Source organism: Scyliorhinus torazame, chromosome 8 (assembly GCF_047496885.1).
Source record: "Scyliorhinus torazame isolate Kashiwa2021f chromosome 8, sScyTor2.1, whole genome shotgun sequence".
NCBI lineage: Eukaryota > Metazoa > Chordata > Chondrichthyes > Carcharhiniformes > Scyliorhinidae > Scyliorhinus > Scyliorhinus torazame.
Genome location: NC_092714.1, coordinates 272576456 through 272720634, shown reverse-complemented (window position 1 = coordinate 272720634; position 144179 = coordinate 272576456). Strand labels below are relative to the sequence as shown.

General features: G+C 46.7%; 1 protein-coding gene across 1 annotated transcript; it reads left to right on the top strand.

Moving 5' to 3' along the window:
* Nucleotides 1-77465: 77465 nt before the first annotated feature.
* Nucleotides 77466-118861, top strand: LOC140428915 (potassium channel subfamily K member 9-like). Its single transcript, XM_072515562.1, has 2 exons — nt 77466-77748; nt 117954-118861. Exons 1-2 carry the CDS (start codon nt 77466-77468, stop codon nt 118859-118861), a joined length of 1191 nt encoding a protein of 396 aa, XP_072371663.1.
* The last annotated feature ends 25318 nt before the right edge of the window (nt 118862-144179 follow it).

The following is a 144179-nucleotide window of genomic DNA, read 5'->3' as shown; positions in this document are numbered from 1 at the left end:
CCCAAGGGACGACAAGCCAATGAATTCATTTTACTAAGCACAAAAAGAACAATGCATCGCATGTTAAAATATATGCGCGCAAGACAAATATTGAGGAGCAAAATCTCCAAAGGCAGGAAAAAATGAATTAAAGATGTGCGAAGTAAAATCAAATTTAAAAACAAGACCATATACTGAGATATTTAATAATTCAAAAAGCAGAGCTTCGGGATGTCTGAATACCAATGTAAAATTTAAAAAAGCACTCAAGGGTTTGCAATGATCAACAGAGACTATATTTAACATGCAGAGTGTGTTGAGAAAGCAGGAGGGAGGTTTCCTCTGTGTTCTATCTGTAGCGAAATGATAAACACCATTATCCAATTGTCTATAATTACCATCGGGTCTCATTTCTGACTGGTTCTTTAGTCCGCTGTCAAAAGGACTGGGCGCCTGTAACCAAACAGTAGGCCGCACCACTTGGTACAGATGCATGTTGAACCTTAGAATGGTTACAGAACAGAAGGGGGGGAAAGTCTGGCCCTTCGCACAAGTGCTGCCTCTCTGCAAAAGCAATTTAGCTGGTCTCGCCCCTTCGCCCTTTGCCCTGGAAATCTTCCCTCTCCAGATCTTCATGCATTTTCCTTTTGAAAGCCGTGATTGAATTGGCCTCCATCGCACACTCCAGCAGCACACGCCACATCCAGTAAGTGGGAAGGCATGCAACGAGGAGGGCACAAGATGCAGCAAGGAAATTCACAGAGGATAAGTGGGCGGGAAGCATGGGGCAGATGGAATGGAATGTGGGGAGCTGTGAGGTTACTCACTTTGCTTGGAAGAATAGAAAAACAGAAAATGTTTTAAAAGGCGTGAAAGTTGAAATTTGTTGTGTTCAGGGGGACTTAAGTGGAGCGATACCAGGAGCGTAGAAAGGTGACGTGCAGGTACAGCAGACAATTAGGAAGGCAGATGGCATGTTGGACTTTGTATATCAAAAAATCATTAAATAACTCAGCCTCCACTGATTTCTGTTCAAGAGAATTCCAAAGATTAAAGACCCTTTGAGAGAAGAAATTCTTTCTTATTTCGGTCTTTGAATGGGAGCTCCTTTATCTTTAAACTCTGCCCCCTAGTTCAAGATTCCCCCATGAGATAAACATCATGGCAAGCCCTCTTAGAAACTTATATGCTTCAATAAAATCCACCTACCACTTCTAACCCCCAATGAACATGGGCCCAACCTGCTTCACTTTTCTTCAGAAGGCAAACCCTTCATCCTTGGAATCAACTTAGTAAACCTTCCCTGAACTACATCCAACACAAGTATATCCCTCTGGTTTAGCTCACTCAGTTGGATGATCGCTTTGCGATGCCATGTGAGGCCAGCAGCGTGGGTTCAATTCCCATACCGGCTGAGGTTATTCATCTCAACCTTGCCCATTGCCTGAGGTGTGGTGATCCTCAGGTTAAATTGCCACCAGCCAGCTCTCCCCCTCAAAGGGAAAAGCAGTCTATGGTCATCTGGGACTGCGGTGACTTTACCTTACCTTTTATCTCTCCTTAAATAAGGAGAACACAGTATACAATACTCGAGGTGAGGTCTCAACACGTTGTACAGTTCTAGCAAGAATTTCCAACTTTTATACTCCATTCACCTTACAATAAAGGCCAGAATTCAATTGCCTAATTACTTGCCGCACCTTCATGCTAACCTTTTGTGATTCATGTATGATGACATCAATATACTGCTGGACTGCAGCATCCTGCAGCCTCTCCCCATTTCAAGATTATTCTGCTTTTATTTTCTTCCCCCCAAATTGGATAATCACACATTTTTCCACATTATAATCCATCTGCCAATTTTTTGTCCATGCACTGAACCTATCTATCTCTCTTTGCAGACTTGTATCCTTGTTAAAACTTGCTTCCTTACCCAACATTGCATGTTCAGTAAACCTGGCTACAATCCCTTCATCAAATTCATTAATATAGACAGTAATTAGTTGAGATCCCTGAATTGATCACTGCAGCACTCCATTAAGTGCAATTTGAAAGTTACCCATTCATCCTTACACGCTGGGCAAAGTTCTCTAGCCTGCCCGTGACATGATTCACGGCGACAGGAGGTGTCCAGCTGTTGGCCGGCGATGTGATCTTCTGGTCCTGATGCTGTCTGGACTCTGGAATGGTTCCTAAAGATTGGAGGGTAGCTCACATTACCCACAATGAAAATGGGAGGTAAAGAGAAAACAGGGAATTATAGACCAGTGAGCCTAACGTCAGTAGTAGGGAAGTTGCTGGAGTCCATTATCAAGAATTTCATAGCACAGCATTTGGAAAGAAGTGGTGTAATCAGGCATGGATTTACAAAAGGGAAATCATACTTGACCAATCTATGTGAATTCTTTGAAGATATAACTAGTAGAGTTGATCAGGGAGAACCGGTGGATGTGGTTTATTTAGACTTTCAGAAGGCGTTTGACAAGGTCTCACATAGCAGATTACTATGGAAAGTTAAAGCGCATGGGATTACGGGTAGTGTCTTGAAATGGATAAAAAGCTGGTTAACAGACAGGAAGCAAGATGTTGGAATAAATTTTTTTTTTTCCGATTGGCAGGCAATGGCTAGTGTGATACCACAGGGATCTGGAACCCCAACTGTACACATTATATATTCATGATTTGATAAGGGAACTAAATGTATTTTCTCCAAATTTGCAGATGATACAAAGTTGGGGTGGGGAGGGTGAGCTGTGAGGAGGATGCAGAGTTCCTTCAGTGTGATTTCGGCAGGCTGAGTGAGTGGGCAGATGAATGGCAGGTTCAGTATAATATGGGTGATGCTCGATCAATAACTCCAGAAGCGAGATTGGAGACAATTGAAGGCTTTATTACACTAGATGTTTCCCCCAGCTGCGCAGGTACAGAAGGCAGCTGCTGGGGAGACACGGGCTCTTATACTCTGTCTTACTGGGCGGAACCAGCAGGCAGGCTTAACCAATGAAAACAGTACCTTCTACACCAATGGTCTTACAGCATTACAGAGTACCGTAATACCTCTAATACTGACTACCACATTCACTCCCATTAAAAAAAGAGTCCGGCGGGGGTGGGGGGGGGGGGGGGTGGCCTCGCATTACACAATGGTAGAGGTTAAGGTTATGGAGGTACCAGGTATACAACAGTGCAGTGATTTTGCCTCGTTACATCGCAACTATTTACAAAATTTATTTAAAGTTCAGAATGAAGCAATTAGTCGATCGGGGGCCCTGGTCGTCCTCTGCGATCGCCGTAGCTTCGGCGGTGATGCAGGCTCCGGCTCGGGCATCTGTGGCCCTGGGAACTTGGCTTTGGCTTCTTTGGCAGCTTCATCACCCCTAGACGGGACCGGTGGGAGGACCGATCCACCTGGGAAGGGGGCGGCTGTGGGGTGCGCCGGTGGGAGGGCGGGTGGGATTGGTGGTGGGGGCGTGTGTGGGGATCCAGGGGGCGCCAGGTTTCGTAGGGAGACCGTATCCTGTCGGCCGTCGGGGTACGCCACGTAGGCATGCTGGGGGTTAGCGTGCAGGAGGTGGACCCTCTCGACCAATGGGTCCGACTTGTGCGCCTGCACGTGTTTGCGGAGCAGGATGGGTCCAGGAGCTGCCAGCCAGGTTGGGAGGGAGGTCCCGGAGGAGGACCTCCTAGGTAAGACAAGGAGATGTTCGTGAGGTGTTTGGTTGGTCGTGGTACACAGCAGTGATTGGATGGAGTGGAAGGCATCCGGGAGGACCTCCTGCCAGTGGGAGACTGGGAGATTCCTGGACCGTAGGGCTAGTAGGACGGTCTTCCAGACCGTTCCGTTCTCCCTCTCTACTTGTCCGTTTCCCCAGGGGTTGTAACTGGCCGTCCTGCTTGAGGCAATGCCCTTGCTGAGCAGGAATTGACGGAGTTCGTCGCTCATAAAGGAGGACCCCCTATTGCTGTGTATGTAAGCGGGGAAACCGAACAGCATAAAGATACTGTGGAGGGCTTTTATGACGGTGGCTGCGGTCATGTCGGGGCAGGGAATGGCGAATGGGAACCGGGAGTACTCGTCAATCACGTTCAGGAAATACGTGTGGCAGTCGGTGGAAGGGAGGGGCCCTTTGAAGTCCATACTGAGGCGTTCAAAGGGACGGGAAGCCTTTATCAGGTGCGCTTTCTCTGGCCTGTAGAAGTGCGGCTTGCACTCCGTGCAGATTTGGCAGTTCCTGGTGGCTGTCCTGACCTCCTCGATGGAGTAGGGCAGGTTGCGGGTTCTAATGAAATGGAAGAATCGAGTGATCCCCGGGTGGCAGAGGTCCTCGTGGAGGGCTCGGAGGCGGTCCACTAGTGCGTTGGCACATGTGCCACGGGATAGGGCATCAGGAGGCTCGTTTAGCTTCCCGGGACGATATAAGATCTCATAGTTGTAGGTGGAGAATTTGATCCTCCACCGTAAGAATGTGCATTATCGAACATGAAGGCCACCGACCGTTGGTCAGTGAGGAGAGTGAATCTTCTGTTGGCCAGGTAATGCCTCCAATGCCGCACAGCTTCTACTATGGTCTGGGCTTCCTTTTCAACTGAGGAATGGTGGATTTCTGAAGCGTGGAGGGTGCATGAGAAGAAGGCCACGGGTCTGCCCGCTTGGTTGAGGGTGGCCGCCAGAGCTACGTTGGACGCGTCGCTCTCGACTTGGAAGGGGAGGGACTCGTCAATGGCGTGCATCGTGGCCTTTGCGATGTCTGCTTTGATGCGACTGAAGGCCTGGCGGGCCTCTGTCGACAGGGAGAAAACCATGGATTGGATTAGCGGGCGGGTCTTCTCTGCATAGCTGGGGACCCACTGGGCACAATAAGAGAAAAATCCCAGGCAGTGTTTCAGGGCCTTGGAGCAGTGCGGGAGGGGGGACTCCAGGAGTGGGCACATGCATTCAGGGTCTGGGCCTATAACTCCATCTTTAGATCCACCGTGGAAAAGACCTTGTATTGTGCGATCCTGTTGACCAGATCGGATATGTGGGGGAGAGGGTACGTGTCAAGCTGCGCATACCTGTTGATGGTCTGGCTATAATCGATGACCATCCTATGCTTATCCCCGGTCTTTACAACCACTACTTAAGCGCTCCAGGGACTGTTGCTAGCCTCAATGACACCTTCCCTCAGTAATCGCTGGACCTCCGACCTAATAAAGGTCCGGTCCTGGGCACTGTACCGTCTGCTCCTGGTGCGACGGGTTTGCAATCCGGGGTGAGGTTCGCAAACAGGGAAGGCGGATCGACCTTGAGTGTCGAGAGGTTGCAGACAGTGAGGAGGGAGTATAGGGCCACCGAATTTAAAGGTTAAGCTTTGGAGGTTGCATTGAAAATCTAACCCTAGGAGTGTGGCAGCGCAGAGGTGGGGAAGGACGTAGAGCCGGTAATTTTTAAACTCCCTTCCCTGGACCGTGAGGGTCGTTCTGCAGTATTCCTTGATCTCCACTGAATGAGACCCTGAGGCCAGGGAGATTTTTTGGTTAACTGGGTGAATGGGGAGAGAATAGCACCTTACCATGTTGGAGTGTATGAAGCTCTCCGTGCTCCCAGAGTCGAGAAGACAGGATGTTTCATGCCCATTGATGAGCACGGTCGTCGTTGCAGTCGAGAGTGTTCGGGGCCGAGACTGGTCCAGGGTCACCGAAGCTAGTCGTGGCAGAAGTTGGATGTTCTCCTCGGGCAGTGTGTGGTCATCCGAGTCGGGGTCCTGAGAGTCCAGCCAAGATGGCGGCGCCCACTGGTCGTACATGGCTGGGGGTGCACAAGATGGCGGCACCCATCCATCACACGTGATGTCCGAGAGACAAGATGGCGGCGCCCAGAGGCCACACGTGGCCCTGAAGGAGGAAGATGGTGGCGCCCGCTGGCCGCACGTGGCCCGTGGAGAGGGTTGTGGTGGCGGTCCCGATTCACCTCCGGAGACCGCAGTGACCACCCGGGCCTGGCATACCGCCACGAAGTGGCCCTTTTTGCCGCATCCTTTGCAGAGGGATGAGCGGGCCGGCCAGCGCTGTCGGGGGTGCTTGGCTTGCCCGCAAAAATAGCAGCAGGGCCTCTCGGGGTTGCCTGGCAGTCTCGCAGCACAAGCTTGTGGGGGGATGGGTGATGCATCGGAGTCGGTCGTGGCAGGGTTCCACGCTGCCCAAGGGGCTGCCGCGCAGTCGAGGACGTAAGCGCGGGCATTTCAGGAGGCCACATCCAGGGAGCTAGCAAGGGCCCGTGCCTCCTTGAAGCCTCGTGTCTCTCCAGCAATCGCTGGCAGATTTGGGAGGACAGCATATCTGCAACAAATGCGTTCCGGATCAAAGGTTCTATGTGGTCGCTGGCCGAAACTTGTGGGCAGTTACAGTTCTTCCCCAACACGAGGAGCACACGGTAGAACTCCTCCAGCGATTCCCCAGGGATTTGTCGACTCGTCGCTAGTAGATGTCGGGCGTAGACCTGGTTGACAGGCGAATATAGTGTCCTTTCAGCAGATTCATTGCGGCCTCAAAATCGTCCGCATCCTCGATGAGAGTGTAGATCCCTGGGCTCACCCTCGAGTGCAGAACTTGCATTTTCTGGTCCTCCGTGGGTGTAATTGGGGCTGACCTGAGATATCCATTGAAACACGCCAGCCAGTGCTTGAAGGTTGCCGCTGAGTTAGCCGTGTGGGGGCTGAGTTGCAGACATTGCAGCTTGATTCGGAGCTCCATTCTTTAAAATCTAGTGCAATAAATTGATGCTCCATCAATAACCCCAGAAGCGAGATTGGAGACAATTGAAGGCTTTATTGGACTAAATGTTTCCCCCAGCTGCGCAGGTACAGAAGGCAGCTGCTGGGGAGACACGGGCTCTTATACTCCGCCTTACTAGGCGGAACCAGCAGGCAGGCTTAACCAATGAAAACAATACCTCCTACACCAATAGTCTTACAGCATTACAGGGTACCGTAATACCTCTAATACCGACTACCACAATGGGTAAATGTGAGGTTATTCATTTTGATAGCAAAAACAGATGTTAGCAAACAAAGATAGGTTTAAGGGATTTTATTTGTAAGTGTGAGCATTAGAAATAAGGTATAGTTTTGGGTAGGTTTAATTTAATGTTTTTGTTCCTGGAAGGGACCTATCGTTAGATTCATGCTGGACAAGGGTGTTTATATGTGGCAGGGTTGATTAAGTTACAAATGTGACAAAGGGAGCTGCATCATAAAGAGTAAATATAGTTGCTTGATAACTAAAGGCCCTTTGAACGAAAAAAAATCTTTCCTTTATTCATAGAGTAGAATCATAGAATAGTCAGAGTGCAGATAGAGGCCTTTCAGCCCATCTTGCACTGACCCACTGAAAAAGCACCCCGCCCAGGCCCACTCTGCCACTTCATGCTATAACCCCAGCTAACTTTTGGACAGTCGGGGAATTTTAGCATGGCCAATCCACCTAAACTGCACATCTTTGGGAAGAAACCGGAGCACCTGGAGGAACCCACGCAGACAAGGGGAGAATGTGCAGACCCCCACAGACAGTCAGTCACCCGAGGCCAGAATTGAACCGGGTTCCCTGGTGCTGTGAGGCAGCAGTGCTACCACAGTGCCACTCTAAGTTTTAACTGTCAATCAGGGATGTTAGTGCATATAAACTGCCAGAGAGGGAACATCTCCCACAATTTTTACTAACAGCAGTTACAGACTAGGAGAGAGCTCTGCTCAAAGTGCAAGAAAGTAAATAAAGGATGGTTGGTTCAAGAAACCTGGAAATAGAAGCAGATAATGTTCATGGGCAGCACAGGCACACCTGAGAGCCGGCTGTAATTGGGAAGTCAATATTGGCTGAATATCAGAAATTGTGCAAACAGTGTTAAGCGTGTCAAGATAAAGAAATCCGGAAGGAGTGGATTCACTGGTAAAAGAGGATTGAAAGCTTTGGTCACAAGAGTCTTTTGGAAAATGTGGACTGGACTGCGGAATACAAACCGGAAATGGAAAGCATGATTGTGAGAGAAGATTTTAAAGCATGTTTTTAGAAGTAGAGTTTCTAAACTCTTACATGACAATCATCTGAGGGGATTCTGAAAGAGAAAACCCGCGACACTAACTTAGGTTCAGAATGAAGAGCGTATTTGACCATAGCCAATCTGTATGTTTTAAAAAGGACTTTGTTTGCTAATGAGGCCACTGTAGCTTCAAGTGTACTGTATCATCAATATTAATCTTCAAACCTGTGTGTCGTTGTTAATGGAAGGGGGGAGTAAAGGAGTATTATAATCCAGTTTCTAAATGTTTCACAAATGCTTTCCAGAACCAGGGTTCACAGTCTGAGGATATTGGTTGGACCATTTAGGACAGAGATGAGGAGAAATGTCTTTACCCAGGAAGCGGTGAATCTGTGGAATTCATCACCACAGGAAGTAGTTGAGGCCAAAAAATATGTTTTCAAGAATGAGTTTGATATAGCACTTGAGGCTAAAGGGATAAAAAGATATGGGGGGAAAGCGGGAACAAGTTATTGAGTTAGGTGATCAAAATGACCGGATGCCATTGAAGGTGATATTTAAACGCTAGTTCATCCTATCTCATATTGAATAATAAATAAATTAGTGAAGGCAGTCTGACTGAGCTGAATAACTGATACGATAGTGAAACTGCATGTAATTCACAGACAAAGTACTGAAATTATTAATCCTGAGACCGTGCCTCCTTGTGAGGACACAATACGTTGACGTGCTCTTCACAGGTTGTAGGAAAGCAGAGAAAGAGTCTGATTCTTTTACAAAAGCTCAAAATTGTAACAGAGAACAAGTATTTCTGAAACCACTCTTTTATTTGCAAATAACTCGCTGTATAAATTCAAACTCACTGCAGCATTGAAACTGCTTCCACCTGGAGAGCAACTGCAACCTTCGGAGCAACATTCAGACAGTGTCAGGAAAGGGTGAAGACAGCAATTAAAAATGAGCCAAAAAGAACAAAATGTCAGTAAAAGCTGAACGCAGAGGTGCTAACGTCTAACAACTCCACATTGCCCTGGTAACTTCTTGAGGAGGGGACGAATGCCGCAGCTTTCATGAGAGAAGGTGTGAGAAAGCTTGCTGCAGCCAATTAGCTGGATTAGATCGCACACTGGTGTCTAGCTCCAAGGCAAGTTGAAAAGTTTAAGACTGTAACAGGAGCATTGAGCCGGTCTTGTCCAGTTGACCTTACGCCCTGATTGCATCTTTAAATGCATTCAGAAATTATACAAGGTTTCCTAATTAATCCTTAACCTGAGTGATAGGCAAGTTGATTGCTTAGTCACTGGACTACCCCTGCATCTGAGGGGTTTCAAACTGCAGGAGTATCTTGTAATTGGCCTCTGGAGAAGATGCCTGGAACAAGCTTAATTCTGACAGACTAGAGCCTGTGATGATGATGAGTGTGTGTGTGTGAGCGTATGTGTTGGCCGTGATCTTCCGTCAAGCCACCCCCTCCCCCCCCCCTCCACCTCGACTGCACGGTCAAATCCAGCCCCACAGACCCCTGAGTCCCAACAAAAGTGAATCAACCAATAACTTTCCTGAGATATTTAACCCATGACTGCTCCAAACATTTACAGGCAGCAGATTTCCCAGGTGAACATATAATGGAAATAATGGAACGAGGTCTACTAGTCTACCTATTCCCAAGAACTCCATCTCACCCATCCCCCAGACACACACAAGACAGACATATGGTAGGGGACAGGGAAAGGATTAAAAATAACAGGGTTTAACAGGTATGAGAGATTTGAGGATCTTCGCTGCTGGGGTTGAGGCCTTTGTCGGTGGTGATCCTTTCAGAATGCGAGGTGCTGAATCATTGATTCATTTGGACCTTCAAGCTGGACCACTCAGGCTGGACTCTCAGGCTGTGGGATCCCCTCTGGGGTCACACTCTAACATGTGTTGGGCTGAGCCTTACCCACGGAAGATGCACATCAGGACTGCTCAGTTTCTGATATGTGGTCAGCTTCAGCCGACTCACCATCAGCTTGTTTCAGTTAAACAGAATATCAGAGCAGCAGTTTCCGTGAGGCCTTCGAGTTGTCTGGTACCTTTAATGGGAGAGGAATCCGGAAAGTTCCCTTTCCCCTGCTCTGTCTCCCGGCTTTCAGTGCTCGCTAACTGCTCTGTGTCCCAGCTAAGATTTGAGAAGAGAATTTGCCTCTTCTGGGAGAGAGACTCAAAAGGATTCTGTTTAGCTCCGCAGGTCCCAAACAAAACTGAAAGCGAAAGCACAGCGAGTCCCCAGCCGGACATTGTAGAGTAATCCGGAACAATCCACAGCGAGAATCTGCCATCTCCCGGGAAATAAAAGTAGCCGATTGGCTGTCAGCCAAGTCTGTCAAGACGTGTCACCACTGATGCCAGCACATCCTGCTTTTTGTTTAAGTCAAGGTGTAGGTCCCAGCAATGCCCTGGTACAGGAATTATAACAGTCAAATGAACAGGAATTAAAATGGAAACAAGAGTCCAACGAGGATTCACAGGAGTGTTCCTTACAACCAGTAGTTTTATTTTATTCATTCGCGAGTGTCAGTAAAAATGTCAACATTTATTGCCCATCCCTAATTGCCGTGAAGAAGATCAGCATGAGGCCTCCTTCTTGAACACAACTGAGGGCTTGCTAGGCAATTAGAATCATTAAGATCTTGTTGACCTGGAGTCACATACAGGCCAGACTGAATAAGAATATCGGATTTGCCTGCCTAGCGAACCAGGTAGGGATTTATAATGATCTAATGGTTACATGCTGACCAATATGGAGACTAGCTTTTTATTCCAGAGGGATTTATTTAATTATGTGAATTTAAGTTGCCCATCTGATATGGTGGGATCTGAACTCAGATTTCCGGGTTCTAGTCTAAGGGCACAACCATTGCGCTCCAATTTCTCTCAAGGTGACTGCACATTTCAGACAAAGATCATTTGCAAAAACACCAATGCAAAATTTTCCGTGAACAAGTGCAGTTGGCCAGTATAATAGAATGCAATTATTTCTTTTTTCCCTCTCCATTATGAAGTATTCCCTGGTGTATTCAAGAGCGGTGATGTGCTGAAGTCTGATTAACACAGCTGAAAATGAGTCTATCAGCAAGAACAAGCAATTTATTAAGTGTGTGCAACCTTCCACCTGTGACTAACCTGATATTAAATCATTGAAAATTACTTAAAGAAAATAAATTAAACTGTTCCATAGTTCACTGGTGTACATTATTCACTCCCTTTGAAAATTAAAACTTCTTTGATATGAAGAAACATTTGATATCCAGCACTTTCTATATGCAGATGAAAATGAATACAATTTGAAGAGCTTTTCCAAACCGGTACTATCGGTGGAATCTTGTATGATTGGCTTCAGAATGTCACTGGTTTGGTGGGTGGGGATCGATCCAGTTGTATTGAATTTTGAACCACACTAAAATGTCATGGAAACACAATGTGAGTGGAGTTTCTCCTGTGTTCAAAATGTTCCTGATGCTTTGTGCTGATTTGTCCAATTCTGTCAGGTTTGCACTGATGTATCAAATGGAAACTCATTGAAACCGACAAAAGTTCTGAAAGGGTTTGATAGAGTAGACATTGAGAGTTTGTTTCTGTTGATTGGGGAATCTGGAGCATGGCGCAAGCTCAGGATAAGAGGCCGATAATTTTAGGACTCAGATATGGAGGGTTGTGAATGTTTGGATGTTATCCCAGAGGGATGCTCCACTATTGAGTACATCTAGGGTGGGCAGAGACAGATTGCTGGTTTCTCAAAGGAATCAGAGGACAAGAGAAGTGGAGTTGAAGCCCAGGATCAGCCATGATCATATTGAACGGTGGAACAGGTTCAACAGGACAAGGCGGACTTACACTTTTGGGGGCACGCGCCTGCCCCCTTGGTGGGGCCTGACATCACATCCCGTCCACTAGTGACATGGTGACCTACCCCCAATGATGTTCAGCCCTGCCCCCAATAGCAATCTTCACAGCCCTGGCTCTGCTCACCTCTTGGCTCTCGCTCAGGTGGCCAGGCCTCGAGTCTCAACACCTCGATGCCCGCTCATGCTGCTAGCTGGCTGCGTGGCTATTGGCTATCTGGCCTGGAGGCCTCTGTTCTTTTTGGTTGGTTGCCTGTCCACCCGCCGCTCTCCTCAGACCTGGCTTGGAGGTCAAGAGTCGTCCCTCTGGTCAGCAGCTCCTCCTCACCTCACTGAAGGTTTCATAGGCTCGCACCCCGATGTTAGGTCGGCGACCGCACTTTTTCCTCAGGCTGCCTGCCAGACCGAAAGCCAGAAATCTATCCACTGCTTTGCGCCTTTACTTAACGAAAGCTGAGAAACTTCACACCAATTCAGGAGATCCATGTGTGAACAACTCCACCACCTCAAACTGTTTTCCCGCTATAAAGCAGAGTCCACCAATCAGAGACTGATGTTGTTCTGCTAGGCTCAGGAAATCGAATGAGACAAAAGAGAAAAGGAGAGGGAGAGAGAGAGAAAGAGAGACGAAGAGAGGGGGGGGAGAAAGAGAGCGATGAAAATGTGAGGGAAAGAAAGAGGGGGGAAGGAGTAAAGGAGAGTGGGAGAGAGTTAGCCAGGATTCCTGCTCTTGTAAGTGTGCAGTAGCGGTGGCTCTATTTGATGAAGGAAGGTCAGAACCAGCCATGCTGGGCTCCAGGGGTTAAATATTCCAACAGTACCCACATCCTAACCTCACATGGAAGGAACGGCTGCTTTTGTCAGTTGCTGACAGCACAGCGAGTCACTCTAGTCAGAAAATGCCCCTTCCCTCAGGCAACGAGAGAAGTAAACCAAGGTGGGAGGGATGAAAAAGCCCAGGAGACTCAGTGGGTACAAGAGAGAATGGGGAGGACACAGAGCGAGGATGTTTTCAGGAGAGAAAATCAGTGAAAAAACACCCCTTCAAGGATTTGGATTAAAAAGAAGTAAATAATTGATACACAAGAAGGCCCTGAGGCAAAGGGAAATAGCATTGCAAGGTGAGTAAGGGAGAATGAGCACTGAAGGTAGAAAATCATCGCGCAAAAAAAAGGAAACTTAAACAACAAAATTATAAACAAGAGGAAAATTAAGGGGATAAATCAAGTCGACTGATTGAAGAAGCCAGGCAGTTCCATTGCTGACAGTGAAAGAAATGAAGATTAAGAAGAAATAATGAAGGAGCTAATAAAACAAAAATTAGAGACAATTGTAAAATCGGCGAAACAAGCAATGGAGACAAGAGTCATCAATAAAACACAGTTGCCCTAATGGACTATTGGTGAACATTGATTACTTTTTTTTAAAGATTTAGAGTACCCAATTCATTTTCCAATTAAGGGGCAATTTAGCGTGGCCAATCAACTTACCCTGCACATCTTTGGGTTGTGGGGGCTAAACCCACGCAGACACGGGGAGAATGAGCAAACTCCACACGGACAGTGAAACATTGATTACTTTTGATTCATTTTTGAGATCTGGCCGTTGCTGGCATTTTTCTCAATCACGTCAGGTGGTTAAGGGGCAGCGATGCTTATGTGGGACTGAAGTCAGATGTGGAACCAAATTGGGAAAGGGGATGAAGGTGGTCAATATATCAGCCATCGGGGTGCTGGGAAGGAGAGATCCTTGAGTGCTGGCCACCCATTTAACGCAACAGGGTGATGCGGACTCAGTAAGGAATGCTGTTAGGTTCACCTCAGGTATTGCTTATGTCTGCCAATAGATGTTGTCCACTGCTACGGTATGTTGAAGTGCCCTGGAAGGGGAGGCAATGAATTATATTGGTGTTCCGGGGGTCAGGTCGGCCCCAGTGGTCCCAAGCCAGATCCCAACATTGCTGGGATACTGGACAGAATCTCCAATATTTTATTTTAATTTTGTAAGACTGTAAGGAAAGGATATTTTGCTGCAGGAGTAATTCCGTGCACAAATAAGGATATGGGGCGGGATTCTCCGTTGCCCAACAGCGAAATTGTGATCGGCGATCGGGCGGAGAATCGGTTCTGACGTTGCAATCGGGGCTGGCGCCAGTTTGCGATTCTCCACCCCCTCCAGACTGGCGGCATCTGCGCGCAGTAGCAAGGCCGTTGGCGCCTCATCGGCTGGCCCACACACGATACTCCGCCCCAGATGGACCAAATTCCCGATGGCGCGGGACACGTGTGGTCTGATGCCGGCATGCCAGTTGCGGACTGTGTCCAGCGCCGCATCACCCGGCCAGGATCCGTGCCACTGACCGGGAGGGGTGCATCTGCTGGGGCTGGGCGGACTGGTGGGGGTTGGCCAGGGGGTGGGCTGTGGGGCTGTGGTTTGTTGGTTAGGTTATGCGCACGGCCGGCGCCATGTTGTACAGTCTGACCACTGCAGGCCATCAACCCTGCACATGCACAGCCCGGGGCCCGGCCATTCTCCGGCCGTTTTCAGCATTTTCCACAGGCCTTTCAAGCGGTCCTGGTGTCGATACCAGAATCGGTGAGGGGTTTGCGACGATTTGCCGGTCATGAAACACCCGGGTCCCACACCGGCATCGGCTCTTAGCCACAGAAACTGAGAATTCCGCCCAATGTCTCTGATTATCTACTCCCCAGGGGACCCTCTTAATATAAACAAAAGTCCATCAGCCCAAATTTTTACGATGCTTTAATTGCAACTCCGTCTACAAAAAGCCTAGCTGTCTATCGACCCAGGATTTTTAAAAACATGACTGCAGCAGTCATACACACACTAACCTAGGTTTTTACCCCTTACTACACCCGATACATATAATACAAGATATCTGAAACTCACACATTGATCACAGAGGGGAGAGTACCCCACAGTCCCGTTAGGGCCAAGAGGGTTGGCCAGTGTTGTCACGGGGCCTCTCTTTGTACATGGAGCCTCTGAAAAGGAAGGTCCCCCATCCCATCATCAAAGGAATGTTCCCCATATCTCAATTAGGCAGCCACTTCGAGGCTGCTTCGATGAAGCTGGTGGACTCCCAATGTGGTGGGGGGGGGGGCATTCTGTCACCAACAAAATGCCAGCGACTTGGTAAAATTAATTGGTGAATTGACCACCCACCTCCATCCAATAGGCTTAGTCGCTGCTGTTCTCACCACTGGAAATAACCCCTGAGGACCTAAACCCATTGGACTTCGCTCCCAATGCCTTTCCTTCCCATTTTCACAATCCTCCCATCTCCAAGGGGCTTGTAAAACCCCAATCGAAATTTCAGGTTGATGACCCTTTGTCCTAAATGGGAGTACTTAGAGATTTAACAGTTTGTTCGCAAGGCAAGGGAAGTTGGGAGGGAATGCCTGGGATAGTGCAGGAGGCAGTATGACCTGAAATTGTTAAACTCAAACATTGAGTCTGGAAGATTTCTAATTCCTAAAATTTTGGTGGGAATAGGAGCAGAAGTCAGCAATTCAGCCCTTCGAGCCTGCTCCACATTCAATCAGGACATGGCCGATCTCTTCCTGGTTTCTAATCCACCTCCCTGTCTGTTCCCCATATCCCTTAAACCCATTTTTAAATCAAAAATATATCTATCTCCTTCTTGAAACCATTTAACGATTCGGACTCCACCGCACTATGGGGCAGCGAGTTCCACAAATTCACCACCCTCTGCGAGAAGTAGTTCCTCCTCATCTCAGTTCTAAATCTACCGCCTCTCAACCTCTATCTGTGACTTTTCGTTCTGGATTGCTAGGCTAAATCGTTGGCTTTGAAAGCAGACCAAGGCAGGCCAGCAGCACGGTTCAATTCCCGTAACAGCCTCCCTGAACAGGCGCCGGAATGTGGCGACTAGGGGCTTTTCACAGTAACTTCATTGAAGCCTACTTGTGACAATAAGCGATTTTCAATCTGGAATCAATCTGGTGACCCTCCTCTGAACTGCCTCCAATGCCTCCACATCCTTCCTCAAATAAGGAGAGCAAAATTGGACACAATGCTCCAGATGTGGTCTCACTGATACCCTATACAATTGTAACAACACTTCTCTACTTTTATACCCCAGTCCTTTTGCAATAAACGGTAACATTCCATTTGCCTTTTTTAATTACACGCTGTACCTGCACACCGACTTTCTGTGATTCATGAACAAAGATACCCAGATCCCTCTGCCCAGATGCATTTTGAATCTACTTTCTATTTAGATAATAATTTGCCTTTCTATTTGTTCGGCCAAAATGGATAACCTCACACTCATCCACATTAAATTCCATCTGCCAAATTTTGGCCCATTCTCCTAGCTTATCTATACCAATCTATAAACTCTTCACTGCCTGGTTTCCCACCTATTTTAGTAACATTCACAAATCTTGATATGTGACACTCTGTCCCTGCATGCAGATCATTGATATAAATTGTAAACAGTTGAGGTATGAGGACTGACCACTGCGGCACTCCGCTAGTTACAGTTCACCAGTCTACTTGAAGGTGAGGTGTTGTTTCTCAAGCTAACTCTGAGTTTCATTGGAGCAGTGTCGGAGGAGGAGGACAGAGAGTGGTCAGAGTGGGAGTGGGGCGGCAAATTAAAATGGCAGACAACTGGAACCTGTAGACCGAACACGAGTGCTCGGGCAGTCTGTGTTTGGTCTCTCCATTTTGAAAGAGATCATGTTGTTCGCAGTGAATACGCGAGACAAAATTGCTGCAGAATATTTTCACATTTTGTGTTTTTATTCTCCAGTTTTCGTTGTGGGATTGTGAATGAATGTTCTATGAATTATCGGTCCAAGTTCTTGGATTGCTTGTCCAGCAACATAGTCATGACACTGCAATACCCGATGGAAACATTTGTTAGCAAGCCACTTAACTGTAGTTCCCATGGAAACATGACATTCTGACACCCAGTAACAAGAAGGTAAGCAGTCCAATTATAGCTGATCTGCATAACCCACAGTTTAGCATCTCAGTAATCAGGAAATGAACTTCCGACTCGTGTAAAGCATCAGGTGGGGGAATAATCCAGATGTGTTGAAAACATGAAAGGTGTGTTTAAGTGAGCAAAGTTTATCATTGAGGAATTACGTCACAAGGCAGCATCGGTCATCTTACAAACTCACAATTGCTTAATACGTACAGAAATAACATATAAAAAATATAACACATTTCACTTGATTATAAACTTCTCAAGATACTTCTATGCAGTGATTATCAGACAGTATTGGCACACAGCAAGTTCCAACAAACAGCACTCAGTCTGAATCATTTGTTTTAATTATGTTAATTGAGGGATAAATATTGACCATGACACCAGGGAGAATTCCCCTGCTCCTCTTAATAATAACCCTTTATTATTGTCACAAGTAGGCTTACATTAACACTGCAATGAAGATACTGTGAAAAGCCCCGGGTCCCTGGTGCTGTGAAGCAACAGTGCTAACCATTGTGCTACCGTGCCCCTCAAGCTGGCATCATGGGATATTTTAGTCGAGCCAAGAGAACAGATTTTATTTTTATTCGTTCCTGGGATGTGGGCGTCGCTGGGTCAGCATTGGTTGCCCATCCCTGAGAGCATTAAAGAGTCAATCACATTGCTGTAGGTCTGGAGTCACATGTAGGCCAGACCAGGTAAGGACGGCAGATTTCCTTCCCTAAAGGAGATGAGTGAATCAGATGGGTTTTTACAACAATTAACAATGGTTTTGTGGTCATCGTTAGACTTTTAATTCCAGATTTCTTTCTTGAATTGAAATTCCACCATCTGCCCTGGTGGGATTCAAACCTATGTCCAGAGAATTACCCTGGGTCTCTGGATTACTAGTCAGTGACAATACCACTGCACCACTGTCTCTCCTTGGGGCCTTAATTTAACACCTCATTCCGAAAGACAGCAGTTCCAACAGTGCAGCACGCCTTCAGTTTTGCACTGGAGTGTCAATCAAGTTTATATGTTTCTGAAGTGGGTCTTGAAGAAACAACGTTCTGACGCAGTAGGTGAGCATGAAACTCACTGAGTCACAACTGTAAAACTATTTGCCCAGATGTTTCAAACATCATGTGGCCCATGGGCACTTCCTTAGTGAGGTATTGAAGGAGGGAATTAAGGATTCATGTGACACAAAAGCATAAACTTGTCTGGATTTCCGTTCTGAGCTCTCGTTCACGTGGAATCAATTCTGGGCCTCCCCAGGATTCAACTCATCTTCAAGAGCATCAGAATGCCAGTCGATCTTGTTGAACACCTTAAATGTGTTATGGGCCAGGGTTTAGAGAACCCCAATGTGTATCATGGAGTTCGTCTGACCCACAACTTTTAATAGATTGTGGTATGGGGAGCACACGGCCCACTCTACAGGTGTGGTAGAGCAGAAATGGAAAAGTATTTTTTTAAACAAAACAATCTTTATTCTATGAACTCAAGTTAACCATTTTTAAAACATACAGTGAACATCTTAGCAACCATTAATTCAAATACAACCCCAAAGACTACAACACTAAGTAAACCTTTAAGCTTTCCTTTTTAACATCCATACAACTTTAAAACAGAACCTTTATCAGAAGCACGTCAGGTTAAAGTCACTACTGAAAACATTTATAATTCTGAATTCACCAAATGATCAAGAGATAGTCTTTTGATGGCAGAGAGAACAGCAGTACACCTGCTTGGTCTGGCCTCAGCTCCAACACTGAAAACGAAACTAAAACACACCCTACAGCCTGCTCAAAAACAAAAGTAAAAAGCTGACAGGCAGCCCAGCTCCACCCACTCTCTAACATCACTGCAGTAGTAAACACCCATTTCTTAAAGGTACTCTCACTACAGATATTTATATACACACCCATTTATAAACACCCATTTCTTAAAGGTACTCTCACATGACACCCGAGAGAGAAATGAATAGGCGATTAGGCTGATAGGGAGGATGAAATGGGATTAGGAGGCTCGAGTGGAGTGTAAACACTGGCAGAGACCTGTGGGTCTGACCAGCCCATAACTGGGCTGTACGTTCAATGAAACTCACCCTAACAGACAAATAAATCAAGCAACAGATGAGTAAATAATAAAAGTAATAGAAAGGTACGAATAAAAGGACTGAGATGAGGAGATAGTTCTTCACTCAGAGGGTGGTGAACCTGTGGAGCTCTGCGGCACACAAGGCTACAGAGGCCAAGACACAATCCGTTTCGGAAGATTTCTGGATTCGAGAGGTGTCAATAGAATGGGGAGCAGGAGCATGGCACTGAGACAGAGAATCAGCCATTGAATGGTACAGCAGGCTCATTGGGCCGAATGGCCTACTTCTGTTTTCTATGTTTCTATTTACATAATTACAGTTGATATTAGACGATGAAAGCGCTTCAAAATTACAAATGTACCTTAATTTCTATCCTGAACTCTAATTTTATAATTAGCTATTATAGATTCGTCACTGTTCGCTGCTACTAATTTTAGAAACTATCGAAGGAACAATTATAATCAGAAAGACTGACTAACTGACCGGCTGACCATCGCAAAGCACTTTTCAGCCAATGAAATACTTTTGATGTGGGAAACACGGAAGCTAATTCACAGGAAGCTCCCGTAAACAGCAACATGATACTGATCAGGTCAATGGATTTTTCTTTTTTTTCCAGAAATTGAAAGCACCCAATTCTTTTTTTCCCAATTAAGGGGCAATTTAACGTGGCCAATCCACCAACCAGGCACTTCTTTGGGTTGTGGGGGTGAGACCCACGCAGACACGGGGAGAATGTGCAAACCCCACACGGACAATGACCCGGGGCCGGGATCGAACCCGGATCCTCGGCGCCATGAGGCGGCAGTGCTAACCACCATGCTGCCCTCCCCCCCCCCCAATTTATTTTTAGTGATGTTAAAGGAGGGATAAGTATTGGGACGACCCACTTTCCCAACTTCAAAATAGTGCCATAGCACCCTTACACATCCTCCCAAACAGCTCTCAGTTTAACATCTCTTCCATAGGATTGAGCCCTGGTGTAGGACTTGAACATGAAATCTATTCATTCAGCAGTAAGGATGATAATGACTGAGCCATAGCTAACACCCCAATATGGATCTTAAATTCAGCTAGCTTCTATTATACTTTGTGGACCATGACTGAATTAGTAGAATCTAGATTAGGCTCAATGGCTGAATGACCTACTTCTCCCCTGTGTCTTTCTATGAACTGCTATTACGTTAAAACTCAACAAACAGTGATCCATTTGACAGCAGTTGGTTCACTTGACATGGCTGGGAGATTGGCCGGTGACCCTGGTTTGGAGTCCACAACATTAGCCAATATGTACAGCTCAGTAGTTCCTTCCTGGGTCTTCTCTAGTCGGTGCCTGACAGGCCGTCTCTATTTGTACAAGAACACATGGCCTAAGCTAAGGATTCCCCCTCCCCCTTATCGGGGGAGCTCGTATTCTACAAGGTCGATGGGATAGTGGATCATCCCTAACCCATAAGGCCAGTGCAGGTTAGAACACAACCCAAATTTTGAGTTATCATGTTTTATAGCTGGGTGCTAGAACATACAAACATATGAACAAAGGCCATTCAGCCCCTCGAGCCTGCTCTGCCATTTAATAAAAACATGTTTGATCTGATAAGAACCTCAAATGTGCATTGCACCAACCCCCAATAACCCTCTTGCTTACCAAGAATCTATCCACTTCTGCCTTAAAAATATTCAAAGACTCTGCATCCACCATCTTTTCAGGAAGAGAGTTCCAGAGATTCTGAGTGAAAGGATTTCTCATCTCTGTTTTAAACCGGTGACGTCTTATATTCAAACATTGACCCCTAGTTCTAAATTTCCGTACAAGAGGAAGCATCCTCTCCACATCCACCCTGTCAAGATATAGGTTTCATTCAAGTCACCTCGCGCTCTTCCAAACTCCACTGGATACAACCTGTCCAACCTTTCCTCCTAAGACAACCCGTCCATTCCAGGTATCTGTCGAGTAAACCTTCTCTGAACTGCTTTCAATGCTTTCACATTCTTCCTTCAATAAGGAGACCGATGTTGTCCATGATATTCCAGATAGAGAAGCACGGTAGCACTAGTGGATAGCACTGTGGCTTCACAGTCCCAGGGTCCCAGGTTCGATTCCCCGCTGGGTCACTGTCTGTGCGGAGTCTGCACGTTCTCCCCGTGTCTGCGTGGGTTTCCTCTGGGTGCTCCGGTTTCCTCCCACAGTCCAAATACGAGCAGGTTAGGTGGATTGGCTGTGATAAATTGCCCTTAGTGTCCAAAAAGATTAGGAAGGGTTATTGGGTTACGGGGATAGGGTGGAAATGAAGGCTTAAGTGGGTCAGTGCAGACTCGAACTGCCGAATGGCCTCCTTCTGCATTGTAGAACATAGAACATAGAACATTACAACGCAGTACAGGCCCTTCGGCCCTCGATGTTGCACCGACATGTGAAACCACTCTAAAGCCCATCTACACTATTCCCTTATCGTCCATATGTCTATCCAATAACCACTTGAATGTCCTTAGTGTTGGCGAGTCCACTACTGTTGCAGGCAGGGCATTCACTCCCTTATTACTCTCTGAGTAAAGAACCTACCTCTGACATCTGTCCTATATCTATCTCCCCTCAATTTAAAGCTATGTCCCCTCATGCTAGACATCACCATCCGAGGAAAAAGGCTCTCACTGTCCACCCTACACAAGCCTCTGATCATCTTGTATGCCTCAATTAAGTCACCTCTTAAACTTCTTCTCTCTAACGAAAACAGCCTCAAGTCCCTCAGCCTATCCTCATAAGATCTTCCCTCCATACCAGGCAACATTCTGGTAAATCTCCTCTGCACCCTTTCCAATGCTTCCACATCCTTCCTATAATGCGGCGACCAGAATTGCACGCAATACTCCAAATGCGGCCGCACCAGAGTTTTGTACAGCTGCAACATGACCTCATGGCTCCGAAACTCAATCCCTCTACCAATAAAAGCTAACACACCGTACGCCTTCTTAACAACCCTGTCAACCTGGGTGACAACATTCAGGGATCTATGTACATGGACACCGAGATCTCTCTGCTCATCCACACTGCCAAGAATCTTACCATTAGCCATTAGTATGTTCTATGTTCTACGTGGTCTCACCTGCGGTTTGTACAACTGAAGCATAACCTCCCAATACTTCACAAAAAACATGAAAGCCACAGGAGCGCATTTTTACTTGAGTTGAAACTAATAATAATAATAATAATTATCACTTATTGTCAAAAGTAGGCTTGAATGAAGTTACTGTGAAAAGCCCCTAGTCGCCACATTTCGGCGCTTTTTCGGGGAGGTCGGTACGGGAATTGAACCTGCGCTGCTGGCCTTGTTCTGCATTAGAAGCCAGCTGTTTAACCCACTGTGCTAAATCAGCCCCTGGTGATAACATGATACATGTGATAACATTCACAATCACGATCTTCAGATCAAAGCTTGGTGCTCATTTTCCTTTATGATATTTTTTTTAGAATGTGGGAATCGCAGACAAAGCCAGCATTTCCCGCCCTATCTCCAATTGTCTTTGAAATGGTGGTGGCGGTGAGCTGCCGTCTTGGGCTGCTACAATCTGCGGGGGAGGTAGGTACACTGGTTTTAGGAAGGGAGTTCCAAGAGTTTGACCGAGTGACAGTGAAGGAAGAGCAATACAGTTCCCAGTCAGGAAGCTTGAGGAATTAGCCATGGTGGTGTTGCCACGTATCTGCTGCCTTTGTCCTTTGCACTGGTGCAGGCTGTGTGTTTGGGATTTAAACTTGAGCGGCAGGAATGAATTCTGTTGTGTAATGAAATCTATGAAGGATTCATGTTTTCATTATCAGGTCAGCTGTGAAACATCTCCTTTTATCATTTGTCTAATCTAATTTAAAAAATAGCTCATCCTTGCGTGTGAGCAAGTAATGTTCTTACTGCAGCTTGGCGCTAGGAAGTGGTCAGCAGAATCCACACAAATTGGATTGCTGCCTTTTTTTATATCCGGATAATGGAACAGGACAGAAATGTCAGTGTTTTATAAATCGTAGCATCGTCATCACTGATTTGAAGGTGCATCTCTTTTCTTTCCACTCTATTAAGCATTTCCCCCCACAGAAACCTTTGGTTCATCTGCCTCATAATGTGTTTCTAATTTCATCCAGTTTAGCCCAAATGACTCTCCCCTTTGCACCAAGGTGGGAGATAATCATGTCTTTTCATCGCTAACAGAAGAGGAGTTAATAATTACTTGGGGAACCACCTCACCCACCCACCTCACACACAACGTGATGACAGATGGACGATCTCCAGAGCACACAGCTCCTGCACATCACAAAAGCAATCAGTGGCTTTCAAGATTATTTTCCCAAGAATTTGTCTTCCTCGTGAACCCCAATTTTCTTCTCCTTCCTCTTCTTTTACCAGTCCTTCAGTCGCACATTTGCACTCAGCCCCTGACCCCCCCAAACCCTGCCCATCATATACAAGGCACAAGTCAGGAGTGTGATGGAATACTCGCCACTTGCCTGGATGAGTGCAGCTCCAACAATACACATGAAGCTCAACGCCATCCAGGACAAGGCAGCCCATTTGATTGGCACCCCATCCACCACCTTAAATATTTATTCCATCCAACACAGTGCACAGTGTAGTGAGTACCACCTACATGATGCACTGCAGCAAATCGTCAAGGCTCCTTCGACAGCACATTCCAAACCCGCAACCTCTAACAATAGTAATCTTTATTGTCACAAGTAGACTTACATCAGCCATGATCGTGATGAATGGCGGAGCAGGCTCGAAGGGCCAAAAGGCCTCCTCCTGCTCCTATCGTCTATGTATCTATGTACATTAACACTGCAATGAAGTTACTGTGAAAATCCTCTAGTCGCCACATTCCGGCACTTGTTCGGGTACACAGAGGGAGAATTCAGAATGTCCAATTCACCTAACAGCATGTCTTTCAGGACTTGTGGGAGGAAACCGGAGCACCCGGAGGAAACCCACGCAGGCACGGGGAGAACGTGCAGACTCTGCACAGACAGCAACGCAAGCGGGAACCAAACCTGGGACCCTGGCGCTGTGAAGCAACAGCGCTAACCACTGTGCTACCGTGCCGCCCAACTACTAACTCTACTACCCAGAAGTACAAGTGCAGCAGATGCATGGGAACACCACCATCTGCAGGTTTCCCTCCAAGACATGTATCCCTAAGTCAAGCCCCAGAGAGAATGAGGAAGTCAGAAGTTATAGCAGAGAACACTCTAGTTTCTGCTAGTCTGAACAGGAGCTTCAGACATTTTGGCACCAGAAAGAGAGATGTGGTGGGACTCGATTCGATTGATTAATTGAGGGGGGCGGGGGGAATGAATTGGCCCAAACGGTCGTACTCTGCCCGGTTGCAGGTGGTGATTGGATCCTGTCCCAGTGAAATTATCGAAAGAGTCCCAAGGAGTTTTAGTTCGACTCCTGAAGGCACAGGTTCCAGGGCTGCATCTCTCTCTCCAGAAAATCTGTGAGTGCTGTATTCCTGAAACTACAGAGACCAGAGGGAATCTATCGTAAAACCTCAAACTGAAAGCAAAGTTTGAAGAGGAGTAAGAAGCAGGAAATACTCTTCTGAAACACAGGGTTTTGTTTCCTTTTTCTTATGTGTTTTGTTACCCCTCTCTTCCCCTCGGTGTTTGTCTGCCTTGTGTTTGTCTGTATCAAGGGCGGGTGCAAGTTAACCTGGGGAATAAAGAATTCATCAATAGTTAACCAGCTGTCTTTGCTATATGTTTCATTGCAGTCCTTGTTATAAATAAACACTAATTGTGATTAGATTTACAAACCTGGTGACTGTAATTATGGGGCAGCCAAGGGCCAAAGACTCTGGGTGTTTTTCTCAGCATTGTTGGTTAATTCACTCGTGTTGTCACTCTGGGTTATGTTGGGCTGGAATTGACCACGCACTAGCCCAGGGTGTCGTAACAATTCTCCAAAATGATTAGCGAGTCATTATCTTTCATCGCTGCTTGTGGGATTATGACCTGCGCAGGTTGGCTACCATGTTTCCTACATTACAAGAGCCACTGCAGTCCAAAGGAGCTCCATTGCCTATAAAGCGAATTAGTACATTCGGAGGTTGTGAGAAGTGCTGGTGAAAAGTAGGTGCCTTCATTTCAAGTTGCAAATGGCTCAGAACTTGTAATGCAAGTAATTCTCCCTGTGGCACTGGCCCCAAAAGGCCATGCCTGTTATGGGGGCGACTGCCATTCTGGGCAAAGATGCTGGCCTGGCCAGCTACAGCCGCATTCTGTGAAAGAAGATTAACAAACAGTAGTTGGAATTCTGGTTTCCTTCTCCCAATCCCTGTGGCTGACTGAGGTTGATTCCGGTTCCAATTACAAAACTCTAGCGCTTATTATTTATTTCATCAACCCTTAGCTGAATAAGCAGGTGTTAAGATCCTATTGAGCTGACTTGTGCGAAATTTGAAACTATTCTGCTTTCTTGGCCCCTGTAGCTGTGAATTAGCCACGTGCTCCAGGTTGTTGCAGCTGTGAATAACGGGGAAGTCAGTCTTGATATGCAAGGGCCAGTGACACCCTCATCGATACAGAGTCACACAGAAGAGAAGGAGGCCAATCATCCTTTCAAAGAGCAAAGTGAGTCTAACAAGTAAATAGAAGGTGTTTATTTATAAGAACAATGTGAGGGCCACGAAGAATCCAGCACGAGTTTGTAGAGTCAAACAGAACGTAACTTTATTTACAACAACATGTACACAGCAGCAGTAATTCACCACTGCTTCCTCCTCTAGCCAGTACCACACTAGCCAGCTCTATTTATACAGCTGCGACTGTTAATGATTGCCCCGTCCCCCTCATTGGGGGAGCTCATACCCTCCAAGAGTCATGGGATAACCAATAGTCCTGTCACGTGAGAGTACCTTTAAGAAATGGGTGTTTATGAAATGTACCTTTAAGAAATAGAGCTGCTCATGTTACTGGAGTGATGTCAGAGTGTGGGTGGAGCTGAGCTCTACTTCTGCATTTTAGTTTCAGTTTGAGAAAAAGCTTGGGTGTGTCTGTGCTTTTCAGGGTGTTGCAGCTGAAGTCGGCCAAAGCAGCTGTATTGTTGAGCTCTCTGCCATGAAGGACTATCTCTTCATCATTTGGTGAATTCAGAATTATAAATGTTTTCAGTATTGAATGTAAACCCTGATGTGCTTCTGTTTAGAGGTTTGTTAATTCTTTTGGATGTTAAAAGAACAGCATACAGATTACTTAGTGTTGTAGTCTTGGGGGGGGGGTATTTGAATTAATGGTTGCTAAGATATTCACTATTTGTTTTAAAAAGATTAACTTGAGTTCATAGACTAAATATTGTTTTATTTTTAAAAATACTCGTCCATTTCTGCTGTCCCACACCTGTAGAGTGGGCCGTGTGCTCCCCATACCGCAATCTAGTAAAAGTTGTGGTTCAGGTGAACTCCATGATACACTTTGTGGTTCTCTAAACCCTGGCCCATAACAATCCCCAGCCAATAGGATTCGGGCAGGTTATAACAAACAACTATTTCCATGAGGCTTGATTATACCTCGCCTGGTGCTCTCGCTGTGTCGGTCGGTTCCTAGCTGCCCAACCTTTTATACAACACGGTTATCAGCCGCATACTTAGCAGAGGAGGTCATATTCCTCGAGAAACACGGGGAAACAATCGTCCTCGCCCAGTGTGTCTCGTGCAGGTTATTACATCCCCCCCACCCGCCCCTTAAAATGTCCATAGGCCCCCAAGGGGACCGTTGAGGACGATGAAGACGGGGAGAAGATGAAGAAGTAGACAAAGTCAAAAACACCAATGATGATGAGGGAGTGGCAGAAACCAGTGGATCCCGGAGGTTGGCGGAGGACGCAGACACTCTGGCCTCGGCACCTCGCTGTCAGCCGGTTGGACCTGCCGGCGTGTCCCTAGCTGGGTAACGACGCTTGCAGATGGAACATTTGGGCAGCGGAGCGGCGACGTACTAGTCGGAGTCATCAGAAGTCTGTGGAATCAGACAACAAGACATCAGGAATCTCAGCGTCATGAGGAAATGAAGATGTAGCCAGGTGTACTGACTGCCGACCCGGAGCACTCAACGGGACCCGGGCAGGCTCACCCCGAGGATCCGCCCGAGCGGGGAACCTCCTGTCATGGAGACGATCCTGATGATACTTCATTAGCTTACCTCGAACACGAACCTGGCAGGGTGCAGGACCGGACTGACGCACAACAAGTCCCGGGAGCCAGCGAGGACCGTGGCCGGAATTACGGACGTACACCGTTTCATCAGATGCGAAACGTCAAAGAAGATGGCGCCTAGCCAGGCAACGCACTTGTGAATCTTGAGAATGATGCACTTTTATGGGCAGCACGGCGGCGCAGTGGCTAGCACTGGGACTATGGCGCCGAGGTCCCAGGTTCAATACCGGCCCTAGGTCACTGTCCGTGTGGAGTTTGCACATTCTCCCCGTGTTGCCGTGGGTTTCGTCCCCACAACCCAAAGATGTGCAGGCTAGATGGATTGGCCACAGTAAATTGCCCCTTAATTGGAAAAAATGAATTGGGTACTCTAAATTTATATTTAAAAAAACAGAATGGTGCACTTTTCTGCCAAAGTCAGCTCAACCGAATCTGGAGTTGGCAACTCATCAGCATTTTGGCCAGGGCCACCCCAGTCACAGCCTGAGGTGTAGCTCTGTACGAGAACAGGAACTGTGCCAGCCTCGCGTCCATCCAACCTGTGCTTTGTTTCTTCAGGCCCTGCTCAAGCGTCTGCAAAGCATATCCCACTAGTCCATTCAATGCCGGGAGATTAGGAGCGGTGCAGACATGCCGAGTGCCACTTGCTTTCACAAACGCAGCAAATTCCTCACATAACAAGACTCCGTTGTCGTAAGGAGTCCCTCTGGTATGCCGTGGGCTGAAAAAGAGGTGTGCAACCACTCGATGGTTGCCTGGGAGGTAATGGATGCCATTTTGTGGACCCCCAGCCACTTTGAGTGTGCGTCCACCAAGATGAGAAACACGGATCCGAGAAACGGGCCGCGGAGTCCGCGTGAATGCAAGACCAGGGACATGCGGGCCACACCTACGGGTGTTGGGGGTCCGCTGCCGGAAGCTTGTGGTGTTCCTGACAGGGACACCGCTTAAAAATCTGCATCGAGCCCCGGCCACCAGGCGTAACTCCTGGCCAGCAATTTCATCTTGGAGATGCCCGGATACCCCGATTAAAAGTCCTTCAGACCCAGCGCTTGCCCTTTTGCAGGGTCGACCTTGTGCCCCACAGGAGGATACCGTCCTCGACGGTCAGCTCCGAAATTTTGGAGGAAGAGGCCTTCAACTCTACTGGAAGCTGGCATTGTGGCCCACCGTACAAAACCAAATTCAGGTGGCTTCGCCAGTCTAGTCAAGGCGAAGGGAGTCCGACGAGTAAACAAAAGAAGACAGTTATTTATAAGAACAACTATTTCCATGGGACCCGGTTATACCTCGCTGGGTCCTCTCTCTGCTTCGGTAGGTTCCTGACTGGCTGACCTTATCTACAACATGGTATCAGCCCCGTAGTTAGCAGAGGAACTCGTACTCCTCGAGCCACATGGGGAAAACAATCGTTCCCACCCTGTGTGTTCCGTGCAAGTTGTTACACAGCCCACTGTGCCTGTGAAAGCTCTCGGAAGGAAATATCCAATTAGCTCCCCCGTTGGTTCTTTTCCTTGAAACCCTGCAATATTTTTTCTCTTTTTCAATTAGCCACTTCCCTTTTGAAAGTTACTATCGCCTTTCATGCAATGCATTCCACATCTCAACTTTCTGTTGCTTATCTTCCCTTTTGGTCTGTTGCCAATTATTTTATTGTATTCTATTTTTACCATCCTGTCAACGAGGAAACAGTTTCTCTTTATCTACCCAAGCCCTTCACAGTTTTGAAAACCTCCATTAAATCTCCCTTAATACTGCGTTGGCGTTTCCTGAGTAACTTCAACATTAGGTGGTTTCAGTTTGAGGACGTTTCTCTGTATTGCCCACTGTAACTTTGCCTGATAATCCACTGCACTCCCCCAGAAACACCGTAAGCATCCTGTTCCTCCAGTGTTTCCATCTATATTCCGTCAAAGTTACGGGGGATGATCATTCAACTCATGATTGAAATTCAATATTGAGATATTGTGCAGGGGTAAGAACACGAGGAGGCCATTCAGCTTGTTGGACCTGCCCCACAATTCCAATACTGAGGATCATCAACCGCAACTCCAATCTTTGCCCCATGTCCCCAGACCCCCTTGTCCAACACCAACACAATGCAGTGACATGAAACATGACTATTTGCAACCATGGCCTCTTTGAAATCAATCTTTTATTTGCAGCATCATGACTTCAAAGGAAGAAAATAACTATAATTGGCTGGAAGTACAGCTTCTCAAGTGTTATTCAATCTCTTTGTTCCGCTACATGTGTCAGGTAATCATTCCCGCGTAGAGCTACTAATCTTATACATAGTTTAACATGTTTGAAGAGAATAGCAAGAATAGCAACTACCTAAAGATATTTTGTTATTTTAAAACATAAGGAAAGGTGATTTACATTTCTGTAATGCATTTTACAACCTCAGGGCATCATAAAGCACTTTGCAGACAATGAAGTACTTTGACATATAATCCCTGCTGTTACGTTAAAAATGTAGTAGCAAATTTGTGCACAGCAAGCTCCCAGAAACTGCACTGTGATAAATGATCAAAAGTGATAGTTTCTACACGATCAACTCCTTTATGAATCTAAACATTTCAATCAAGTTCCCTTTAATCTCCTAAACTCAGACAAAAGACCATAAGACGTTGGAGCAGGAGTTGGCCACTCGGCCCATCGAGTCTGCTGCACCATTCAATTAGATCACGACTGATCCGATATAACCCTCAACTACATGTTCCTGCCTTATCCCCAGAACCCTTGATTCCCTAACTGATTAAAAATGCCTCAGCCTTGAACGTACTGAACGGCCCAGCCTCTACAGTTCTCTGTGGTAAGGAATTCCACAGATTGACTCTCCTCCAAGAAAAGAAATCCCTCCTGATCTCTGTCTTCAATGGGTGACCCCTTACTCTGAGATTATACCCTCTGGTCCTAGACTCTCCCACACGGAGAATCAACCGCTCATCATCCACCCTGTCAAGCCCCCGAGAATCCTATATGTCGCAATAAGGTCACCTTTCATTTCTTAACTCCAATAAGCACAGGCCCAACCTACTCAACCTCTCCTCATAAGCAAAATCCCTCCCGACCCGGGATCAACTGAGTGAACCTTCTCTGCACTGCCTCCAATGTCAGTATATCTTCCTTAGATAGGGGAACCAAAACTGTTCACAATATTCCAGGTGTGGTCTAACTAGTGCCTTGTATAGTTTTAGCAGGAATTCCATATTTTTATATTCCATTCCCTTTGAAATAAAGGCCAACATTCCATTTGCTTCCCAATTACCTGCTGAATCTGCACTTCAGCTTTTTGTGATTTATGTACAAGGACCCTTGCCGCTTTCTGCAGTCTTTCTCCATTTAAATAATATTCAGCTCCTTTATTCTTCCTACCAAAGTGCAGAGCTTCACATTTTCCTACATTATATTCCATCTGCCAAGTTTTTTCCTACTCACCTAACCTGTCTATCCCTCTGTAGACTCTGTGTCATCCTCACTACTTGCCTTTCCAACTATTTTTGTGTCATCCGCAAATGTGGCAATCGTACATTCACTTCAAAGAACAACAAAGAACAAAGAGCAATGCAGCACAGGAACAGGCCCTTCAGCCCTCCAAGCCGGTACCAGTTATGATAGCAACCTTTGCCAAAACCCTCAGCACTTCCTTGTGTCGTATCGCTCTATACCCATCTTATCCACGTGTTTGTCAAGATGCCTTTTGAACGCTGTTAAAGTATCTGCTTCCACAACCTCCCCTGGCAATGCGTTCCAGGCACTCACCACCCTCTGTGTAAAAATACCTGCCTCGCACATCTCCTCTAAACTGTGCCCCATGGACCTTAAACCTATGACCCCTGGTGACTGATCCCTCCGGACCCTGGGAAAGAGTGCCTGCCCATCCACTCTATCCATGCCCCTCATAATCTTGCAGACCTCTATCAGGTCACCCCTCAACCTCCGTCTTTCTAATGAAAACAGACCGAGTCTATTCAGCCTCTCGGCTTAGCCAACTCCCTCCAGACCAGGCAACATTCTGGTAAACCTCCTCTGCACCCTCTCCAAAGCCTCCACACCCTTCTGGTAGTGTGGCAACCAGAATTGTGCGCAATATTCCAAGTGCGACCTATCCAAGTCATTAATATATATTGTGAATAATTGTGGCCCCAGCACTGATCCCTGTGGCACTCCACTAGTTACAGGTTGCCGCCCTGAAAATGTCCCTCTTACCCCAACTCTCTGTCTTCTATCATTTAGCCAATCCTCTATCCATGCTAACATGGGGGCAGCACGGTAGCCTTGTGGATAGCACAATTGCTTCACAGCTCCAGGGTCCCAGGTTCGATTCCAGCTTGGGTCACTGTCTGTGCGGAGTCTGCACATCCTCCCCGTGTGTGCGTGGGTTTCCTCCGGGTGCTCCGGTTTCCTCCCACAGTCCAAAGATGTGCAGGTTAGGTGGATTGGCCATGATAAATTGCCCTTAGTGTCCAAAATTGCCCTTAGTGTTGGGTGGGGTTACTGGGTTATGGGGATAGGGTGGAGGTGTTGACCTTGGGTAGGGTGCTCTTTCCAAGAGCTGGTGCAGACTCGATGGGCCGAATGGCCTCCTTCTGCACTGTAAATTCTATGATACTAACCTCAACACCATGGGCTCTTGTCTTATTAAGTAGCCTTTTGTGTGGTACCTTATCAAATGCTCTTTGAAAATCCAAGTATATTATATCCATTGGTTCCCCTTCATCTACCCTGCACAGTAACACCTCAAAGAATCCTAATAAATCTGTCAAGCATTATTTCCCCTCCATGAAGCCATGATTATATTATGCTTGATTATATGCATTTCTCAATGTTCTGCTATTACATCTTTTATAATCGACTCTAACACTTTCCCAATGACAGATGTTAAACTAACTGGACTATGGTTATTTGGTTTTTGCCTTCTTCCTTGTTCTGAATAAAGGTGTTACAATGGCAGTTTTCCAATTCTGTCCCATGAGTATCAGCGGCTCTCAGTCAATACCCTGATGGTAACATCAGGATCAGCACACCCAGGGTGGCTGATGAGGCTGAGTCTGTCAAACTCTCTGCTAAAACATAGTATAAATATTCCCCACTTTCTCTGTCTGTTAGCTTTGACAAAGAGTCATCGGACTCGAAACGTTCGCTCTTTTCTCTCCCTCCAGATGCTGCCAGACTTGCTGAGATTATCCAGCATTTTCTTTTTCGTTTCAGATTCCTGCATCTACTGTAATTTGCTTTTATAGAAAGAGGAGGAAGCCATTCAGCCCCTCTAGCATGTCCCCCATTAAAAGAGATCATGGTTGAGCGGGGCAGCCAATAACTCTTGCTCACCTCCATTCCAATCAACCTTAACCATGACCTGCCTGTCAGTCATGTTCCCCCATCGATCATCATGAAACATTTCAGCGACAGTGAGAGAGACTGAAGTTCAATAAGGCAAGTACCAATCAGGTCAACAGAAGAACAGAAGTAGGGGGAAGAGGCATCAAAATATTGAATGGTTTAAATTTACCTGTGATCCAATTAAATCATGCGAAGTAGAACTCTAATTTCCAATTGCCTTGTCTGTAGTATGTACCTCAGTATCCTTTCACATTGAATGTACAGCACAGTAACAGACCATTCAGCCCAGCCAGTGTTTGCCAGTGTGTCCACACTAGCACAAAGCTCCAAAGATGTGCAGGTTAGGCGGATTGGCCATGCTAAAATTGCCCCTTAGTGTCCAGGAATGTGCAGGTTACGAGAATAGGGAAGGGGAGTGGACCTTGGTAGGGGGCTCTTTCAGAGGGTCGGTGCAGACCTGATGGTCCAAATGGCCTCCTTCAGCACTGTAGGGATTATATGCTTCTAAGCCTCCCACCCTATTACATCTCACCCTATCAGCATATGTTTCTATTCCTTTCTGTTTTAACCTGCCTGAATCCTATTGGCTGTGGACAATTGATCTTGGGGAATATGAGGAGGGCAGGGCAATTGCTAACCTTTCCACTGTATAAATAGAGCTGGCCAGTGTGGTATCGGCTAGAGAGAGAGAACCAGTAGTGAACCACTGGTGCTGTGTGAATATTGTTGTCAATAAAGCATACTTTCTGTTTTTCTCTACAAACTTGTGCTAGTCTCTTTGTGGCCCTCACAAAACATTCTCCTTTGTGCGATTATCCAGCTTCCACTTCAAAGCATCTATATTTGTCACCTTAACCACTCTCTGTGGTAGCAAGACCACATTCTTACTTTATTTCCTCCTGAAATTCCTTCCAGGTTCATTTACGATGACCTTAGAATTATGACCTCGAGTTTTGGTCGTCCCCACAAATGGAAATATTTCCTCCATGACCAACCTATCAAAACTTTCCATAATTTTAAAGATCTCTGTCACCTGACCCCTTACTCTTCCCATTTCTAGATTAAAGAGCCACAGCCTTCTCAGTCTTTCCTGACAGATAAAACCTCTCAGTTCTACTCTCATCTGAATAGTTGTGCCCCATCCCCCTGCGATTCTGCACCCTTTTTGTAACATGTAGACCAAAGCTGAGCGCTATTATAGATGGGGTTTAACCAAGGTCCTATAAGAGTTTAACATAACTTTTCAATTCTATCCCTCAAGAAATTCATGTCAGTGCCTTCTTCTGCATTTTTTGTGTGGCCTTAATAAATTATGTTGCTCATTTTAATGGGATTTATCACTTGAAATTCAAGCCACAGCTTCGGGCCATAACTTATCCCAACTGCCAAGGTAAGAATGATTTAATAAAGTCACAAGCCAACCACTGAGAGATCCAGCAGCTAGTGTCTTACTTGGCAGCTGATTTGCAGTTTGTTGTGATCCATTGAACGTCATTCCAGAGCAGAATTGGCCAGAATAGAAGGGAAAAATGTGCCAGGGAACTTTGCATGCATCCATACTGCTGGAGTCCTGGGAGTGTATAATTGACTTCACAATAATAGACTAGATATAAAATACAGCCAAATACATGCAAAATTGGGTTCACCACGGCACTGTGAATTATGCTGAGTCAATGTTGGGTTTCTTGCTCACTGTTGGAAGAAAATGAAAAAATGAAATGAAAATCGCTTATTGTCACAAGTAGGCTTCAAATGAACTTACTGTGAAAAGCGCGAACAATTTGCATAACAGATTACATCATGTCTCGTATGTTTCAGACGATGCCCTCTTTCTTTTTTTAGTGTTTAGCATAGATATCAAGGTAACAATGTCCAATGACGATCATGGCACCATTGTCAATTGTCGTAAAAACCCATCTGGTTCACTAATGTCGTTTAGGGAAGGAAATCTGCCATCCTTACCTGGCCTGGCCTACACGTGACTCCAGGCCCACAGCAATGTGGTTGACTCTTCAATGTTCTCAGGGATGGGCAATAAATGCTGGTCCAGCGAGCCACGCCCACACCCCATGGACAAATGAAAAAAAATTCACATTGTAAATGTGTTTCTGACACTTCACACTCATAAGAATGCAAACATATGTGCAAAGGCTCCTAGATTAGTTTTAGACTAGGCCTATATTCCCTGAAGCTTAGAAGAATGCGAGGTGATGTAATTGAAATGTATAAAGTTCTTGAGTGGCTTGGCGGGGTAGATGCTGTTTCCTATGGCTGATTAATCTGGTACACAGGGTCACAGTCTTAGAAGAAGGTTGGCCATTCAGGCTGATAAATAGGAGAAATTTCTTCACTCAAAGAGTTATAAATCTTTGCATTTCTCTACCCCAGGGTGTAGTTTAATGGTCTGGCACATAAAGAGATTGACATGGGATTGAGTAAGATAAAGTCACTGTGGTCCCAGATGACCACAGGCTGCTTTCCCCTTTGAGGAGAAGGGCTAACTGGTGGTGATTTAACCTGAGGGTCACCACATCTCAGGCGAGGGGCAAGGTTGAGAAGGCGGGGCCTTCATGAATAACCTCAGCCAGTATGGGAATCGAACCCCTGCTGCTGGCCTCACTCTGCATCGTGAACCAGCTGTCTAGCCAAGTCAGCTAAACCGGCCCCATGGATAGTGGTCGAGTAGTGATGGGAACACATGACCCGCACAAAGGTTGGACAGAACCGTGTGTAGAGGCAAGCATCAATCGTTAATATATAACACAAACAGCAGGGGTCCCAACACCAAGCCCTGTGGAACACCACTTGAAACAACTTTCCATTTTCAAGGGCAGCATCGCCCTTTTATTCCTGTTGCAAAGTCAACTTTGTATCCAATTCATTACATTGCCCTGTATCCCATGGGCTTTTATCTTTTTGACTAGTCTGCCATGTGGGACCTTGTCAAATGCCTTACTAATATCCATATAGACAGCATCCACTGCACTACCCTCACTGATCCTCCTTGTCACTTCCTCAAAGAATTCATTCATAGTTGAAACGCATGATCTTCCGTTAACAAAGCCATGCTGACTATTCCTGACTAGTCCATGCCTTTCTAAGTGAAAGCTTATCCTATCTCCCAGGATCAATCCTTAAAATGCACCCACCACCAAAGTAAAATTAACCGGTTTATAATTGTTTCACATTTAATTCGTACCCTTCTTGAACAACAGAACCACATTTGCACTTCACCTCTCCTCCGCCACCTCTCCTGTGTCTAGTGAAGACTGGAAAATCATCCTCAGAGCATGTGTTATCTTCTCCCTGACCTCCATCAACATCCGAGGAAACAATCCATCCGGCCCTGGGGACTTATCCACTTTCCAACATCTCTAACACTTGCTCTCTCATTGTGATTATTTTAGCCAATAGTTCCACGCACCTCTTGGATTACTATATCCGCATCATCCCCTTCCTTTGTGAATATGGAGACAAATAATTATTTTAGAACTCTCCCCATATTCTCTGCATCTTCACACAAGTTCCCTTCTTTACCTTTGACAGGTCACACCTTTTCATTAACTATCCTTTTGCTCTTTATATGCTGGTAAGACATCTTTAGATTTTCCTTAATCTTGCTTTTATGCCTCTTTTTGATTTCCTTATTTCTTTGTTACTTTATATTTCTATACTCCTCTAGTTTATCTGCAGTTTTGAGTTTTTTGTGACTATCATAAACTTTCTTTTTCTGTTTATTCTTCCCTTGATTTTTTCTAGACAACCATAGGGGGGGTTAGGTCTGGCAGTACCACTCTTAACTTTGGAGTGGACATATCTGCTTTGTATGAGAAGGATTACATTTCTTCATGCTTCCCATTGGTTTACCAATCCACCTCAGCCAAATCACTTCTCAGTTTTATAAAATTTGCCTTCCCCCAGTTTACATTTACTCCTGATTTATCTCTGTCCTTTCCATAATAATATAAAATGTAACTGAAATGTGGGGTGAAATTCTCCCGAAACGGCGCGATGTCCGCCGACTGGCACCCAAAACGGCGCCAATCAGACGGGCATCGCGCCGCCCCAAAGGTGCGGAATGCTTCGCATCTTTGGGGGCCGAGCCCCAACATTGAGGGGCTAGGCCGGTGCCGGAGGAATTTCCGCCCCGCCAGCTGGCGGAAACGGCATTTGTTGCCCCGCCAGCTGGCGCGGAAATGACATCTCGGGGCGGCGCATGCGCAGGAGCGTCAGCGGCCGCTGACAGTTTCCCACGCATGCGCAGTGGAGGGAGTCTCTTCCGCCTCCGCCATGGTGGAGACCGTGGCGGAGGCGGAAGGGAAAGAGTGCCCCCACGGCACAGGCCCGCCCGCGGATCGGTGGGCCCCGATCGCGGGCCAGGCCACCGTGGGGGCACCCCCCGGGGTCAGATCGCCCCGCGCCCCCCAAAGGACCCCGGAGCCCGCCCACGCCACCTTGTCCCGCCGTTCAAAAGGTGGTTTAATCCACGCCGGCGGGACAGGCAATTTATCGGCGGGACTTCGGCCCATCCGGGCCGGAGAATCCAACGGGGGGGCCCGCCTACCAGCGCGGCCCTATTCCCGCCCCCGCTGAATATCCGGTGCCGGAGACTTCAGCAACCGGCGGGGGCGGGATTCACGCCAGCCCCCGGCGATTCTCCGACCCAGCGGGGGGTCGGAGAATGCGCCCGTGGTTACTATCCCCAGTCAGGTCACCCACAGATTAACTTGGACTTTCCGTGGCCCAGGACAATCACTAAAGTGGGGACTTGGGAGAGCGAGATTCCTGAAATACATAATTGTTCCAGGTCACAATAAAAATACAGAAGCTGGCATTTGAAATGAAAATCGCTTATTGTCACAAGTAGGCTTCAAATGAAGTTACTGTGAAAAACCCCTAGTCGCCACATTCCGGCGCCTGTTCGGGGAGGCTGGTATGGGAATTGAACCATGCTGCTGGCCTGCCTTGGTCTGCTTTAAAAGCCAGCGATTTAGCCCTGTGCTAAACCAGCCCCTATTTGACACCAAGTTGGGTGGGAGGGTGAGCTGTGAGGAGGATGCAGATATTCTTCAATGTGATTTGGACAAATTGAGTCAACGGTCAAATGACTGGCAGATGGCTAAATGTGAGGTTATCACTTTGGTAGCATAAACAGGAAGGCCGATTATTATCTGAATGGTCATAAATTAGGAGAGGGGAATGTGTAATGAAACCTAGGTGGCTCCATACACCAATCACTGAAGGTAAGCATGCAGGTGGTAAACAAGGCAAATGGCTTGTTGGCCTTCATAGTGAGAGGATTACAGTACAAGAGTAGAGATGTCTTGCTGCAATTATACAGGGCCATGGTTAGACCACACCTGGAATACTGGGTGCAGTTTTGGTCACCTTATCTGAGGAAGGATATTCTTGCTATAGAGGGAGTGTAGAGAAAGTTTACCAGACTGATTCCTGGAATGGCAGGGCTAACGTATGAGGAGAGAGATTGAGTTGGCTAGAATTATATTCGCTGGAGTTCAAAAGAATGAGGGGGGGATCTCATAGAAACCTATAAAATTCTAACAGGATTAGACAGAGTAGATGCAAGAAGGATGTTCCAGATGGTGGGGGTGTCCAGAACCAGGGGTCACAGTCTGAGGATACGGGGTCGTCCATTTGGGGCAGAGATGAGGAGAGATTTCTTCACCGAGAGAGTGGTTGGCCTGCGGAATTCACGACCACTGGAAGAAGTTGAGGCCAAAACACTGTTTGCTTTCAAGAAGCAGTTAGATATAGTCCGTGTACGGCTTGTTGCAGGGACAAAAGTCAACCTGAGTCAGAAGTTTGAATCGCAAGACAGGGTTTATTGTCTGAAGCTCCAGGGAGAACAGCGGGCCGGAGTTAAAAGACAGCACGGTCCACACTGAACTCAAAGTACATACAGAAAAGCTTCATCTTATATAATACAGATTTCTTACAAGTTTTGGCGGGCTTTTGGGTTAATGCATATTTACAGTTTTACCCTGCAGACATGATTCTTGGTGGGCTTATTCATGAAGGTGTTATCGTAGGTTAGTTTCAGTGGGCCATTACCGGTTCCCACTTCACAGCCCATTCATTCATGATTTCATTCATTCATAGTTTTCGCGGGCTTCCTGGCTCTGACGTCAATACCATGCTTTTTAATAGGATTTATTTAGGTTCACAATCGAGCTCCCTTTAACTAGATCAAATGGTGATGGCTTTTGGCTGGCGGTTGAGATATGTTCCGGGTTTCATAACGAGGTGTTAAATGCAGGCTTTGTATTGATTGGGAATACTTTATTGTCCTGATAGGATCTGTGTCTGATCTTTTTAAGTGTGGTCTTTCTGTGCTACCCATCTGATTTAACCCTTTGCCTGTTTCTGGTACAGTATCGGCCATGATTTATGGTCTTGGTCCGTTGTCCCGAATTTTCCCGTTACAACTCCCCCCTCTCGGCCAGGTGGTCCCATTCGTGGACGACCCCCCCTCAGGCTGACATTTGTTCATAGATATCTCGTTGGTATTTGAAGATCTTCTGGGGGAGTGAAGTCGCGTGGCTCTTCTGTCATTAGACTTGCAGTTGGAATGGCTTTGGACACTATTAATTTGCAACACATTTTTACACAACCCAGGCCTAGGCAGAGTACAAACAGTGTGAATAGCAGCAGAATCACCCCATTCTTCAAATATGTTCCCCAAGCCTTACCCAGTAACCATCCAAGCCAATCACCATTTCCCTGGGACCCCTGTCTGAACCCATTCAGCTGTTTGCGTATTGCAGCCATTGCTGCTGTGATATTGAGGGTCTCATTGTGTACATATGTTATGCATTTGTCCTGAATAATAGTGCACACCCCTCCTTGTCGGGCCAGCTGATAGTCTACCGCATAGCGAGTTTGTTGTGTGTACAGCGAGTTCCTGATTAATAGCCCCTAATGCCTGCAAAGTGTGATTCCCGAGAATGGTTAACCCACAGATGATGAAATTCCTGTTTTTTGCACTAACCACCCCGGCCGCTCCCCCTAGGGATACAGTCCCTTGGAACCCATATCCTAATGATGACCCCAGTGTAGTAGGTGTCTGCCAGTCAGCGCAGAATTCTGCACTGGCAGATTGAGAAACTATTTGTTTCTGGACGTGTCCCTTGCTTGGGCATGGAACAGTAAAGGGTTTAATAGTCCCTACTGTGACGAACCTCGGGGGTCGTGCTGTGACTGTTGCGTAAACATTTTTAAACAAGAACAGATATCCCTCCTTTGCCCAGTAGCACCCTGTGCTCCTGGGTCGCTTAACCCTGTGGTTCCATGTGGAGGAACCCTCCCTTTCCCTCGACTCCCCAGTTGATTCTACCCCCTGGTAGAAATCAAATGGGTATGTCCATAAGGCTGAGCTTACGTGTGTACCGTTGCACATACCACACATAAGCTGCCTTCCCTTTGTAATCGCGACGCATTCCTGCTGCAGGCAAATGCAGGTGAAGTGTCCCTCTTGAATCTGGCATTTCTGCTGGGTACACTGTGTCTGGACGCACAAATTGCTTCTAGGGACTAGGGCATACACGCATCCCCAGCCCTGTCCTTTGAAGCATTAGGGGTAATCCCCATGTCCCCCTCCGTTGGGGCTCTGATCCTCCCGATATCCCGAGCTCAGTGAGCTCCACACACCTCCCCTGTATTCCCCGTTTGAAATGTCCAATTTGCTCGTTACAGGGTTTCCCTGAGGTGTCTATGGTATATAATATGTGTGGTAGCCACTCTGGTGTGGCTATGAATAGGGATTCTACTGACCGTGCTTTAGGATAGCAGGCGGTCCTGTTTCCATGTATCTGGGTGTGGGTTTTATAAAATAAGTTCTCCTCTATAAGTGACATTTTTACATTGGTAGGACATAGATATTGGAAAATATATATAGTTATAAGAATGGATTTGTCCAGCCCCATGTTGTGGGCCTCAATACAGTTAGAGACAGGACAGAAATATAACCAATATTAAATAGGGTGTTGTCTTGCTGGTCGATCTTTTGATGAATTGAGTTCCTCCTGTCGTCCAAAAAGGGAAAAATCAGTATTTAGATTTGGTTATCTGTATATGGTTTCAATTGGGTCCAGTGTTTCCAAATCCCTTGTCCTCTGATATCTACACATGCACAGGTGCCTCCACTAATAATAATTTCATATGGTCCACACCACTTTGGGGCAAATCCCGGTTTTGCGGGCAGCATTTTTACAAAGACGCGGTCTCCAGCTTCTGGGACCTCAGGGAATATTTCTAGGTCCCTCTATGCGTCGGCTTGTGCCTGATTAGTAATTGTGGATCGGCGCATCCCTTTCAGTTGGGTGCTAAGATCCTGGATGTATCGCCAAATTTTGTCTTTTATTGGACCCACATCGGTCCCACCTGTGATGATATTTTCAGGCAGTAGCATGGCTCGCCCGGTCATTAACTCATACGGGGTTAGACCCGTGGTCCGGTTCGTGGTTGCCCTAAGTCTCATTAAAATTGCCGGCAGGACCTCTGTCCGCCCTCTTCCCGACGTTTGTATAGCTTTAGCTAGGGCAACTTTCAAAGTTCGATTCATTCGCTCTACCATCCCTGAGCTTTGAGGGTGGTAGGGTATGTGGAATTTCTGTTTTATATCTAATAATTGGCAAATGGTTTTCATGACCTTACCTGTGAAATGTGTTCCTTGGTCCAAATCGATTTGTACTGGCATTCCCCATCGGGGAAGTATCTCCTCTGCTAAAATTCTGGCCACAGTGGTGGCAGTACAATTTGTTGTTGGGAATGCTTCCACCCACCTGGTAAATTGGTCGATAATAACCGGGCAGCATGTTTTCCCATGAGAGGGTGGCAACGGTCCTATGAAGTCCATTTGTATCTGTTCCCAGGGCCCCCTTGGTCTAGGCTGGTGTCCCATTCTAACTTTTATGGGTCTCCCGGGATTGTGCTGTGCGCACACGGTGCAGTTGCGGCAATATGTTGCTACATTTCTCCTCAATCCCTTCCACCACCATTCTCTCTCCAGGCTGCTCATCATTGCATCTCTGCCTGTATGGGAGAGTCCGTGGTGTAGTTCCAATCAGGTGGTCTGAATACATTCTGGTGCCATTACCCTCTTATCCTTCCTCCAAATTCCATCAGCCCCCTCGGCTGCCCCTAATTCTCTCCATCTATCTCGCTCCGGTTGTGGAATGTCCTCATGTAATTTCTGGATATTGATTTCCTCCCTTTCTATCCCTAGTACTGCAACGGGTAGTTCCTCCATAGCACTGTCTTCCAGTGCTCGGTGTGCTGCTCTGTCTGCTGCTTGATTTCCTTTATAATGAATCCACCCCGGGGTACCTTTCCCTGGCTCCTTTTGGTGGGCTTTTATTTTTATTACTGCGGCCTCTTTAGGCCCTTTGCTAGCTTCTAGCAGAGCTTTTATTCACTGCTGGTGTTTAATGGGGGTACCACCAGTCGTAAGGAATCCCCTTTCACCCCATGCGGTCATGTAATCATGGATCACACCGAACGCATATTGGCTGTCCGTGTAGATGTTTAGAGTTTTTTCCTGGGCTTGCCGTAATGCTTGTGTGAGGGCTACCAATTCTGCTACCTGGGTGGACTGACCCCCATCAATCCTTTCTGATTTTATGGTTTCTAACTTCTGATTTACCACGGCCCACCCCATTCTGGGTGATCCGTTTATATACTTGCGGGACCCATCTACATAGAGGGTCTCTTCTGCTATTGGAAGGGGTACGTCCCTAATCTTTCTGTCACTCTCATCTCTGTCCACGTCCCCACAGATGTGCTCCTCCCCAGCACCTAGAATTCCCTCTGCGGGGTTCTCTCCCGTGTCCCTAACTATAGTAACAGAATTACTGGGTGGCAAGAGGACTGCTTCCCACCTTGCCCTTCTGATATTGGAAACCGTTTTTAGCTTCCCAGTGTTTAACATCTCTACCAGGGTGTGCTTGGTATGTAAAACTATGGTCCCTGTCTTGATAACTGGTTCGCCCACCCTCACAGCCCAGGCTGCACAGTCCAATGCTGCTATGCACCTGGGCAGCCCAGTAACCACCGGTCCTTCGGCTGTGGAGTAATACCCTATGGGTCTCTTCTTATTTCCGTAGTCCTGTGAGACCACAGCAGAGTACATAGAACATAGAAAAATACAGCACAGAACATGCCCTTTGGCCCACGATGTTGTGCCGAACCTTTGTCCTAGATTAATCATAGATTAACATTGAATTTACAGTGCAGAAGGAGGCCATTCGGCCCTTTGAGTCTGCACCGGCTCTTGGAAAGAGCACCCTACCCAAACTCAACACTTCCACCCAACACCAAGGGCAATTTGGACATTAAGGGCAATTTATCATTGGCCAATTCACCTAACCCGCACATCTTTGGACTGTGGGAGGAAACCGGAGCACCCGGAGGAAACCCACGCAGACACGGGGAGGACGTGCAGACTCCGCACAGACAGTGACCCAAGCCGGAATCGAACCTGGGACCCTGGAGCTGTGAAGCAATTGTGCTATCCACAATGCTACCGTGCTGCCCTTGAGAACAAATAAATCTACACTATCATTTTACTGTAATCCATATATCTATCCAATAGCTGCTTGAAGGTCCCTAATGTTTCCGACTCAACTACTTCCACAGACGGTAAAAACCGTCTTGGTTGTCACAATACATGTGAAAGTCCTTGCTGCCGTCTGGCAACCCTAATCCTGATGCTGCAATTAGTCTTGCCTTTAACTCACTGTATGCTTCCTCCTGCTCCTTTCCCCATTCTATGATCTCTAGGGCTGGTTTCCCTCCTTTTACAAGTCTCTGTATGGCTATTTTGGCGAAATCGGGGATGAAGCTCCGACTGTAATTGAATAGTCCCATTACCTTCCTAACTCCTCTTACTCATACCGGTCACGGCATCTGTTTAATGGTTGGCTTTCAATCTATGGGCATTTCTTTGAGTCCTTTTGATATCAGGTGTCCTAAACACAGGACCTGGGTTTTTGCAACTTGCGCCTTATGTGGGCTGATTTTTAGCCCGGCGTCTGCCAATTCTTTCAGGACTGTATACAGGGCTATTTTGTGCCCTTCTTCGGATTTAGATGCTATTAGTATATCATCTACATACTGGAGGACTGTACTGTCCTCTGGCAACTGTGCCCTACTCAGGATATCGCTCATTGTTCTGTGGAAAATGGCTGGGCTGTTGTGAAATCCCTGTGGGAGGCGAGTCCATGTGTACTGCCTGTCTCGTTCCGTAAATGCGAATTTATCTTGGGATTCGGCATCCAGTGGAAGGGACCAGAATCCATTTGCTATGTCCAATACTGTGAAAATGTTGTGGTCTTGTGCCAATCCGTTTAAAATCGTGGAGGGGTTTGCTACGATAGGGTGCAATTTAGGGGTAACTTTATTCAATCCTGTATAATCGATGGTGAGCCGGTAGCTCCCGTCGGGTTTTAGGACTGGTCATGTAGGGGAATTGGTGGTACTTGTGGCTGTCCTAAGGATCCCCCTTTCTACTAATCCCTCAACTATCCCTACTACCGCTTCTAATGCTTTGTGCTTAATGGGATATTGCCTGTGCGGTTTATTCCCGGTCCCGGTACTTTTATTGGGTCTGTCCTGGTCAGACCGGTGTCCAATTTTGTTTGAGCCCATGCTTCGGGAACGGAGGCACAGATGGCTCCGAACCCATCTCTTTCCCTATCCCATTCCTGTACTGTTGTAGTGGCTACCCTGATGGTCCCTAGGTAGCTTGTCATGGTTCCTATGTCGGTCTTTCGACCATCAGGCTGTGGCAAAATTAATTTTCCTTTCCCACAGTCAATCAATACTTGGTATTCCTTCATCAAATCATTCCCCATAATAGTGCCCTCGTTGTTTTGGCATACATAGAATTGCATTGGGATGTATCGGTTCTCTATTTCGACTAGGGTTGTCTCACTCAGGTAGGCAGGCGTTCTATCCCCCCCCCACTCCCGTTATATATGCTTTCTTGTTGGTCTTTGGTAAGGGTAGGTTTGTGATCGATATGGCTGCTCCAGTGTCGACCAACATACTACACTCTCTACCCCCTACAAGGGCTGTAACGTAAATTCTTCCCCCTCCTTGGTTGCTCTGTATCGGAGCTACTGGCTGTAAACATTCTGTGTGCTCTGGTTGATGAGTGGAGTGGTCTGAAACAGGCTTTGGTTTAGCTTGGCTGTATTCGGTGGGAGGGGTTGTGTGAATCCTTTTCCCTTCCCTATTCTCCTGAATGGGGGCCTGTAATTGTCACCCCTGCGGACTCCGGGAATGTTGTGGCTCCGCAGTGGGCCTAGGTTGGCCCTGGGGTCTACCATGCTTCTCCCAGCATGTTGCCTCCCTGTGCCCTGTCCTGTGACAGTAATTATAGCGGGGCCCGTCGTTCCTCTGCCTATCCCCTGTTTGTGGGTTCCTGCAATTTCTAGCTATGTGTCCCGGTCTGTCACACTTGTAGCAGCTGGGCCCACTCCCTCCTTCGCCTCCTTGGTCAGAGCCCCTATCCTGTCTGGTCTTGGTTTTGCTTGGGGCATTTTCCCTTCCTGTACCCCGCTAGTCCACTGGACTAGCTCATCATAATCTTGGGAGGCTATCACTCCCATTCTCAGGATTCCCTGAGGCGTTTCGGATAACCCGTCCTTAAAGGCTTGGACAAAGGCTCTGTCCCCCCTCTCGGAGTTATCCTGCCCTGAGCATTCTTTATAGATTTTAAACAATCGTTCCCCAAATTCGGATGCTCCCTCTCCCTTCTGCTGTTTTGTGTTAATAATCTTGCTCCAATTAGTGGGAGAGTTCCCTAACACCCGCTGTATTTCAATTTTAAATTGCGCAAAGGGACCCAGCTGCGCTTCTATTTCTGCCGTTAAGGGAGCGGCATGGGTCCATCTTCCCCCAATATAATCCTGGGCGGCTGGAGCGGTGGGTCCACCCGCTACCCGTCTCCACTTATCTGCTGGGCAGGCTGCCCTGACCAGCTGGTGTACATCTCTGAGGTGTAGTTGGTGCCCCACCCAGAGTGTATCCAATTCCTCCCAAAACTTCAAATTTGTACTTCTGGGACTCAGTCGCCCCAGGGAGGCCATAATCTGTTGTCTCTCTCCTGGGGTGAAAGGTTTGTAATTTGCTTTTGGTTGCGCCTCAGTCCCCCCACTGGTGACTGGTGCCAAATTGTAATTCCTCGTGTCCCACTCCTGTTGCGGAGCGGTAGCCCCAAGTTGCACGGGCTCATATGGAGGTGAGGGGTCTGTTCTCCTTTCCCTCTGCTTTACCTTCAACATGTAATTCTTTTGTTCTAACTCCCTAATCTTCTCCTCCAACTCACTGATTCGTTTGGTTTCTTTCTCCTTTGCGAAATTCTCCGTAATCGGCGCGATGTCCGCCGACCGGCGCCAAAAACGGTGCAAATCAGTCCGGCATCGCATCACCCCAAAGGTGCGGAATCCTCCGCACTTTGACATGCCGAGCCCTAACCTTGAGGGTCTAGGACCGCGCCAGACCGATTTCCGCCCCGCCAGCTGGCGGGAAAGGACTTTGGTGCCCCGCCAGCTGGCGCGGAAATGACATTGCCGGGCGGCGCATGCGCGGGCCGCTCACGGCATCCCCGCGCATGCGCAGTGGAAGAGTCTTCCGTGTCCGCCATGGTGGAGACCGCGAAGGCGGAAGGAAAAGAGTGAGGCCCGCCCGCGGATCGGTGGGCCCCGATCGTGGGCCAGGCCACCGTGGGGGCACCACCCGGGGCCAGATCGCCCCCCCCCCCCCCCAGGACCCCGGAGCCCGCCCGCGCCACCTTGTCCCGCCGGTCAGAGAGGTGGTTTAATCCACGCCGGCGGGACAGGCATTCTAGCAGCGGGGCTTCGGCCCATACGGGCCGGAGAATCGCCGGGGGGGGCCCGCCAACCGGCGGAATTCCCGCCCCGCCGAATCTCCGGTGCCGGAGAATTCGGCAACCGGTGGGGGCGGGATTCACGCCAGCCCCCGGCGATTCTCCGACCCAGCGGGGGGCCGGAGAATCTCGCCCATGATGCTCATATCCTTTACTTTATCCCGTATTATCCCATTTATCCATTCTCTTTGGTGTTCTAAAGGTTGTGTTGCATCCCACCCTTCTTTTCTCATCTTGGCTACTATCGCTTCTCTGGCTGATAAATACTTAAACATGAGGGAGTCTGCAGACGCTCCCTCCAAAACAACACGGTCTGCCATTTTCTGGACAGACCCACAACCCCCGCGTGCTTGACTACGGTAAAGTGCCCGACTGTTTATCCCACTCCTATTCACTCTCCTGTCCCAGCACCGTACAGTATTGCTATGTGTCCTCGTAGTGTGGGCACAGTGGGTCTCCTTGCCCCTGTACCCCCCACTATTCCTGGTACTCACGCTTGGCTTATCGCTGTCCTAGTCGGGTATACACCCGGGGATCACCCCGAGTCAGACACCTTCCAGCACCTCCCGCTTGGCCACCGCCTGCACCTAACAAGGCTGATCCGTTGGCCCCCTGGCCACCTGCCATTCAGACGGTGTTCCACATAGATGAACAGAGTTGTGACACAAAATTTGCGGGTCCCCGTAAGGATTGCCGTATAAAAACGTGGACTTTTGGTCAGAGGGGATCGATCTCCTATTCCTCGCCACAACACTATAATTATCAGCAAAGCCCCTGTAAGTTAGTAACCCTTTTTCGACCCTGCGTTGTTCGCCACTACAGGGTCTTTTTGTTTACGCGATTTCCACCACCTGTGTCCTTCACTCCAAGTGCCCTTGTGTCTCAATTCCTACTTCAAATCCTGACGATCGCGTGGGAGATTTCTCCTCTTAACAGCCAGTCCAAGGCAAGGTTTTGAGACAGACACTGTCCTTTGCCTAAGGACACAGGTAATGCTTTCTATACACAATACATGGGTTAGTTACAACAATTATCAGCATGCGGTTTATCTTACTTTGAATCTACACCCTGTGTTCACTTACTTCTTACCCTGTCAATTTCACTAATAATGGATTTTACTTTTAGCTCTGTTCCTTATTGAATGGAAAACTTTTAAACAATATTTACTTACCTGTTTTCTGAGGTTGCTCCGACCTTTACCTCTGGGTTCCTTGACCCTTCACCTTGAGTAAACTCACTTGCTCCGGAATTAAAAGTTTCTGTAAGTTAACTTATATTTTAAACAGTTACCATACTTAGTCAGGAATCCCGTTCCCCCAAATTTAAGAACCCCAAATTTCCCCAAAGGTACCTTTTTTTTAAACCGTCTCTTGTATCCGTTCTGACTGTTTTTCCAGATTCGTTGGAAATCTGACCCCGACCTCCGTGCTGTGGCCACCGGCCGGGAAGTCAGAAATCAGACCCTGCTCGCAGCGCCATTTGTTGCAGGGAAAAAAGTCAACCTGAGTCAGAAGTTTGAATCGCAAGACAGGGTTTATTGTCTGAAGCTCCAGGGAGAACAGCGGGCCGGAGTTAAAAGACAGCACGGTCCACACTGAACACAAAGTACATACGAAAGGCTTCATCTAATACAGATTTCTTACAAGTTTTGGCAGGCTTTTGGGTTAATGCATATTTACAGTTTTACCCTGCAGACATGATTCTTGGGGGGCTTATTCATGAAGGTGTTATTGTAGGTTAGTTTCAGTGGGCCATTACCGGTTCCCACTTCACAGCCCATTCATTCATGATTTCATTCATTCATAGTTTTCGCGGGCTTCCTGGTTCTGACGTCAATACCATGCTTTTTAATAGGATTTATTTAGGTTCACAATAGAGCTCCCTTTAACTAGATCAAATGGTGATGGCTTTTGGCTGGCGGTTGAGATATGTTCCGGGTTTCATAACGAGGTGTTAAATGCAGGCTTTGTATTGATTGGGAATACTTTATTGTCCTGATAGGATCTGTGTCTGTGCTTTTTAAGTGTGGTCTTTCTGTGCTACCCATCTGATTTAACCCTTTGCCTGTTTCTGACACAGTGTCAGCCATGATTTATGGTCTTGATCCGTTCTCCTGAATTTTCCCCTTCCAGGCTAAATTTACTAAATGTTTTCAGCAGCCAGGAAAACCTGTCAACTACTTCACTAAAGACATGTGCAGACTGAAGGATATGATTGTGTTGACCTGAAATCTGTGGCAGACAACACATTCTTAAACACACTCATGTACCGAGACCAAACAATCCAACAGACCCTGTTCATGATCAACAACTGAAAAACCTGTGTTAGCCTTAATCTTTTACAAAAATTGATGAGGTCAACCAACAAGAGCTTTGTTCCAAGTAGAGAAAGAGATTCCTGAAGGTCTTTACAGGATTGCGGAGACTGGTGAACACAGACGAGATCACACCGAGGGAGGATGCTAAACCCGTGTGTATGTTCGAGCCATGAAGGTTTCCCCACCGTCTGATGAAGCAAGTGCACGAGATGACAAATATGGGGTTCAACAAACTGTATGGTGTCCCGGGACGGTCCCAGTCCCAAACCCGAACGGTTCTAGCCAAATTTGCACCAACCTGTCAGAGCTCAATAAAGACATCGCCGGGAAGTACGTGTGATGGACGAAAACTTGACTTAAATATCCTAAGAACACAGTGTTTTCAAAACTTGATGCCAACAGTGGCGTCTGGCAACTTCCCCCAGACGACGTGTCCAGTGTTGCTGACTACATTCATTATACACTTTGGCAGATTCTATTTCAATTGACTGCCATTTGGAATCACCTCAGCACCAGAAATATGTCAACAAACACCTGCTGGAGACCACAAGTTTCGTAATCCAGGAGACACAAAGATAAAGGTTAAACTAAATTTATTTTAACTCACAAGATTAAACGGCACCCGTTTGCAACATAAGAGTACCAGCCCGGGGCTGACAGAACTAAACAATTCGAGTCTGGGGCGGTATTCAAAAGGCTCGACAACGAGTCCCAGCTAGATGGGCCTCCGCCCATTACCATAGGAACTCACACTCCACAAGCCCCCACAGGAAGATCACTGAGTGATTCCTCGTGGTCCTCATGAGGGTTATCACAGCAAAGTAAACTCCAACAGATTTGCGGGGAGCAAAATGCAAGATGAGGAGCGTGCCCACATCTGCTATTACTGCCAACAAGGGTGGCCACAGGAGATACCAAGCACTGAAACCTTAGTTCAAACAACAAAAAAGACTTTACTGTCATTGACGATCTCCTGGTCTACAATGATAGGCTGGTCATCTCAGTTTCCCCATAGCTAGAGATCCTCCATCATCAAGTGCATTTCACAGGCCCAATCTCACATCTGGTGGGCAGCCATTTCCAGTGAAATTGAAGATACCATACCAAACTGTCAGCTGTGTGCGCTGCAGTTATACCATCAGGAACAAAGGTACCACACAGTTCCCTAACTGGATGGCAATGATTTATTTGTCGTCAACAGCAAATTGTTCTTTATTTTGATGGATTACTGTGGCGAAGTAACTGTACACGGCAATCACAGATTCAGTAGTTACAGCACTGAGGGAGATGTTCATGAGCCACAGTATCCCAGACAAGACTGTGTCTGATAATAGCCCACAAGTTTCAATCAAGTATTTCACCTGATTTACCATCACATCCAGCTTCCCAAGATACCCACAGTCAAACGGGAAGTCCAAAAGAGGGGTCCGTACTATGAAAACCATCCTAAAAAAGAACTTACAAACAGAAATGTAAGCCAACAGGTCCACATGTGACAATGCGGCCTAGCCCCAACCGAGCTCCTAATAGGCAGAAAGCTCCTCACACAACTCCCAATCCTATCAAAGAAAATAATACCGGGATTATTAGCCAAGGGTAACTGAAACATTGGGGATGGGTTTAGCTCAGTTGGCCGGGCGGCTTGTTTGTGATGGAGGCCAAGACCAACAGTGCAGGTTCAATTCCCGTACTGGCTGAGGTTATTCATGAAGGTCCCGCCTTCTCAACCTTGCCCTTTGTCTGAGGTGTGGTGACCCTCAGGTTAAATCACCACCAGTCAGCTCTCCCCCCTCAAAGGGGAAAGCAGCCCATGGTCACCTGGGACTGTTGCGACATTCTTTCACCAAAACATCAGAGAGCAGCCCAACATGCAGAAGCAGTCTTCCATTTACAACAAAAGCTACCACACCAGGCACTTGCCACAACGACAAAAAACTATAAGGTCTGGATTAAAGACCTCAAGAAAGAGGGCATCTGTTTTCCAGAAAGACCATGAAAAATCCTGGTCATGCCTGGTTGTCACCCCAGAGGGTGCAGTCAGGAGAAACAGGAGGAGCCTCCTCCTCATCTCCAAAAGGGTCGCTCCACCTGTACAGGGGGGAGAACTAGAGAAATACACCCAGACACCAGAACAACTTCCAATTCAACAAGGTTTACCTTCAGCGACAGAGCCTACTGCTCCTCCGACAGCAGTAAGAGCACGATATTAAAGGATTGTAAGATGCCCAGATCACCTGATCCTATAAACTCAGACTTGGGGGGGGGGGGGGGGGGGGGGGGAGATGTGGTCTGTAGTAATGGTCTAACACATGATGTAAACTGGGATAACTTGAAAACACAGCGGACAAAGACTTGGGGGACGTGTGATATAAAGGTCTGGCACATAAAGGGTTAATGTGAGACTGAGTACAGTGCTGCTCACAGTGATGTAAGAGAGCACATGACCTGCACCTACGGGTCAGTGTTGTGTTAGACAGAGCTGTGTGTAGAAACAAGATGGAGACGCTCCTAGTTTGGACCTTTATTGTATATATGTGCAGAGATTTTGTCGTTAAATGGTTACTGTACAATTGCCTAAGACTGTGAAAACCTTAATAAGACCGAGTGAACTATGTCCAAGAACACAAGGAAATGTAGATGCTCAGGTGTTGAGTCTATTCAGGACAGAGTTCAGTAGTTTTGTTTAAGGGTTTTAAGGAATATGGTGGTGGGGTGGGGGTGAAGTTTTCGTTGCAGAGTGGGTAGCCTCCCTGCCACAAAGCCAGAGGTCCTGGGTTCAAGCCCCACTCCAGGACTCGGTGGCCACAGAAGGTGCATTCATAACACAGCCAAACAGCTAGATTATCAACCCGTTAATACTTCCAATAATAATAATAATCGCTTATTGTCACAAGTAGGCTTCAATGAATTTACTGTGAAAAGCCCCTAGTTGCCACATTCTGGCACCTGTTTGGGGAGGGCAGTATGGGAATTGAATCTGTGCTGCTGGCCTTGTTCTGCATTACAAGCCTGCCGTTCAGCCCGCTGTACTAAACCAGCCCCTTTTCCAATTCCCATACGGCAGGCAGGAGAGTCTGCGCATCAGCCTTGCTTGATGCACAATGGTGCCTCTCAAACTCTACCTTCTGGTGACAGGTTAGTAATCTGTTCCAGGGCAAAGCTAGCATGGAAACAGACAAAAGCACGTGCTCCATTTGCCTCATTATGAGCAGGAGAGAATCAAGGATGGGAGGGATGTAAGGATGGTGTGGGAAAATGGTGTTGGGTAGAATATCAGATGTGACCTTATTGAATGGCAGAACAGCCCCCAAGGGTCAAATACCCTCCAAAAGGTCCTATTTATGTTCTTCATTTTATGTTGCTATCCTTGGCAATCTGAGGAACTGTTCCAGCTTTGGGGATTAATAATCAATATGCTTATGATTACAAATTTACCAGATTAATCACAATGTTATCAAACACTCTCCAAATTGGTAGAGATTTAGAAAAGGTCAATTGCTTCAAAAGAACAAAGCAGCCAACACATATATTTACAATTCATGGCAGGCAGCACAAAAGGCCAAGCAAATAGTTCACGGGAATATATCTAAAAATGTATGTGACACCATTCATTGTGGGTAAATTACACTTCATAAGAACCTCTTCGAATAGAATTTCTTTTCATTTTGAAACCTGAAGTGTTGGCACAGAAAGTTTAATTGGTTCCGCTTGTAAGACCTTTGGCACTGCGTGCTGTACCTTGTCAACGTTTTCGCAGATAGAACTTCAAGTGAATCCTCATCTGATTGAACGGCTAGAATTTTAAAACCGTTTGTTCCCTTGATTCTTTTCAAGCAATGTTACATTCAAATATACACGTGATTCTGGAGGAATAATTGGTACAGAAATATATTTCTAACGTTTTTCAACAGCCAGAGTATAGCCACCACAACAAACTATGTCAAAGACCCTACTGGCAATTTGAAAAGCATCAGTAGTTCATAGGGTAATCCTAAACTCCCAGCCCCTAGTTTGGGCTTATAAGATCACGGCCTTATGGAAAGTGAAAGCAACTGCTGAAGCTTCGCTGCAAAGGCGGAAGAAATAAATGAGAAGTGAATAGCTTCAAATTAGCAATGGAAGGAAGAAGACGGGGTTGTACCAGAATGGAGAAGGAGGAGACAAGGGAGGGAAAAGGAGAAAAGAGGAGAGAATGTGGAGAAAGGGAGACCGGGGAGGAGAAGAGTGAGGAGGAGAAAGAGAAGAGGAGACGGGAGAAGTGAGGAAAGGGGAGGAGAGGAAAGGAAAGGCAGAAAGGAGAGAAATGGAGTGAAAGAGAGGGGGAAAACATTATAAAAGCAAAGGGGGAAGGAGGGAAGAGGGTAGAATTAACAAGACAGAAAATGTTAGATGTGCAAGCTTGATTGACAATGATTGAAGATTTTCAAGCAGGTTAGAATGCATTTAAAAACCAGCATGGCCAGAAATTGAATCTGAGACCCAGGTTTTTCCCACTGATCTAATTGTCAATTTTACAATTCAGGCTCTGATTGATGTGTACTCCAGTTGATGAAAAAACTGTGATATGAATAAAAATATTATTTTCAGAAAGTAAATTGATTGCAATAAAGTTCAATTGGGGTTGCTTCATTTTATAAGATATTAATTTTGCTCATGCTGTAAAAATAAAACATTTTAGAAAGATGTTGCTTAATGCTGAAAGTCTGGTCAATTTTATTTCCATTCTATTTAACTTTTGAAGCTGCTACCAAGACTCTGCACTCTAGATGACACTGGATATTTTATACACTGGGCCCAATGTGGACCATTCATCCACCATATTGGGAAATGCATCTAAACAGGTGTGAGGCACTTTGCCTATCTGGGGCTGTATCAATATCTGCTTGAAGCCTCCCACTATAAGGTTGGTTCGCTTCAAGGCAGCAGCTAGGCTCCATTCAGAAAACCCAGGCCTGCATGAGGTTTAAACACCAGCCCTTTAAGGGCTAGTTATGTTTATTTCATCAAATACTCACATGAACGTGGAGCAAAGTAGTATAGGAGTGTTCCTCCCAACTTCACATGAAGACCACTGGCAGATGATGACCATCTCTTACCACCACTCCACTCCCTCCCTCCACCCCCTGTTTCCCTCCACAGCTCCACTCACTGCCTTCTTGCTGTACTCCCAAACCCTGAACTCCAATTGCACCCCACCCACATTTCTGAGATCTGCCTGAGGGTAATGTGGCAGGACACCTCTGCAGCTATAAGAGTCCTTCCTATTTAATCGTTATTTCCTCTTTGTTTTATAATGCACGCAGCAAGATCTCACACACAGACAATCTGATTTATTGATGTTGGTTGAAGGATGAACATTGGTCCAGGCACCAGGGAGGATTCAGCTGCTCTTCTTAGAATTAATGGCAGAAGTCTTTTATGCCCACCCACATGGGCAGGTGGTTTCTTAAGTCTCATCTATAGATGGCACCTCTGACATTGTGGAATTCCCTCAGTACTGCACTGGGACATTTATGCTCAAGTCGTTGAAGCCACAAGATTCTGGTTCACAAGTAAGAGGGTTACCCAGAGAGAGATGTGCTCACATCAGTTCCTGATTTCAGCCTCTGTGTTTGCTCGCTGCAGTTCACACTTTTAAAAGCAAAAAGATGGAAAATAGTAAGTGGAAAAGCAAAAACTTGGACTGCAGAGTTGTTGATTTTGTTGAATTCTGGGGAGACTGGGCTCCAGTTGTTGAATTCTGGAGTAGCCCAGGGTCCAGTTGTTGAATTCTGGAGTAGCCCAGGGTCCAGTTGTTGAATTCTGGATTAGCCTAGGGTCAAGATGTTGAATTCTGGGGGAGACCAGGCACAGTTGTTGAATTCTGGAGTAGACTGGGCTCCAGTTGTTGAATTCTGGAGTAGCCCAGGGTCCAGTTGTTGAATTCTGGGGGAGACCAGGCCCAGTTGTTGAATTCTGGAGTAGACTGGGCTCCAGTTGTTGAATTCTGGAGCAGCCCAGGGTCCAGTTGTTGAATTCTAGAGTAGCCCAATGCCCAGTTGTTGAATTCTAGAGTAGACCGGGCTCTAGTTGTTGAATTCTGGAGTAGACCGGACTCCAGTTGTTGAATTCTGGAGTAGCCCAGGGTCCAGTTGTTGAACTCTAGAGTAGACCAGGCTCCAGTTGTTGAATTCTGGAGTAGCCCAGGGTCCAGTTGTTGAATTCTGGAGTAGACGGTTCTCCAGTTGTTGAATTCTGGAGTAGCCCAGAGTCCAGTTGTTGAACTCTAGAGTAGACCGGGGTCCAGTTGTTGAATTCTGGAGTAGCCCAGGGTCCAGTAGTTGAATTCTGGAGCAGACCAGGCTCCAGCTGTTGAATTCTGGAGTAGACTGGGGTCCAGTTGTTGAATTCTGGAGTAGACCGGGGTCCAGTTGTTGAATTCTGGAGTAGACCGGGGTCTGTTCCCTAAATGCAGATTTTGGTGGTTCTTAAAGAGAATTCAATAATTTTCACATTCAGTGGAGAGTTGACAGATTAAATATTTAATGAATGGCCAGGTGGGTCATGGTGATAGCATGGGATCAGTTCCAGTCTTTGCTTTACTCTTTGAGTGTTCTAATTAAATTTGTTAAACTATTGTCTCCTGTACAAACTTCACAAACAACTACAATCTGCTCCTCTTATTTCAAAGTGATTTTCTTCTGCTAAAAATATTAAATTATCCAGTATTTTGAATTAATACGTTGGAATAAAGCAGAACCGCAGGCATTTACTAAATTGTATTTCAACCACAAATTACCCCCTAATTCAAATTAAGCTAACTCAAGTTAACAAGGATGTACTGGGAAAGCACAAGGTTAAGAGCAACATTTTAAAAAAATCTCCATCCAAGAAAGAAAACATTATAATCTTAAAAAGTCAACATTGGTAGTTTTCAATTTCATCCTCCCATAAACCCAGGATCTCATTCATCCTGATGGAATCTTAAATACTTGGCTCTTTAGTTTGTTTTACGACATGGAACCAAAGGACGTTGCAGCACAGAGGGAGACCATTCAGCCCACTCTGCCATGTTAGCCCTTTGAAAGAGCTGTCCAATTAGTCGCACTGCCCTGCTTTGCCCCCCTCAGCTCTGAACAATTGTCCTGCGAATAATTATTCAACTTTTGGGGGGAAGTTAATTTTCATTCGGCTCCCACTACCCTTTCAGGCTGCGCATTCCAGGTCGCAATCACCCCCCGTGTAAAATCCTTCTTCCACATATCCCATATGGTTCTTGTGTCAATTATCTTAAACCCGTGTCCTCTGTTTCATAGAATCAGAGAGGTTACAGTGCACTTTGCAGGTTACAGTGCTCTTTGCAGGGGCCAGTGCGGACCTGATGAGCCGAATGGCCCCCATTCGGCTCATCGGGTCCGCACTGGCCCCTGCAAAGAGCACCCTACCTAAGCCCACACCTCCACCCTTTCCTCGGGACCCAGTAACACCACCTAGCTGGGCAGCAGGGTAGCACAAGTGGATAGCACTGTGGCTTCACAGCGCCAGGGTCCCAGGTTCGATTCCCCGCTGGGTCACTGTCTGTGTGGAGTCTGCACGTTCTCCCTGTGTCTGCGTGGGTTTCCCCTGGGTGCTTTGGTTTCCTCCCACAGTCCAAAGACGTACAGGTTGGGTGGATTGGCCATTGCTAAATTGCCAAAAAAGGTTGGGAGGGGTTATTGGGTTACGGGGATAGGGTGGAAGTGAGGGCTTAAGTGGGTCGGTTCAGACTCGATAGGCCGAATGGCCTCCTTCTGCACTGTATGTCCGAATGGTATGTTGCCTCCTGGGTGCTCGGGTCAGGGATGTCTCAGATCGGCTGCAGGACATACTGAAGGGGGAGGGTGAACAACCAGTTGTCGTGGTGCCTATAGGCACCAACTATATAGGTAAAAAATGGGATGAGGTCCTACAATCAGAATTTAGGGAGTTAGGAGATAAGTTAAAAAGTAGGAGCTCAAAGGTAGTAATCTCAGGATTGCTACCAGTGCCACGAGACAGTCAGAGTAGAAGTTCAAGAATAGTCAGAATGAATACTTGGCTTGAGAGATGGTGCAGGAGGGAGGGGTTCAGATTTTTGGGACATTGGAACCGGTTCTGGGGGCGTTGGGACCATTACAAATCGGATGGTCTACACCTAGGCAGGACTGGAACCAATGTCCTAGGGGGTGCTTTTGCTAACACTGTTGGGGAGGTTTTAAACTAATGTGGCAGGGGGATGGGAACCAGATTAGAAAGTTGCAGGTCAGTAAAGAGGCAGCAACTAAAGCCAGTAGGGTACTAGATAATAAACTCAATGTGACTAAGGTGAAGAGTAGACAGGGAAGAAATGATGAACGCAAAGGGACAGGTGGTCTGAGGTGCATTTGTTTTAATGCGAGAAGTGCAGCAGGTAAGGCAGATGAACTTAGGGCTTGGATTAGTACCTGGGAATATGACGTTATTGGTATTACTGAGACTTGGTTGAGGGAAGGGCAAGACTGGCAACTAAATATCCCTGGGTATAGATGCTTCAGGAGGGATAGAGAGGGAGGTAAAAGGGGTGGAGGAGTTGCATTACTGGTCAGAGATGATATCACAACTGTGATTAAGGAGGGCACGATGGAGGATTTGAGTACTGAGGCAATATGGGTAGAGCTAAGAAATAGGAAGGGTGCAGTAACATTGTTGGGACTTTACTACAGGCCTCCCAAAAGCGAGCGTGAAGTAGAGGTACAAATATGTGGACAGATTATAGAAAAATGTGGGAGCCATAGGGTGGTCGTGATGGGAGATTTCAACTTCCCCAACATTGAATGGGACTCATGTAGTGTTGGAGGCGTAGATGGAGCAGAATTTGTAAGGAGCATCCAGGAGAGTTTTTTAGAGCAGTATGTAAATAGTCCAACTCGGGAAGGGGGCCAAACTGGACCTGGTATTGGGGAATGATCCCGGCCAGGTGGTTGAAGTTTCAGTCGGTGATTACTTTGGGAGTAGCGATCACAATTCCGTAAGTTTTAGAATACTCATGGACAAAGACGAGAGTGGTCCTAAAGGAAGAGTGCTAAATTAGGGAAAGGTCAAGTACAACAAAATTCGGCAGGAGCTTCGGAATGTGGATTGGGAGCAGCTGTTTAAGGGTAAATCCACATTTGAAATGTGGGAGTATTTTAATGAAAGGTTGATTAGAGTGCAGGACAGACATGTCCCTGTGAAAATGAGGGATAGAAATGGAAAGATTAGGGAACCATGGATTACGGGTGGAATTGTGAGACTAGCTAAGATGAAAAAGGAAGCATACATAAGATCTAGGCGACTTAAAACTGATGAAGCTTTGGAGGAATATCGGGAAAGTAGGACAAATCTCAAACACGCAATAAAGAGGGCTAAAAGGGGTCATGAAATATCTTTGGCTAATAGAGTTAAGTAAAATCCCAAAACCTTTTATTCGTATATAAGGAGCAAGAGGGTAACTAGAGAAAGGATTGGCCCACTCAAAGACAAAAGAGGGAATTTATGCGTGGAATCAGAGGAAATGGGTGAGATTCTTAATGAGTACTTTGCATCGGTATTCACCAAGGAGAGGGACATGACGGATGTTGAGGCTAGGGATGGATTTTTAAATACTCTAGGTCAAGTCGGCATAAGGAAGGGGGATGTTTTGGGGATTCTAAAAGGCATTAAGGTGGACAAGTCCCTAGGTCCGGATGGGATCTATCCCAGGTTACTGAGGGAAGCGAGGGACGAAATAGCTGGGGCCTTAACAGATATCTTTGCAGCATCCTTGAGCATGTGTGAGGTCGTGTTCTCAGACTTCTGTATCTCCTGCCCGATGGAAGAAGTTGGAAGAGTGAGTAAGCCGGGTGGGAAGGATCTTTGATTATGCTGCCCGCTTTCCCCAGGCAGTGGGAGGTGTAGATGGAGTCAATGGATGGGAGGCAGGTTTGTGTGATGGACTGGGCTGTGTTCACAACTCTCTGAAGTTTCTTACGGTCCTGGGCCGAGCAGTTGCCATTCCAGGCTGTGATGCAGCCCAATAGGATGCTTTCTATGGTGCGTCTGTAAAAGTTGGTCAGGGTTAATGTGGACATGCCGAATTTCCTTAGTTTCCTGAGGAAGTATAGGCGCTGTTGTGCTTTCTTGGTGGTAGCGTTGACGTGGGTGGACCAGGACAGATTTTTGGAGATGTGCACCCCTAGGCATTTGAAACTGCTAACCATCTCCACCTCTGCCCCGTTGATGCTGACAGGGGTGTGCACAGTACTTTGCTTCCATAAGTCAATTACCAGCTCTTTAGTTTTGCTGGCATTGAGGGAGAGATTGTTGTCGCTACACCACTCCACTAGGTTCTCTACCTCCCTCCTGTATTCGGACTCATCGTTGTTCGAGATCCGGCCCACTATGGTCGTATCATCAGCAAACTTGTAGATGGAGTTGGAACCAAGTTTTGCCACGCAGTTGTGTGTGTACAGGGAGTAGAGTAGGGGGCTAAGTACGCAGCCTTGCGGGGCGCCGGTGTTGAGGACTATTGTGGAGGAGGTGTTGTTGTTCATTCTTACTGATTGTGGTCTGTTGGTCAGAAAATCGAGAATCCAGTTGCAGAGTGGGGAGCCAAGTCCTAGGTTTTGGAGCTTTGATATGAGCTTGGCTGGGATTATGGTGTTCAAGGCGGAGCTGTAGTCAATAAATAGGAGTCTAATGTAGGAGTCCTTGTTTTCGAGATGCTCTAGGGATGAGTGTAGGGCCAGGGAAATGGTGTCTGATGTGGACCGGTTGCAGCGGTATGCGAATTGCAGTGGATCAAGGCGTTCTGGGAGTATGGAGGTAAAACGCTTCATGATCAACCTCTCGAAGCACTTCATTACGGCTGAAGTCAGGGCCACTGGTCGGTAGTCATTGAGACACGTTGCCTGGTTCAATGAAGTTACTTTTTGCGAGAAACCAAGACGATTTCATTCAGTCTGGCCTACGTTTAAATATAATAATCTTTATTGTCACAAGTAGGCTTACATTAACACTGCAATGAAGTTACTGTGAAAAGACCCTAGTCGCCACACTCCAGCGTCTGTTCAGATACATTGAGGGAGAATTCAGAAAGTCCAATTCACCTAACAGCATGTCTTTCAGGACTTGTGGGAGGAAACCCACACAGACAGGGGGAGAACGTGCAGACTCCGCACAGACAGTGACCCAATATGTGTTCAAGGCAACATGAGCAGTGGAGGAATCATTTGAATGGAAAATAAACGTTAAAACTGTGGGCTGCTCAGCGTTGAAAGGGAGAATTGTTACATGAAGCTGTGTAGAAAATGTAAATCAGTATTTCAAGGTAAACGATGACAGCCAGACAATTTACTGCAAAATCAAAGAAAGAAAGGAACAAGGAAAGGAAAAAAAATTGTATTTATATAGCACCTTTAATGGAGTCAGTGCCCCAAGGTGTTTCACAGGAACATTATCACATAAAATGTAATTGTGCGCCAGGTGAGGAGACACTAGGAACGATGACCAAACAAAATGCCAACCCCTTATCCACACAGAACCTAGATTTGGGTAGTCCCTTTGCAGTCTCACACACACTCCCCACTCCAGAGGCTAATTTAAACGTCCAGTGTAGCAGCCAAGAAGTGCTGCGCATTTACAGGTGGCATTTTTCAGATGAGACATTAAACTCATTTCTGGTCTCTCCGCTGGACAGAGAAGATCTCACAGCAGAATTTCAATGAAGCACAGGAGAATTCTCTCTGGTGCCCAGGACAGTAGCTATCCTTCAACCAACACCATTAAAAGAAAACCTGATTGTTACCACATTGTGGGATCCCGCTGTGTGGAAATTGGCTGTAACTTTGCCGATACTGCAACAGCTACTACGCTTCAAAATTATTTCATTGGCTGCAAAACATTTTGAAATGGACTACAGTCATGAAAGGGGCCATAGCAATCGAAGTTTTGTAGTTTTTAATGCGTCACTATAGGTGCTTTTGTTTGTTTGATCTAATACTCCAGAATTCCACGTCTACTGTTTTTCCTTAACGCTATCCAGCCGTCTTGTGAATGAATCCTGTGATGTAACATCATTCACCACCCACAACCCCTCACAATAAGACTAGTAGAGAAACCCTTCTTGACATCTTGGGGCTGGCACGGTGGAACAGTGCTTAGCACTGCTGCCTCACAGCGCCAGGGTCCCGGGTTCAATTCTGGCCTTGGGTGACTGACTGTCTAGCACAGTCCAAAGATATGCAGGTTAAGTGGCTTGGCCATGATCAATTGCCCTCCTTCTGCACTGTAGTAATTCAATGATTCGATCTCTCATTCATTTCAAATTGCTGTGTCAGGAACCTCCTGACCTGCTCCTCCACCATATCTAAAATAATTATTTCAGCTTCACATGCACTGTCCCACTGAGTTTCTTCTACACTTCAGATGAATACATTGCACTACATTCAAACATGAACAAACACAAATTCTACAGTTGCATAACAGGTCTGTCAGACATAAGCTGGAAAAGACAAGTTGACATTTGAGTAAAAACTAGCCATTAAGCCATCTTTGTTGACCTACACTACCCACTACCCAGTAAAGTCTCATATTTAAAATTCACCACCTTGTGTTTAAATCCCTTCGCAGCATGGCCTCTCCCTATCTCTTTATTCTCCTCCAGCCCCACCACTTTCTGCAAACTAACAATCTCTGCTCCTCTGACCTCCTGTACACTGACCTGACATTTGTAAGAGGCCAGAATTGGAACAGCGTAGATATGCAAAGGCAAGTATTTATTCGTGCTGATAGAATGTTCCATATTTTTTTTTTAATCAGTTTATTAGGGACCCAGTCAGTGTTCAGTTCCAGTTGTTACTTGTGCATCTAAATAGTCAGAAGATGGAACACGGCAATGTAAAACCGAGGAAAGGTACATAGCATTTCAAACAAAGGGACTTCTCTTTGCTATCTCAGTGTCGGTAGTTGAGAGCAGAGACACCTACAGAGATGTGCTATCATTACAGGAAGCAATGCAATTGTTGGAGCATACAGAGGAAATAATAGACATTGGCCAGATCTTGCTGGTGTGTTGCATTTCATGGCGTGCGCAGTTAGATAGACATTTATCTGCACCCTTCAGCTCAAGAAGCTTTTGCACCTTAAATTGGTGCAAATATGAGCTGGTAGCTGCGCAGCAAGGGCAATGGGGCATCTGGAGCCTCAGTGAATAGTGGAACAAACAATTTATCTCCTTGACCAATGAGACTTAGGAATGAAGAAAGGAACAGAGGAACGATGGAGAAGGCAATGAATTAGAATCAAATTAAGTACGGGAAAAGAAATAAAGAGATGGAACTAAAGATTGGATTACGAGAGAGAGGGAAAAGAGGCAAAAGGAAAAGAAATAAAAATATTAATGTGAAAAATTTGAAATATTAAAAATCTCTACTATATACTATAACCTGTCAGAATGAGAGCCACAGTTTGATTTCCTTTCCCGTGACTGGCTAGACAGTTTGAGTTATGTTGTAGGAACATGAATGGCTTCATTAAAAATATAATTAAATTGCTAAGTGCCAATCCTAATTCTCTGTGGCACGTTTAATGGGTAATTCATATGTCAATGCAGCAACTTCACAAAACGCAAAGCCAAGGTTGGTAGTGGGATATTGATTTTTCAGGGTTACTAACGGAACAAAGCAAATCGACCAGCCACTTGTGGCAATTTGCAATTCGCAGTGTATCACTTCTTTGCCTCAAGCAGCTGAATGACTTTCAGATTAAGAATGGCAACTGCCATTAACCTTGCTAGTATCCTGGGGAGATGGTGGTGTAGAGGTACTGCTGCTGAGCCAGCAATCTAGGGACACTTATCTAATTATCTAGTGGATGTGGGTTTCATTCCCAGCACAGTAACTGGTAAAATATAAATTCAATTAATAAAATCTGAAATCAATGGACAGTTCTCAGTAATAGTGACCATAACGTTATCATTAATTGACATAAAAACTCATTTGGTTCACGAATGCTCTTTCGGAAAGGAAATCTGCCATCCTCCTCTTGTCAGGCCTAACAAATTCTGGGCCATAGTATGTTTTGGTGTTCTATCAAAATGCTGTTGTCAAATGCATGCAGTTTGCATTGAAACCTCATTGAGTGAAGCTTGGGGAATTTTGACAAGTCACGCATTTAAATATTATGGTGATAGAGTGTGAGACAAATTATGATGAGCACATTTCTTTTTGCAAAGAGGAATGACAAATCTTTTGTAGAAAGGGTGGAATATGAAATCTAGTCTGTTATCATCTTGACAATGTAAAACGTTCTGCAGTTACGGGATGAGTTTATAAAGGCGCTGTAAATCCTCTTTAGAATGTCACTTTTCAGAACCATTTCAATAACAGTATCATGGAGACAATTTGTTTTTTAAAACTGCCTTGTTCCAGGTCTGTGCTGAATATGTTGATCACCCGACATTTGCCTTTAGTTCCATGAGGGAATGAAAGTAGCCAATCTGACTGCTGCAAATCACCTAGTGCTGAGCCCTGCTTCAAATTGATTGTATAAATTAGACACCATGGTTGGAAGGTTTATCAACACTCATGAGGTACCAATGAGCAACTGGTAGCTGTTGCGACACTAACTAAGCTCATAACCAACAAAGAAAGAGAGAAAATCAGCAGCAGAAGTAGTTTAATCTGAAGGTTTTATTATGAGCAAATATGCAATTTACATCAAAGATCAAAGAATATCTCATAAAGGTCATAGGTCACTTTTCCAGCTTTGAACTTAATTATTCCAGTGCTCCCTTGTAATTTTCTCAAGCCATACAACCTCTGTTTTTCCAATTCTGGCCTACTGCACATCCCTAAATTTCTAAATTTGATCACTCCACCATTGGAGATCATGCCTTCTGCTGCCTGGATCCTATCATCTGCAATTCCCTCTCTACACATCCCGAAAGCTCCCTGTCTCTCTTTAAGAATCTCTTTAAAACTTACCTATTTGACCAAGCATTTTGGCAAATTCTCCAAATATTGCCTTCTTTACCTCAATGCCCATTTCCTGATTACACCTCCAAGAAGCATTTTGATATATGTTTCTATCTTAAGAGTATTTAAATGAATGTAAGCTATGTTGAATATCTTTGTATAGATAAGGCATACATAATCTTACAGTGCTAATTTCTATTTTGATTCACCCACACATATGATTCACACTCAACGTGATCCACACTCACTAGTGAATAAGTCCCATGTCGTGTGACAGATGCTCCCAGGAGTAGGGTTTGCATGCATTCTCATCAACTCTTAGACTTCTTGGAATTTCATTTGGCTTGAGTTTTGCATCATCAACTAATTGCTTCACCATGAGAAGGGATGAATGTGAAATCCAGAGCTCTGGTGGTGGCTCACTTAGCCAATGCCACATAGGCCTCGTCAAAAAGAAAAAGGAGGCATTTGTCAGGGCTAAAAGGCTGGGAACAGACGAAGCCTGCGTGGAATATAAGGAAAGTAGGAAGGAACTTAAGCAAGGAGTCAGGAGGGCTAGAAGGGGTCACGAAAAGTCATTGGCAAATAGGGTTAAGGAAAATCCCAAGGCTTTTTACACGTACATAAAAAGCAAGAGGGTAGCCAGGGAAAGGGTTGGCCCACTGAAGGATAGGCAAGGGAATCTATGTGTGGAGCCAGAGGAAATGGGCGAGGTACTAAATGAATACTTTGCATCAGTATTCACCAAAGAGAAGGAATTGGTAGATGTTGAGTCTGGAGAATGGTGTGTAGATAGCCTGGGTCACATTGTGATCCAAAAAAACGAGGTGTTGGGTGTCTTAAAAAATATTAAGGTAGATAAGTCCCCAGGGCCTGATGGGATCTACCCCAGAATACTGAAGGAGGCTCGAGAGGAAATTGCTGAGGCCTTGACAGAAATCTTTGGATCCTCGCTGTCTTCAGGGGATGTCCCGGAGGACTGGAGAATAGCCAATGTTGTTCCTCTGTTTAAGAAGGGTAGCAAGGATAATCCCGGGAACTACAGGCCGGTGAGCCTTACTTCAGTGGTAGGGAAATTACTGGAGAGAATTCTTAGAGACAGGATCTACTCCCATTTGGAAGCAAATGGACGTATTAGTGAGAGGCAGCACGGTTTTGTGAAGGGGAGGTCGTGTCTCACTAACTTGATAGAGTTTTTCAAGGAGGTCACTAAGATGATTGATGCAGGTAGGGCAGTAGATGTTGTCTATATGGACTTCAGTAAGGCCTTTGACAAGGTCCCTCATGGTAGACTAGTACAAAAGGTGAAGTCACACGGGATCAGGGGTGAGCTGGCAAGGTGGATACAGAACTGGCTAGACCATAGAAGGCAGAGAGTAGCAATGGAGGGATGCTTTTCTAATTGGAGGGCTGTGACCAGTGGTGTTCCACAGGGATCAGTGCTGGGACCTTTGCTCTTTGTAGTATATATAAATGATTTGGAGGAAAATGTAACTGGTCTGATTAGTAAGTTTGCAGACGACACAAAGGTTGGTGGAATTGCGGATAGCAATGAGGACTGTCGGAGGATACAGCAGGATTTAGATTGTCTGGAGACTTGGGCGGAGAGATGGCAGATGGAGTTTAATCCGGACAAATGTGAGGTAATGCATTTTGGAAGGTCTAATGCAGGTAGGGAATATACAGTGAATGGTAGAACCCTCAAGAGTATTGAAAGTCAAAGAGATCTAGGAGTACAGGTCCACAGGTCATTGAAAGGGGCAACACAGGTGGAGAAGGTAGTCAAGAAGGCATACGGCATGCTTGCCTTCATTGGCCGGGGCATTGAGTATAAGAATTGGCAAGTCATGTTGCAGCTGTATAGAACCTTAGTTAGGCCACACTTGGAGTATAGTGTTCAATTCTGGTCACCACACTACCAGAAGGATGTGGAGGCTTTAGAGAGGGTGCAGAAGAGATTTACCAGAATGTTGCCTGGTATGGAGGGCATTAGCTATGAGGAGCGGTTGAATAAACTCAGTTTGTTCTCACTGGAACGAAGGAGGTTGAGGGGAGACCTGATCGAGGTATACAAAATTATGAGGGGCATAGACAGAGTGGATAGTCAGAGGCTTTTCCCCAGGGTAGAGGGGTCAATTACTAGGGGGCATAGGTTTAAGGTGAGAGGGGCAAGGTTTAGAGTAGATGTACGAGGCAAGTTTTTTACGCAGAGGGTAGTGGGTGCCTGGAACTCGCTACCGGAGGAGGTAGTGGAAGCAGGGACGATAGGGACATTTAAGGGGCATCTTGACAAATATATGAATAGGATGGGAATAGAAGGATACGGACCCAGGAAGTGTAGAAGATTGTAGTTTAGTCGGGCAGCATGGTCGGCACGGGCTTGGAGGGCCGAAGGGCCTGTTCCTGTGCTGTACATTTCTTTGTTCTTTGTTCTTTGAATAATTGGAACTGGAGGAAGTCATTCAACCCCTCAAGCCTGATCCACCATTAGATTAGACCATGGCTGATCTGTAACTCAATGCCATTTACCTTTGACAAAGGTAAATCCGGACTCAAAACATTAGCTTATTTCTCTCTCCACCATCAGACCTGCTGAGATTGTCCAGTATTTTCTGTTTTTGTTTCAGAATCTAGCATCCGCAGTAATTTCCTTTTATCCGTTTGCCTGTATTTGCTACATGTTCTCCGATGTCCTGACCCAACAGAAATCTAACAATCCTTGTCTTGAAAACTCAAATTGTTTCCCTGAATCCACAGCCCTTTGAGAGAGAGAGTTCCACAGTTCCACCGACACTATTTGTAGGATTCTGCTTCCTTATTCCGGATTGCCCCACCATCAGAGGTTTCAAGGTTTATTGAGTATATGATAGAACGTTTGACCCTCTCCAAATATGCAGCTAGTCAGTGAATGTTCATCTACCGATCAATGCATTCCAGGAGATCAAGTCCACCTACCCCCTCACTCACCCTCCCTCGTTTCAACAAAGTATTGTTGACTCCACGTTATCTCTTGCCTCACTCCAAAACCTGGCGAATGTGATCAATATTATTTTCTATCCCTTTGCTTTTCATTGCTCACTTGAAAGATCAACAGTGACTGGATTACTGGAGACAGATGTGAACGGAAACACTGACAAATATTTAATCTTGCTCAGCACTGAAAAGGCCAAGTCAATAATTATGCTTTGAATGTGTAAAGTTGGCATGGCCCCCTCTCCCTTGTAAAGGACAGAATTGTTCTGTTTCTCAATTACACCCAAATTGCACTGTGACAAACAGGACCTGCCAGTTCAAATGCCAAACTCTCATGAACACTCAGTCAGAGATACTTGCCATAGTCAGCAACATTAGTGTCCCACGAAATCTATATCGAACTAGTGATGAAATATTGTCGACTTAACAGAGAGAACTCAGCTCCCGCTGCATCCAAATGAATCTGGCGAACCGAATTAGGCTGGCCTAATCAACAGCAGAGTTCAATATCGACAAGATTACAGATAGTAGTGAACTATCAGTTCTTTCTAGTATTCTGAATCCTGTGGAACCACAGAGGAGGTGAATCTCAATGTAATTGTCAGCAATGCAGATGCATTAGCTGCTGCACCCTAACATTTTTCATCAATTCAAAATGTCCATGCACAATCCTATTCTTGATCAATTTAAATAACAATTCTCTGGACAGCATTTTCCCTCATCAACTATGTCTCTCATCAACTCATCTCTTTGTCCAACTATGGCAAAACATGTCTCTGTGCTTTACTCGCTGTTGGTTCCTTCTTTAAAAAAAGAAAAACATTGAGTTCATGGACTACTTTCCCATGCACAAAAGATTGAAAGGAGAAAAAGGATTAGATAAATCAGGAACTAGCAATTAAAGAATATATTTTCCTAGATTTCCTATTTCTAGGAAAAAGTAGACTCAAACATGCATCAGTGTTGCTGTCAAAATTTTTTTTAATGGCCTGGAAACATGACAATCAGGAAGTTTCAGGGGCTATTAACTTCAGCACTCAATGGTGGAACATCTCAGCAAAGCCAATTAATTATTCATCTACCTTGCCCTCATGGTAACACCTTTAAAATTAATCATTTCTAACAATGAAAATATAAATAAGATGTAAACTACCTGCTGACAGTTTGTATCACAATGCTTATTATACTTCACTACTTGTAGGTTATCCTTACTTGTACAGATAGTTAGTTGTACGGTGTTAGAGTTAATCTCTGTGCATGTCATTACAATTGGCGGGGTTTAGTAAATTATTAGTCCCCTCTCCTATGCAGGGATATAACTTAAAAGTAACCAGCCTTCCATTGCAGTTTAAATGTTGGTGGATTAAGAAGGCAAATGGAATTTTGTCCTTCATTTCTAGAGGGATGGAGTTTAAAAACAGGGAGGTTATATTGCAGCTGCATAGGGTGCTGGTGAGGCCACACCTGGAGTACTGTGTACAGTTTTGGTCTCCTTTCTTAAAAAAGGATGTACTGGCACTGGAGGGTGCGCAGAGGAGATTCACTAGATGGATTCCAGAGGATTGGTTATAATAATAATAATAATATACTCAATAAACCTCTGATGGTGGGGCAATCCAGAAGAACAAGGCAGAATCCTACAAATAGTGTCGGTTATGAGGAGAGACTGAGTAGACTGGGACTATACTCATTGGAAGGTAGAAGAATGAGAGGGGATCTTATAGAAACATATAAAATTATAAAAGGAATAGATAAGATAGAAGCAGTGAGGTTGTTTTCAATGGTGGGTGAAACTAGAACTAGGGGGCATAGCTTCAAAATAAGGGGGAGCAGATTTAGAACTGAGTTGAGGAGGAATTTCTTCACCCAAAGGGTTGTGAATCTGTGGAATTCCCTGCCCAGTGAAGCAGTTGAGGCTACCTCATTGAATGTTTTTAAGGCAAAGATAGATCGATGGGGCAGCGGTAACACAGTGGTTAGCACAATTATTTCACAGCTTCAGGGTCCCAGGTTCGATTCCGGCTTGGGTCACTGTCTGTGCGGAGTCTGCACATCCTCCCCGTGTGTGCGTGGGTTTTCTCCGGGTGCTCCGGTTTCCTCCCACAGTCCAAAGTTGTGCAGGTTAGGTGGATTGGCCATGATAAATTGCCCTTAGTGTCCAAAATTGCTCTTAGTGTTGGGTGAGGTTACTGGGTATTGGGGATAGGGTGGAGGTGTTGACCTTGGGTAGGGTGCTCTTTCCAAGAGCTGGTGCAGACCCGATGGGCCGAATGGCCTCCTTCTGCACTGTAAATTCTATGATAATCTATGATTCTTGAACAGTAAATAAATTAAGAGAGGGTGGGTAAGTGGAGCTGAGTCCACAATGATCAGCCATGATCTTATTGAAAGGCGGAGCAGGCTCAAGGGGCCAGGTGGCCCACTCCTGCCCCTAGTTCTTATGTTCTTCTGTTCGAACCAAAAGAATGAGCATCAGCAGGTCAGTAGGGTAATTCACTCCAGGGTGGGGGGCAGGCATTAGAGCTGATACTAATCCTATCCATAGACACACACACATGGAATGTAGCTAATTTTCCCATTGCTGCAGTAAGTTGTAGCACTGTTTGTAACACCAATTGTAGCAGAAATACTCTCATTCGAGCTGAAATCAGCTCACAGTGCAGAAAACAGATGGAGCTTGGATATTCTTGGTCTCTGTGGCTCAGCATTTCACTGCTTTTATCAACTGTACCATCAGACATCTGCGCTAAGTGGCCTAAGTCTATCACTTCATCGTGTCCATTACCGAAAAGATTGGAATATCTACAATCCACTTTTTCTTCATTCCAGACAGAATGAATGCTGAGTTTTGAATGCACCCTGCATGCATGTATGATTTAGCAAGGTTACGTATCAGAATTAATATAAATGAGACACAAGACAAATAGATCATGACCCCTCCCCCCCCCCCCCCCAGACCCTTAAAACTAGCTTCCCAGAGCTTCCTCATTGCTGTTGTGACATTGTCTGCAACAGAGAGTAAGAAGATTCCTGTAGAGATGGCAGACCAGGAGGACCAGCAGAGATGGCAGCAAAGAGAGTAAACATTGCAATCAAGATAGCTCCCTGATTTAAAAACCTGAACATGGAAATTGGATCATGCCTGAATTTGGGATGAAAGAACTAGGCATCAGGACCAAGGGAGATGGGTCTGTTGGCCATATTTGTTTATTACAAGCAAACTGTAATCACCATTCAAAGTTCCAGAGGAATGGCATGACCATATGGTGATGTGCAGTCAGTCGGCTGGAGAACGTGCAGACTCCGCACAGACAGTGACCCTAGCCGGGAATCGAAGCTGGAAACCTGGCACTGTGAAGCGATAGTGCTAACCACTGTGCTACCGTGCGCCCGTAGGTGGGTTGCAGGTGGGATTTCTTTTGCATCCTGGGTCTCCGAGGCTGTTGTATTACCCTTGTCTACAACATTAATTGGGAGACACATTGCCACACACTGAACACCCCCCACCACCTCCCCGGGAAGATGTCAGAAAATAATTTCATTGGGAACGATCATGATTTAAAGAGTTATTATTAATGAGCCGAGTCAGGTTTGCATGGATCCACGATGCCACTGTGCATGGTGCGCTGTCCGTTGTCTCGGGTGCTGAACCCTGCCGCTGCTGAGACCCATGCTTCCAGCACCAAGGACAGCTCTTATCTGAATCACTTGTCATCTCTCCAGGTCTCCGGGAGCCAGGCTAAATTAATGCACCGTTAGCTACTCATTAAAAACACAAACTAAAAGGCGAGAATAGACGTAGAAAAATAAACAGACTCCAGTTTGTCCTCTCAGTTTGTTTGGGAGTGTGAACACCTGATTTATATATTATCTGTCCTGTTTAAATTTTTTTCAACTTCTGCCTGTTAAAACAACGGGTCGAATGAAGATCAATTCTGCAGGATCACCTCCCCAATCCATCACAGGGATAGGCAAAATTATCCCTAAAATCCTAGCTTTTATTTTCATCCTGGTTGATGTCTAATTGGTATTTAGAAATGTATTAGAACCGATTAGCGTGGGCGCTGAGGTGCAAATTAATTTTGCTATTTATCGTATCATCTATCTGATAGCAACAAAAATATATCAGCTCTGACTCGAGAAATCATTGAGACATGAATAAATATCGCGTATAAAGTATTAGCACCACCCCGACCACCTCCCCTCCCCCCGCAACACACACATACAGACACACATGCTCCCTCCACTAAAACAAGTGAATACGTTTGGAATAACACTGCTTCTAATTTAGATGAGATAAACACTGGTCGTGTTAAAAAAAATCTGTTCTAATTGTAAACTAACTGTTATCACACAATGAGTAATACCTGGCATTCATACCACTGGAGTGGTAAAATTATAGGTGAGCGCATTAACTTGTACAGTTATCTAGCATGATGTGTTTGCATGTGAGTGTTTGTGTGCAGCGTTGCATGCTTGTGTGCCTGTGCCTGCATGTGTACCTGTGTGTGGAGCATGTGGTATTATATAATGCTGGGAGCAAGTATATGTCTGTGGATATCAATTTGTGTGTGAAATTATGCACATTGGTGTTCGATTTGTATGTGTATCTGTGCAAGTGTGTTTTCGCATGTTTAAAATACTATACAGGTCGCTGTAATTGATGCAGTTGTGTCAGCGTTTGTGAGAAGGCCCTTGGACTAATATCATTGTATGTAGGTTTGTGTGTGACCAGAAGTGAATCAGTGTGAATGAATTGAAGCTGTTGTTAATGTGTGTGTGTTGCGGGGGTGGGGAATGAATGGGATGGTTCTAATACTTTGCACTCAATATGTATCCATGCAAATATATGACTGGTTGTGTGCAAGATTGTATGTGTGATATTGTGTGGATGTGTAAGCACGTGGTCCAGTGTGCATGCATAATTGTGTCTATGGCTGTATGAATGTGTATGTCCCTATGTATGGTTTGTAGAATTGCAAGTAACCATATCTGTATGCATGACTGTGTGTGAGGATGTGGTTGAGTGTTTGACATGGCATGTGTAAGTGGGTGTTTGCCTGTGCTAGTATGAATGTGTATGTGGATCAATATGTATGTTTATGTATAGTTATATGTATGTGTGTATATGGTTCGATATATATATATATATATATATACATTTATGATGGTATGTACATGAGAGTTTGGTCAGTTTGTGTTTGGTTGAGTTTGGGTGTGGTTAGCTGAATGTGTAATTGTGTATGTTTGTGTGATTGCATTTGTGTGTATGTTTGGTTGTGTTTGTAAATGTAACTGTGTGTATGGTTGTGTTTGCCTGTGTGGCTGTGTTTGTGTGCGTATGTGTTGGTCTGTCTGAGAGTATGACTGTGTGGTTTTACGTTTAATAATTGTCCGACCAGATGGAAGGCCATATTGGATTTGGTACTTGGTAATGAACCAGGGCAAGTGATAGATTTGTTAGTGGGGGAGCATTTTGGAGATAGTGACCACAATTCTGTGACTTTCACTTTAGTAATGGAGAGGGATAGGTGCGTGCAACAGGGCAAGGTTTACAATTGGGGAAAGGGTAAATATGATGTTGTCAGACAAGAATTGAAGTGCATAAGTTGGGAACATAGGCTGTCAGGGAAGGAAACAAGTGAAATGTGGAACTTGTTCAAGGAACAGGTACTACGTGTCCTTGATATGTATGTCCCTGTCAGACAGGGAAGAGATGGTCGAGTGAGGGAACCATGGTTGACAAGAGAGGTTGAATGTCTTGTTAAGAGGAAGAAGGAGACTTATGTAAGGCTGAGGAAACAAGGTTCAGACAGGGTGCTGGAGGGATACAAGATAGCCAGGAGGGAACTGAAGAAAGGGATTAGGAGAGCTAAGAGATGGCATGAAAAATCTTTGGCGGGTAGGATCAAGGAAAACCCCAAGGCCTTTTACACATATGTGAGAAATATGAGAATGACTAGAGCGAGGGTAGGTCCGATCAAGGACAGTAGCGGGAGATTGTGTATTGAGTCTGAAGAGATAGGAGAGGTCTTGAACGAGTACTTTTCTTCAGTATTTACAAATGAGAGGGGCCATATTGTTGGAGAGGACAGTGTGAAACAGATTGGTAAGCTCGAGGAAATACTTGTTAGGAAGGAAGATGTGTTGGGCATTTTGAAAAACTTGAGGATAGACAAGTCCCCCGGGCCTGACGGGATATATCCAAGGATTCTATGGGAAGCAAGAGGTGAAATTGCAGAGCCGTTGGCAATGATCTTTTCGTCCTCACTGTCAACAGGGGTGGTACCAGGGGATTGGAGAGTGGTGAATGTCGTGCCCCTGTTCAAAAAGGGAATAGGGATAACCCTGGGAATTACAGGCCAGTTAGTCTTACTTCGGTGGTAGGTAAAGTAATGGAAAGGGTACTGAGGGATAGGATTTCTGAGCATCTGGAAAGACACTGCTTGATTAGGGATAGTCAGCACGGATTTGTGAGGGGTAGGTCTTGCCTTACAAGTCTTATTGAATTCTTTGAGGTGGTGACCAAGCATGTGGATGAAGGTAAAGCAGTGGATGTAGTGTACATGGATTTTAGTAAGGCATTTGATAAGGTTCCCAATGGTAAGCTTATGCAGAAAGTAAGGAGGCATGGGATAGTGGGAAATTTGGCCAGTTGGATAACGAACTGGCTAACCGATAGAAGTCAGAGAGTGGTGGTGGATGGCAAATATTCAGCCTAGATCCCAGTTACCAGTGGCATACCACAGGGATCGGTTCTGGGTCCTCTGCTGTTTGTGATTTTCATTAATGACTTGGACGAGGGAGTTGAAGGGTGGGTCAGTAAATTTGCAGATGATACGAAGATTGGTGGAGTTGTGGCTAGTGAGGAGGGCTGTTGTCGGCTGCAAATAAACATAGATAGGATGCAGAGCTGGGCTGAGAAGTGGGAGATGGAGTTTAACCCTGAAAAGTGTGAGGTTGTCCATTTTGGAAGGACAAATATGAATGCGGAATGCAGGGTTAACGGTAGGGTTCTTGGCAATGTGGAGGAGCAGAGAGATCTTGGGGTCTATGTTCATACATCTTTGAAAGTTGCCACTCAAGTGGATAGAGCTGTGAAGAAGGCCGATGGTGTGCTGGCGTTCATTAACAGAGGGATTGAATTTAAGAGCCGTGAGGTGATAATGCAGCTGTACAAAACCTTGGTAAGGCCACATTTGGAGTACTGGGTACAGTTCTGGTCACCTTATTTTAGGAAGGATGTGGAAGCTTTGGAAAAGGTGCAAAGGAGATTTACCAGGATGTTGCCTGGAATGGAGAGTAGGTCTTACGAGGAACGGTTGAGGGTGCTAGGCCTTTTCTCATTAGAACGGAGAAGGATGAGGGGCGACTTGATAGAGGTTTATAAGATGATCAGGGGAATAGATAGAGTAGACAGTCAGAGACTTTTTCCCCGGGTGGAACAAACCATTACAAGGGGACATAAATTTAAGGTGAATGGTGGAAGATATAGGGGGGATGTCAGAGGTAGGTTCTTTACCTAGAGAGTAGTGGGGGCATGTGGAAGTAGTTGAGTCATAAACATTAGGGACCTTCAAGTGGCTATTGGGTAGGTACATGGATCACAGTAGAATGATATACTGTAGATTAATTTGTTCTTAAGAGCAGCACGGTAGCATTGTGGATAGCACAATTGCTTCACAGCTCCAGGGTCCTAGGTTCGATTCCGGCTTGGGTCACTGTCTGTGCGGAGTCTGCACATCCTCCCCGTGTGTGCGTGGGTTTCCTCCGGGTGTTCCGGTTTCCTCCCACAGTCCAAAGATGTGCAGGTTAGGTGGATTGGCCATGATAAATTGCGCTTAGTGTCCAAAATTGCCCTTAGTGTTGGGTGGGGTTACTGGGTAATGGGGATAGGGTGGAGGTGTTGACCTTGGGTAGGGTGCTCTTTCCAAGAGCCGGTGCAGACTCGATGGGCTGAATGGCCTCCTTCTGCACTGTAAATTCTCTGATAATCTATGATTAATCTAGGACAAAGGTTCGGCACAACATCGTGGGCCAAAGGGCCTGGTTCTCGCTGTGTGTGTGTAATTGCCTGTGGTTCCGTATGGGGTAATAGCATGTGTGTAATCATGGGGCTGTGGCTCTCTGGGTGTCTGTGTGCATGTGTGGGGGGGGGGGGGGTTGTGTGTGTGCACACAATTTTGTGTGTGTGGAGGGGCGCTGTGTTTGCGTGGTTTTGTGACTGGACAATTTGATGTGATTCTGTTTGTATGTCTGGTTTTGTGTGTGTGTGTGGATAATTGTGTGCGGGTGTCTGCGCCTGAGAGTGCGTGTGTGTGTGGAAGTGAATGTATGTGTTTGCATGTGAGAGAGTGCGTGTGTTTGTGTGTGTGTGCGTGTATAATTGTGTGTGTGAGAGGGAGTGAGTGTATGTGTTTGGGTGTGAGTGTGAGAGAGTGTGTTTGTGTGTGTGTATTTGTGTGGACAATTGTGTGTGAGAGATGGAGTGAGTGTATGTGTTTGGGTGAGTGTGTGTGCGTGATTGTGTGTGGGAGAGTGTATGTGAGAGAAAAGGGAGTGTGTTTGTGTTTTTGTGTGTGTCTGTGTGAGAGAGTGTGTGCTGTTGCGTGTGAGTGTGTTGGTACCTGTGCACAAATTGCGTTCATTACACATCAATCTTTGGTCCAGCCTGGAGGAGTGAGTCTCATTTCCCAGCAGCGTGTTAACTGATGCCGGAGTCTGTCCAGTCCCCGCTGCTTTGCGAGCTGGTGTTCTGCAGAGTGAGCTCCGCCGAAGCACCGATCAACTCTTTGGGAAAACTCAGCTAATGATTCGGGAACACTTGTTGATGCGAGCTGGGTTCTGGAGCGAGTGAATGCTGCTCTCACCTGGGGGAGATGCAGAAAGGCGAGGATAGCAGAGAGCTCTGCGGTGTGGGCTCCGGCTGCTAGCCTCGCCCGGATTATCTCGGCTCTGTGTCTCTACCTCGCTGGATGCTAGCAGCTCGGAGTCTCGCACACTGGGAGGAGACAGAATGAGAAATTGGATTTTATCAGAGCAAAGGCGAAGGGAAGGCGAGGCACCCAGGACACCGAGCGTAACCTGGATACCACCGGGAGCATAGCGCTTGTGGACCGCAATGCTTAGCCCGTGAAGGACTCTCGCCCACTCGAGAGAGGCTCGGGTTAAGGCAGTCAGCTAGCCGAGCAGACATTAAACCGGGACAAGACAGCCTGGATCATCTCATTTTAATCCGGGATAAAGGACCCGGCTCCAGGAAGTAATTGTCCATCCACACTCTCGGGATAAAACTACAAGCAAAAAGTTAGACCGAGCAGAGCTCTGAGCGAGCAGGGGAGGTGGATTCACCGCTGCCCTCGGAGAAGCTTCATTCCGGCTTCGTGTAGTCGTTTTTTTAACGGGTGGGGGTCGTTTACCTGGATGGTTCCTGGACTAACCAACAGCCGAAATTAGCTACTGGCATCGGAGCAGATCAGGATTTACTTGGGGAGAGGTGGGAAGGATATTTATCGCCACTTTGACCACGGAGGCCACCTCAAGCCCAACTGATCCAATCAGTGCCAACCCAACCTGAATTAATCCAACCCAAACTAACCCAACCCAAACTAATCTCAACCAACCCAAATTAACCCATCCCAAACCAATCACACCCAAACTAATCTCAACCAACCCAAATTAACCCATCCCAAACCAATCACACCCAAACTAATCTCAACCAACCCAAATTAACTCTTCCCAAACCAATCACACCCAAGCTAATCTCAACCAACCCAAATTAACTCTTCCCAAACCAATCACACCCAAACTAATCTCAACCAACTCAAATTAACCCATCCCAAACCAATCACACCCAAACTAATCTCAACCAACCCAAATTAACCCATCCCAAACCAATCACACCCAAACTAATCTCAACCAACCCAAATTACCCCATCCAAAACTAACCCAACCCAAACTAACCTAATCCAACCCAAATTAACTCTTCCCAAACCAATCGCACCCAAACTAATCTCAACCAACCCAAATTAACCCATCCCAAACTAACCCATCCCAAACTAACCCAACCCAAATTAACCCATCCTAAACCAACCCAAACCAAACTAATCTCAACCAACCCAAATAAACCCATGCCAAACTAACCCAACCCAAGCTAATCTCACCCAACCCAAACGAGACCATCCCAAACTAACACAGCCCAAACTAATCTCACCCAAGCCAAATAAAATCATCCCAAACTAACCCAACCCAAACTAACCTAATCCAACCCAAGTAAACCCATCCCAAACCATCCACACCCAAACCAATCTCAACCAACCTAAAATAGCCCATCCTAAACCAATCCAAACCAAACTAATCTCAACCAAACCAAACTAACCCATCCCAAACCAACCCAAACTAACCCATCCCAAACCAACCCAAACTAAACTAAACCAACCAAACTAACCTATCCCAAACCAACCCAAACTAAGCCAGCCCAAACCAACCCAAACTAAACTAAACCAACCAAACTAACCTATCCCAAACCAACCCAAACTAAGCTAAACCAACCCAAACAAGCCCAACCCAAATAATTGAGCTCAACTCAGCCCAGGCGCGTTTTTCTCTCCCGCAGCCGTTCTCCAGGTTAGAGGGATTATTCTTTTCCACAATTAATTTGCTTAATTGCTGAATTATTTTAAGGCGTGTGCAGGTTGCGGGGAGCGCGCGACCCTGCGCGTGCCCGCGGCCGGAGTGCCCGGTGCGCTGTGGGTGGGGGAGGCGGGGATGCGGCGCGCTGGAGCCGGGCTCCGGTGGTCATGAAGCGGCAGAACGTGCGGACTCTCTCCCTGATCCTCTGCATGTTCACCTACCTCCTGGTGGGCGCTGCCGTCTTTGACGCACTCGAGTCTGACTTCGAGACCTCCCGCAAGCGGCTACTCAACTCCAAGCGAATGGAACTGAAGAGCAAGTACGGGATGAGCGAGGAGGACTACAAGGAGCTGGAGTGGGTGGTTCTACAAGCCGAGCCGCACCGCTCTGGGCACCAATGGAAATTCGCCGGCTCCTTCTACTTTGCCATCACCGTTATCACGACCATAGGTGAGAGAGGGTCAAGCTTTTCTAAAAAAAACGGTTTTCCACTCACACAGGCGGTGAGAGCAGAGGGATATCCGGAGCAGAGATCTGGGAATACAACTGGGACTGGGAACGGGGCAGCAGAGAAAAACTTTGGCAAACTAACGCCTGGTCGGAAGCCCTTCTCGACTAATCGGTAGAGATTAATCCTGATGATATGTCGCCAACCCAATTGTCATTGTGTCAATGCATTCACAGGGATAAGAGAAGGTACACTTGACAGAATCGTGTATATTAATGGTCCAGTCATACCCAGCTTCTAATTCCCAATGATATACCACAAAAAGGACCATTATCTTACTTCTAACGAGGTACAGAAATATAGCGCCACCAGTCCTAACCTCTCCCGATAAGAACACGGAGTCAACGAGGAGAATGTAGCATTGGCACCCTTATACGAGTGCACCGAGGGTGCCAGTGAGAATGGACAGAGCAGTCATCAGTTACAACATTCGGCAAATAAGGACAAACTTTTAGCAGGAAAGGGGTGGGGCTTAAAAGCTGCCATTGGAATCCAGGTTTTTCACTTTGTTTCAATTTTGCAGAGAACCCATTCATCGTTAGTTATACCCTGTGTGCCTGGGGAATGCAGAAAACCTCTCTGACATGAGTCTAACACACAACGCCAGGGCAATATACTGCTGAGGGTCAATCCATGAATATTTCAGCTACTCCCAATTTAAATATCCTATCAGGGAAAGCCAAGGGGTGGACCCCTTCAGAACGGGGCTGCTATAAAATGGGAGTCAAGTGAGGTCCGGCCACATGGGACACAAGCGGGAGATCCGGCCAAAAACTGCCGATGCGGCAGCGGTAGAATGAATCCTGTGGAGGAAAATTCAGTGAACAACGCGAGGGTAGGCATCCCTATAGAATATGGCACCAGACTGGGATTCGTGGAATTCAGACCGTGGGAAAGTGAATACAGTCTCCAAATACTGTGATTCAGACAGCAGATTAGTCTGAGATTAGTGTAATTCAGAGTGGGATTCGTATAATTCAGTCTGTGATTGGTGTAATTCAGTCTGGGATTAGTGTAATTCAGTCCGTGATCAGTGAAATTCAGTCTGTGATTGGTTGTATTCAGTCTGGGTTAGTGTAATTCAGTCTGTGATTAGTATGACTCAGTCTGTGATTTGTGTGATTTAGTCTGTGATTGGTGTGACTCAGTCTGTGATTAGTGTAATTAAGTCTGTGATTGGTGTGATTCAGTCTGTGATTGGTGTGATTCAGTCTGTGATTAGTGTAATTCAGCCTGTAATTGGTGTGATTCAGTCTGTGATTGGTGTGATTCTGTCTGTAATTAGTGTAATTCAGTCTGTGGGATTTGTGTGCTTCAGTCAGTGATTAGTGTAATCCAGTCTGTGGGAGTAGTGTAATTCAGTCTGTGGGATTTGTGTATTTCAGTCAGTGATGAGTGTAATTCAGTCTGTGATTAGTGTAATTAAGTCAGTGATGAATGTAATTCAGTCTGTGATTAGCGTAATTCAGTCTGTGATTAGTATAATTCAGTCTGAGATTAGTATAATTCAGTCTGTGGGATTAGTGTAATTCAGTCTGTGATTAGTATAATTCAGTCTGTGGGATTAGCGTAATTCAATCTGTGGGATTAGTGTAATTCAGTCTGTGATTAGTGTAATTCAGTCTGTGGGATTAGCGTAATTCAATCTGTGGGATTAGTGTAATTCAGTCTGTATGATTAGTGTAATTCGGTCAATGATTAATGTAATTCAGTCTGTGATTAGTGGCATTAAGTCTGGAACTAGTGTAATTCAGTCTGGGGTTAGTGTAATTTAATCTGGGATTAGTGTAATGCACTCTCTGGTTAGGGTAATTAACTTTGGGATTAGTGTCATCTAGTCTGATCTGATTGTAATTCAGTCTGAGATTAGTGTTAATCAGTCTGGGATTAGAGTAATCTTGCCTGTGAGTATTGTAATTCAGTCTCCTAATTGTATCATTCAATCCAGGATTAGTGTAATTCAGTCTGTGATTAATGTAATTCAGACTGGAATTAGGGTGACTCAGCCTGGGATTAGTGTAATTCAGATTGGAATTAGGGTGACTCAGTCTGGGATTAGTGTAATTCAGATTGGAATTAGTGTAATTCAGTCTTGGTCTATTGGAAATTAGCCTATGTTTCATGTAATTCAGTCTGTGTTCAGTGTGATTCAGTCTGGGATTAGTGCAATTCAGATTTGAATTAGTGTAATTCACTCCATAAATGGTGTTATACAGTCTGTGATTAATGTAATTCAGTCTGTGATTGGTGTATTGCAGTCTGGGACTAGTGTAATTCTCACTGGAATGCGTGAAAATCATGACATGCTTAGCGTAATTTAATCCACGATTCAGTCTGTGATTAGTGTAATTCAGTCTGTGGGATTTGTGTAATTCAGTCTGTGATTAGTGTAATTCAGTCTGCATGATTAGTGTAATTCAGTCTGTGGGATTAGTGTAAAGGGGCAGGTTTGGCACAGTGGGCTAAATAGCTGGCTTGTAATGCAGTACAATGCCACAGCACAGGTTCAATTCCCGTAGCGGCCTCCGCGAACAGGCGCCGGACTGTTGCGATTAGAGGCTCTTCACAGTAACTTCATTGAAGCCTACTTGTGACAATAAGTGATATTATTATTCTTATTATTAATTCAGTCGGTGGGATTTGTGTAATTCAGTCTGTGGGATGAGTGTAATTCTGTCCGTGTGATTAATTTAATTCAGTCTGTGGGATTAGTGTAATTCAGTCTGTGTGATTAGTGTATTTCAGTCTATGATTACTGTAATTCAGTCTGTGGGATTGGTGTGATTCAGTCTGTGATTAGTGTAATTCAGCCTGTAATTGGTGTGATTCAGTCTGTGATTGGTGTAAGTCAGTCTGTGGGATTTGTGTACTTCAGTCAGTGATCAGTGTAATTCAGTCTGTGGGAGTAGTGTAATTCAGTCTGTGTGATTAGTGTAATTCAGTCTGTGTGATTAGTAGTCTGTGTGATTAGTGTAGTTCAGTCTGTGGGATTAGTGTAATTCAGTCAGTGATGAGTGTTATTCAGTCTGTGATTAGTGTTGTTCAGTCAGTGATGAGTGTAATTCAGTCTGTGATTAGCGTAATTCAGTCTGTGATTAGTGTAATTCAGTCTGTGATTAGTATAATTCAGTCTGTGGGATTAGTGTAATTCAGTCTGTGATGAGTGTAATTCAGTCTGTGATTAGCGTAATTCAGTCTGTGATTAGTGTAATTCAGTCTGTGATAAGTATAATTCAGTCTGTGGGATTAGTGTAATTCAGTCTGTGATTAGTATAATTCAGTCTGTGGGATTAGCGTAATTCAATCTGTGAGATTAGTGTAATTCAGTCTGTGATTAGTGTTATTCAGTCTGTGATTAGTGTTGTTCAGTCAGTGATGAGTGTAATTCAGTCAGTGATGAGTGTTATTCAGTCTGTGATTAGTGTTGTTCAGTCAGTGATGAGTGTAATTCAGTCTGTGATTAGCGTAATTCAGTCTGTGATTAGTGTAATTCAGTCTGTGATTAGTATAATTCAGTCTGTGGGATTAGTGTAATTCAGTCTGTGATGAGTGTAATTCAGTCTGTGATTAGCGTAATTCAGTCTGTGATTAGTGTAATTCAGTCTGTGATTAGTATAATTCAGTCTGTGGGATTAGTGTAATTCAGTCTGTGATTAGTATAATTCAGTCTGTGGGATTAGCGTAATTCAATCTGTGAGATTAGTGTAATTCAGTCTGTGATTAGTGTAATTCAGTCCGTGATTAGTGTAATTCAGTCTGTGTGATTAGTGTAATTCAGTCAATGATTAGTGTAATTCAGTCTGTGATTAGTGGTATTAAGTCTGGAACTAGTGTAATTGAGTCTGGGGTTAGTGTAATTTAATCTGGGATTAGTGTAATGCACTCTCTGGTTAGGGTAATTAACTCTGGGATTAGTGTCATCTAGTCTGAGTTGATTGTAATTCAGTCTGGGATTAGTGTCAATCAGTCTGGGATTAGAGTAATCTCGCCTGTGAGTATTGTAACTCAGTCTCCTAATTGTATTATTCAATCCAGGATTAGTGTCATTCAGTCTGTGATTAATGTAATTCAGACTGGAAATAGGGTGACTCAGTCAGGGATTAGTGTAATTCAGATTGGAATTAGTGTAATTCAGTCTGGGTCGATTGGAAATTAGTCTATGTTTCATGTAATTCAGTCTGTGTTCAGTGTGATTCAGTCTGGGATTAGTGCAATTCAGATTTGAATTAGTGTAATTCACTCCATAAATGGTGTTATACAGTCTGTGATTAATGTAGTTCAGTCTGTGATTGATGTATTGCAGTCTGGGACTAGTGTAATTCTTACTGGAATTAGTGTAAATCAGGACATGCTTAGTGTAAATTAATCCAGGATTCAGTCTGTGATTAGTGTAATTCAGTCAGTGGGATTAGTGTAATTCTGTCTGTGTGATTAATGTCATTCTGTCTGTGTGATTAGTGTAATTCAGTCTGTGTGATTAGTGTCATTCAGTCTAGGATTAGTGTAATTCAGTCTAGGATTAATGCAATTCAGTCTGCACGATTATGTAATTCAGTCTGTGTGATTAGTGTAATTCAGTCTGTGTGATTAATGTCATTCTGTCTGTGTGATTAGTGTCATTCAGTCTGTGGGATTAGTCTAATTCTATCTGTGTGATTAGTGTAATTCAGTCTGTGATTACTGCAATTCAGTCTGTGGGATTAGTGTAATTCAGTCTGTGATTAGTGTCATTCATTTTGTGGGCTTAGTGTAATTCAGCCTGGGATTAGTGTAATTCAGTCTGTGATTTGTGTAATTCAGTCTGTGATTAATGCAATTCAGTCTGCACGATTATGTAATTCAGTCTGTGTAATTAGTGTAATTCAGTCTGCGTGATTAGTGTAATTCAGTCTGTGTGATTAGTGTCATTCAGTCTAGGATTAGTGTAATTCAGTCTAGGATTAATGCAATTCAGTCTGCACGATTATGTAATTCAGTCTGTGTGATTAGTGTAATTCAGTCTGTGTGATTAGTGTAATTCAGTCTGCACGATTAGTGTAATTCAGTCTGTTTGATTAGTGTAATTCAGTCTGTGTGATTAGTGTAATTCAGTCAGTGATTAGTGTATTTCTGTCTGTGTGATTAGTGTGATTCAGTCTGAGATTAGTGTAATTCAGTCTGTGTGATTAGTGTAATTCAGTCTGAGATTAGTGTAATTCAGTCTGTGTGATTAGTGTGATTCAGTCTGAGATTAGTGTAATTCAGTCTGTGTGATTAGTATAATTCAGCCTGAGATCAGTGTAATTCAGTCTGTGGGATTTGTGTAATTTAGTCTCGGTTTAGTGCTACGAAACCTGGAATTAGAGTAATCTAGACTGTGATTATTTTAGTTCATTCACCCATTAGTGTAATTCTCGTACCAGCCTCCCCAAACAGGCGCCGGAATGTGGCAACTAGGGGGTTTTCTCAGTAACTTCATTTGAAGCCTACTTGTGACAATAAGCGATTTTCATTCATTTCAGATTAAAGCAAATTATTCTGGAGACTGGAATTAGAAACAAAAACAGGAAATACTGGTTAATCTCAGCATGTCTGATAGCATCTATGAAGAGAGAAGGGAGCTAACGTTTCGAGCATGGATGACTCTTTGTCAAAGCTTTTCTCTCCACAGATGCTGATAGACCTGCTAAATTGTCCAGTATTTGCTGTATTTGTGTTAGTGCAATTCAGTCTGTGATTAGTGCAATTCTGTCTGTGTGATTAGTGTAATTCAGTCTGTCTGATTAGTGTAATTCAGTCTGTGATTAGTGTAATTCAGTCTGTGAATAGTGTAGTTCAGTCTGTGGGATTAGTGTAATTCAGTCAGTGGGATGAGTGTAACTCAGTCTATGATGAGTGTAATTCAGTTTGTGGGATTAGTGTAATTCAGACTGTGATTAGTGTAATTCAGTCTGTGATTAGTGTAATTCAGTCTGTGATTAGTGTAATTCAGTCTGTGTAATCAGTATAATTCAGTCTGTGGGATGAGTGTAATCCAGTCTGTGGGATTTGTGTGATTCATATTGTGGGATTAGTGTAACTCAGTCTGCGTGATCAGTGTAATTCAGTCTATGGGATTAGTGTAATTCAGTCTATTATAAGTGTAATTCAGTCTGTGATTAGTGTAATTCAGTCTGTGGGATTAGTGTAATTCAGTCTATGATAAGTGTAATTCAGTCTGTGATTAGTGTAATTCAGTCTATGGGATTAGTGAAATTCAGTCTGTGGGATTAGTGTCATTCAGTCTATGATAAGTGTAATTCAGTCTGTGATTAGTGTAATTCAGTCTATGGGATTAGTGTAATTCAGTCTATGATAAGTGTAATTCAGTCTGTGATTAGTGTAATACAGTCTGTGGCATTAGTGTAATTCAGTCTGTGGGATTTGTGTAATTCAATCTGTAATTAGTATAGTTCAGTCTGTGGGATTAGTGTAGTTCAGTCTGTGGGATTAGTGTAATTCAGTCTGTGATTAGTGTAATTCAGTCTGTGATTAGTGTAATTCAGTCTATGGGATTAGTGAAATTCAGTCTGTGGGATTAGTGTCATTCAGTCCATGATAAGTGTAATTCAGTCTGTGATTAGTGTAATTCAGTCTATGGGATTAGTGTAATTCAGTCTATGATAAGTGTAATTCAGTCTGTGATTAGTGTAATACAGTCTGTGGCATTAGTGTAATTCAGTCTGTGGGATTTGTGTAATTCAATCTGTAATTAGTATAGTTCAGTCTGTGGGATTAGTGTAGTTCAGTCTGTGGGATTAGTGTAATTCAGTCTGTGATTAGTGTAATTCAGTCTGTGATTAGTGTAACTCAGTCTGCGTGATCAGTGTAATTCAATCTGTGATTAGTGTAATTCAGACTGTGGGATTAGTGTAATTCAGTCCGTGATTAGTGTAATTCACTCCGTGAATAGTATAGTTCAGTCTGTAGGATTAGTGTAATTCAGTCTGTGGGAATAGTGTAATACAGTCTATGGGATGAGTGTAATTCAGTGTGTAGGATTAGTGCAATTCAGTCTGTGATTAGTGTAATTCAGTCTGTGTGAGTAGTGTAATTCAGTCTGTGATTAGTGTAATTCAGTCTGTGAATAGTGTAGTTCAGTCTGTGGGATTAGTGTAATTCAGTCAGTGGGATGAGTGTAACTCAGTCTATGATGAGTGTAATTCAGTTTGTGGGATTAGTGTAATTCAGACTGTGATTAGTGTAATTCAGTCTGTGATTAGTGTAATTCAGTCTGTGATTAGTGTAATTCAGTCTGTGATTAGTGTAACTCAGTCTGCGTGATCAGTGTAATTCAATCTGTGATTAGTGTAATTCAGTCTGTGGGATTAGTGTAATTCAATCTGTGATTAGTGTAATTCAGTCTGTGATTAGTGTAACTCAGTCTGTGGGATGAGTGTAATTCAGTCTGTGATTAGTGTAATTCAGTCTGTGTGAGTAGTGTAATTCAGTCTGTGATTAGTGTAATTCAGTCTGGGTAATCAGTGTAATTCAGTCTATGGGATTAGTGTAATTCAGTCTATTATAAGTGAAATTCAGTCTATGGGATTAGTGAAATTCAGTCTGTGGGATTAGTGTCATTCAGTCTATGATAAGTGTAATTCAGTCTGTGATTAGTGTAATTCAGTCTATGGGATTAGTGTAATTCAGTCTATGATAAGTGTAATTCAGTCTGTGATTAGTGTAATACAGTCTGTGGCATTAGTGTAATTCAGTCTGTGGGATTTGTGTAATTCAATCTGTAATTAGTATAGTTCAGTCTGTGGGATTAGTGTAGTTCAGTCTGTGGGATTAGTGTAATTCAGTCAGTGATTAGTGTAATTCAGTCTGTGATTAGTGTAACTCAGCCTGCGTGATCAGTGTAATTCAATCTGTGATTAGTGTAATTCAGTCTGTGGGATTAGTGTAATTCAGTCTGTGATTAGTGTAATTCAATCTGTAATTAGTATAGTTCAGTCTGTGGGATTAGTGTAGTTCAGTCTGTGGGATTAGTGTAATTCAGTCTGTGATTAGTGTAATTCAGTCTGTGATTAGTGTAATTCAGTCTATGGGATTAGTGAAATTCAGTCTGTGGGATTAGTGTCATTCAGTCCATGATAAGTGTAATTCAGTCTGTGATTAGTGTAATTCAGTCTATGGGATTAGTGTAATTCAGTCTATGATAAGTGTAATTCAGTCTGTGATTAGTGTAATACAGTCTGTGGCATTAGTGTAATTCAGTCTGTGGGATTTGTGTAATTCAATCTGTAATTAGTATAGTTCAGTCTGTGGGATTAGTGTAGTTCAGTCTGTGGGATTAGTGTAATTCAGTCAGTGATTAGTGTAATTCAGTCTGTGATTAGTGTAACTCAGCCTGCGTGATCAGTGTAATTCAATCTGTGATTAGTGTAATTCAGTCTGTGGGATTAGTGTAATTCAGTCTGTGATTAGTGTAATTCCGTCCGTGAATAGAATAGTTCAGTCTGTGGGATTAGTGTAATTCAGTCTGTGGGAATAGTGTAATACAGTCTATGGGATGAGTGTAATTCAGTGTGTGGGATTAGTGCAATTCAGTCTGTGATTAGTGTAATTCAGTCTGTGTGAGTAGTGTAATTCAGTCTGTGATTAGTGTAATTCAGTCTGGGTAATCAGTATAATTCAGTCTGTGGGATGAGTGTAATTCAGTCTGTGGGATTTGTGTGATTCATATTGTGGGATTCGTGTAAATCAGTCTGCGTGATCGGTGTAATTCAGTCTATAGGATTAGTGTAATTCCGTCTATTATAAGTGTGTGATTAGTGTAATTCAGTCTGTGGGATTAGTGTAATTCAGTCTATGATAAGTGTAATTCAGTTTGTGTTTAGTGTAATTCAGTCTATGGGATTAGTGTAATTCAGTCTATGATCAGTGTAATTCAGTCTGTGATTAATGTAATTCAGACTGGAATTAGGATGACTCAGTCTGGGATTAGTGTAATTCAGATTGGAATTAGTGTAATTCAGTCAGGGCCTATTGGAAATTAGTCTGTTTCCTGTAATTCGGTCTGTGTTCAGTGTTATTCAGTCTGGGATTGGTGCAATTCAGATTGGAATGAGTGTAATTCAATCCATGATTGGCGTTATACAGTCTGTGATTAATGTAACTCAGTCTGCGATTGGCATATTTCAGTCTGGGATTAGTGTAATTCCCACTGGAATTCGTGTAAATCATGTTGTGTTTAGCGTAATTTAATATGGGATTCATGTCACCGAAATGCGATTACTGCAATTCAATTTGCGATTAGTGTAGCTCAGTCTGCAATTAGTGTAATTCAGTCTGGGATTAGCCTAATATAGCCTGGGGTTATTGTAATTAAATCAGTTATTATTGTAATAAAGGCAGTGATTATTGTAATTCAGTCTGATTAGTTTAATTTAGTCGGGGATTAGTGTAATTCAATCTAGGATTCATGTAATTCAGTCTGTAATCAGTGTGATTCAGTCTACGATTTGTATAATTCAGTCTCGAGTTAGTGTAATTTAGTATGGGATTGGGGTAATATAGTCTGGGATTAGAGTAATTCCGTCTGAGATTAGTGTAATTCAGTCTGATATTAGTGTAATTCAATTTGGGATTAGTGTAATTCAGCCTGTGATTAGTGTAATTCAGTCTGGGTAATCAGTATAATTCAGTCTGTGGGATGAGTGTAATTCAGTCTGTGGGATTTGTGTGATTCATATTGTGGGATTCGTGTAATTCAGTCTGCGTGATCAGTGTAATTCAGTCTATGGGATTAGTGTAATTCCGTCTATTATAAGTGTGTGATTAGTGTAATTCAGTCTGTGGGATTCGTGTAATTCAGTCTATGATAAGTGTAATTCAGTTTGTGTTTAGTGTAATTCAGTCTATGGGATTAGTGTAATTCAGTCTATGATCTGTGTAATTCAGTCTGTGATTAATGTAATTCAGACTGGAATTAGGATGACTCAGTCTGGGATTAGTGTAATTCAGATTAGAATTAGTGTAATTCAGTCAGGGTCTATTGGAAATTAGTCTGTTTCCTGTAATTCGGTCTGTGTTCAGTGTTATTCAGTCTGGGATTGGTGCAATTCAGATTGGAATTAGTGTAATTCAATCCATGATTGGCGTCATACAGTCTGTGATTAATGTAACTCAGTCTGCGATTGGCATATTTCAGTCTGGGATTAGTGTAATTCCCACTGGAATTCGTGTAAATCATGTTGTGTTTAGCATAATTTAATATGGGATGTATGTCACTGAAATGCGATTACTGCAATTCAATTTGCGATTGGTGTAGCTCAGTCTGCAATTAGTGTAATTCAGTCTGGGATTAGCCTAATATAGCTTGGGGTTATTGTAATTAAATCAGTTATTATTGTAATACAGGCAGTGATTATTGTAATTCAGTCTGATTAGTTTAATTTAGTCGGGGATTAGTGTAATTCAATCTAGGATTCATGTAATTCAGTCTGTAATCAGTGTGATTCAGTCTACGATTTGTATAATTCAGTCTCGAGTTAGTGTAATTTAGTATGGGATTGGGGTAATATAGTCTGGGATTAGAGTAATTCCGTCTGAGATTAGTGTAATTCAGTCTGATATTAGTGTAATTCAATTTGGGATTAGTGTAATTCAGCCTGTGATTAGTGTAATTCAGACTGGAATGAATGTAACTCAGTCTGTAATTAGTGTAACTAATGTCAAAATTAGTGTTATTCAGTCTGTGATTCGAGGAATTCAATCTGGATTAGTGGAATTCTGTCTGTGATTCATTTAATTCAGTCTGTGATTAGTGGTATTAAGTCTGGAACTAGTGTAATTCAGTCTGGGGTTAGTGTAATTCAATCTGGGACTATTGCAATGTAGTCTATGTTTCGTGTAAATCGGTCTGTGTTCAGTGTGATTCAATATGGGATTGGTGTAATTCAGATAGTAATTCGTGTAATTCAGTCCATGATTGTTGTTACACAGTCTGTGATTAATGTTTTGGCCTATTGCAGACTGGGATTAGTGCAATTCTCACTGGAATTAGTGTAAATCATGGTGTGTTTAGCGTAATTTAATCTTTGATTTATGTCATTGAATCTGCGATTGCTGTAATTCAGTTTGTGATTAGCGTAACTCAGTCTACGAACAGTGTAATTGAGTCTGGAGTTAGTGTAATTCAGTCTGTGGGATTAGTGAAATTCAGTCTACGATTAGTGTAATTCAATTTGCGATTAGTGTAACTCAGTCTACGATTTGTGTAATTCAGTCTGCGATTCGTATAATTGAGTCTGGGGTTAGTGTAATTCAGTCTGGGATTACGCTAATATAGTCTGAGATTATTGTAATTCTGTCAATTATTATTGTAATCAAGGCAGTGATTATTGTAATTCAGTCTGATTAGTTTAGTTTATTCAGTGATTAGTGTAATTCAATCTAGGATTCATGCAATTCAGTCTGTAATTAGTGTGATTCAGTCTGTAATTAGTGTGATTCAGTCTGTGATTCATCTAATTCAGTCTGGGGTTAGTGTAATTTAGTATGGGATTGGGTAAAATAGTCCGAGATTAGAGTAATTCAGTCTGAGAATAGTGTAATTCAGTCAGTGATTAGTGTAATTCAGTCAGTGATTAGTGTAATTCAGTCTGGGATTAGTGTAATTCAGTCTGGGACTATTGCAATTTAGTCTATGTTTCATGTAAATCGGTCTGTGTTCTGTGTTATTCAGTCTGGGATTAGTGCAACTCAGATTGGAATTAGTGTAATTCACTCCATAATTGGTATTATACAGTCTGTGATTAATGTAATTCAGTCTATGACTGGCGTATTGTAGTCTGGGATTAGAGTAATTCTCACTGCAATTAGTGTAAATCATGTTTTGCTTAACATAATTTAATCTGGGATTTATGTCACTGAAACTGTGATTACTGCGATTTGTGTAATTCAGTTAGTGTAATTTAGTATGGGATTAGGGTAATATAGTCTGAGATTAGAGTAATTCAGTCTGAGATTAGTGTAATTGAGTTCGTCATTCGTGTAATTAAATCTGTGATTAGTGTAATTCAGTCTGTGGGATTAGTGTAATTCAGTCTGCAGGGTTAGTGTAATTCACTCCGTGGGATTTGTGTAATTCAATCTGATTAATGTAATTCAGTCTGTGTGATTAGTGTAATTCAGTGTGTGGGATTAGTGTAATTCAGTCTGTGTGATTAGTGTAATTCAGTCTGCAGGGTTAGTGTAATTCAGTCTGTGGGATTTGTTTAGTTCAATCTGATTAATGTAATTCAGTCTGTGTGATTAGTGTAATTCAGTGTGTGGGATTAGAGTAATTCAATCTGTGTGATTAGTGTAATTCAGTCTGTGATTAGTGAAATTCAGCCTGTCATTAGTGTAATTCAGCCTGTGATTAGTGTAATTCAGCCTGTGATTAGTGAAATTCAATCTGTGATTGGTGTAATTCAATCCATGATTGGTTAATTCAGTCTGGGATTAGTGTAATTTAGTCTGTGATTAGTGGAATTCAGTCTGGGATTAGTGGAATTCAGCCTGTGATTAGTGTAATTCAGCCTGTGATTAGTGGAATTCAGTCTGTGATTGGTGTAATTCTGTCCAAGATTTGTCCAATGCAATCTGAGATTAGTGTAAATCCAAAGATGTGCAGGTTAGGTGGATTGGCCATGATAAATTGCCCTTAGTGACCAAAAACGTTAGGAGGGGTTATTGGGTTAGGGGATAGGGTGGAAGTGAGGGCTTAAGTGGGTCAGTGCAGACTCAATGGGCCAAATGGCCTCCTTCTGCACTGTATGTTCTATGTTCTATCTATGATTAGTATGTTTCAGTCTGTGATTAGTGTAATTCAGTCTGTGGGATTAGTGTAATTCAGTCTGTGATTAGTGTAATTCAGTCTGTGATTAGTGTAATTCAGTCTATGGGATTAGTGAAATTCAGTCTGTGGGATTAGTGTCATTCAGTCCATGATAAGTGTAATTCAGTCTGTGATTAGTGTAATTCAGTCTATGGGATTAGTGTAATTCAGTCTATGATAAGTGTAATTCAGTCTGTGATTAGTGTAATACAGTCTGTGGCATTAATGTAATTCAGTCTGTGGGATTTGTGTAATTCAATCTGTAATTAGTATAGTTCAGTCTGTGGGATTAGTGTAGTTCAGTCTGTGGGATTAGTGTAATTCAGTCTGTGATTAGTGTAATTCAGTCTGTGATTAGTGTAACTCAGTCTGCGTGATCAGTGTAATTCAATCTGTGATTAGTGTAATTCAGTCTGTGGGATTAGTGTAATTCAGTCTGTGATTAGTGTAATTCAGTCCGTGAATAGTATAGTTCAGTCTGTGGGATTAGTGTAATTCAGTCTGTGGGAATAGTGTAATACAGTCTATGGGATGAGTGTAATTCAGTGCGTAGGATTAGTGCAATTCAGTCTGTGATTAGTGTAATTCAGTCTGCAATTAGCGTAATTCAGTCTGTGATTAGTGTAATTCAGTCAGTGATTAGTGTAATTCCGTCAGTGATTAGTGTAATTCAGTCAGTGATTATTGTATTTCAGTCTGTGGGATTAGTGTAATTCAGTCTGCAGGGTTAGTGTAATTCAGTCTGTGGGATTTGTTTAGTTCAATCTGATTAATGTAATTCAGTCTGTGTGATTAGTGTAATTCAGTGTGTGGGATTAGTGTAATTCAGTCTGTGTGATTAGTGTAATTCAGTCTGTGGGATTTGTGTAATTCAATCTGATTAATGTAATTCAGTCTGTGTGATTAGTATAATTCAGTGTGTGGGATTAGTGTAATTCAATCTGTGTGATTAGTGTAATTCAGTCTGTGATTAGTGAAATTCAGCCTGTCATTAGTGTAATTCAGCCTGTGATTAGTGTAATTCAGCCTGTGATTAGTGAAATTCAATCTGTGATTGGTGTAATTCAATCTATGATTGGTTAATTCAGTCTGGGATTAGTGTAATTTAGTCTGTGATTAGTGGAATTCAGTCTGGGATTAGTGGAATTCAGCCTGTGATTAGTGTAATTCAGCCTGTGATTAGTGGAATTCAGTCTGTGATTAGTGAAATTCAATCTGTGATTGGTGTAATTCTGTCCAAGATTTGTCCAATGCAATCTGAGATTAGTGTAAATCCAAAGATGTGCAGGTTAGGTGGATTGGCCATGATAAATTGCCCTTAGTGACCAAAAACGTTAGGAGGGGTTATTGGGTTAGGGGATAGGGTGGAAGTGAGGGCTTAAGTGGGTCAGTGCAGACTCAATGGGCCAAATGGCCTCCTTCTGCACTGTATGTTCTATGTTCTATCTATGATTAGTATGTTTCAGTCTGTGATTAGTGTAATTCAGTCTTTGTGATTTGTGTAATTCAGTCTGTGGGATTAGTGTAATTCAGTCTGTGATTAGTGTAATTCAGTCTGTGATTAGTGTAATTCAGTCTATGGGATTAGTGAAATTCAGTCTGTGGGATTAGTGTCATTCAGTCCATGATAAGTGTAATTCAGTCTGTGATTAGTGTAATTCAGTCTATGGGATTAGTGTAATTCAGTCTATGATAAGTGTAATTCAGTCTGTGATTAGTGTAATACAGTCTGTGGCATTAGTGTAATTCAGTCTGTGGGATTTGTGTAATTCAATCTGTAATTAGTATAGTTCAGTCTGTGGGATTAGTGTAGTTCAGTCTGTGGGATTAGTGTAATTCAGTCTGTGATTAGTGTAATTCAGTCTGTGATTAGTGTAACTCAGTCTGCGTGATCAGTGTAATTCAATCTGTGATTAGTGTAATTCAGTCTGTGGGATTAGTGTAATTCAGTCTGTGGGATTAGTGTAATTCAGTCCGTGAATAGTATAGTTCAGTCTGTGGGATTAGTGTAATTCAGTCTGTGGGAATAGTGTAATACAGTCTATGGGATGAGTGCAATTCAGTGTGTAGGATTAGTGCAATTCAGTCTGTGAGTAGTGTAATTCAGTCTGCAATTAGCGTAATTCAGCCTGTGATTAGTGTAATTCAGTCAGTGATTAGTGTAATTCAGTCAGTGATTATTGTATTTCAGTCTGTGGGATTAGTGTAATTCAGTCTGAGTTTAGTGTAATTCAGCCTGTGATTTGTGTAATTCAGTCTGTCATTAGTGTAATTCAGTTACATTTAAGCAGCTATTGGATAGGTACATGGATTACGGTAAAATGATATAGTGTAGATTCATTTGTTCTTAAGGGCAGCACGGTAGCATTGTGGATAGCACAATTGCTTCACAGCTCCAGGGTCCCAGGTTCGATTCCGGCTTGGGTCACTGTCTGTGCGGAGTCTGCACGTCCTGCCCGTGTCTGCGTGGGTTTCCTCCGGGTGCTCCGGTTTCCTCCCACAGTCCAAAGATGTGCAGGTTAGGTGAATTGGCCAATGATAAATTGCCCTTAATGTCCAAAATTGCCCTTGGTGTTGGGTGGAGGTGTTGAGTTTGGGTAGGGTGCACTTTCCAAGAGCCGGTGCAGACTCAAAGGGCCGAATGGCCTCCTTCTGCACTGTAAATTCAATGATAATCTATGATTAATCTAGGTCAAAGGTTCGGCACAACATCGTGGGCTGAAGGGCCTGTTCTGTGCTGTATTTTCTATGTTCTATGTTCAGTGTGTGATTAGTGTATTTCAGACTGTGATTAGTGTAATTAAGTCAGTGATTAGTGTAATTCAGTCAGTGATTAGTGTAATTAGGTCTGTGATTAGTGTAAAAAGTCAGTGATTAGTGTAATTCAGTCAGTGATTCGTGTAATTCAATCTGAGATTAGTGTAATTCAGTCTGCGATTAGTGTATTTCCATCTGTGATTAGTTTAATTCAGTCAGTGATTAGTGTAATTCCGTCTGTGATTAGTGTATTTCAGTCTGTGGGATTAGTGTAATTCAGTGTGTGATTCATGTAATTCAGTCTGTGATTAGTGTATTTCAGTCAGTGAGTAATGTAATTCAGTCTGTGATTAGTGTAATTCAGTCTGAGATTAGTGGAACTCTGTCCATGATTAGCAGAATTCAATATTATATTCATGCAATTCAGTCTGAATGTTCAGATCGTGTGCGACCACCCCCTCAGGATCATGCATATGTGTGCCCCCAACGTGTGTCGCGTCATGACAGCTATTTCCTGGAGCACTCTGAGATCCCCCCTGTCAGCGAGGACCACCCCCAGGATGATGAGCTGTATTGTGAGGGACAATTGATGCCCACTGAGGACCTGGCTGATGACACTGATGTGCATGCCTGAGATTGAGGTCGATACCCGACACAATGAGGCCCACATTGCGGGCAGTCATTGAGCATTGCATCGGGCTGCTCAAAATGCGGTTCCGATGCCTTGGCCGCTCTGGCGATGCTTTGCAGTACACCCCCCTGAGAAAGCCGGGAAAGTCGAGGTTCGATTTGGGGCTCATTTATGGCACTAAGTGCCGTTGACTACAGGCAGTGATCTCGTCGACACGGCCGATTCCAAACTCTCCATTAAACCCACCTAAAAGCGGCATTAATTTGCAGCCACTGAATCATGCATTTTGCCTGTGATTAGTGTAATTCAGCCTTGGATTCATGTAATTCAGGATGCGGAATTAGTTTAATTCTATCTGCGATTGGTGTATTTCATTCTGGGATTATTTTAATTCAGCCTTTGGGATTTGTGTAATTCAGCCTGATTGTAGTGCAATTTCTCTTTGGGGATAAGTGTAATTTCGTCTAGTTTTAGTAAGACAGTCGGAGATTTGTGTCATTTAATATGGGATTAATGGAATTCAGTCTAGGATTTGATTATCTGAGTCAGGAATTAGTGTAATCCAGTTTGTGATAAATTTAATTCAGTCTGTCAATTGTGTAATTCTGCGTGTGCAATTAGTGCAAATCAATCTGTGGGATTAGTGTATTTCCATCTGAGAGTAATGCAATGTAGCCTGTGAGATTGGTATATTTTAATCTGAGATTACTGTATTCCAGCCATGGGAATTGTACAACTCAATCTGTGATGAGTGTAATTCTGCCTGAGATTTGTGTAGTTGCATATTTCAGTCTAGGATGAGTGTAATTCAGTTAATGTAATTTCACTTTTGAGATAGTTGCAATTGAGTCTCAGATTGGTATAATTAAATCTGTGGGATTAGTGTAGTTCAGTCTTTCGGTCAGTGTAATTTAGTCTGAGTATATTGTAATTTCGCCTGTGGAATTATTGTAATTCCAGGACATGTTTTTCTGTATCACAGTGGTTAGCATTGTTGCTCCACAGCACCAGGGTCCCAGGTTCGATTCCCGGCTTGGGTCACTGTCTGCGCGGAGTCTGCACGTTCTCCCCGTGCCTGCGTGGGTTTCCTCTGGGTGCTCCGGTTTCCTCCCACAAGTCCCGAAAGACGTGCTGTTAGGTGAATTGGACATTCTGAATTCTCCCTCTGTGTACCCGAACAGGCGGCGGAATGTGGCGACTAGGGACTTTTCACAGTAACTTCATTGCAGTGTGAATGTAAGCCTACTTGTGACAATAAAGATTGTTAAAATTAAATCATGAGGGGACAGAATAGATAGGGATAAACTGTTCTCATTCATAAAAGGATTAAGAATGAGAGGGCACAGATTTAAAGTGACTTGCAAAAGAATTAAATGTGATCTGAGAAAAATGTTTTCACACAGCGAGAGGTTGGGGTCTGGAATGCAGTGTCTGGGAGTGTGGTGGAGGCAGGTTCAATCGAGGCATTCTAGTGGGCATTAGATGATTATTTGAATAGAAACACTGCATGGTTGTATGGAGAAAATGCAGGGAATGGCACAAGTGCTCTTTCGTTGTGGACACGATGGGCTGAATTTCCTTCTTCTACTCTGTAATAATTCTGTGTTTCTGTAATTGTTCATCAATGGATAAATTTTTGTTTGTGGCAAGGGTTAGGGGGGGTGGAGACAGGAATTTGGAAACAGGAATTTTACTCCAGCTCCTATTTCTTATAAGAATAAATTGAGATGTTAAGAAAAGGATGGTCTGTGATTTGGAATGTCTTGTTGAATGGAATTGAAACAGGAACCTTGAGAAGAGGACATCCAAACCTATAAAGTTGCGAAATGTGGTTGTGGAGAAGGATGGAGTGGGTCTGTTCGAGAGAGAGAGAGAACACAATACAATTCTCAGGATGTTTCAGGAGAAAAGATCATTAGTGGACATCATCAAGAGAAGGCAACAAGGTTGGATTGTCCATATTCTAAGGCATGAGAACTTGGTGAAGAAAGACTAGGAAGAGTGAGAAAGAGAATGATGACATTATACAATTTGATGTGGAGACGCCGGCGTTGGACTGGTGTGAGCACAGTAAGAAGCCTTACAACAGGTCCTTCCTGAGGAAGGAGCAGCGCTCCGAAAGCTAGTGTTTGAAACAAACCTGTTGGACTTTAACCTGGTGTTGTAAGACTTCTTATTATACAATTTGTATTTGAAATGGGAGAGAAAAATGCACGACCGCAAGGCCTGGAGGAATGAGCAGGGAACCTATCCTTAGGCAGATCACTACTGCTCCTTGCCCCCGTCTTGATTAGTATCTATTTGGGGTGTGATTTAACGGCCTTATCGCCACAAACTTGAGGGTGCGACAGGGCCAATGAAACTCGCAAAAGGATTCTCAACACTTGAGACATCTCGCAAGATTCATCTGAATCTCGCAAGATGTCGCAATCTGGATCTCGCCCTCACTGGTTGGGATCCAGATCAGAAATTTTTAAATGAGATATAAGACCATAAGACATAGGAGCAGGATTAGGCCACTCGGCCCATCGAGTCTGCTCCGCCATTCAATCATGGCTGATATTTTCTCATCCCCATTCCACTGCCTTCTCCCCATAACCCCTGATCCCCATACAACTCATATACTGGAGGCCTGGTAACTAACGGCCTCGCCAGCGAGGCCTGGACCAAGCATCGTTTAGTACTAGTCCACACAAACATGGGCCAGGCGTAACGGCATCTGGGGGACCCCCAGGCCTTTGGAGGCCCCAGGGTGGTTGGGGATAGGGCAGGATGGCCTCCTGGCTCTCCCTCTGTCATCCAGACACATTGGCACTGCCAATCTAGCATCTTGGCACTGCCATCCTGGCACTACCAGGGGACCTGGTTGGCAGTGCCAAGGGTTGGGCATGAGGGGGACCATGCAGATGAAAGGGGAATGAGGGGAAGAGGGTATGAAGCGGCCTAATAAAGGTTGGAGTGAAGGATGGGGGTCCTGAAGAGGGGGCCCAAAAGGAGGAGTGGGGCGGTGTGAAAAAGGTTGGGGCTCGCAGCGACCTCATCGTCTGGTGGGCGCAATGCCCACCTGTGCAGCGGGGGGGGGGGGGGAGGAGGAGACCCTCATGCTCACTTAGAGATTGGGGCACACTTTCAAAATGGCGGCCCGATCCCTGAGGAGTTGGTCTCACGGTGAGTTTAGCACCCAGTGAGGAAAATAATTCTCAGGGTGGGTTGGACTGGGGTGAAATTCCGCAAGGCCCAAATAAATGGCCGCAATCTATCGGCCTTGCTGTACCTGACTCAGGCTCTGTCAAGGATGGTAATTCTCGCGAGAGGCCTCCCATGAGATTTACCAGCCTCGTCACGCCTCACGAGATCTAATGAGGTCTCCCGAGGCATCGCAATCTGGATCCAGCCCATTTAGGACAGTGGGCTAAACAACTGGCTTGTAATGCAGAACAAGGCCAGTAGCGCGGGTTCAATTCCTGTACCGGCCTCCCCGAACAGGTGCCGGAATGTGGCGACTAGAGGCTTTTCACAGTAACTTCATTGAAACCTACTTGTGACAATAAGCGATTATTATTATTGACGTCGGAACCCAGATTTGCATATCAAGTAGCAGTTAGTCTCACTTGAATATGTTTTCCCGGATCTACCCAGCTCCCGGGAACTAACAGCCTCGCCTCGGAGACCCAAGCGGGCGCGTTTAGCAGTGATTTCTGCAAATGTAGACCCGGTGTACCGGCATTTGGGAGGGTCTCCCAAGTGATCGGGGGCCCCTGGGTGGTCGGGCTCTGGGCTGGGTGGTACACTGGCACCACGTGTCACCCAGGCACCATTGCACTGCTAGGTACCCTGCCAGTGCCAAGGTGCCCAGGTGGCATCATGCCCATGCCAGGGATCAAGCCCAGGGGTGCCCTGTCCTTATGAGGTGGGTTGTGGGGGGCTCAATGACCAGCTGATTGGTGAGTTGGGCATTGGGGGTGTCCAGAGGCTGCGTTGGTGGTGTTGGGGGGGGGGGGAGTGGGGGGGCCGAGGGTTAGAGTTCGGGGCACCATGGGGCAGCAGAGTGGCGCAATGATTAGCACTGCTGCTTCACGGCGCCGAGGACCCAGGTCCGATCCAGCCCCGGGTCACTATCCGTGTGGAGTTTGCACATTCTCCCCGAGTTTGCGTGCGTCTCACCCTCACAACAACGATGTGCAGGGTAGGTGGTTTGGCCACGCTCAATAGGCCCTTAATTGGGGAAAAAAAATAATTGGGTACTCTTGAAAAAAAAAATGTTTTAAGTGCCAGCCTGATCTCTCCTTGCACTGCGAGCTGAGTGAGGAAATGAGACTAAATGCGACCTCGGCTAAGCTTTCCACGCCGAGGCCCAGCATGAAGCAGAGTCCCATTTACTGGCGGGGCGTTCTCGGGGCTGTCAGTGCCGGGATACACCTGGCTGAACACGCTCCACACGGAACTCTGCTTCATTTCCGTTAAACCGTGCCTTTAGTGTGATTCAATTGAAGTGTGGATCTCACCCAAAAAGCCAGGGAGAAGCACCCCACCTAAACTGGCCCAAGATGACACTTAGAAATAGTTTGATTGAGTCGCGCCCTCGATCTCTTCTTGCATTTCGGAGAAAATTTTAGCTGTGATGTTTCACCGCTGCACCTGATAATTAAAACACTAACAGCCATGGCTGTTAATACATGACCAACATTCACCCTGCTCTCAAACAGCAATTCTGCCCACTTAATGGACACCATTAATCATCTGGGAATAGATGACTCTTCCACACAAAATCTGCTTCACTCAAGCTATCTTTGAGAGAGAGACACAGATTTTGAGGGGGAAATTTACACTTTCAAATTCAGTTTGAACTTCAAAGTAAAATAATTAATTTGCAGGATCCTTTAATCGCCTTGATCACAGCTTTGCTGCAGCTTCTGATCACAGAGAGGTATCCATTCCTGCCATGCATGTTCAGGATGCTTTGATTAATACCCACACTGCATGACACTCATTTTTATTAATGCTGTACCTCACCCACCCAAAGTTATAAGGTGCCCAGTGTAGGCTGAATGTGATGCAGGCAGCTGTCATGGCAGATTGACAGCCAGGCCTTCAGCTGCCGAGGTTTTGACTCTTGTTTTGACTCCCTAAATCCCTCAGATTTTCCATCAGAAAATATTGCGTTGATGTAGCGCATCCTGCAGCGTCCCAAAGCAATTTAATGCTCATGATGTGCTAGTCACGATGATAATATAGGGGCGAAATTCTCTGTTGGCCTACGCCGGAATCGCGAAAAGTAATTGGGTAGAGAATCAGTTCCAACACCGAAATCGCGGCCGGCCCCGATTTCACGCCGAATCGCGATTCTCCACCGCCTCGACAGCCGCTCAATGCGTTCCGGAATGCACGTACAGTAAACAGCGTTTGCATGTCATTAGCGGGCCCGACCCAGTATTCCCCGGGGCCTCCGCGATTCTCCGCCTCCAGTGGACCGAGTTCCCAACGACGCAGGTCACCGGTGCTTTTAAAAGTCATGAAACCGGCGCCGTGGCTGCTGAGGGAGAGGGGGGGTGGGTTCGGAAAGTGTCCGACATCGTCACAGTTTGCTGACAGTTGTGCCGCTGGCCGGGGGGGGGGGGCTTCTGCCAGGGCCGGGGCGGAATAGCGGGGGGCGGCCAGGAGATGGGCTGTGGGGTCGGGGTGGATGGGCTCGGAACACCATTGCCCACAGTGGCAAGGCAGCCATGTAGCTATGCATGCTGCTGACTACCCACTGTGAACTTAGGGACACATTTCATATAGGTGCCCCCCCCCACCCCCAGGGCAGTCCCTCCAGGGGCCCCCCCACCACCACCCCCCGGGTGCCCTTTGGCCCCAGCCGACCCATCACCTGTGTAGGCGCGCTCCAGCACAACCAGTGCCATCTTGTTGGCTGGGATGAGTGAGTGTGGGGAGTGTAATGTGTGTGTGCGGCTGGGATGAGTGTGTGTGGGGAGTGTAATGTGTGTGTGCGGCGGGGATGAGTGTGCGTGGGGAGTGTAATGTGTGTGCGCGGCTGGGATGAGTGAGTGTGGGAAGTGTAATGTGTGTGTGCAGCTGGGATGAGTGTGTGTGGGGAGTGTAATGTGTATGTGGCTGGGATGAGTGTGTGTGGGGAGTGTAATGTGTGTGTGCGGCGGGGATGAGTGTGCGTGGGGAGTGTAATGTGTGTGTGGCTGGGATGAGTGTGTGTGGGGAGTGCAGTGTGTGTGCGGCTGGGATGAGTGTGTGTGGGGAGTGTAATGTGTGTGTGCGGCTGGGATGAGTGTGTGTGGGGAGTGTAATGTGTGTGTGCGGCGGGGATGAGTGTGCGTGGGGAGTGTAATGTGTGTGTGGCTGGGATGAGTGTGTGTGGGGAGTGCAGTGTGTGTGCGGCTGGGATGAGTGTGTGTGGGGAGTGTAATGTGTGTGTGCGGCGGGGATGAGTGTGCGTGGGGAGTGTAATGTGTGTGTGCGGCTGGGATGAGTGTGTGTGGGGAGTGTAATGTGTGTGTGTGGCTGGGATGAGTGTGTGCGGGGAGTGTAATGTGTGTGTGCGGCTGGGATGAGTGTGTGTGGGGAGTGTAATGTGTGTGTGCGGCTGGGGTGAGTGTGTGCGGGGAGTGTAATGTGTATGTGCGGCTGGGATGAGTGTGTGTGGGGAGTGTAATGTGTGTGTGCGGCTGGGTTGAGTGTGTGTGGGGAGTGTAATGTGTGTGTGTGGCTGGGGTGAGTGTGTGTGGGGAGTGTAATGTGTGTGTGTGGCTGGGATGAGTGTGTGTGGGGAGTGTAATGTGTTTGTGTGGCTGGGATGAGTGTGTGTGGGGAGTGTAATGTGCGTGTGCGGCTGGGGTGAGTGTGTGTGGGGAGTGTAATGTGTGTGTGCGGCTGGGATGAGTGTGTGTGGGGAGTGTAATGTGTGTGTGCGGCTGCAATTTGTCAGCCTCCCGAGTGTCAATCACGGACCCGGTGAATCCCGCACCGATTTTCACTGGAATTGATTGTGTTCCTCGCAGCGCCAGTGCTAGCCCCTCAGCGGTAGCGGAATCGGTCCAGATGCGCCGCCAGATTTGCTGTCGTGAAAATCGATGAATCCTGCATCTGTGTCAACACTGAAGGCTGGATTCTCCGATTTTAGGGCTATGCCCGGAGGATCTTTGGGTGGGATTCTCAGATCCTGAGGCTAAGTGTTGACGCCGTCGTAAATGCCATCGCGTTTCCGAACGGTATCAACATGGCCTCAGGAGCAGCAATTCTGACCCCCCTACAGGGGACAAGCGTGGCACTGGAGCGACTCACGCCACTCCAGCTGCCGATCCCGGTGTCAGATGGGCGCCGCGGGTCCGCGCACGTGCAGTGGGACCGGCGCGATTGCCGTGCATGCGCAGTGGGACCAGCGCGATTGCCATGCATGCGCAGTGGGACCGGCGCGATTGCCGTGCATGCGTGGTGGGACCGGCGCGATTGCCGTGCATGCGTGGTGGGACCGGCGCGATTGCGGTGCATGTGCAGTGGGACCGGCGCGATTGCCGTGCATGCGCAGTGGGACCGGCGCGATTGCCGTGCATGCGCAGTGGGACCAGCGCGATTGCCGTGCATGCGCGGTGGGACCGGCGCGATTGCCGTGCATGCGCGGTGGGACTGGCGCGATTGCCGTGCATGCACAATGGGACCGGCGCGATTGCCGTGCACGCGCAGTGGGACCGGCGCGATTGAAGTGCACGCGCAGTGGGACCGGCGCGATTGCCGTGCATGCGCAGTGGGACCGGCGTGATTGCCGTGCAGGCGCTGTGGGGCCGGCGCGATTGCCGTGCATGCGCAGTGGGACCGGCGCAATTGCCATGCATGCGCAGTGGGACCGGCGCAATTGCCGTGCATGCGCAGTGGGACCGGCGCGATTGCCGTGCACGCGCAGTGGGACCAGCGCGATTGCGGTGCATGCGCAGTGGGACCAGCGCGATTGCCGTGCATGCGCAGTGGGACCGGCGCGATTGCGGTGCATGCGCAGTGGGACCGGCGCGATTGCCGTGCATGCGCAGTGAGACCAGCACGATTGCCGTGCATGCGCAGTGGGACCGGCGCGATTGCCGTGCACGCGCAGTGGGACCGACGCGATTGCCGTGCATGCGCAGTGGGACCGGCGCGATTGCCGTGCATGCGCAGTGGGACCGGTGCGATTGCCGTGCACGCGCAGTGGGACCGGCGCGATTGCCGTGCACGCGCAGTGGGACCGGCGCGATTGCCGTGCACGCGCAGTGGGAATGGCGCGATTGCCGTGCATGCGCAGTGGGACCGGCGCGATTGCCGTGCATGCGCAGTGGGACCGGCGCGATTGCCGTGCATGCGCGGTGGGACCGGCGCGATTGCCGTGCATGCGCAGTGGGACCGGCGCGATTGCCGTGCACGCGCAGTGGGACCGGCGCGATTGCCGTGCACGCGCAGTGGGACCGGCGCGATTGCCGTGCACGCGCAGTGGGACCGGCGCGATTGCCGTGCATGCGCAGTGGGACCGGCGCGATTGCCGTGCATGCGCAGTGGGACCGGCGCGATTGCCGTGCATGCGCAGTGGGACCGGCGCGATTGCCGTGCATGCGCGGTGGGACCGGCGCGATTGCCGTGCATGCGCGGTGGGACCGGCGCGATTGCCGTGCATGCGCAGTGGGACCGGCGCGATTGCCGTGCACGCGCAGTGGGACCGGCGCGATTGCCGTGCACGCGCAGTGGGACCGGCGCGATTGCCGTGCACGCGCAGTGGGACCGGCGCGATTGCCGTGCATGCGCAGTGGGACCGGCGCGATTGCCGTGCACGCGCAGTGGGACCGGCGCGATTGCCGTGCACGCGCAGTGGGACCGGCGCGATTGCCGTGCATGCGCAGTGGGACCGGCGCGATTGCCGTGCATGCGCAGTGGGACCGGCGCGATTGCCGTGCATGCGCAGTGGGACCGGCGCGATTGCCGTGCATGCGCAGTGGCTCCCTTCTCCGTGCCAGCCCCGACGCAACATGGCGTAGCGCTACAGGGGCCGGCGTGAAACAAAAGAGACCCTGATCGTGGGCCAGGCCCCAGCGGAAACCCCTCCCGGGGTCGGACACCCCTCCCCCCCCCCCCCCCCCCAGGCCACCCCCGGATCCATTACCGCCGGGTAAGACCAGGTTAGAACGGCGCCGGCGGGACTCGTTTTTTTTTATACGGCCGCTCTGCCCATCCTGGGCCAAGTATCGCCAGGAGGCCATCTAGACCGCCCCCGGCCGGCGCCATTGGTGCCGAATCTCCGCTCTCCAGAGAATCAGCGGACCGGCGTCAGGGCGGCATCGCGCGATTCACGTCCGTCCCACCGATTCTCTGGCCCAGCGGGGAGTCGGAGCATCCTGCCAGTGGTGTTTAGCGTCAAAAAATTGGCGCTGTCCAGCACTAATCCTCCAACCGGTGAGGGACTAGAAGCTGCGCCAAGTAAAACACCCGGCCTCCACCATATAAACGCTGGAGAATTGCCGGGCCCGTGGTCGCGCACACGCACAGCGTGTTGGAGGGGGGTGTTCATGTACGTGTCATAGGGAACCGCAACTCAGCAGGATCTCACTTCCTCGCCCGTGGCCATTCTCTACCTCGGCGACCTCCATTTCGACTGGTATGGCTGGTGGCATGTGGGGCAGGGTGGGGGTTCGGCCGCACTCTGGGGGTGAGGCTAAAGTTATGGGTCTGTTGGCGGGCAGGGTTATTGCCAAGGGTACAGTGCTGCCTATTCATCCTGGTCGCCCTGAGTTTCTTCCGGCACTGTTGGCCAATCCAGGTGACGTTGTCCACGGTGCTGACCGCCTCTGCCACCTGCGCCCAGGCATGACAAACAGAGGAGGCTGGCGGCCTCCTTCCCGGGCAAGGGTCATCCTCCTCTCTTTCACGGCATCCAGGAGGGTCTTGTGTTCTGCGTCCACGAACCTTGTTGCCACTCTCCTTACAGCCATCTTGTTGGCTGGGATGGTGTGTGTGGGGGGGGGGGGGGGAGAATTGTTTATATGTGGCTGCAGCTTGTCAGCTTCTGAGTGTCAATCACAGCCCCGGCGATTTCCATACCATTTGCCATCAGAATCTATTGTGTTCCACGCGACGCCGGTGCTAGCCGCTTAACGGTAGCGGAATCGCACCAGGTGCAGCCCCGGTTTTTCTGTCGTAAAAGTTCACGGATTTTGTCAACACTTAAGTCTCAGAAATGGAGAAATATTTGGCCCTTTGCTGCCCAATAATTAATGTGCAGTAAACACAACTGTATAACAACAAGCTAACTCCTGCCCACTTAAACTGTCCCACCCCCTAGCCACACACACACACAGACAGACAAACACAGAGGGGCAGCGGGTGTTCTACTGAAGAGACAATTTAGTTCCTATCAAACTGGGTGCAGCTCGAGGTTCACATTGAGACCCATATCTCTCTGTGCAGATATTTTATTTCACAATTAACATTGCTTTCGGATTGTGGCTCGACTGCGGGCCTTTGCAGTCTCAAAGGAACAGCGTCCAGTCTTGCTGGAAAGAGAGTCAGCCATCACAGTGTCCTTCTGAAGAGAGCTGGGCTAGATCCTTTGGGAGAGAGCAACAGCTTCCTGAAGCAGATGTATCTGTAACTGCGCTGCAAAAATGAAACTAAAAGCCCCTTAAAGAACCGTTTCAGTGGGATACGATCTTCACTACCTATTACCAGGTAGAGCTCAGCCTGCCACTGTGCGCGTGCTCATGTGGAGCTGGGTCAGGCAGAGTATATGTAGATGGTGAGCGTCGTTTCATATACATAGCCATATACATAGAAAATAGAAGCAGGAAGAAATCATTCAGCCCTTCGAGCCTGCTCCGCCCTTCATTATGATTATGGCTAATTGTCAAGTTCAATACCCTGATCCTGCTGTCCCACCATATCCTTGATCCCTTTAACCCCAAGAGCTAGATCTAATTCCTTCTTGAAATTAGACAACATTTTGACCTCAACTACTTTCTGTGGTAGCGAATTCTACAGATTCTCTGGGTGAAGAAATTTCTCCTCACCTCAGTCCTATAAGGTTACCCCTTATCCTCAAACTATGACCCCTAGTTCAAGGTCGCCCCACCATTGGGAATTTCTTTCCACACAGTTTCCATACTGATCATGGAGGTTGGATGACCACTGGTAGCCCCTCATTGGCCTGTTCACCTTCAGAAGCTTCCGATCTTGTATCTCCATGTCAGAGTCAGAAACCTCGACCTCCTTCATTTCTGCACCGGGTCCCTCTTGGGGTAACACCATCGATGCTGCTAGTGCCGGGGTTACCTGAGCTGAAACCCGCCCCTGTGGATTAGGTTTGCATATTGCTGGCCTCTTGATGTGGGGATGATCTTGGCGCTTCTTCATTTCATGGTCCTGTACCCGAACCTGATACAATATCAGTCCCGTTTGTCGAAGTACAGTGCCTGGAACCCACTTGGCAATGTCACCGGAGTTCCTAAAGTAGACTGTGTCACCTGGTACGAACTGTCTGGTCTTTTGATACCTGTCTGGACAATGCTCTTGTTGCTCTTGACCGCGGTTTATTTTTCCGGCAATATTTGGAAAAGCAAGGCTGAGGCTGGTCCGAGGTTTGCGACACATCCGAAGGTCTGCCGGTACTATGCTGGCCGCGGCATGTGGAGTGGTCCGGTAACTGTGGTAAACCACTGCCTGATGGCTCCACCTCCCCTCGGGCTCGGTATAAAGGTGGCTGACCTCCGGCCCTGCCCCAGTTTGGGATCAGTGGCCAGGAGGCTTTCTGTTTAGCTTATTAAAGCCACAATTTCATTCACTACTCGTCTTGTGTTAATTGATGGCACATCAGTAACAAAATAAGAACCTGGCGAGGCGAGGGAGACCGATGTCTGCTTTATCAATCCTCTCTTGAACACGCGCACCACTCTTTCAGCTAGCCCATTCGAACCTGGGTGATATGGGGCTGCGTGGATGGGTCACACCCCGTTAGTTTCCATTAAACCCCCGAACTCACTCATAAATGGCGTGCCATTGTCGGTGACCCGCACATCCGGGATACCGCGTGTGCTGAACAAGAGTCAATCTCAATCATCGCCTTCGAAGTCGTGGACGGCATCCTGCGGACCTTCGGACTTTTTGAATGTGCATCGATTATGTTCAGAAACATGGATCCTTGGAAAGTGCTAGCAAAGTCGGCGGGCAGCCGTACCCAAGGTCGTTACGGCGTTTCCCCGGGGATGAAAAGGTGTAGCGGGCAGGAGCTTCAGCAGTTCCTGGCACACTGTTCGGCCAGTCGCTCTATATCTGCCTCTAGGCCCGCCCACCAGACGTAGCTGCCAGCGAGTGTTTTCAGTTTGGACTCTCCCGGCTGTCTGTTATGAAGGCCCTTCAGTACGGGGTGCTGATCCTTGCCCGGGACCGCGAGGCGAGTCCCCCAGAGGAGAATGCAGTGTTCCACCCTTAACTCTGCTATTTTAGTGGTGAAAGACTCAAACTGGCCGGGTAATTTACGATGCCAGCCCCCATGCAGTATTAGATGGAGAACTTTTGGACTGTAGGGGGTCCATTTGTATACAGCGACATATATGGGCCGCTGTAACGGGCAACATATCCATGAAGTGCAACGTGGCTATGACTTCATCGGCTTTGGGGGGAGTTGGTGGTCAGGTCGACAGCGGGAGTTGCATCCACGCTAATGATCTGCATCCCTGACTGATGCTCCGACGTGTACTTGTACGCCGCCAATGGGACGGCTCGTTTCTGGATTCTGGCCGATGCTGTGAGCGGAATGTCTTTATCCACTCCGACGAGTCCTGACAACGGTTTGTGGTCAGTCATCACTGTGAAACGATGCCCACACACGCACTGATGGGACTTCTTTACAGCAAAGACCAAGGCTCGACCTTCTTTCACGATCTGCGCGTAATTGCGCTCAGCCGCGGCCAGTGTTCTCGTGGTGAATGCAATTGGTCTTTCCCTGCAGTCGCACATCTGATGTGGTAGAACGGCACCGATGCCCTGCGGCGTGGCATCTCCTGTGAGTAGGATTGATTTGGCCGGATGGGAGTGCGGCAGCAAGATGATGTCAGCTGCCATTTCACGTCAGCAAATGTTTTTCTGTCGTGCTCTCCACGCCCACTCCTGATTCTTTTTTAAGCAGGGCATGCAGGGGGCTAGGATGGCCTGGGATGAACTTGCCGTAGTATTTTACTAGTCCCAGAAACGATCACCGTTGCGTTGTATTTTCCGGTGCGCGGGTTGTTTGATGGCGTATAGCTTGTCCTCTCCTGGGGATAGACCTTCCAATACTCCAGATAAACAACTTCTTTGGCATGAAAATCATGCTTCTCTCTCTTGAGGTGTTGGCCCGTCTCCAAAAGGCAGTGGAGTACCACAGTAGCATAGTGGTTAGCACTGTTGCTTCACCAGGCCAAGGTCCCAGGGTCGATTCTTGACTTGGGTCACTGTCTGTGCGGAGTCTGCACGTTCGCCCCGTGCCTGCGTGGGTTTCCTCCGGGTGCTCCGGTTTCCTCCCACAAGTCCCAAAAGACGTGCTTGTTAGGTGAATTGGAGATTCTGAAATCTCCCTCCGTGTACCCGAACACGCGCCGGAATGTGGCGGCGAGGGGATTTTCACAGTAACTTCATTGCAGCGTTAATTTAAGCCTACTTGTGACAATTATAAAGATTATTATTATTACTTCGTCCAGATTGTTCAAGGGCTCACGTTCCATCATACCCATGAGCAAAACATCATCCAAATAGACCGCCATGCATGGCAAGTCCCACAGAATATTTTCCGTAACTCGCTGGAAAATGGCACAAGGCAATGATAGCCCGAAAGGCAGTGTAGTGTACCCATACACTCCCCTGTGGCATTTGTCATCATGTACCGCCGAGACGCATAGAATCCCTGCAGTGCAGAAGGAGGCCATTCGGCCCATCGAGTGTGCACTGACTCTCTGAAGGAGCCCACTCCTCCGCTCTATCCCTATAACCCCTAAACCTATGACAGTGACCAGGGGGGGAGGGGCATTGCTACTACAAGGTGACGTTGCAGGAATAGAGAGGCCTGTGGGGTATTTTTCAGAAAAAACTAAGTCCGTGCCAATGAAAGGTTTCCACCAATGAAAAGCAAGCCTTGCTACCAGCCCTTCAGCACTTTAAAATATATACTGACATGACAATCAACAAAGCTTCATTTATACAGACCATAATCCACTTGCATTTACCAGAACAGAAGGTTGTTCCATTGGAGTTTATTGTTACAACAGTTCAGTGTTACAACTGTACATATTCCCGGGGAGAATAATGTGATTGTGGATGTTCTGTCACAGGTTTAAGGGCTGGCAACTACCAATGTAGATAATAAGAAGAGAACTTGTATAATGGGGATGGACTGGGTGGATATGCGTTTGTGATTTATGTTTTGCCTACCTCATAATGAAACCTCCGTGCTCTGAAGTTTCAGCCTTTTTGGGAGGGAATATGCAAGGGTCCTTCCTGTTTATTCCCGAATTTCCCCTTCCTTTTATTTTACCATTACTATATTTGATCTGTGGATGATTTGGACATGTATCTTTAAGTCAAGCAGCAAAATTCAGAAGTTACCGGAGGGAATACTACTTCCTGCTGGTTTGAACAGGAGGCTTCAGGCTTGTCGGCACCAACGAGAGTTGAGGTGGAACTCGGTTTGATTGATTAGCCGGTGGCCAATGAGTGGGCCAGAAAGCTGTACCCAGCCCGATAATGGGCGGTGATTGTATCCTATCACAGTGGAATGCTTTCCAGAGTCCCAAGGAGTTTCAGTTTGACTCCTGCAGCATAAAGACAATATTCTATTCTCTTCCCACCACATTTCTCCAGGAAGGCTGTATTCCTGGAGCTGCAGGGAACTTGAATGAGTGGATCTACAGGAAAACCATTACTGGCTGCAGGAATAGGCAAGACCTCCCCCCTCTCTCTCTCCAGAAAGGCTGTGACTGCTATATTTCTGAAACTACAGAGACTGGAATGAACCTATAGTAAAAATCTCGAACTGAAAACAAGGTTTGAAGGGGAGCAGAATACTGGATATACCCATCTGAAGCAAAGACACTAAATGGGATTCTCCGATCGCCGACACCGAATCCCTGATTTGCACCGAAGTCGTGGGTGGCACCGCTTTTGCGATGCTCCGCCCCTTCAAAAACGGCATCTTCGGGGTGCCCTGGAAAGCCAACTCTGGGGAGCCAGGAAGTTACGGCCCAAGAGGAGGTACAGGGCAGATGCACCAGAGAGATACGGGAGATGAAAGGGTTAAATTACGAGGTTGCTGGAAAATTATTTTGAATTTTCTTGGATGTAGAAAGTTGAAAAATGATCTGCTTGAGGTGTTTAACATATTAGAAAGTTTCAGTAGGGTGGAGAGAGCGAAACTATTTCTTTTGATGGGCGGAAACTGCAGAAGCAATGGATCTAAATTCTGGACCATTCCGAAATGTTTTCGGGAAGCATTTTCTCAGGCAGGGGTTGGAGGAAATCTGAAACTCTCATCCCTACATTTTATGGATCGAGACTGAGATTGCGAGACTTTTGTGAGGTTTGAATATAAAGAGCTAGGGAGCTAAGTGGGTAATTTATTTGTAATTTGTCTGTGGGCTGTAGCTGCCACTGGTAAGGCCAGCATTTACTGATCATCATTAATTACCTTTGAGAAGGTGTTGATGCTCCCTGACTCCAGCAGAGTGGCTTGCTCTGCCAATTCACAGGCAACCACATTACTGTGGGATTAAAACCAGAACATGCTGGAAATACTCAGCAGGTCAGGCAGCATCCATGGAGAAAAACAGAATTAACTTTGCAGGTCGAAATCACACATCGATCAGATTGGGTAAGGGCGGCAGATTGGCTTGGCTAAAGGACATTAATGACCCAGATAGGTTTTCACCCCAACCACTGTCATGTTATGCAAACATGCAGCTAATGAACACATCGAATAGGACACGACCAATGAGCAGTCAGGACACTGAGTGGTGGTATCTCACTATAAAAGGGATGAGGCACTCACACCCCGCCTCTTTCCACAGACCAACATCTACAGAGTGAGACAGGGTGTATCCTCAGCATCACACCCCAACACATGGCTTAGAGCAAGGCTGGTTCAGTTAGACTGAGTTACTACTATTAGACTAGCATGAGAGTCGAACTCATTGAGAACTGTGCTAATAGTTCAATAAAACACATTGAACTCACTTCAAAGTCTGGAGCATCTTTTACTCAAAACTGCTTCAAGTGGCAGCTTGTGTTATTCCAAATTATGTAACACAGCAACCACCACCCCTGCCGAACCCCACCCCACCAAGCCCCCCATCCTCTGGGCTCCCCCACACCCCACGATGAACGACGCGTGTGGCTAACGATGCCCCATCTATGTCCCTGCAGAAGATGTTGCCACACAACGACCCATCCCTCCGACTGGTCACATGTCCATTCTCCCGCAGGATCCTCATCCGACAGTGCTGGCCCATCCGGGTAGTCCCCTCCCCGTGCCTCCCATGACAACACCTCGAAAGAGAGGCCCGAGGATACGTCGCAGCTGTCATCCTTACCCTCCACCAGAGACACACATCTCAGTGAGCGACATTGGTGGTCAGGCTTCTGGGGCACAATCTGATGAGCAGCACACAGCTGCTGATGTCAGGTGGAGGCAGGAACCCCCAGGCGAGACAGCAGTCGGTGGTCTGCTGGTACCCAGGACCCAGCTGGGTCCCAGTCAGATGCTGAGCTTCAGGACCAGGTTTACCTGCAGCTGATGCAGACGCTAAGGTGTGGCCACGAGATTCAAAGGGGGATGTCAGCGACACTCATAGAACATAGAACATACAGTGCAGAAGGAGGCCATTCGGCCCATCGAGTCTGCACCGACCCACTTAAGCCCTCACTTCCACCCTATCCACATAACCTAAAAACCCCTCCTAACCTTCTTGGACACTAAGGGGCAATTTAGCATGGCCAATCCACCTAACCTGCACATCTTTGGACTGTGGGAGGAAACCGGAGCACCCGGAGGAAACCCACGCAGACACGGGGAGAACGTGCAGACTCCGCACAGACAGTGACCCAAGCCGGAATCGAACCCGGGACCCTGGAGCTGTGAAGCCACAGTGCTAATCACTGTGCTACCATGCTCCAGCAGGTCCAGAGCTGATTGGAGGAGTCCCAGAGACTGTGGGCACAGGAGATGGCGCCGGCAATGCATGGCACCGAGACCAACACTGCTAGGGTAGCCACCGCAATGGAGAGCCTGGTATCCACGGCATGGCTCAGTCGGTGACGGCCATGGCTGAGCGCCTTGACAGCGTGTCCCAGTTGCCGGGGGATGCAGCCCAGCACCAGGCAGACCTTGATGCGGTGTTGCGGGGCGTGTCCCTGTCCTAGGTGGGCATTGCTTGGGGGCTCCAGAGCATGTCCCAGTCATGAGGCGGCGACACTGTACTGCAGGCTTTGGGGAGTTGCCAGGCCTGGCAGAGCCAGTTGACACGGGGGCAACCAGGCTCGATCCAGCTGCCCCTCCATCCTGGGGTGAACCCCAGGGCCCAATGGACACCAACCAAGTGGAGGGGGCACTGGGTGCCAACCCGGAGTCACTCTACGGAGGGCATCGGCAGCCACCCACTCCCCCAAGACCCACCTCACTGACAATGGTGCATCGCGGAGTCAGCACCTGGAACAGGGTGGCACTGCTGGCAAGTGCGGCGGGGCCCTCTGGCCCAGAGCTCCCAGGGTACGCCCACCAGTGGTATTGAAGGCCGCGGGATGCGATAGGTAGCAGGTTGCCTCTACCTCTGATGTGCATCCTGGGGACAGTCCTGGACACAACGGTGGGACACGGAAGGCTAAGCAGGTCGAGGATCACGGAGAGGGCACTGTGGGGGGGGGACTGGGGCACTTGGGTGTGCTGTGGTGGAGGGGAAAGGCGTGGGAGGAGTGTCTGGGAGGGGTGGGGAGAGTGGGGCGACACCATCGGGGGATTGGGGCAATTGGGGACACGTGCAAATTATTAAAAATCGGTGACCTTGAGCAATAAGACTCCTCTGCCACTTTCGTCTGCATGGGAGCAGTGCGGAATCCCCTGCCCCATCTCCCCGGACAAGGAAGTCCTGGAGGCCTCTTGCCCCACCCCACAGCACCCAATTCCGTATTATCAGTAACCTTCAGCCGCGTGACCAGAGGCCTCTGCAGTCAGTGGGAGTTATGGGTGGTCAGTGGGGCAGGTGGACTTGGGCTGGGGTTGCCCCCAGAATGGGACCACATGGTCCAGGGGTTGGTATGGCTTCAGATGCCTAGCCCAGGCCATGGGCGGCCACTCCACCCCCCCACTGCTCCACAACCATCATCACACCCCCCCCCCCACCCGATGGCGGCCCACCCCAAATGGAGGCTCCCCTACACCCCTCCGAGCACCGGGGCAGCCACACCCAGTGCCCCTGGGCTCTTTGCCTGGGAGTGAAGGTGGCTTCCCATCTCCTTGGGTCCCCCCAGCATCCCTCCTGTCAGCTTCACATTTTTTAAAAGGTGTACTGATCGGTGCCCACAGGACCACCTGCTGGGGGGGCAAATAGATCACGGGAGGCCATTAGATAGGGAGGCCATTAGATAGGGCTTTGCACGTGCTAATTGTCTGGAGATTGACCTTAAATGGTGATTATTGGTTTTTCAACACGCCGTGGCAAGATCCTGATTTCACCAACGGGAGCAGGCCGCTTAGATTGTAAACCGATTGGCGCTCAGCGTTGTTCTTGATTTTGACCTCTCCCGCGATTTAATGGCCTCGTCACACTCCCACCTAAGCGCTAGGCGGCCATTAAACCACGCCCAGAGTGTTAAACTGAGGCTCAGTGCGTCCTTTCAAATGGATATAGAAGATCCTGAGGCACTATCTGAACAGGAACAGAGGGGTTTTATCTCTTTCATGACAATATTTATCCCTAAAACAGATGATCTGGCTGTCCTCCCATTGCTGTTTGTGGGAGCTTGCTGTGCATCAATTGACTGCTATTTTCCTTACCTTACAACAAGGACCACACGTCAAAAGTAGTTCACTGGCTGCCGCCAACTATGTTGGGACATCCTGAGGTCATAAACAGGTGCTGTGTGAATGAACATTTTTCATTCATTCTGGGTACGATGTACCTGTCTCTTTGCGCCCCAACGGCAGTGCGACGTTGCCGGTACATTCCAGGTGAGGTCTCCCACAGGCTTCCCAGCAGCCACAACACCTCGCCAGATCTACTCAAGTCCCGTGAGGTGGCACAAACAGAATCCCGCCCACAATGGGCGGAACCAGACCCCGCGGGCTTATATAGGTTGTAAACATACCCACGATATTCCGGCCTTTCGGAATCTACTGACCTCCCCAGGGAGGCCTCAGCCCGGAGTCGTTCAGCATTGGTCACCACAAACATGGACCAGGCCGAACGACACCTGGGACGGTCTCCTGGGCCATCGGAGGCCCCTGGGTGGTCAAAGCAGAGTGGTCCCCTGGCTCTCCCTCGGAATGCGGGCACTTTGGAACCGCCAGTTTGGCACCTTGGCGCTGTCACCCTGGCGCTGCCAGAGTGGCAGTGCCAAACCGGGGGCACTCCCAGGGTGCCAGCATTGGCAGTGCCAGGGTACCCTGGTGCCAGGGTGTCTTTGCCAAGGATCCGGGCCTGAGGGGGCCATGCCGATGAAAGCAGGGTGGAGGGGGGTATGAAGTGTGGTGGGGGGTACAGGGCAGGCCGTTAGTGGCCTCTGGGTGGTTGGCAGAGTGTAGGCTGAGTGTCCTGGAAGGGGGGGGCGTCCTGTAAGAGGGTGTGGGGGTCCTGAAGATGGGGAGCCCTCAGGGACCCCATAACAGGGTGTCCTCACTTTGGGGTTTTGAAGTAATACCCATATATATGGGGGGGGCTGATATTGCCCGTGGGTGGGGGGGAAGGGGGGGGACCCGCCAGCTCACCAGAGATTGGGCATCATTTCAAACTGGCAGCCTGATCTCTGAGGAGCCGGCTGGCCAGTTAGTTCAGCTGCCCAGTGATGAAAATAATTGTGAGTTTGGGCTAAACCGGTCCCCCGGACCCCAAAAAGTGACTAAGTGTGGTTAGATAGTGCTGGGGAACTCACCGACAGAGGCAGCGGGAAACTCCCAGACAAACCCGCCACGGAGGACACTTACTAACGTTTCTGATCGATTGCGCCCTCGGTTATGAATGTCAAGTGTAGACTGATGACTCTGGCACATCAGCCTCTCCAGAATGTGGCATCTAATGGCACAGAATAAACTCCAGCTCTCAATATCTTTAACTGCAGGCTGCAATGTGTCACCTGCAGAAATTTCTATTTCTCTCCTAAACGGTGTGTTAAGTGTTCCCAGGGTGGATTTAATGGGTGTATGTCAGGACTGGGACTGAGACACAGGTAAGTGATAGGACGTTATGAGCATTCAAAACTTTCAGACAGGGAAGACAAACCCATCCATTGAGGCCGCTCACGATCCAGAAACCTGCGGCTTCCTCACAAACCCTGGATCAGAAGCTTGCTCAATCTGAGCCAGCGATCTCGTTCAGGGACTTCAGTACGTTGGGGCGGACCGGGGGGAGTATAGTCACATGAGAGGTGGTGGGTTCAAGGGGGCAGGGGAAGCTTCAGCGTTGATGCATCCCACAGTAGAATAGCCTACAACCATCCCTGTCACATAATCATATGTGAATATTTGTTGTTTGGAGATTGAAGTGGCTTCGAACCACTGGCAGTAGGAAACTTGAAGAAGAAAATGAGAGGAAATTGGGGAGAAAATAAATTGATTTTATATTACAAATGAATAATATTGTGAAACTGTTAAAATGTGTACCAACCAGAGGCGTGTTCCACTAATTATCAAACGGGAAATTGTTAAAGCATGTGAATGTTTACATCAGAACTCAGCAGGGTTATTTTATTCCAGCAGCGGTATCTTTGTTACAATCACCGGCTCAATTACTACTTAAGTGTGTTAAAAATACTCAAATCTCCACTTCAAATAGTTTCACAAAATCAGAAAAGCAAAGTGAGTAAAGTGTAAGAGTGTCTCCCATAGCAACTCATGGTAACATGGATAGCTGTTTTATTCAGTGTTTTCCAAATGAAACGTCTCAATTTGTAAATTAATCTCCCTCCTTGGTGAGGCCTGCTTTGTGAGTTTTCCCCCACCCTGCAAGAGGCATGCTGATATTTGCAGTGTGGCTCCACGAACGGTAATGTTTCATGTGCCAGGCGAGAGGGGTAAATTCTCAGTTTGAGAGACTCAGTGCAGACGGCGAGGCTGAATCCGAGTGTTCTCCGTGGACAAATGCGGTGCTGGTCCTGGAGCGATTCAGGCCTCGTTAATGGGCTGGTATCGGTGCCACGTAGAACTTGTCCAATTGGAGTGCATGCTGACTCTTATCCCAGCCAAGGTGATGGCACTGGTTGTGCTGGACCACGCCCATCTCGTTGATTGGTCAGCTGCGGCCAGAGGGTACCTAGGGAGGTGGCCTGGGAGGGCATTCATACGATCCGTGGCGCTAAGTTCCTAGTGGGCAGTCAGCAGTGTGTGCATTCGGATGGCTGCCTTGTAGGCTGCGGCAATGGTGGTGCTTGGCCATCCACCCTGACACCACATCCCACCTCCTGGCCACTCCCACTACTCCCAGCCCTGACTGAAGCCCCCCTCCCGGCCAGCGGAACAACTGTCAGCAAACTAAAGCAATGTTGGACTCTTTTCGTCCTCAGCAACCACTAGGCCTGTCTCCCGTTTTGAAATACCACAAGTGAACCTCACCGTTGGCAATTCCTCCTGGTGGAGGTGGAGCATTGTGGAAGGCTGGATAATGCCGGGGGGCCCGTCAATGATATGCCAACGGCCTTTACTCTACCATTTGCATGCTCACGCGGGCGTACAGCGTAGAACGCATTCACGCCACCCACGAGGGACCGGAGCATGGCATTGCGTTTGCCACCGGCCGCCAACCTCAATTTCGGCTGACACCGAATTCTCCACCGATTGTATTTCACGAATCGGGTGGTGCTGGGCGGTGAATCCCGCCCTATGTTCTCCCGTTGGAGAATTGCAAGTGATTTACGATCCCCCTGGGAACACAAATCAGGATGCAATTCCGTATCTCTTGCAAATTTATGCAAGGCGAGGAATAAGAGGGATTCCCGAAGGAAGCCCGCTATCAGGCCGCCATTTTGAGCAAATGCCCCCCCCCCCACAAACACACCGTAAATCAGCCATGAACTTCACCCCTCTCAGCACTGCAAAGCAGCTGCCCATCACCCCCCATGATTGCCTGGGTGCACCCGCTTTCCCCAAATACGGGGGTAACCCCAACTAGCCCCCCCCGGGCGGCATTTAATAGAGAGACCCCGTCCAGGGATCTCTGTAATAGGGAACTCCCCTAACTAAAGGAGCCCCCCCCCCGCAGAGACCCCTAACTAAAGGAGCCCCCCACAGAGACCCCTAACTAAAGGAGCCCCCCCCCCACAGAGACCCCTAACTAAAGGAGCCGCCCCCCACAGAGACCCCTAACTAAAGGAGCCCCCACACAGAGACCCCTAACTAAAGGAGCCCCCCCCACAGAGACCCCTAACTAAAGGAGCCCCCCCCACAGAGACCCCTAACTAAAGGAGCCCCCACATGGACCCACCCTGACTAGAGGGAGCCCTTTCCCCCACAGACCCCACCTTTCAGAAAAGAGACCTCCTGCCTGGGAGCTTGAGGACTGTGTCTAGACAGGGGCAATGAAAAGAAATTACAGCTGTAACACTTACCTGGAAGTTCCACTGTCCATTCTTCGAAGGAGAAGAGCAGTGACCCGTGTTACAACTCCTCAGATCCATTGGGCGGGATTCTCTGATCCTGAGGCTAAGTGTTGACGCCGTTGGAAATGTGGAGCGACCCACGCCGCTCCAGCTGCTGATCCTGGCGTGAACAGGGCGCCGCGGGGTCCGCACATTCGCAGTGGCACCAGCACCAACGCGCGCATGTGCAGTGGCTCCCTTCTCCGCGCCGGCCCCAACGCAACATGGCGCAGGGCTACAGGGGCCAGCGCAAAAGAAAGGAGGCCCCCAGCCTGAGAGGCCGGCCTGCCAATCGGTGGGCCCCGATCGCGGGCCAGGCCACAATGGAGCCCCCCCCCCCCCCCCCGGGGTCGATCCCCCCTCCCCCCCACAGGCCGCCCCTGGACCCTTCCACACCGAGGTCCCGCTGGCTGAGAGCAGACTAGAACGGCGCTGGCGGGACTCGGGTGTTTTGCTGCGGCCACTCGTCCCATCCCGGGCCGAGAATCGGCGGGGGGGGCCGCATAAAACGGCCCCCAACCGGCGCCGCACCGACCACGCCAGCGCCAATGGTGCCGATTCTCAGCTCTGCGGAGAATTGCATCCCGGCATCGGGGTGGTGTGACCCGATTCGCGCTGGTCGCAGGGATTCCCCGGCCCCGCCCCCGGTTGAGAGAATCCTGCCCATTAGCTGTAAAACATTCAGAACTTTCTAGTAGTGGGCTGTGATGGACAGCTTCCACAAACCAACTGCAGCCTTGATTCATTCATCTCCCTTCATGGACGAGTGGCTCTAAGTGCTGAAACCCCAATGAATACTAACCCTAACCACATTAAAGAACAATAAGTGCATTGCAATCACATGGTTGAGTGATTGGAATGCACTGAGAGGGTGGAATGCACTTACCTCTCTTTCAACAGCAGGACAATTCTTTGTGTGATCAGCTAACAGTGCAAGACTGTGTTCTATTCAGAAGATCATTCTGTTTTGCCTCATTTAAAGACAGTGCATGAACTAGCTGAACCATTGAAGGAATAGTAGTTTTTACATATCACATATTTAAAATTGTGCTAACAATTGGTCTTTTTTCTTTGCTCTTACACAGGTTATGGTCACGCAGCTCCAGGCACCAATGCTGGCAAAGCCTTCTGTATGTTTTATGCAGTTTTGGGGATTCCGCTGACGCTAGTGATGTTCCAGAGTCTGGGAGAACGCATGAACACCTTTGTCAGATACCTGCTGAAGAAAATAAAGAAATGCCTGGGAATGAAGAAGACCGAGGTCTCCATGGAGAACATGGTAACCGTTGGCTTCTTTTCATGCCTGGGCACCCTATGCATTGGAGCCGCAGCATTTGCACACTTCGAAGATTGGACCTTCTTCCATGCATATTATTACTGCTTTATAACTCTTACCACCATTGGGTTTGGGGATTTTGTGGCTTTACAGAACAATGAAGCATTGCAAAAGAGGCCCCCTTATGTGGCATTCAGCTTCATGTACATTCTGGTTGGGCTAACTGTGATTGGAGCCTTCCTGAACCTGGTGGTGTTGAGGTTCCTCACCATGAACTCAGAAGATGAGAAGAGAGATGCGGAGGAGCGTGCTGGGAATAGGGACCATGTGGCTACGAGCACCGGAGAGGACACTCGGAGCAGGAGCACTGTCTTACTGCCCTTAGAGGAGGGGCAGAGTAGGAGCAATCTGATCCCACTGATGGAGGGGGAGGTGGAGATAAGGCGTGAGAGTCTGCCGGAACCTGCCTCGGATGTTGGATCTCTTTGTTCCTGTATGTGCTACCGATCTGATGACTGCGAAAGTCCCACTGGATTCCACCCTGGCTCCTTCTGCGCTCATACCAACCCGGTTTATTTCAACTCCATCTCCTTCAAGGTGGATGAGATGTCACTGAGTGCACGAGAGAACTTTGTCTTCTCCTCCCCTGGCAGCACCACCTCCCTTGGATGCCCCACCTTCAACCAGCGCCTCCGAACCCGACGGAGGTCAGTGTGAACCCACTGCATGTGCACTAGCTGGAGTTTGCTCGGTGGAAACGCTCATTGCATTGGCAGAAACAGCATGGCATCCAGTGCCAACAAACACAAAGCATGGCTATTGCACACCAAACCTCAGTAACAGCTCGTCTGTGCTACTGGGTGAATGGAGATGCCCTGAGAGAATGGTCGAAACGTGTGGAGCCTTCCAAATGTGTCTGAATGACACACGACTCCGGAATTACCTGAGAGTCACAGATATCAACCCTGCACCTTGTACTTCAAGAACAGGTTAAGACAAACTTTAATGCGACCAGGATTTGATTGCCAGCTTAGACAATGTGGGATAATCCATTTGGGTGTCCCTCAATCTCCAAACCTGTCAGTTTGGTGTGCGTGCGATCAGAGTTGATGAGTTAGTCTTGCAACATGAGAGCCTGAGTCCTCCAGAGTCCGGCGCACACTTCGAACTTGCCACTAGGTTGCATGTTGTAACATCCAAATTATTCAGTTTCTCAAACCTTTCGCAGAGGGCTGCCACAGAGTACAATCGGCTCTGTGTACTCAACTGTTTGCTGTCTGGACTCTGAACTTAATGCTGAAACAATAACAACAAAAACAACAAAAGTTAAAACAAAGTTTACTTTACATGAGGGCTGGACTTCCTGCAGAGCCGGAGAGGTGATGGATTCAGCCATTCGGAGTAATGTTTTCATTAGAAGCCTCGAGGGATTTGCCAGGTTGCACAGTCCCTTTGTTGCTCCAGAAACAACCCCTGGGGGGTGGGAAGATGTTCTGCTATTGTACGGAGGGACACAGGTGAGGGTGGGGGAGGGGTGGTGGTGGTTGGGGGGGGGGGGGGCTGCTCAATGCAGAGAGCCTCCAGGTGGCCTTGGACACCAGTTCCACTTTTACAGCGGACCTCATTGGCATACATCAGACCAGCTGCCTCTTCAATGTTTTGCTGCAGATCACCAATCCCCAGGTTGTCAGTTGACATGGATCCGGATCTGGATGGTGGGGACAAGTGAGTCCAGAGGAAGGGACAGAGTGAGAGGGATTCAGAGAGTGGAGCTACATTACAGAGTCAGGGACCCATGTTATTCTCCCAGAGCCCAAAGGAGCACTCATCTCTCGGGACCTCTTCCTCTTAAGCACCAGAGGTTTAGAGAGCCGAATGATAACAGTCGTCTATCCTGTGTTTTGTTATAGCCCCCTTTGGGGAGGAGGTGGGGTGTCTTTCATACACCGTAGAGATTTCATCCCCAAGCTCACGACATGCGGAGTTCCATAAGCCACCCACCCAAATCAGGCAGGTACCTTGGTCTCCAATAAAAGTTCCAAAAGTCAATATGGCGGCAAGCAGGGATCCACAGGGGCAGATAAATGAGTCACCACTTCTAAATTTTAACGTATCTCTTCACCCATTTTCATCCGGCAGAAGAAATGTAAATTACCCCCTGTGCATCAGTCTGATTTTTAAAAAAATCGTTCATGGGATGTGGACATTGCTGGCTGTGCCGGCATTTATTGGCCATACCTAATTGCCCTTCTTAATCCGCTGCGGTCCATGAGACATAGGTACACTCACTGTACTGTCAGGGAGGGAGTTCCAGGATTTTGACACAGTCACAGTGAAGGAATGGTGATATATTTCCAAGTCAGGATGGTGAGTGACTTGGAGGGGAACTTGCAGGTGGTGGGGTTCCCAGGTATCTGCTGCCTTTGTCCTTCTAGGTGGTAGAGATCACGGGTTTGGAAGGTGCTCTGGAAGGAGGCTTGGGGAGTTGCTGCAGTGCATCTTGTAGATGCCATTGTGCGCTTTATAATAATAATAATAATCGTTTATTGTCACAAGTATGCTTCAATGAAGTTACTGTGAAAAGCCCCTAGTCGCCACGTTCTGGCGCCTGTTCGGGGAGGCCGGTACGGAATTGAACCCGTACTGCTGGGTCTTGTTCTGCATTACAAGCCAGCTGTTTAGCCCACTGTGCTAAACCTGCCCCAAACCAGCTTGTGGTGGAGGGAGTGAATGTTTAAGATGGGAGATGGGTGTCAATGAAGCATTATGTTTTGTGCTGGATGATGTTGAGCTTTGTTGCCGGAGCTGCACTTATCCAGGCAAGTATTCTGTTGTACTCCTGACTTGTGCCATGTAGATGGTGGACAGGCTTTGGGGAGTCAGGAGGTGAGTAACTTTCTGTAGAATTCCTTGCCTCTGATCTGCTCTTGTAGACACATCATGAATATGGCTGGGCCAGTTCAGTTTCTAATCAATGGTAACCCCCAGGATGTGGATAGTAAAATTCAACTGTCTGTTATTCTAGTGCAGATGTCACGCTCATTAATACAAACCGAAGGATGCCCATGAATGAGAATTCATACAAAAGTTTGTAATTTAACATAACACATGCAATGGCACTCCATTTGGCGCTGAATTTCTGCTGGTAACAAACTCATTAATATCCTTGCATAAACTTCTATTCTGCGGTTGAACCCGTTAATTTGGCTGATCATTTTCAATCTATAAATTACTCGATTAAAACAGAGCAACAAAATGTTATGTCAGCAGAGAAACTTAAATGTCAAGTTTATATCCTCAGCAGATAGCAAGATCAGTTGCACAAAGTCAGGCATTGAATGGATGGTCGGGGTTCGTGGTGGTGATGCATGTCCGATCAGTTCAATATGGCCGAGCTTGGAGAGGACTCGAGAATTGAAGAGGTATATGAAACAAAGATTCATGAAATTAAAGTCCAGAGGTTTATTTTGCGGCAGAAAGAAAAGTCGGTTTAATGTAATTCAGACAGGGTTCCGTACTGAGAATGATGTGGGGTTTGAACAACATTATCGCGGTCATCTGTTTCCAGGCTCCAAGTATAAATAATTCTACTTTTAGTATTGCCATAAAAGATAACTCCTTTTTGCATGAGTATTTCTGTACTGTGGGTCTATTGAGTGCTAAGTCCAGCATGATCTAGCGATGATGATATCAAGTGGCTCTGTAGCAGTCAATAATTCAGATGTACCACTTTCAGCAACCAAATTGCTGCCATATTAGAATTTACAGCGCTGGTTTCTAACTGCCTGTAATCCAGACAAACAAGACAACCCACAAGATTAATTGTCTAAGTAATGGAAGAATGCAGTGGCAAGGGCGCAGAAAGGCCTTCCCTCAGAACAGAGGTCATTCTAATTGATTCAAATGCAAAACAGCTTTAAAAAAAAAAAAAAAATTCTATAATCTACACCCTGCATTTTTATGTTCAATACCCACCCAGTCACCAAACAACCACTGTCAAAAGTAATTTGGGAGTGGGAATCGTTCTCATTTATTCCACTTAGGTGTGTTCCAGAAACATATACATGGACAAAGTCAAAGATGCAAGACAATGCTTTGAATGCGAGCATTTGCAGGTAATTCACGCAGAATCGCCGAGCAGAAACTTATCGCCAAGTTCCGCACACATGAGTACGGCCTCAACCGGGATCTTGGATTCATGTCGCATTACATTCATCCCCCACCACCTGGCCTGGGCTTGCGAAATCCTACCAACTGTCCTGGCTTGAGACAATTCACAACTCTTTAACCTGGGGTTAAATTGGCTGCACGTTACATCTTTCCCAATTTTAATTGTTTTCACTAAAACACAGAAGGATTGTAAAACAGATTGTCAACTAACTAACACCTACTTTGCACTATTATTCAAAATGCATATTCCCTGCTCTTTTGCACCATGCCTCTGAATCCCTGGTGAAGTCTTCCAGTTTCCTCTGACCTCTCTGATCATGCCTTTGAAGAAAACCTCAACCTTGTTAATTTCCAGAATTGATTTTCTCTGCTGAAGATCCAACTGATGGTCCTTGCTAAGTTTCAAATTGTCACGGATCATGCTGATGTTATTTGTGAGGGTTTCACAACTTTGAACACTGGTTCATGGGGGGGGGAGCGGGGGGGCGGGGTAGCTCTGTTTTTGGAATGCTGTGAGGAGTCAAATAAAACCCCAGTGAGAATAAGCAGCCCTTTCATCGTCTGACAATAATTAAAGACTATTTATTAAATTAAAGAAAAGGCAAGTGGACATGAACAGGACTATCCTACGCTAAGACAAATACTTAAATGAATTACTAAACGCACACAGTTTATGTAGAATGTACCCCTGGTGCCAAAAATACCTATGATCCCTGAACTCCTTAAGTCTTCCCCTTTCCCCAAACAACATCCAAAGTAAATAAATCTATAAGTCAAGTCCAGCTTATAATGACCACACAATACAGGGCTGATGATCAAGTCTGGGAAACATCTTTACCTGGTTCAGCAAAGATATTTAAACTCCCTTTACGAAGGTTTCTGCCTGCCTTGGCTGTAAGACCTAGAGGCTGCTAGATGTAAACTGCCTGCCTGCTGCTGAGGGTGCTGCCAATTGTACCATTGTTTCGCTTTGATTCTGAATTCTATGTATTTGGTTGTCTACCCTTGGCTCTTGACAACAACATGTTTATACCTCATTGATCTCCCAATCGTCTAGTTATGCTTTTTCCACTAGTAGGCAATTCACACCTGATTCGATCTATGATGCCTGCTAATCTCATTACTGGGTAAGACTCACCTCATCCTGCATTTTGAATGCTGGCTCCTGCTATTGCTAGGCCGATGTTTACCTGTTGCTGGGCAGATTTCATCCTATTCTGTCTTATTAGAAGTGTGTTACTGCTCTTATTAGGCAAATCCATGACACAAATACGGGTCATTTGGCAAACATCCTTGCTGTAGCTGACGCCTCTTTGCCCATTATACACACATATGGTAATGTTACAGAGAGGTGAAGCAAGCTGATCTGGAGAGAGTAGCTAGTTTCAGCTGCTATCAGAGCTCAATCACAATTGCTTCTCTTCCTACATTGAGGAACTTATTGATAGGCCGAAAGCCCTTAATAAAGGTTATAAAGGTTCTAAAAATCAGAAGCAAAGATAAGAAAAACCAAGCAGGCGTGATTAGGCAACACCACCGTTGGTTGTTAAAAGCTCGTGTGCCGTGTGGCAGGAAGGAGACCTGGAGGAGGATGATCTCCCAAGATTGAAATCCTGGGGAGGAAAGAGTTGGAGAAGGAGACAGTGAATTGGTTTGCTGCCACATGGGATATGATCGTACTGTTGTAGTTCGGTTTCTGACCATTACCAACAGTTAATCAGTCTCCACAGCAGAAGCGGAACCAATTGGTGTTTCCGTCCTCCAATTGCAATGCAATGACAGTAGCACAGTGGTTAGCACAGTTGCTTCACAGCTCCAGGGTCCCAGGTTCGATTCCCGGTTTGGGTCACTGTCTGTGCGGAGTCTGCACGTTACCCCCGTGCCTGCGTGGGTTTCCTCCGGGTGCTCCGGTTTCCTCCCACAGTCCAAAGATGTGCAGGTTAGGTGGATCGGCCATGCTAAATTGCCCCTTAGTGTCCAAAAAAGGTTAGGTGGGGTTACTGGGTTACGGGGATAGGGTGGAGGTGTGAGCTTGAGTCGGGTGCTCTTTCCAAGGGCCGGTGCAAACTTGATGGGCCGAATGGCCTCCTTCTGCATTGTAAATTCTATGATCTATGAGTGGAGCAGTGTGCAGGATGGTATATTTTGGTGTTTAGGAGGGATCATTTCAAAGGGATTTCAGAGAGGAAGGCAGAACTATAAAGCAGGAATTTCCTCTGAGGTACCACTGTTCTGCTGGATGTGCGTAAACACTGGCTTCTGTCACATCTCTGACAGAACTATGCTGCAGCAAAACTACCCTAGGAAATATAAGGTCACTTTTTTTTCCATGTGAATATATAACCTGCCATTGTAAATACTTCACATTGTAATTGCAATTTCACCTTGGTAGACACAACGGTGCAATTACCTTTATAAACATAAAAATGTACAACTGAAATACAAAATTAAGGATAGAATATGTATTTTTTGAAAAGTATACCAAATTAACTGTGGGCGGCATGGTAGCACAGTGGTTAGGATTGTTGCTTCACAGCTCCAGGGTCCCAGGTTCAATTCCCGGCTTGGGTCACTGTCTGTGCGGAGTCTGCACGTTCTCCCCCTGTCTGCGTGGGTTTCCTCCGGGTGCTCCGGTTTCCTCCCACAGTCCAAAGATGTGTGGGTTAGGTGGATTGGCCACCCTAAATTGCCCTTTCGTGGCCAAAAAGGTTAGGTGGGGTTACTGGGTTATGGGGATAGGGCGGAGGTCTGGGCTTAAGTGGGGTGCTCTTTCAACGCAGGGGGTTTTTAGTGCCAATTCGGTAGTGACATGGTCACAATTGCTGATATTACCTTTTAATCCCAAATTCATTTCAGTAACTGATTTTAAATTCCCCTTTTTGTCACAGCGGGCTTTGAATTCCCAGCTCTGGGGCATTTCCGCAGGTCTTCTGATTGCAAGTCCAACATCACAATCACTGCATCTACTATTGCTGTTGATCCAGCCAACCATTCACTGCTCCACAACTGAGAACATAGCAAGGTCTCTAATGGGCAGCAGAACTAATGTTGCTTATTTTATGTTATTACCCGTGGTAATGCCACAGGGCATTGACTGGTACTGTTGTCAATGTAAATATCTATAATGGCAAGACTTTAAATGGTGTTCAATTGCACTAACATCCTTTTAATGGAAAGTTAAATGCATTCATTAAAAAAAACAATCCATACTGAATAATTTACAGTGGCAAGAACGCACAGTTTTCATGTAAAACGTCTTAACAAAGGAAGGCTAATAGATTGCATTATTTTCATAAAACGTCCTTAAGTATTGAATAATCAATGAAAAATAACCATTTGTTTTTGCAAAGCAATAACAGGAAAATGCTTGTTTCTCCTTTGCCAATTAGAGTAAACACTGATCCCAGAAGAGAGACTTTGACTGTATCCATGCAACAATTCAATCTTGCCACACAGCCTAATCCTTACAAACTTGCTAAGCAGAATTAATGGTGAGCAGATCACAGAAACAGGTGAAGACCATTCAACTCCTCCAATCTGTTCTATCATTTACAAAAATCATGGGGTGGATGGGATTTTCCCAGCGGTGGGAGGCTGCGCGCTGGCAATAACGGCCAGAAAAATCCCCTCCCCCATCTCTTAGCTCCATTAACCTGTTATTGATCCGTAACCATTGATACCTTTACCCAACAAAAATCTGTTAAGCCCAGTTTTAAAATTTCAGTTGACCCCCCCCCCCGCCCCCCAGAATGTATAGCCTTGCACTTGAATTTGAATTTGAATTTGATTTATTGTCACGTGTACCGAGGTAGAGTGAAAAGTATTGTTCTGTGTACAGTCCAGTCCAGACTGAGCATTCCATCCAGGAAAAACATAAGATATACATAAATACACAATGTAAACACATAGACACAGGCATCGGGTGAAGCATACAGAGTGTAGTACTACTCAGTGGAGAAGATGTGTGAAGTGATCAGATCAGTCCATAAGAGGGCCATTCAGGAATCTGGTAACAATGGGGAAGAAGCTGGTTTTGAATCTGTTTGTGCGTGTTCTCAGACTTTTGTATCTCCTGCCCGATGGAAGAAGTTGGAAGAGAGAATAAGCCGGGTGGAAGGGGTCTTTGATTATGCTGCCCACCTTTCCCAAGACAGCGGGAGGTGTAGATGGAGTCAATGGATGAGAGGCGGTTTTGTGTGATGGACTGGGCTGTGTTCTGTGTTCTGTAGTTTCTTATGGTCTTGGGCCGAGCAGTTGCCATACCAGGCTGTGATGCAGCCCGATAGGATGCTTTCTATGGTGCACCTGTAAAAATTAGTAAGAGTAAATGTGGACATGCCGAATTTCCTTAGTTCCCTGAGGAAGTATAGGCGCTGTTGTGCTTTCTTGGTCGTAGCGTCGACGTGGGTGGACCAGGACAGATTGCACACCTTGGAATTTGAAGCTGTCAACCATCTCCACCTCGGCCCCGTTGATGCAGACAGGGGTGTGTAACGATACTTTGCTTCCTGAAGTCAATGACCAGCTCTTTAGTTTTGCTGACATTGAGGGAGAGATTGTTGTCGTTACACCACTCCACCAGGCTCCCTATCTCCCTCCTGTATTCTGACTCATCTTTGTTCGAGATCTGACCCACTACGGTCGTATCATCAGTAAACGTGTGGATGAAGTTGGAGTCAAATTTTGCCACACAGTCGTGTGTGTACAGGAAGTAGAGTAGGGGGCTAAAAACGCAGCCTTATGAGGCCCTGGTATTGAGGAGTATCGTGGAGGAGGTGTTGTTGTTTATCCTTACTGATTGTGGTCTAATGATGATCCTGTTGCAGACGGAGGAGCCAAGCCCTAGGTTTTAGAGTTTTGATACGAGCTTGGCTGGGATTATAATGTTGAAGGCAAACTGTAGTCAATAAATAGAAGTCTGACGTAGGGTCCCTTGTTGTCGAGATGATGCAGGGATTCCATATTTTCATTACCCTTTGGTTTTATACAACATAGTCCTCATAGTTTAACTTTAAAAAAATATATTTTTATTGCCATTTCTCATATTGATAAACAATTGTATATATACATCACATTTTTCTTACCCGCGTTAATTTGCTTTATTGTACAGAGAGGATTATTTTGTCTTTCATTTAATTGAGCCTATATACATTTTGCCGCCATCTGGATCAGTTTATAGTCCTCTCGCCCCCACCCCCTCCCTTCCTCCCCCCCACCTTTGGCTTCAGCCGTGTTTTGCTTTAATTTTCAGGGAAAGGGAAAGGGAGGGGGAGGGCCTCCCTCCTCCTCTTCTCTTCCTTTGTGGTTACCCCACCTTCCTTCCATCAACCGCCACCTTGCGCAGGAGGAGGTGGAGTTCACCCTGCTCAGTGCTTCACTCCAGAGTCCCCACCCTACCTCTGTCCCCAGTTCGTCCTCCCATTTGTGTCTGTTCTCATCCAGTGGTGTTCGAGCTCTGTCCAGTAACTGTAGGTATATTTTCCCACATAGCCCACCCCTCCCGCTGCTTGTGCCTCTCAGGTCCTCTAGCAGTGCGCTATCTGGGGCCCCGGGGTACCCTACTGTCTCTTTGCGGGGGAAGTATTTTACTTGGAGGTGTCTCATTTCTGTCCTTTTGCTAGTTTCCAATTCCTCGTCAGTTCATCCAGTGTCGCCAGTCTGCGCCCTATGTAGAAGTCCCCAATGGTCAGTGTGCCCCCGTCCCGCCTCCATCTTTTGAAGGTGGTATCTAGCATGGCAGGGGGGAATCTGTGATTGCCGCAGATGGGGGCCATGTGGGACATTTTAGTTGTCCTGAAGTGTTGTCTCAGCTGGGTCCACGTTCTCAGCGTGGCCACTACCACTGGACTCGTTGCGTATCTTGTTGAGGAGGATGGGAGTGCTGCTGTGGCCAGGGCCCGGCGGGTCGTTCCTTTACAGGATGCCTCCTCCATTTGTACCCAATCTGTGTCAGGTTCTTGTACCCATCCCCTCACTCTTTCTGCCGTTGCTGCCCAACGGTAGTATTGTAGGTTTGGTAAAACCAAGCCCCTTTGATTTTCCTTCTTTGCAGTGTCGGTTTGGGAATTCTCGGGTTCTTACCTCCCCACACAAACGCCATGATTAGACTGCCTACATTTTGGAAAAAGGCCTTGGGGATGAAGATCGGTGTGTATCTAAACAGGAAGAGGAACCTCGGCAGTACGTTCATCTTGATCGTCTGCACTCTCCCCGACATGGAGAGTGGGAGTGAGCCCCACCTTTGAAGGTCCTTTTTTACTTCTTCCACCAGGCTGCTCAGGTTCCACTTGTGGATCTGTGTCCAGTCTCTGGCTATCTGGATCCCCAGGTAGCAGAATCTGTTCTGGGCTGTTTTAAACGGGAGCCTCTCCAGCTCTGCCTATCCCCCATTTGATTCACTGGGAATGCCTCGCTTTTGTCCAGGTTAAGTTTGTAGCCCGAAAAGGTTCCAAACTATTTCAATATTTGCAGTATTGCCTTCAGTCCCTCCTATAGCTTTGAGACATAGAGGAGCAGGTCATCTGCATCGAGTGAGACTCTGTGCTCTCTGTCTTATCTCCAGATTCCCTTCCAGCTTTTCGTGTCTCGCAGGGCTATTGTCAGGGGTTCGATCGCTAGCGTGAACAAGCGTGGGGACAGGGGGCAGCCCTGTCTTGTTCCTCACTGTAGCTGGAAGTATTCAGAGCTGGTAGTGTTAGTTCGGACGCTCGCTTTGGGAGCGTTTTACAGGAGCCTCACCCAGGCGGTGAACCCCAGTCCTAGCCCAAACCGTTCCAGTATCTCGAGGAGGTAATTCCATTCGACTCTGTTGAAGGCCTTTTCTGCGTCCAGGGAGACGACCACCTCTGGTGTTCTCTCCCCAGAGGGGGTCATTATCACATTCAGCAGCCGCCTGATGTTCGCAGTGAGATGCCTACCCTTGACAAAGCCGGTTTGGTCCTCTGCGCCCACCTCTGGTACACAGCCCTCCAGCCTTTTGGCCAGGACCTTTGCGAGTATTTTAGCGTCCACATTCAGCAGTGAAATGGGTTTGTATGATATGCATTCCGTCGGGTCTTGATCTTTTTTGGGTATCAGTGAAATTGTGGCCTGCGCTAGCGTGGGGGGCAGAGTGCCCCTTGCCAGTGAGTCCGTGAACATAACCCTTCGGTGTGGGGCCAGGCCTGGTGCAAATGTTTTATAGAAGCCTGCTGGGAACCCGTCGGGTCCCGGTGCCTTCCCCGCCTGCATGGAGCTGATGCTCTCCATGATTTATAATTTAACCTTTTTAAAGGTGGAATCATGTGGCAAATCTGCACTGTGCTCCTCTAAGTCTAATAATTCCTTTCCAAAATGTGGTTCTCAGAACTGAACATAATAGTCCAGATGGATTTTGACCAAGCTTCTGTACAGGTGAAATATCACCTCTCCCATCCCTGCTTCAGGTCCCACAAAACAAAGACCAGCAGGTTTCCATTAGAATTTCTGAATTGTTTGTTCACCTGAGCTCCAGCTTTCAGTGACTTGGCCACCGGGTCACCCAAATCCCTTTAAATCCCTTTACTCCTCCACCTTCCCGAGCGCCTCGCTATTTACATTTTCTTCTAGTTAGTCTTGCTTCAATTATGTTCTTCTCTGCATTGAACTCCAACTGTCACAAGTTTGCCCATTGTAAGAAAATTCAAACTGTGTCCATGAAGATTTCAACGGCTTGATGTTTCGTGCAAGCGTTTTTAATTTAATAGGAATCTGAGCCAGAGGCGATGTTTATTTACCAATTACAGTGGCCCAGCTCTTTATCTCCAAGTGTTGGGTGCCCTGCTGCAACTGATGTTTATTGGGGCCTTAACTGAAATCACTCGACAGATTTTACACATGAGGTTACAATATGTTGTTCTCTGATCAATCTTCCGTCCTCTGACTAGAAGTCAACATATGGTAGCAGGTGTGAGGCCAGTTTTACACAGACGGTTTCTGATCATATCCAATAGATGAGTCTGCGTCTTCCTCGAGGCAATGTTAAGCAGCACTGAAGTAGTTTGTAAATTCAGTTATTCCTGGTGGTTTATGAGTGGTGTTTATTTTAGCTTTTGAATAACTCAAAAATAATGCAGTCCTCTTTATTCCTTGATATATATCAAAGAAAATGGGTCAGGCGTTGGTTACACAGCCCTTCGATTCTTCTCGACGACTCGACATGACCATGACTGGTCTTCTCCCTCAACTCTACTTTTCCACATACTATCCCCATCGCCTTTAATTCCCTTAATGCCCAAAGATCTCTCTACCGCAGTCTTGAATATGCTGAACTTCACCCTCATCTCATGCAGTCCAAAATGGCTCAGAACATCAGAAATAGGAGCAGGAGGAGGCCATTCGGCCCTTCGAGCATCTCCGTCATTCACTGAGATCGTGGTCAAACTGACAGTGATGTTAACTCCACTTTCCTGCCTTGACTCACTGATAAACCAAAATTGTATCGAACTCAGCCTCGAATATATTCAATCACAGCCTCCACTGTTCTCCGGGGCAGTCTATGCCCTTTAGTTCTAAACCTTCCAATCAGGGGACACAGCCTCTTACATAGAAACATATAGAAAATAGAAGCAGGAGGAGGCCATTCGGCCCTTCGAGCCTGCTCCGCCATTCATTATGATCATAGCTGATCATCAAGTTCAATACCCTCCCCCCATATCCCTTGATCCCTCGATCCCTTTAGCCCCAAGAGCTATATCGAATTCCTTCTTGAAATTACACAATGTTTTGGCCTCAACTACTTTCTGTGGGAGTGAATTCCACAGATTCACCGCTCTCTGGGTGAAGAAATTTCTCCTCACCTCAGTCCTAAAATGTTTATCCCTGGGGTGGGATTCTCCCATTCGGTGGCAGAGTGTCCACACGGTCGGAAACGCGACGGTGTGAACGGGCCGCTGGGGTTCTGGCCCCTACAGGGGGCCAGCATGGCGCTGGAGCAGTTCACGGTGCTCCAGCCCCCCGTCCCGGCGCGAACTGTGCCCCGCGGGATCTGCGCATGCGCAGTGGCGCCGGCGTCAACGAGGACATGCGCAGTGGCACCGGCACCAACACGGCCATGCACGGTGGCCTCCCTCAACGCGCCGGACCCAACGCAACATGGCGCGGGAGTTCAGGGGCTGACGCGTAAGAAAATAGGCCCGTGGAGCGAAAGGAAATGACTTATTGTCACAAGTAGGCTTCAATGAAGTTACTGTGAAAAGCCCCTAGTCGCCACATTCCGGCGCCTGTTCGGGGAGGCTGGTACGGGAATTTAATCCGTGCTGCTGGCCTGCCTTAGTTTGCTTTAAAAGCCAGCAATTTAACCCTATGTTAAACCCTGAGCGAGAGGCCGACCCGCCAAACGGTGGGCCCCAATCGCGGGCCAGGCCCCATCGGAGCCCCCCCCAAGGTCAGAGCCCCCCCCCCCCCCGCACCCCCCACAGGCCGCCCCCCCGCCCCGGCGCGCAGGGTTCCCGCCGGCTGCGACCAGGTGTGGACGGTGCCGGCGAGACTCTGCCTTTTTAGAGTGGCCGCTCGGCCCATCCGGGCCGGAGATTTGGCGGCCCGGCCCGCGACCGGTGCCACGCCAAATACGCCGGCGCCAATGTCGCCGATTCTGCGGGGAATCGCGTGCCGGAGTCAGGGCGGCGTGGCCCGGTCACGGGGATTCTCCGGCCCGGCCCCGTGCTGGGAGAATCCCGCCCCTTATCTTTAAACTGTGAACCCGGTTCTGGACTCCCCCACCATCGGGAACATTCTTTCTGAATCTACCCTGTTCAAATTTTGAAAATTTCTATGAGATCCCCACTCACTCTTCCAAACTCCAATGAATATAATCCTAACCGATTAAGTCTCTCCATAAGACCATAAGACTTAGGAGCAGAATTAGGCCACTCGGCCCATCGAGTCTGCTCCGCCATTCAATCATGGCTGATATTTTCTCATCCCCAATTCCTGCCTTCTCCCCATAATCCCTGATCCCCTTATTAATCAAGAACCTATCTATCTCTGTCTTAAAGACACTCAGTAATTTGGTCTCAACAGCCTTCTGCAGCAAAGAGTTCCACAGATTCACCACCCTCTGGCTGAAGAAATTCCTCCTCATCTCTGTTTTAATGGATGGTCCCTTTAGTTTGAGATTGTGTCCCCTGGTTCTAGTTTCTCCAGGAAACAGCCTCTACACGTCCACTCTATCCAGGCCTCGCAGTATCCTGTAAGTTTCAATAAGATCGCCCCTCATCCTTCTAAACTCCAATGAGTGCAGACCCAGAGTCCTCAACCGTTCCTCATACGACAAGTTTGTCATTCCAGGGATCATTATATCTCCTCATATGACAGTCCCGCCATCCTAGGAATCAGCCTGGTAAACCTTCGCTGCTCTCCCTCCATAGCAAGAACATCCTTCCTCAGATAAGGACACCAAAACTGCACACAATACCCCAGGTTTGGCCTCACCAATGCCCTATACAATTGCAGTAAAAGATCTCTATTCCTATACTCAAATCCTCTCGCTATCAAGGCCAATATACCATTTTCCTTCTTTACTGCTTGCTGTACCTGCCGCTTACTTTCAGCGACTGGTGCACGAGGACACCAAGGTCTCGCTGAGTATCCACCGCTCAATTTACATCCATTCAAATAATAATTTGCCTCCTATTTTTGCTACCGAAGTGGATAACCTCACATTTACCCACATTATACTGCAACTGCCATGCATCTGCCCACTCACTCAGCCTGTCCAAATCCCGCTGAAGCATCTCTGCATCCTCCTCACAGCTCACCCTCCCACCCAACTTTGTATCATCTGCAAATGTGGAAAAATACATTTAGTTCCCTCGTCCAAATCATTAATAAATATTGTGAACAGTTGGGGTCCTGGCACAGATCCCTGTGATACCCCAGAAGTCACTGCCTGCCAATTGGAAAAAGACCCATTTATTCCAACATTTTGCTTCCTGTCCTGGGAGGTCTGGTTTAGCTCAGTGGCCTAGACAGCTGATTCGTGATGCAGAACAAGGCCAGCAGCGTCAGTTCAATTCCCGTACCAGCTGAGAATTCTGAATTCTCCCTCTGTGTACCCGAACAGGCACCGGAATGTGGCAACTAGGGGATTTTCACAGCAACTTCATTGCAGCGTTAATGCAAGCCTACTTGTGACAATAAAAGGTTATTATTATCCATCTCAAGACACTACCCGCAATCCCATGCACTTTAACTTTACATAGTAATCTGCCATGTGAGGCCTTGTCGAAAGTCTAAATAAACCATATCCACTGGTTCTCCCTGGTCAACTCTATTAGTTACACCTTCAAAGAATTCCAGTAGGTTTGTCAAACATGATTTCCGTTTTGTAAATCCATGTTGACTTTGTCTGATTATACCACTGCTTTCAGAATGCTGTGTTATGAACGCCATGATAATGGACTCGAGCAACTTCCTTGCTCCCGATGTTCGGCTGACTGGTCTATAGTTCCCTGTTTTCTCTCTACCTCGCTGTTTGAATAGTGGGGTTACATTAGTTACTCTCCAATCTGTCGGAATCATTCCAGAATTTTGGAAAATGGCCATCAATGTGTCTACTATTTCTCAGGCTACTTCCTTAAGATCTCTGGGATGGAGATTATCAGGCCCCCCCCAAAACCATTTCTCTGCTAATACTAATTTCCTTCAGCTCCTCACTAAAACTTGTGTTTGTCAGAAATTCTGGTCCATTATTTATGCCTTCCTTGTGAAGGCAGAGCAAAGTAGGAATTTAGTTCCTCAGCCATTTCTTTGTTCCCATTATCAATTCCCCCGTTTCTGACTGTAAGGGGCCTACATTCGTTTTCTTTTTCTCTTTACATACCTAGAGAAACTTTTCCAGTCGGTTTTTATGTTCCCCGCTAGTTTACTTTCATATTGTATTTTCCCCTTCTTAATCAATCCCTTGGTCTGTCTATGCTGAATTTTAAACTGTTCCCAATCCTCAGGTCCATTGCTTTTTCTTGCCAATTTGTATGCTTCTTCTTTGAATCTAATCGTATCCCTAATTTCCCTTGTAAGCCATGGTTTGGCCACACTTTCTTTTCTTCGCTTGCACCAAATAGGAATTAACAACTTTTGGAGTTCACCTATTCATTCCTTGAATATTCTATCTACACTCCCAAGCCTGTTAATTATATCCCCTCTCATTCTTCCACATTTTAGGCAATACAGACTCAGTACAAACCCAGAAAACATTCTCAACCCTGAAAATCACTATATATATATATGCATACATCCAGATGTGTTCCAATTCATTGTGAGCATTGCAGGCAAGGCCAGCATTTATTACCCATCCCTAACTGCCTTTGAGAAGGTTAGATCGAGCTGCCATTTTGAACCTCTGCAGCCCATGTGTTGTAGGTACACCCATAGTGCTGTTAGGGAGGGAGCTTCAGAAATTTGACCCAGGGACAGTAAAGGAACAGCAATACAGTTCCAGGTCAGGATGGTGAGTGACTTAGAGGGGAAGCTCCAGTTGATGGTGTTCCACTGCTGCCCCTGTCCGTCTAGAGTGGTAGAGTTATACAGTAGAGAAGAGGCCCTTCGGCCTATTGAGTCTGCACTGACAAAGCTACACGAAACCTGGGCGAAATTCTCCCCCAACGGCGTGATGTCCGCCGACTGGCGCCAAAAACGGTGCCAATCAGATGGGCATCGCGCCGGCCCAAAGGTGCGGAATGCTCCGCATCTTTGGGGGCCGAGACCCAACATTGAGGGGCTAGGCCGGCGCCGGAGGGAATTCCGCCCCACCAGCTGGCGGAAATGGCGTTTGTTGCCCCGCCAGCTGGCGCGGAAATGCGGCGCATGCGCGGGAGCGTCAGCGGCCGCCGACAGTTTCCCGCGCATGCGCAGTGGGGAGAGTCTCTTCCGCCTCCGCCATGGTGGAGGCCGTGGCGGAGGCGGAAGGGAAAGAGTGTCCCCACGGCACAGGCCCGCCTGCGGATCGGTGGGCCCCGATCGCGGGCCAGGCCACCGTGGGGGCACCCCCGGGGGTCAGATCGCCCCGCGCCCCCCCCAGGACCCCGGAGCCCGCCCACGCCGCCTGGTCCCGCCGGTAAATACCAGCTTTGATTTATGCCGGCGGGACAGGCAATTTCTGGGCGGGACTTTGGCCAATCCAGGCCGGAGAATTGAGCGGGGGGTCCCGCCAACCGGCGCGGCCCGATTCCCGCCCCCGCCCAATCTCCAGTACCGGAGACTTCGGCGGGGGCGGGGGCGGGATTCACGGCGGCCAACGGCCATTCTCCAACCCGGCGGGGGGTCGGAGAATGACGCCCCCTATCTCATCCAACTTTCCAACACTTGACCCATAACCTTGAATGTTCTGACATTTCAGGTGCTCAGCCACGCACTTTTTAATGGTTGTGAGATTTCCACCTCTCCTACCCTCCCAGGCAGCACATTCCAGACTCCCACCACCCTCTGGTTGAAACAAAACCTTTCCTCAAATCCCCTCTGAACCTCCTGCTCCTTACCTTAAAATTATGTCCCCTCGTTATTGACCCTTCAACTAAAGGGAATAGCTGCTTCCTATCTGCCTTGTCCATCCCCCTCATCGTCTTATACACCTCAAACAGGTACCCCCTCGCCTTCTCTGGGGTGGCACGCGGCACAGTGGTTAGCACTGCTGCCTCACAGCTCCAGGGACCCGGGTTCAATTCAGGCCTCGGTTGACCGTCTGTGTGGAGTCTGCACGTTCTCCCCGTGTCTGCGTGGGTTTCCTCCGGGTGCTCCGGTTTCCTCCCACAGTCCAAAGACGTGCAGGTTAGGTGGATTGGCCATGATAAATTGCCCCTTAATGTCCCAAAAGGTTAGAGGTTCAGTTAGGTGGGGTTATTGGGTTAAGGGGATAGGGCGCGGTCCTGACCCTAGGTAGGTGAGCATTTCAGGAGGTCGGTGCAGACTCAATGGGCCGAATAGTCTCCTTCTGCACTGTAGTGTTTCTATGATTCTAAAAAAAACAACCTAGCCTATCCAGCCTCTCTTAATTGCTCAAATGTTCCATCCCCGGCAACATCCTGGTGAATCTCCTCTGCACCCTCTCCAGTGCAATCACATCCTTCCTACAGTGACGGGACCAGAACTGATCACAGTGCTCCATGTGCGGCCTAACCAAAGTCCTGTACAACTCTAACATAACCTTCCTGCTTCTATAACCTGTGCCACAACTGTTAAAGGCAAGTGTCCCGTATGCCCTCTTAACGACTTTATTAACAATTCCTGTCTACGGATCTGTGGACCAGCAGCCCAAGATCCCTCTGTTCCTCTGAGCTCCCTAATGTCATTGATTGAGTACTCCCTTGTCTTGTTACTCCTTCCAAAGAGCATCACCTCACACGTTTCAGGGTTAAATGCCACCTGCCACTGATCTGCCCATCTGACCAACCCGTTGATAGCTTCCTGTAACCTAAGACCTTCTTCCTCACTATTAACCACCCTGCCTATCTTTGTGTCAACCACAAACCTATTTATCATCCCTCCATATAAACCATATAAACTGCACTGCCTTGATCAGCACATGCAATCATCTCCTCAAAATATTCAATCTAATTTGTTAGGCATGACCTACATGCCCGCGTGTATGTGTCTGTGTGTGTGTATGTATGTGTGTGTGTGTGTGTGTGTGTATGTATGTGTGTGTGTATGTATGTGTGTCTGTGTGTGTGTGTTTATGTGGCTGTGTGTGTGTTTGTGTATGTAGAACATAGAACATTACAGCGCAGTACAGGCCCTTCGGCCCTCGATGTTGCGCCGACCTGTGGAACCACTCTAACGCCCATTTACACTATTCCCTTATCGTCCATATGTCTATCCAATGACCATTTGAATGCCCTTAGTGTTGGCGAGTCCACTACTGTTGCAGACAGGGCATTCCACGCCCTTACTACTCTCTGAGTAAAGAACCTACCTCTGACATCTCCTCTGCACCCTTTCCAATGCTTCCACATCCTTCGTATAATGCGGTGACTAGAACTGCACGCAATACTCCAAATGCGGCCGCACCAGAGTTTTGTACAGCTGCAACATGACCTCATGGCTCCGAAACTCAATCCCTTTACCAATAAAAGCTAACACACCGTACGCCTTCTTAACAACCCTCTCAACCTGGGTGGCAACTTTCAGGGATCTATGTACATGGACACTGAGATCTCTCTGCTCATCCACACTGCCAATGATCTTACCATTAGCCCAGTACTCTGTATTCCTGTTATTCCTTCCAAAATGAATCACCTCACACTTCTCTACATTAAACTCCATTTGCCACTTCTCAGCCCAGCTCTGCAGCTTATCTATGTCCCTCTGTAACCTGCAACATCCTTCCGCACTGTCCACAACTCCACCGACTTTAGTGTCATCTGCAAATGTACTCACCCATCCTTTTACGCCCTCCTCCAGGTCATTTATAAAACTGACAAACAGCAGTGGCCCCAAAACATGTCCTTGGTGTACGCCACTAGTCAACCACTGCTGTCCCACGACTGCAGAACAAACAGCTACCAGGTGAACACAACAGGCTTGCTTCTGTCAGAGAAATAGCATTGACCCATTCCACACGATAGCCACAGCTCTCTTGTCACAGTTCCGTCAGATTCCACTGAACCACTTTCACAGGGTACTGAATTCAGCACCAAGGACAGCGAGCAAAGGCTCAAAGCGTTGCAGGCACAAGTTACAGAATGCAATGCAAAGCCGAGGAACACTGCCACTGTTCCCAGGTGGCACTGCTCGGGTACCACGCTGGTGCAGTGACGATCGGGCCGGGGGTGCAGTGCGCGAGTGTTGGGGAGGTGCAAGGGGGCCCGGGACCCTCCCATAGTGCATTGGGGCTTAGGGGTGAGGCAGTGATCATTTCAGGGGCTCCAGAGATCTGGACGCCATCTCTCACTACATTGAGGCGTTCCCGTGAGCGGAGTTCCTCAGTGCACAAAATGGGACTATGTGCGGCCTAAGCCTCGGAAATACGTGGCTAAACACACTCACTATGGGATTCGTGTTAAATCCTGCCTGTGTGTATGTGTTTGTGTGTGCCCATGAATATAAGTATCTGTGTGTGCTTGTGTGTATGCATGTGTTAATGTGTGTCTGTGTGTGTGAGTATCTGTTTGTGTATATGTGCCTGTGTGTATGTGTGTGAATATGTATTTGCGTATGTATGCGTGAGTGAGTGTGTGTTTGTGTGTGTGTGAGAGTGTATGTGTATGTGTTTGTGTATGAGAATGTGAGTGCCTGCGTATATGAGTGAGTGTTATGTGTGAGTGTATATGTGTGTTTGAGTATTTGTTTGCATGTGTGCGTGACTGTGTTTTTGTGTTTGAGTGTGTGTGTGTGTGTTTGGCTATTTGTTTGTGTATGTGTGCACCTGTGTGTGTGTGTGTGTGTGTGTGTGTGACTGTGTTTTTGTGTGTGTGTATGTGTGTTTGACTTTGTTTGTGTGGTGTGTGCCTGTGTGTGAGTTTGTGTGTATGTCTGTCTGTATGTGAGTGTGTGTGACTGTTTTTTTGTGTGTGTTTGACTATTTGTTTGTGTATGTGTGTACCTGTGTGTGAGTTTGTGTGTGTGTGTTAATGCTTGTCTGTAAGTGTGTGTGTCTGTATGTGAGCGTGTGTGGGTGTATGTCAGTGTGTGTGACTGTGGTTTTGTGTGTGTCTGTGTGAGTACATGCATGTGAGTGTGTGTGTATATGTCAGTATATATTATGCACAAGGGACACAATGTAATCATCCAAACATATTACTTGTCTATCTTTACTGTCTTTCTGAATTACGTTCAGGAATCAAACATTCTTTATTGTCATCATATTCAGGAATATCACCAGATGAAAAGAACTTATGCTGAAAAATAATCTTGGGATGGTCAAAGAAGTGTTTCCTCACCTCACAAGAGGGTGAATTTGCTGGGGAGGTTCCTCCACTCAACTATACTAACTTGAGTGAAATGTAGATCGTTAGCGTTAAAATGAATGAAGGATTGATTGTGGGGTTGGATTAATATCATTCACTACAGGATCGGGGAAACGTGTCACCTGCTTTTTCGTTTTTGAACATCTGGTGAATGTATTCACCTAATGCATGTATGATACTGTAACCTATGACCTATTACCTGGAAGTGGTGATACGAGCTGCTTCCAGGTACTGTACTGTAACCCCGGTGGGCTCCGCCCTCACCGGGGCCATATATAGACCGGCTGTCTGTGGGCGGCATTCATCTGCACAACCGACTCTGGCTAGCCAAGTTCATGATTAATAAATTGATATACCTTCAGAACAGTAATAAAGCGGTGGGCAAATTGGGCAAGATTGGCACAGATGGCACAAACGTGAAGGGTCAAATGGTCTTTTCCCTCAATGTTCTGCTGGGCGAGTGCTTGCCGGCTATTTGACTGTGGAAGCTACCACAAGTGAGAATGATAGTGTCCTTACCCTGGTTTATTAAACTTTCCATCAAAGACCTGTGATCAGGGGTAGGAATCCTAATATCCCAACTCAGCCCAACTTTTGTCCCTCCGTGTTGACACCCCACTTAAGTTCTGTTAAATAAGCACAGAGTGGGCGGCATGGACAAGCTGGGCCGAAGGGCCTGTTTCCATGCTGTAAACATCTATGACTCTGTGACTGAATCTTTGGCCTCCCGTTTAGCTACTTCTTGATAGCTCTTTTGGCTCAGTCTCAATTTTCTTTTGCTAATACTCCTTTGTGAAGAGCCTTGGGATGAATTGTTTTGTTAAAGGAGCTGTATCAATGCAGACTGTTGCAATCGGATCATGTAGCATGGGGTGTATTTGAAATGAAAACTGTAATCGCCCACGATAATTCAATCAGTTTTTTAAATGTGAGCAGCCACTTTGTGCAAGTTATTGCACAATGTTATCGGAGCTCATTTTACAATCTTCAACCCTTAATGCGGTCGTTCATTTCATGCAATTTCCAGGAATCTGAGAGTTGATGGGGATTTTGTTCTGCTGTGTGAGTAATAATCAGAGTTGGATTGCTCATTCAGGGCAACTTGCGGATATTTGGAGGAAACATGTTTGAAAACTGATGGAGAGAAAATGATTTTGTCTGGTGTATATTGTTATTGAAATCTCCTCGGGCTGGGGCGGAAATCTAAGTACAAGAGTTAGGTGAAAAGATCAGACCACATTTCCAGAACTATATATAAAATGCAGGAGGCCTGTCGAAGATTTTTAAACATGTTGCTGATCCGGCACGCCTGATGATAGTGGATGCACGCTGATAGAGTGTGACAGTGTCGCTGACATTTCAAATGGTTCAGAATCTGTGGGCAATATTTTGGCTCATCTGTCAGCACTCTGATCTGCGTCATGTTACCTGTGAGGCTCCCAGTCCTTCCCCGTCCTGTGTAGTCAGAAGCAGATGAGAAATATTAAGAGGGTGCTGCTAAACTTCCAGTCTCGAAAGGCGGTGCAACTCGACCCCACTGCGTCGACTCAATCGCACATTCCAGGCTCATCGTCCCAATGCAATCAGGAAGTTTCATCCTTCAGATGACGTGTTAAACTAAGGCCCCGTCTGCCTTTACAGGCGGATGTAAAACTTCCCACGGAACTATTCAAAGAAAGGCGCGGGGATGGGGGTGGGGGTGTTCCCCATCCTGGTCAGTTCCATCCCCTAACCAACAGCAAACAATCTGATCTTTATCTTGTGGTGTTCTTTGTGTTACTAATTTTAAGATGGTTGGCGTAGTGTTCACAAAGGGGATCGGGGTTATGGGGAGAAGGCAGGAGAATGGGGATGAGAAAAATATCAGCCATGATTGAATGGCAGAGCAGACCCGATGGGCCGAGTGGCCTAATTCTGCTCCTATGTCTTATGGTCCAAGACCGCAAAATAGCTTTAAATTGAACAAAGCTATGAATTTATTAACACTACTAATTTGGATTCGACACGTACTCCTAGATAATACACAGTTGATAAGAGACATATAATCTACACTCATTTACTACTAATCTCTGCACTATTACATTAACTATGATCTGCTCTCACTCACACTATCTTTCCTTCAATCTGTTCTCTCGCTTTCTCCTCAATCTCTCCCCCATAATGCTCAGCATCAATGTTTTGAATACTTGTACATCTAGCTCCCTCTAGTGGTTGATTTAGACATTCTATCTACCCTTGCAGTTCTTACATTTATGATAATGTCACATATCTCACGGCTGTTTGTGAGACTGTGCGCAAACTCTTTGCCTTCACTTCTTTCATTCATCAGCAGACCCTCAGAATCGAGGATGATTTGCTTCCAATCAGGTTGAATGGGTTCCGAAATAGACCAATGAATCCAAAGAGCGATCTGCAGACTTTTCCACATGTGGTGTATGTGCTTGAAGGGTTGCAAAGGTGAATTATTTGGAGGCTTCTACACACTCTCTGGTGCCTCAACTTATCCAGTAAAGTCCCGACAAAGTCTCTCTGTGTGTTCACTGCCTTCCTGAATAAACCTCCATTTTGGTTGGTCGTAAGCCATGGATTCCCAGGAGTCAGGAGAATTGTTTGATCACTTCAGTAACTGTCCGTGCAGTGTTTCCACTGTCCTCCTTGGCATTTCCTCCTGTAATTACAGAGTATAGTTTCTTCAGGAGTCTGGGTGTCAGGCATACGAGCCACATACCCTCACCCATGGAGCTGGCTTTGAGTGAAAAGCACCTCGCAGCTGGGTATCAAGAAACAAAAAACAGTACAGCACAGGAACAGCCCTTCGGCCCTTCAAGCCTGTGTCGATCATGATGCCCTGACTAAAAACAAAACCTTCTGCCCTTATTCGATCCCCATCCCTCTATTTCCTCCCCATTCATGTATCCATCCAGATGCCTCTTAAATGTTGTTAAGGTCCTGCTTCCACCACATCCTCTGGCAGCGCGTTCCACGCACCCACCACTCTCTGTGTGATAAACGTACTCCTCACATCTCCCTTAAACCTTCCCCCCCCCCCCTCACCTTGAAACTGTGTCCCCTTGTGATTGAAATTATGTTGGGAAAGGACACTGCTGTTGGACCTCCTTTCTTGCCACTGGATTTGGAGGTTGTGAAGGCGCCGCTGGTGATACTTCTCCAGTGCTTTTCCAGCAAGGCTGCCGATTGTTCAAATCTCTGAAGCATACCGGAGTGCGGGGGTCACTACTGCCACGGAAACCATGACTTTAGTCTCAGGTTTGAGATCCTGGATCTCAAATACTCTTTTCGTCAGCCGCCAAAGGCTGACCGGCCAGATTGGCGGCGATGATAAATGTTTGCCATTTATTTCTACCTTCGTCAAGAGGAGGCTCCCAAGGTATGGTAAAAGGTCCATATTTTTGAGGATCTCACCGGTAATATGAAATGACAAGGGAGGCGTTCTGCTGTGGGAGCTGGTTAGAAATGGAGTTTTGTTTCCAGATGTTTATTTAGGAAAAGCATCAGCTGCATACTGAAGCGCAGTGGCTGAGGTTGGAGTGCTTTGGGGTTGAAGGACAGCGTAAGCTGAGCAGTTCCCCGTCTGTTCTGTAAATTAGCTTCAAGCCTAATTTGCTGGAGGTGAGGTGCAGTAGTGCAATGAGGAACATCGGGGAAGAGGGTTGGTGCAATGATCCAACCTTGCTTGGTCGCGGCCTTCATTGAGGTAGAGTTTGTTTTGGCTCTTTGGTGATGATCATCGCTTGCATCTCATCGTGGAGTAGGCAGAGAATGCCGGCAAATTGCTGAAGACCGCCAAGTTTGAGGAGGCTATTCCATAAGCCTTCACAGTTGACAGAGTCAAAGACTTTTGTGAGGTTGATAAAGGCCATGAACATGTGTTGCCCCTGTTCCTTGCATTTTCCTTGAATTGGCCATGCGGTGAAGATCATGATTGTCTGATCATTGGCTCGGCCTGCATTTTCAGGATGGGGAGCTCTTGGTGCACGCCATCCTGAGAGTCGGCATCATCACTGACCGCGACAGACCCGCTGCCATTTTACACTCAGTTGAGCATTGGCTGGCAGCGGGGGGGGGGAGACTTCTGTTTGCCCTTGTATGGAAGTGCCACCTTGGAGAGCTATCGGCTGACAGCACTCCAGGCAAAGTGCAGCAATGGCGTGAAGAGGTACTGCAGCGGTGTGCCTGACCTTAAAGACCTGGGACTGCACTTCAGATAAGTACCAAGTGTCCCACGAGGGGGGGGAATGAGATACCCTGGGGGGTCGGGGAGGGGGGGGCGACTTTGGTGTCGGGGGCAGGCCGGGAGTTCAGGAGGAAGGGCAGGATCTCCCAGATCCCGAAGTGGGATTGAGATAGGGATTTTTAACTTTTTCAGTTTGACATCCTGCTCCGACCTGCACCCGTCAGTCCAGAGATTGAGGCTGGACAGGGAAAGGCTCTTAAGTGGCCTTTAAGTGGCCTTAAGAGGGGCATGGGCAGGCTTCCCATCTGAGGCCCTGCCTGCCCCATCATGAAATTGCATCTGGATCGGGGAGAAATGGCCCCAGAGGAATCCCGTCCATACAATTTCACCCTCTCCCCACCCACCTCAGAACCTGCCGGGGAGCATAAAATTCTAATCCTCATTGCGGTTTGTGGGATCTTGCACACATTGGAATGCCTCATTCCCTACTTCAATCGCGATTGCAATTCGAAAGGTGCTTCACTGATCTGAAGGCATTTGCAGACATGAGTTGGGAAAGCTCGGCAGCAGTGCAAGTCTTTCTTATACTGCATTGGTATGGAGGAGATTGGAGGATGATTCAGTTTTGGGCTGCACCTCGAGGGTTATAAATTCTCCTTGAGCGTTGGTACAAAATGTGCAATCGTGAATCAGCAGTGCTTTAACACTCCGCTGCATTTGGAAGGGAGGAGCATTTTTAAATCAGCAATTC

Bases quoted from the DNA above. Each gene is read 5' to 3' on its own strand.
- LOC140428915 (XM_072515562.1), top strand. From the start codon at position 77,466: ATGAAGCGGCAGAACGTGCGGACTCTCTCCCTGATCCTCTGCATGTTC. The intron at 77,749-117,953 runs GTGAGAGAGGGT...GCTCTTACACAG, and splicing joins CACCGTTATCACGACCATAG to GTTATGGTCACGCAGCTCCA.